This window comes from Emiliania huxleyi (assembly GCF_000372725.1).
Source record: "Emiliania huxleyi CCMP1516 unplaced genomic scaffold EMIHUscaffold_46, whole genome shotgun sequence".
Classification (NCBI taxonomy): Eukaryota; Haptophyta; order Isochrysidales; family Noelaerhabdaceae; genus Emiliania; species Emiliania huxleyi.
In genome coordinates, this window is record NW_005198537.1 from 72,088 (window position 1) to 199,109 (window position 127,022).

At 65.4% G+C, this 127,022-nt stretch overlaps 32 protein-coding genes across 32 annotated transcripts in view; 14 read left to right on the forward strand and 18 right to left on the reverse strand.

Moving 5' to 3' along the window:
- Positions 1 to 1,969: 1,969 nt before the first annotated feature.
- On the forward strand, positions 1,970 to 3,531 carry EMIHUDRAFT_436599 (hypothetical protein). Its single transcript, XM_005768300.1, has one exon. The coding sequence runs from the start codon at positions 1,974 to 1,976 to the stop codon at positions 3,342 to 3,344; it is 1,371 nt and encodes a 456-aa protein (XP_005768357.1). The 5' UTR covers positions 1,970 to 1,973; the 3' UTR covers positions 3,345 to 3,531.
- A 6,046-nt stretch (positions 3,532 to 9,577) lies between these two features.
- Positions 9,578 to 11,662, reverse strand: EMIHUDRAFT_210862 (putative ABC transporter; the record flags this gene model as incomplete). Its single annotated transcript, XM_005768301.1, has 1 exon — positions 9,578 to 11,662. The coding sequence occupies one exon, from the start codon at positions 11,660 to 11,662 to the stop codon at positions 9,578 to 9,580; it is 2,085 nt and encodes a 694-aa protein (XP_005768358.1).
- A 403-nt stretch (positions 11,663 to 12,065) lies between these two features.
- EMIHUDRAFT_210863 (hypothetical protein) lies at positions 12,066 to 13,012 on the forward strand (the record flags this gene model as incomplete). Its single annotated transcript, XM_005768302.1, has 2 exons — positions 12,066 to 12,153; positions 12,258 to 13,012. 2 exons carry the CDS (start codon positions 12,066 to 12,068, stop codon positions 13,010 to 13,012), a joined length of 843 nt encoding a protein of 280 aa, XP_005768359.1.
- A 223-nt stretch (positions 13,013 to 13,235) lies between these two features.
- Positions 13,236 to 14,687, reverse strand: GOX1 (putative glycolate oxidase; the record flags this gene model as incomplete). The annotated part of the gene is made up of 1 exon (XM_005768303.1): positions 13,236 to 14,687. One exon carries the CDS (start codon positions 14,685 to 14,687, stop codon positions 13,236 to 13,238), a length of 1,452 nt encoding a protein of 483 aa, XP_005768360.1.
- A 1,375-nt stretch (positions 14,688 to 16,062) lies between these two features.
- EMIHUDRAFT_464355 (hypothetical protein) lies at positions 16,063 to 17,964 on the forward strand (the record flags this gene model as incomplete). Its single annotated transcript, XM_005768304.1, has 4 exons — positions 16,063 to 16,726; positions 16,814 to 16,861; positions 16,960 to 17,198; positions 17,405 to 17,964. 4 exons carry the CDS (start codon positions 16,063 to 16,065, stop codon positions 17,666 to 17,668), a joined length of 1,215 nt encoding a protein of 404 aa, XP_005768361.1. The 3' UTR covers positions 17,669 to 17,964.
- Positions 17,965 to 18,584: 620 nt separating this feature from the next.
- EMIHUDRAFT_210866 (hypothetical protein) lies at positions 18,585 to 19,136 on the forward strand (the record flags this gene model as incomplete). Its single annotated transcript, XM_005768305.1, has 1 exon — positions 18,585 to 19,136. The coding sequence occupies one exon, from the start codon at positions 18,585 to 18,587 to the stop codon at positions 19,134 to 19,136; it is 552 nt and encodes a 183-aa protein (XP_005768362.1).
- A 392-nt stretch (positions 19,137 to 19,528) lies between these two features.
- On the reverse strand, positions 19,529 to 22,724 carry EMIHUDRAFT_210867 (hypothetical protein; the record flags this gene model as incomplete). The annotated part of the gene is made up of 7 exons (XM_005768306.1): positions 19,529 to 20,158; positions 20,440 to 20,544; positions 20,785 to 21,012; positions 21,241 to 21,400; positions 21,480 to 21,514; positions 21,726 to 21,875; positions 21,951 to 22,724. The coding sequence occupies 7 exons, from the start codon at positions 22,722 to 22,724 to the stop codon at positions 19,529 to 19,531; spliced, it is 2,082 nt and encodes a 693-aa protein (XP_005768363.1).
- Positions 22,725 to 25,798: 3,074 nt separating this feature from the next.
- On the reverse strand, positions 25,799 to 30,190 carry EMIHUDRAFT_464356 (hypothetical protein; the record flags this gene model as incomplete). The annotated part of the gene is made up of 8 exons (XM_005768307.1): positions 30,037 to 30,190; positions 29,875 to 29,970; positions 29,518 to 29,802; positions 29,073 to 29,397; positions 28,464 to 28,797; positions 28,025 to 28,056; positions 26,982 to 27,754; positions 25,799 to 26,317 (listed from the first exon to the last, which is right to left on the reverse strand). Exons 1-8 carry the CDS (start codon positions 30,184 to 30,186, stop codon positions 25,799 to 25,801), a joined length of 2,514 nt encoding a protein of 837 aa, XP_005768364.1. The 5' UTR covers positions 30,187 to 30,190.
- A 1,990-nt stretch (positions 30,191 to 32,180) lies between these two features.
- On the reverse strand, positions 32,181 to 33,559 carry EMIHUDRAFT_436600 (hypothetical protein). Its single transcript, XM_005768308.1, has 2 exons — positions 32,875 to 33,559; positions 32,181 to 32,766 (listed from the first exon to the last, which is right to left on the reverse strand). The coding sequence occupies exons 1-2, from the start codon at positions 33,433 to 33,435 to the stop codon at positions 32,260 to 32,262; spliced, it is 1,068 nt and encodes a 355-aa protein (XP_005768365.1). The 5' UTR covers positions 33,436 to 33,559; the 3' UTR covers positions 32,181 to 32,259.
- Positions 33,560 to 34,192: 633 nt separating this feature from the next.
- EMIHUDRAFT_464357 (hypothetical protein) lies at positions 34,193 to 36,677 on the forward strand. Its single transcript, XM_005768309.1, has 2 exons — positions 34,193 to 34,598; positions 34,691 to 36,677. The coding sequence occupies exons 1-2, from the start codon at positions 34,269 to 34,271 to the stop codon at positions 36,380 to 36,382; spliced, it is 2,022 nt and encodes a 673-aa protein (XP_005768366.1). The 5' UTR covers positions 34,193 to 34,268; the 3' UTR covers positions 36,383 to 36,677.
- On the reverse strand, positions 36,655 to 37,526 carry EMIHUDRAFT_451572 (hypothetical protein; the record flags this gene model as incomplete). The annotated part of the gene is made up of 2 exons (XM_005768310.1): positions 36,655 to 37,221; positions 37,296 to 37,526. The coding sequence occupies 2 exons, from the start codon at positions 37,524 to 37,526 to the stop codon at positions 36,724 to 36,726; spliced, it is 729 nt and encodes a 242-aa protein (XP_005768367.1). The 3' UTR covers positions 36,655 to 36,723.
- A 1,353-nt stretch (positions 37,527 to 38,879) lies between these two features.
- On the forward strand, positions 38,880 to 39,845 carry EMIHUDRAFT_210875 (hypothetical protein; the record flags this gene model as incomplete). Its single annotated transcript, XM_005768311.1, has 3 exons — positions 38,880 to 38,909; positions 38,980 to 39,729; positions 39,801 to 39,845. The coding sequence occupies 3 exons, from the start codon at positions 38,880 to 38,882 to the stop codon at positions 39,843 to 39,845; spliced, it is 825 nt and encodes a 274-aa protein (XP_005768368.1).
- A 1,165-nt stretch (positions 39,846 to 41,010) lies between these two features.
- EMIHUDRAFT_103015 (hypothetical protein) lies at positions 41,011 to 42,867 on the forward strand (the record flags this gene model as incomplete). Its single annotated transcript, XM_005768312.1, has 5 exons — positions 41,011 to 41,133; positions 41,244 to 41,576; positions 41,719 to 41,844; positions 41,901 to 42,275; positions 42,475 to 42,867. The coding sequence occupies 5 exons, from the start codon at positions 41,011 to 41,013 to the stop codon at positions 42,865 to 42,867; spliced, it is 1,350 nt and encodes a 449-aa protein (XP_005768369.1).
- A 3,659-nt stretch (positions 42,868 to 46,526) lies between these two features.
- EMIHUDRAFT_210879 (hypothetical protein) lies at positions 46,527 to 47,444 on the forward strand (the record flags this gene model as incomplete). The annotated part of the gene is made up of 1 exon (XM_005768313.1): positions 46,527 to 47,444. The coding sequence occupies one exon, from the start codon at positions 46,527 to 46,529 to the stop codon at positions 47,442 to 47,444; it is 918 nt and encodes a 305-aa protein (XP_005768370.1).
- A 366-nt stretch (positions 47,445 to 47,810) lies between these two features.
- EMIHUDRAFT_103018 (hypothetical protein) lies at positions 47,811 to 49,943 on the reverse strand (the record flags this gene model as incomplete). The annotated part of the gene is made up of 3 exons (XM_005768314.1): positions 47,811 to 48,884; positions 48,976 to 49,217; positions 49,292 to 49,943. 3 exons carry the CDS (start codon positions 49,941 to 49,943, stop codon positions 47,811 to 47,813), a joined length of 1,968 nt encoding a protein of 655 aa, XP_005768371.1.
- A 1,014-nt stretch (positions 49,944 to 50,957) lies between these two features.
- On the reverse strand, positions 50,958 to 51,744 carry Lhcf13 (light harvesting protein; the record flags this gene model as incomplete). The annotated part of the gene is made up of 2 exons (XM_005768315.1): positions 50,958 to 51,412; positions 51,450 to 51,744. The coding sequence occupies 2 exons, from the start codon at positions 51,742 to 51,744 to the stop codon at positions 50,958 to 50,960; spliced, it is 750 nt and encodes a 249-aa protein (XP_005768372.1).
- Positions 51,745 to 52,756: 1,012 nt separating this feature from the next.
- Positions 52,757 to 54,511, reverse strand: EMIHUDRAFT_210882 (hypothetical protein; the record flags this gene model as incomplete). Its single annotated transcript, XM_005768316.1, has 5 exons — positions 52,757 to 52,768; positions 53,016 to 53,036; positions 53,343 to 53,463; positions 53,535 to 53,732; positions 53,916 to 54,511. 5 exons carry the CDS (start codon positions 54,509 to 54,511, stop codon positions 52,757 to 52,759), a joined length of 948 nt encoding a protein of 315 aa, XP_005768373.1.
- A 7,745-nt stretch (positions 54,512 to 62,256) lies between these two features.
- Positions 62,257 to 64,403, forward strand: EMIHUDRAFT_103021 (hypothetical protein; the record flags this gene model as incomplete). The annotated part of the gene is made up of 5 exons (XM_005768317.1): positions 62,257 to 63,039; positions 63,180 to 63,396; positions 63,615 to 63,787; positions 63,952 to 64,176; positions 64,290 to 64,403. 5 exons carry the CDS (start codon positions 62,257 to 62,259, stop codon positions 64,401 to 64,403), a joined length of 1,512 nt encoding a protein of 503 aa, XP_005768374.1.
- Positions 64,404 to 64,539: 136 nt separating this feature from the next.
- On the reverse strand, positions 64,540 to 65,115 carry EMIHUDRAFT_356198 (hypothetical protein). The gene is given in 2 exon segments (XM_005768318.1): positions 64,540 to 64,591; positions 64,602 to 65,115. The coding sequence occupies 1 exon segment, from the start codon at positions 65,080 to 65,082 to the stop codon at positions 64,810 to 64,812; it is 273 nt and encodes a 90-aa protein (XP_005768375.1). The 5' UTR covers positions 65,083 to 65,115; the 3' UTR covers positions 64,540 to 64,591; positions 64,602 to 64,809.
- A 4,387-nt stretch (positions 65,116 to 69,502) lies between these two features.
- On the forward strand, positions 69,503 to 69,982 carry EMIHUDRAFT_210888 (hypothetical protein; the record flags this gene model as incomplete). Its single annotated transcript, XM_005768319.1, has 2 exons — positions 69,503 to 69,511; positions 69,680 to 69,982. The coding sequence occupies 2 exons, from the start codon at positions 69,503 to 69,505 to the stop codon at positions 69,980 to 69,982; spliced, it is 312 nt and encodes a 103-aa protein (XP_005768376.1).
- A 743-nt stretch (positions 69,983 to 70,725) lies between these two features.
- EMIHUDRAFT_451573 (hypothetical protein) lies at positions 70,726 to 73,605 on the reverse strand (the record flags this gene model as incomplete). The annotated part of the gene is made up of 8 exons (XM_005768320.1): positions 70,726 to 70,974; positions 71,326 to 71,457; positions 71,690 to 71,761; positions 72,089 to 72,114; positions 72,203 to 72,253; positions 72,413 to 72,517; positions 72,651 to 72,927; positions 73,342 to 73,605. 8 exons carry the CDS (start codon positions 73,603 to 73,605, stop codon positions 70,726 to 70,728), a joined length of 1,176 nt encoding a protein of 391 aa, XP_005768377.1.
- A 1,742-nt stretch (positions 73,606 to 75,347) lies between these two features.
- On the forward strand, positions 75,348 to 76,036 carry EMIHUDRAFT_436606 (putative cytochrome c). Its single transcript, XM_005768321.1, has one exon. The coding sequence runs from the start codon at positions 75,359 to 75,361 to the stop codon at positions 75,704 to 75,706; it is 348 nt and encodes a 115-aa protein (XP_005768378.1). The 5' UTR covers positions 75,348 to 75,358; the 3' UTR covers positions 75,707 to 76,036.
- Positions 76,037 to 76,790: 754 nt separating this feature from the next.
- Positions 76,791 to 78,168, forward strand: EMIHUDRAFT_451575 (hypothetical protein). The gene is made up of 3 exons (XM_005768322.1): positions 76,791 to 77,185; positions 77,463 to 77,573; positions 77,642 to 78,168. The coding sequence occupies exons 1-3, from the start codon at positions 76,818 to 76,820 to the stop codon at positions 78,051 to 78,053; spliced, it is 891 nt and encodes a 296-aa protein (XP_005768379.1). The 5' UTR covers positions 76,791 to 76,817; the 3' UTR covers positions 78,054 to 78,168.
- Positions 78,169 to 82,977: 4,809 nt separating this feature from the next.
- EMIHUDRAFT_451576 (hypothetical protein) lies at positions 82,978 to 85,746 on the reverse strand. Its single transcript, XM_005768323.1, has 4 exons — positions 84,915 to 85,746; positions 84,595 to 84,706; positions 84,396 to 84,522; positions 82,978 to 84,289 (listed from the first exon to the last, which is right to left on the reverse strand). The coding sequence occupies exons 1-4, from the start codon at positions 85,718 to 85,720 to the stop codon at positions 83,343 to 83,345; spliced, it is 1,992 nt and encodes a 663-aa protein (XP_005768380.1). The 5' UTR covers positions 85,721 to 85,746; the 3' UTR covers positions 82,978 to 83,342.
- A 2,545-nt stretch (positions 85,747 to 88,291) lies between these two features.
- EMIHUDRAFT_464361 (hypothetical protein) lies at positions 88,292 to 91,332 on the reverse strand. The gene is made up of 4 exons (XM_005768324.1): positions 90,516 to 91,332; positions 90,188 to 90,441; positions 89,845 to 90,044; positions 88,292 to 88,948 (listed from the first exon to the last, which is right to left on the reverse strand). Exons 1-4 carry the CDS (start codon positions 91,306 to 91,308, stop codon positions 88,636 to 88,638), a joined length of 1,560 nt encoding a protein of 519 aa, XP_005768381.1. The 5' UTR covers positions 91,309 to 91,332; the 3' UTR covers positions 88,292 to 88,635.
- Positions 91,333 to 92,328: 996 nt separating this feature from the next.
- EMIHUDRAFT_210898 (hypothetical protein) lies at positions 92,329 to 93,501 on the forward strand (the record flags this gene model as incomplete). Its single annotated transcript, XM_005768325.1, has 3 exons — positions 92,329 to 92,814; positions 92,882 to 92,963; positions 93,050 to 93,501. 3 exons carry the CDS (start codon positions 92,329 to 92,331, stop codon positions 93,499 to 93,501), a joined length of 1,020 nt encoding a protein of 339 aa, XP_005768382.1.
- A 1,267-nt stretch (positions 93,502 to 94,768) lies between these two features.
- Positions 94,769 to 96,481, forward strand: EMIHUDRAFT_103027 (hypothetical protein; the record flags this gene model as incomplete). The annotated part of the gene is made up of 4 exons (XM_005768326.1): positions 94,769 to 94,829; positions 94,934 to 95,292; positions 95,432 to 95,644; positions 95,738 to 96,481. 4 exons carry the CDS (start codon positions 94,769 to 94,771, stop codon positions 96,479 to 96,481), a joined length of 1,377 nt encoding a protein of 458 aa, XP_005768383.1.
- Positions 96,482 to 97,022: 541 nt separating this feature from the next.
- EMIHUDRAFT_210901 (hypothetical protein) lies at positions 97,023 to 99,439 on the reverse strand (the record flags this gene model as incomplete). The annotated part of the gene is made up of 7 exons (XM_005768327.1): positions 97,023 to 97,040; positions 97,366 to 97,581; positions 97,710 to 97,839; positions 98,033 to 98,121; positions 98,419 to 98,551; positions 98,625 to 98,842; positions 98,984 to 99,439. The coding sequence occupies 7 exons, from the start codon at positions 99,437 to 99,439 to the stop codon at positions 97,023 to 97,025; spliced, it is 1,260 nt and encodes a 419-aa protein (XP_005768384.1).
- A 3,311-nt stretch (positions 99,440 to 102,750) lies between these two features.
- EMIHUDRAFT_436611 (hypothetical protein) lies at positions 102,751 to 103,992 on the reverse strand. The gene is made up of 2 exons (XM_005768328.1): positions 103,555 to 103,992; positions 102,751 to 103,420 (listed from the first exon to the last, which is right to left on the reverse strand). The coding sequence occupies exons 1-2, from the start codon at positions 103,968 to 103,970 to the stop codon at positions 102,772 to 102,774; spliced, it is 1,065 nt and encodes a 354-aa protein (XP_005768385.1). The 5' UTR covers positions 103,971 to 103,992; the 3' UTR covers positions 102,751 to 102,771.
- Positions 103,993 to 118,262: 14,270 nt separating this feature from the next.
- On the reverse strand, positions 118,263 to 119,145 carry EMIHUDRAFT_210910 (hypothetical protein; the record flags this gene model as incomplete). Its single annotated transcript, XM_005768329.1, has 4 exons — positions 118,263 to 118,423; positions 118,663 to 118,823; positions 118,896 to 118,992; positions 119,070 to 119,145. The coding sequence occupies 4 exons, from the start codon at positions 119,143 to 119,145 to the stop codon at positions 118,263 to 118,265; spliced, it is 495 nt and encodes a 164-aa protein (XP_005768386.1).
- Positions 119,146 to 119,835: 690 nt separating this feature from the next.
- On the reverse strand, positions 119,836 to 126,229 carry EMIHUDRAFT_451580 (hypothetical protein; the record flags this gene model as incomplete). Its single annotated transcript, XM_005768330.1, has 9 exons — positions 119,836 to 120,199; positions 120,275 to 121,768; positions 122,207 to 122,560; positions 123,041 to 123,397; positions 123,526 to 123,559; positions 123,837 to 124,769; positions 124,950 to 125,297; positions 125,412 to 125,737; positions 125,921 to 126,229. The coding sequence occupies 9 exons, from the start codon at positions 126,227 to 126,229 to the stop codon at positions 119,957 to 119,959; spliced, it is 4,398 nt and encodes a 1,465-aa protein (XP_005768387.1). The 3' UTR covers positions 119,836 to 119,956.
- Positions 126,230 to 126,696: 467 nt separating this feature from the next.
- EMIHUDRAFT_210912 (hypothetical protein) overlaps positions 126,697 to 127,022 on the reverse strand; it is a gene marked incomplete at both ends in the record, with an annotated part of 729 nt that continues 403 nt past the window's right edge. The window contains 2 exons of the mRNA XM_005768331.1: positions 126,697 to 126,705; positions 126,791 to 127,022. The exon at positions 126,791 to 127,022 is cut by the window's right edge and continues 270 nt beyond it. Coding sequence (XP_005768388.1) covers positions 126,697 to 126,705; positions 126,791 to 127,022 — 241 coding nt within the window. The remainder of the gene's footprint in view (positions 126,706 to 126,790) is intronic.

Sequence of the window (127,022 nt, forward strand, 5' to 3'; positions counted from 1 at the left end):
GGGGGGGGGGGGGGGGCGCTCCCGCGCGGGGGGGAGCCGAGCGAAGCTCGGCTCGGGTTCAAACACTAACCCTCCCCCTTTTCCCTTTTTCTAAAACTGCTCGCCGCGAGCGGCTCGCTTCTAAAACGAGCTCGCCGCGGCTGTCGCCGCGTCTCGCCTGTCTAGGCGTCGTGATGCGTGTGTGCTTTTGAGCTGGGCGTATAAGAAGAAGAAATTGAAGCACTCCTCCCATTGACTTAGTACGAGCACCGAGACACGAGACAGCAGCCTACCCGTTCTACACCCACACCGCCGCGGAGCTGCCTAGCTGGCGGGTGCATTCACAGCGAGCCCGCGGGCTTGGAGACCCAATCAGACAGCACTCCCCACAGCAAAAGAGCAGACGTGCCGCTGTGAGCATCGCTGAGCAGCACCAACGACCGCTTGCGGGGTCGCCGCAGGCCGGCGCCAAGCTGCATCTGACGCCGGCATGCCGTTCAAACCCCGGCACCAAGCGCCCGCGGGAATGGGAGACCGCCTGCCCAGAATTAAGATCGGCCGCGCACTGCTCTGGCTCCACCATGCCACCGCCCATGAGATCTCTGACGCACGTGTGATGAGCCGCCGTTCAAAAGCGACTGTACTGTGCGGAGCGCGGAGCGCACTTCGATGGCAAAGTGGGTGGCGCGGAGGATACGGCGCGTACACATGAGCGTGATTGGTTGCGTGAGCATGCCCAGATGGCCGGCCGGCCGGGCTACCGCCCCTCGACGGGCAAAAACAGGAATCAGGAAACGAGAGTCCGGCCGGGTTGCCAAGAAATCGGCGGGCAAAGGGAAAATTCGCTTTCCGGCATCCGGAGGCAGAAACCGCAACCGCGCGACAGAATCTGATAAGGCGAGAATCGGACGGACAGAATCAGATCGATTAGGCAGAAACGGAAGCTGGGTGAGGAATCCTGCCCGGAGGCTGAGTGCGTGGAAAGGGGACGGGCAGAATCAGATCGAGTAGGCAGAACCGGAAAAGGAGAGTGAGAATCAGAAGAAACGGACACGAATCCCTCTCGAGCCTCCGCATACAGAATCCTGTCTTGGGTGGCAGAATCGCTAGTGCAGAATCCTCAGGCGTGGACAGGGTTCTCCAAGACTGGGAGACGCGCTGATAGCATTCCTGTGCACGCAGTTGGACCAGCACGGCCATCGGGTGCGTGGCGCAAAAGACCTGTTTGCGCTGTCTTCAATATCAGCGGCTACATGCGCTGCTGCGCGTACCGGTAAGGTCCACATGTTGATCACATCCATATACCTCACTAACATACAGCTGGCGAGACTTGCATCCCTTGTCTGGCCATGCTGTGCATCATCTCACCGTATGCAGCCGTATACGCCCACGGTGCTCACAGGGTCGGGCGTCACGGTGCTCGTGGCAAGCATCTCCGTCACTCTTGTGACTTGTGGGCTTGGGTGGTGTTGCCTCCGGTGCTACTGCTGGCTAGGGTGCCAATGGCGCGACGGGAGGCGGCCATTGGCGCCACTACAGCAACGATTGTTACGCCGTGGAAAAATCCGGGATTTCGTGCCCCAGAAGTCAGCGCTGGGTCCCAGGAAGGCGAATGCGATGACGGCCTCTAGTGTGAGTTCACACTCCCAACAGATAAGCACATGAAGCATGTCGTGTCTCTTGTGCTTCTTGTCAGGAGCAGGAGAGCCCCACCTGTGCCCCTGTCCTTCCAAAATCCTGCTCGTGCAGGTGGGGACCCTGTCATCCTCCTCTCCCCCATCCCTCGTTTGGGTTTGTCTGTTTTCTTTCTTTCTTAGCCCCATTTCTGTTTTGTGGCTTTCTTTCTTTTAGCCCCACCGACTCCGGGAAATCTCGAGGGCTCTCGAGTGCTCACAGCAAGAGTTCCCTCGTAGAGTCGTCTGTTTTTTTGTGAGCGCCTTTCGGGCAGCTGGTGTACGGCTGGGGTGTACGGCCTACGGCATTGATGTACATTGATGATCCGCCTCAAGCCCGGCGAGAGCTCACAGCTCTCTTCGTCCGTCCTCCTCTCGACTGCCGCTGCCGCTGATGCGTCGGCGCCCGCATCGCTGCTCCTCCTCTCGCCGGGAGCCGCCGCCGCCGAAGCGCCGCCGCCGTCGTTGCCGGGAGCGGGGTGGATCGAGGTCTGCCGCTGCAACCCGCAGGCGCAGCTCCGAGGCACCATCCTTCCCGCCGGCAGCTGGCTGACGGCGAGCGGCGGCGAGCTTCACCTCGTCGCGGCGCATGTGCCAGGAGGGCGAAAGCAAGAAAACGACGCGGCGGCAACGGAGCGCTCTCTCGCCAGAGACCTCGAGGAGTGGGTCGGGCTGTGCGCGCAGCGGCGAGCCCTCGCCGAGCGTGCGGCGGCGGAGGGCCAGGCTTGGGAGGCGCAGGCGGAGGCTCAGAAGCTGCCCATCGACTGGGGTGGGCTGAAACTGCACCGCGCCTGCGCCGCAGAGATCCAGGAGCACGGCCTGCAGCGTGGCGCTCCGGTCGGGCTGGAGGCGACCCTCTCGGCGCTGTGCGCGCGCCGTGCCGCCGCCACCGGGGCGCCGACTCGCGCCAAGCTGCGGCGGGAGGAGCGAGCCGCCCCGCCGCGGCGCTGGAGGGAGGTGGCGCTCGGGGGTAGCGCGCTGGAGGCTGTGGCGACCGACGCGCTCTCGTTCCCGCTGAGCGGAGCTTTGCTGGCGTACCTGGCCGGGGTCGACGGGGCGGAGACGCTGACGGTGCACATCCTCGGCCCGGAGCCCGCCGCCGAGTTGCGCTGCCGGCGCAAGTGGCTCGCCATGCTTGCGGCGCTCCCGCACGTGCGCTCCCTGCGCCTTCTCTTCTGCGGCCCTCGCGTGCCGGCCCGGCTGGACGGCGTCGCTGAGGAGCTCGTCCTGACCGAGGCCTCGGGCGGCGGAGGCGCGGGGAGCGGCGGCGGCGGGAGAGGGGCAGGGGGCAGGCTCTCGCTCGCCTTCCTCCGAGGCGACTACCATCACCGCCGCCCGGAGGCGCCGGCAAAGTTCAGTCAGGAGCAGCTGGCCATTGCCTTCCACCCGGGGCTCGCCGAGCACGCCGCGGACTGGGCGCCCTCGCTGCGGCCGCTGCTCCGTCGCGGGACGCCGGTCGGGCTGACGGCGTACCACCCTCCGGAGGCGGAGCTCGACGCGCGCACGCTCGCCGCTCTCGGCGGCGCGGCGGGGGCGGGAGGGGCGGGGCAGCTTGCGGCGGCGCCGAGGCCCAACCCGCTCGCCTCGCGCCTGCCGCATCTCGATGAGCTCTTCCCGGGGCGCACGTACGCCGCAAACGCATTCATTACGCTCGCCGCGCAGGGCAGAGGCGCTTGCGTGGCCAAGCACTAGAATGACTCAGTTCATGGCACATTTCTTAGCCCCCCGCTGGCCGGTTGCACTCGTGCGACGTAGCGGGGGGCCACGACTACGTTTACGAAAACATAAGTAGCCAAACATAAGTAGTCCTGCGAGGCAGGTGTGATATGCACATGATTTAGATTCGATCGACGATTCGAGTTTGAGACACGTTCGAGACTGAATTTGGCCGCCCCACGCCAGCGAGCGGGTTCTTTACCAAGTTGCAACCCTTGTTCCGCACTCGGCTGTGAACGCTGCTGTTTGCCGCCGGTTGAGCAGCACCCCGTCCCCATCCAGGTTGTTGGTTGCTGCCCCAGGTCCCGCACTATGTAGGTGCACTGCTTCAGCAGCGTGCACCTACCTCGATCGACGATCCTGGTCGCTGGTGTCGGTTGCGCAACCTTTTTGCCGACCTCCGAGCCCAGATAGCGCGCCGTGTCTGATCCTCGTCGGCATCTGCTTCCGGGCCTGGCGGCCCGCCACAAGGACTTAGGTGAGAAGTGCCCGCCGAAACATCGGAACGACGCTGCTCCGCTCGACTTGGTTGGTTGCTGGCAGCACCCCAGCACCGGGGGGTCCTGAGAGCTGTTGGTTGGTGCTCTGTTCACAGCCTTGTTATTGAGAAGAAAATACCTCCGATGGCGCTGTGCGCTGGCCTGTGAGAGGTTGAGGTGCGAGCCCTGGAGGCCCTGGGGAGGGGGGGGGACTACCCGCGGGCTTAGAAGGCCCGCGAGCAGGGGGGTGGGGCATTGAGACCGGTCATGAATGAGTGCGCGACACGCATGTTGCGAGCAGCGTTGTTGATGTTTTGCGCATCGCCACTGACGGCGGCGCGCGAGAGCTGTTGCGAGTGGTGCTGGGCGAAGCCCCGGGCGCTGCCGGAGGCTGTGCCGTAGTCGGTGCGGTCGACGGCGCTCGGGCTGCCGACCTCTTTGGCGAAGTTGAAGATGATTCTCTTGGTTGGCGGCGCGATGCCGCCCTGGCTTTCGACGAGACAAATTTTGACGATTCCGTTCTTGACATGGAGCGCGTCGTAGTACTGTCCCTTGTGCTCTTTGACCCAGCCTTTGCCGGTCGCATGGACGAGCGGGCCCTGTGACTTGTGGCCGCGCTCTTTGCACCCAAGAACCCTGAGCAAGGTTTGGTCGAGGGTGTTGCCGAAGCCAAACTTGTGGCCCAGTGACGCACAGCATCCGCCGTTCACAGCACAGTGCGGAACAAGGGTTGCAACCTGGTAAAGAACTCGCTCGCCCTTCAAACAAACACGGGGAACCTCCCTCTCCGTCAGAGTTCGCTCCCACTGAGGCCTCCGCTTTTTATTTCGCAGAGGCCCCTTATAGCTTATTGTATAAGGGAGAGCGAGACTCATCATTTAGAGAATGTGGGAGGACCGAGCCCGGGACCGCGTGAGCGTTGCATTTCTGCCCTCGCTCACACGCGCGCTTAGAGTTATGCGGCGCTACGGTGGAACTCGTGTTTAATTGAACAAGGCTGACCCCTACCCCTCTCGGTGGGCTTGCAGGTAGGGGGTTCGGGTAATAAGGTGCATCGGGGTCGGCGGGCGTGAACTGGAGAGATACCCGCTTCGGCCGTTTAGTTGCGAACTCCCTTTCCCCTCGGCGGCCTTCTGTCTTGCCCCGGCTGGGTGTGTCGGCTGCCGTTCCTTCGTCCGGCTGTTCGTACCTGTTCGTGCGTCAGGTGTGGGTGTGTTTTGGCCAGTGCCGTTCCTGCGTCCGGCTGTTCGACTGTTCGTGCGAGAGGTGAGTGGATGTGTGTGGGATTTCTGCCGTTTGAGCTGTGCCGTTCCTGTGTCCGGCTATTCGTGCCTTCCGTTTTCGGACATCGGGCAGGAGATCGTGGCTCGCGCGAGAGCCGAGGGGCGGGAGACGTGGATCTCGCGTGGTTTCTGATTTCGATTTGGAGCACTTGGAGCACTTGGAGTGCACAGTCATTAACCGCACATCCAGGGCCGATTTTGGTCACTTTTCTTTTTTCTCCGTTGGGCTCAGACCCCAAAAGGCAACCCACTGATGCTGGGGAGGGTGACGCAGTGTAGTACGCAGTTCCTCAAATGCGGATGGGGGAGAGGATGCCCCCGTATAGAGCCGTAGCGGCTAACTATGCGGGTGCATCCTGTCTCGCTTTGGGGGCGGTCGACGCCGTGCGGGGAGAGCGGGCTGGCCGCAGGGCGGACGCTCGCTCCCCGGGCGCTGCGGGTACGCTCGCTGGGCGGAGGGGCGCTGGCCGCTGGGCGGACGCGCCCCCTCCCCGAGGGGTGGTGCCTCTCAGAGGCGATGGTACCAGTACCACTGGTATGGTCTAGTGTGCTCTGTGTGCAGCGCTGCGCTGGCGTGCGATGCGCGCGTGCTGTGCGCGTGTGCGTGTTGGATTCGCGCGTGAGTCTGCGTGTGCTGCGCGCGCGTCGGCGTGTGCTATGCGTTGTGCTCTGCTGTGCGCCCTGTTTGTGGAGCTGTGAGGCGCAGCCTTGGCTGGGAGGGCTGCGCGGTGGGCTGCGGCGTGCTGCAGGTGGTCGTGCGCCTGCCTGATGGTGTGCGGCGGCCGCGCAGCCCGCTCGACCGGGCCGTCGGCGGCCCAGGGGGCGAGCATGCCAATGCGCGCTGCATGTGAGGCTGCTGCGCGGCTGGCGCGCAAGTTTCCGTGCGGAGAGGGACGCGCGCATGTGTTCACGCTGCGGGCGCGGGCGGGCGCGGAGGGCGGCGCGGTCTCACCGCGGTCCGTCGCCGGTTGGTCTTCGGCGTGTCGAGGGCGGGCGTGCACGAGGGCTTGCCGCCATCGCGTGCCGCGAAGGAAAAAGAATCGAACTCGCTCGCCCTTCCCAATTGCTTGATTTTGCGGCCACGCCCCGCACGCGACACGCGTCCCCCCAGCAGAGCGTCCAAACTTTTGGGCGCGAACCGTATCTCGCAACGAATCTCGCCGGCCTCACCGGGCCTCACTTTGACCGACGCTACCGTCCGCCGACTGCCCGGTGAAGAGCGACCCGTACGACGCGCACTTGTCGTCCTCCCTCCTCGCCACATGACGGCCGCCCCCCGACATCGATCGTCGCGCTCCGCACGCCTTCGAGGTCAGCTGCGGCCGAGCGACGATCGGCTCGCTCCGATCGCTGGGCGCGGTCACTCTCCGGCCCATCACCCGCCTGCCGATCACCTGTCCGCCTCGCCGCGCGCGGGCCGCTCGCCTGCTCGCCACCGCCGCCGCGTTTCCCCGCGCCGCCACGCTTCCCTGCACCTGACGGCGCTCGAGCTGCGCAGACGGCGCGCTCTGGCAGACAGAGCAGCGGCCGCCCAGGCGGTCGCTGCTCCGCCCCGTCCGAATCCGTCCGCCCGCGCGTGCTGCTGCCGCCGCCGCCGCCGCTCCAGCCGGTCCCCGTGTGTCGTGAGAAGTGGCACCCGTGTCGCGTGTATTCTCTGTGTCGGCTCTGGGCCGGCGCGGGGCCCCCGGAGGCACCGTGCGCCGCGCCGCAGTGCGGAAACGGGGCTCCGGCGCTCAGAGTCGCTCAGAGCACCGACTTCCCGAATGGTTACGGTTGGTTAGAGGGCAGATTTGGAGAGATCTCGAGGAGTACATACAGATAGACCCTCCAATCATCAGAAAGCTCCAACCTGATCGGTCGTACTGACCGCCGACAGATCACTCCAGACAGCAGACAGGCCGACGTCTGCACGCGGCCGGCCGGGCGAGAGGCTTGACACGATCCGACCCTGCGACCCTGACGCTGCTGCTCTAGCTATCAGACATGCACTGCTGACTGCTGCCACAATGTGCGACCTGTGCTGGCCCACTTGGCGGCCTTCCCGGTCAGTGGTGAGGCGCAGTTCAGAGCTGTCGATGGCGCGATGCCGCACTGGTCCCACATTGGTGACACGATACCACCAAGTTTGCCGGTCCAAGAGAGAGGCACCGGCGCTGTCCTGAGAAGGTGCGTGGTCCCTCTTGACTGCCCATGCGCGCGAGGCTGTGTAGGCATAGCCTCGAGAGTGCCAGCAGCCAATCCGAGGCAGTTTGTGACGCGCATTGCGCCAGAAGCGTGCACACGATGGAAGGACACCTTCCTACTGGCCGTACGATCAGGTCGTCACTGAATGCTGGATACTAAGGCCGCGAGCTATGCAGGTGATCAATTGTGCAGTATGGCACGGTCAGCAGCGCCGACAGGCTGTCGCAAGGCGTGATAGCATGGCCGCAAGTACGCCGAATTCCCATGAAAACAAGTGAAAAATCGCAGAAAAAAAATTGAATCGGCGCCTGCGGCGGGCCATGGGGCCCCATCTCCCCCCCGCATGCACACCCTCTGGGGCCCCCGCGCCGGCCCAGAGTGTGTCGGTGGACTTGTCACTTGACTTCTTGAGCCTCTATGTGTCTATGATTACAGTTCGGTTCAGACCGTGGCGTCTGCGCAGCGGGCAGCGCTCTCGGAGAGGCGCTTTGTACTCGGGTTTGGATGGTATAGCGGGGGGCCCCGCCGGAGGCTGGTTACTCATACCGTCGAGCCATCCGGATTCTTTTCGTTGTAGGTGGCTCTTACGTACATTGCCGCACTCTTCTTTTGGTTCAGTTTCTCCCTCTCCCGGTTCCCCTCAATTCTAAAGGACCGTCGGCCGACGGCCGCGCGTTTTTACATGCTTTAGCGAAAGACTTGCGTCCCGCGACTACGCGCCAAAAAGCACGCAAGTGCCCCCAGCCTCGGTCGCTCCGGGACGGCGCAATGCCGCAGGGCCCGGCAAAGGAGTTCCTCTTCATCGGGGAGGCGATGGTCACAGAGAAAAATGGAGTCAAGGAGATCAAGGAGGGAGCCTGCGTGCTGGATCTTTGCGCCGCGACGACATACCATCCGCTTGTAGCTTTGACGGCAACCGAGGAGAAGTACTTGGCCATCTGGAGCGGAGACTCAGTCGAATACAAGCCCGGGCCGTCAAAAATGTACCCTCGCCCCGCTCTGCCCTGGCGTGCCCGAACACGTCCTCCCTCACACCGCATGTCTCTCGTTAGGTTTACCAGTCCCGACGGCATGTGCCCCTTGACTGGCAAGAAGGTCGAGCTTTGCGATAAAATCTCGCTGCCTACGGCGCAGCATTTTGTCGTCGAGTATATGGGTGCCACGCCTACCACCGTGTCCGGCCCTGCTCTGTGAGTCGCGCACACGCACCTTCCCTGCAGCTTCCACGAGCACCCTCGACCTTCAGGTTGGCACTGTAGGTACATGCCACCGGCGGGCAAGAAGGTCGCAACCTTCATGTGGACCGATCCGATGACGGGAAAGGCAAAGTCAAAGCCCTTCACCACATTCTTCTCGGGCGCGCAAACGATGAAGATCCTAGTCAAGGATCTGCCGGACCGGCTGGCGGGTGCTGTCGATGTTGAGTTCATCGTCTTTTTGTCGGTGCGACTGACGCTCGCTCCCCAGCCTGCATCCGCACCTGCGCCCCCTCTCTGTGCCTCCTCACCGTTCCCGCGCCCACGTCCGCGCCTAAAACGCCTCTCTGTTCCGCCCACCCGCACAGCTGGACAAGACTGTCCTGTTCAAGGACAAGGTCGTGCCAGATGCGATCGGGGAGCTCATCGCGTACATAAAGTCGGACGCGGAGATATGGCTGGCGAAGGGCAACTCGTTCCTTCCGGGTGTCAGCAGCAGCGGCGGCGGCTACCTGTGGAACAAGACTGGCCAAGCCGGCTCGGCATTTGGCTTCGTCGTGACGGACGTCATCACCGCATCTGTCCAGACGCCCGACTTCAACAGCATGACGCCAGAGGCACAACTGGAGCTTGCTGCGCTCGCCAAGAAGTTGAAGATCGAGACTGCGCTCTCTGGTATGCTCGCCAAGCAAGAGATCTACCTTGCGGGGGAGTACGCGCGCAGTCAAAACCAGGTCAAGGCCTACAGCGAATATGCCGCCGCGGAGATCAAGGCTAGGGCTCGAATGGCGGCTTTGGCGAAAGGATCGGGCGGCTCAGATACCAACTACCACAAGATAGTGAGCATTGGGCCTCCGATGCTCAACTTTGTTGCGGCAACAAAGACGTCGGGGAGCACCTGGGCCACACTCAGCGCAGCGATTACGGCTGGGGATCCTAGCATGGCTCCGGCTTCATAGTATCATGCCTCTTCTCGCCGCGCACTTCGACGCACTTTCGAGTACTCTTTCCACCACTTTTATTTAGCGAGACACGAGCTGAGGTACATATGTTGGTTTGATGTATTGTCATTCAGACAGAACTGGCACCGTAGAGAGGCTCCCCCGGCCAAGGGCCAAGAGCTCTGCATACATCCCCTGCTCCACCAAGAGCTCATCGTGTGTCCCCTGCTCCTTGACGACACCCTTGCTCATCACGGCAATCTTGTCGGCGCCGCGGATGGTCGAAAGGCGATGCGCGATGGTGATCGTCGTCTGGCGCAGTCCCTCCGCACTGCGGGCCGTCAATGCGTCCAGTGCCGCCTGCACCACCTTCTCGCTCTCATTGTCAAGCGCCGACGTCGCCTCGTCGAGCAGCATGATGGCCGGTTTGCGCACAATCGCTCGCGCGATGGCCACCCGCTGCTTCTGACCGCCCGAGAGGTGCCCTCCCCGCAGTCCCACCTGCGTGTCGTAGCCCTCGCTGAGATCGGCTGTGATGAAGCCGTGCGCGTTCGCCTGCCGCGCCGCCTCCTCCACCTCCTCCTGCGACGCCCCCTGCTTGCCGTACCGGATGTTTTCCGCTACGCTGCCCTGGAAGAGGATCGGCTCCTGCCCCACCAGCCCGAGCTGCGAGCGGAGCCAGCGCAGATTGAGCGTGCGGATGTCACGGCCGTCGAGCAGGACGGCGCCCGCCTGAGGGTCATAGAAGCGCTGCAGCAGCGCGACGATCGTGCTCTTGCCGGAGCCGCTCGGGCCGACCAGCGCACACGACGTGCCCGCCGCGATCTGCAGGGAGTAGCCGCGGCACACGAAGAACGAGGGCGCTGCCGGGTACGCGAAGCGCACGTCGCGCACCTCGACGCCTCCTTTCACGCTCTCGGGCCGATCGCCATCGTCCGAGAAGGGGTCAAAGGGTGGCTCGCGCGAGATAACGAGTAGACACGAATGAGCGGCGGTCATGCCGCGCAAGACGGCAGAGAGGGCAGCTGGCGCCATCGGCAGCTGAAGGAACCCGAAAACGATCGAGTTGATGCCAACCAGGATCATCTCAAAGTCGACACCACCGCAGGGCCACTCCTCGCCCGCCTCGTCAAAGGCAACCTCTGTCAAGTTGGCTGGGAACGTCGAGATGCTCCCAAATAAGCCGTCGATGCCCTCGCCCGACGCGCAGCTCGCCCGGAAGGGCCTCCAGCCGCTGCTGTTGCACGGCACGTCCTCGCGCACCGCCTGATCGTAATCGAGGCCGAGCGAGGCTGCGAAGATGAATGGGTCGAAGCTGTTGCACTGATCCGGCACGCAGAAGCTTTCGCCGTCCGCCTCAAAATCGAAGCTTGTCCGGCGCATCTGGGCGTTGACGGTGCTGAGTGCGAACATCGAGGCGGCGCCACACGCGTAGAAAACGAACGCCGTTATGGTTGCCGTGGACAGAGCGAGCTTGGCCGCCGTACGCACGGCCACCGCCTCGGCATTGGCCAACACCTCGTCGTACTTTTGGACGGCGAAGTCCTCCAGCCCGAGGGAGGCGACTGTGCGCGCAGCGCCAAGCACCTCTGCGCAGAAGCCTCCCGCTTCCGAATAGGCGTCAGCGAGTAGCCGGGTCCGCGTGCTGACGGTGCGCGAAAGGACGACCGAGGCGGGAACCACGAGGACCAGGGCGAGGCTGAGTGGGATGGCGGCGAGTGCGGGCGCGACGAATAGGGAGATGGCGGCTGCCCCTACAACCATGCCGACGGGCATACAGCCGAGGTACGTCGGCACGGAAAAGGCCTTGTCGATGAGCACCATCGCCTCTCCCATTCGGCCAGCGAGCTCCTGCGCTTGGTTGACGTCGTACCAGCCGGCGTCCTGCCGCAAAATTGCCTGCACGTAACGTACTCTCCATTGCTGCATCATCTTGTACCGAGTGTAGAGCGCCGCGAGGCTTCCAAAGGCGAACACCGCGAACAGGCTGCCCCCGAGGTAGCCACCGAGATATATTATGGCATTCGTGCCCGCGTCCTCGAGAGACTGCCCAGGGCCAACGTTAAGCACTTCGGCCATGATGAGGTTCAGTGCCGACTGGATACCGCCCACGAGGAGGAAGAGACCAGCTGCAAAGGAGATTACCAAGATGTCTCTGCGGGATGCAAAATAGAAGAGCTCGCGCAGGCTCGGCCTGGACGCGGTGTGCATAGGTTGTTTCCGCGACTTACGCCTCCTCATCCACAAGCAAGGGGGCCGATGCAAATAAAAAATGTTCGAATTTTCAAGGGGCGATGTCCCTCGATCCGGGTCGGCACGACTGGCTTTGAGAAAGTTTTGAGCGCCCCGCCCCCTTATTGTTTCGAAACAACAAAAGAAAAGTCACACAAGGACCGTTTGAGACGGCGACAGTTTAGTACTAGCCTCGCACTCCGTGTGCGAGAACGCAGAGAAAGGACTCGGGGTTGGGAGAATGTGCTGCTACGAGTATTTACTGCGATTTTGCGAATTTCATCATTATTGGCGCGCTCGCCGGCCGGGCCGCGGCAGCATCGATCAAACTCCTGCCCCCTCGCCCTCCCTCATCCATTGGCAGTAGCGTCGCTCACGCGGCATGCCGGACCGCAAGCGGAGGTCTCTCAAGTTCATCCACATCACCAAAACGGGTGGCACGACAATCGAGAACCTCTTCAAGCAACACGGTCGTGACCTTTATTGCACGCATTCCACTGTGCACACACCCACAGACCTCGTCCGCCTCAGCACGTCGCTCTGGGTGCTCAGAACAGCCTTGCCTGTGATACAGGGCATGCAGTTGGACGGTTCCACAGCGAGTACGGGAGATGGCACGAGCCTTTTGGCGACAAGCCCACGAGCCTTCGCACCAAGCACGACTGGTTCACCGTCGTGCGCGACCCGTATGAGCGAGTTCTGTCCGAGTTCCATTGCAAATACGCCGGGTATGGCGGGAGCCTTTTGCAATCCGGGCTGCACGGAGCATTTATGGCCGGTATGGCAATGCTCGAGTCGTCTGGGCAGGGTGGACTGACAGTGGGGGGCGCCAACCGATTCATCCGTCGCCAGATCAAGCATCGAGGGAAAGGGCTAGACTGGCACTACATGCCGCAGTATGTCTATCTGACTGCAGCATCCGGTGTGCGCCTGCGTGTCATCCGTTTCGAGCACCTCCGGGAGGAGTTGAACCGGCTGCTTGCCGAGTACGGGCTGCCCTTCCAGCTGGGCGGCAGGCGCGACAACGCCGCATTGGGACAGAAGCGCTTGACCGTCGAGGATCTGGATGCAGAGACGATCGCTCTCATCAACCACGTCTACCGCCGCGACTTTGAGCTCCTCGGCTACCCACTCCGTGCCCCCAAGCTGAGCCGACCCGCCGCCCCAGCCGATGCGCCCAGCCGAGCCATCGCACGCAGTCTCGCCAAGACTGTCAGCGACCTCAACGGGCGGAACGAGGTGTGCGAGATGCTCAAGCGCCTCATCGACGAGCAAGACACTGACGCGAGGCGTGAGGTCATCCGGAGATCCACAAGTTTTAGGGCATAGAAAGAAAGACTGAGAAGAGCGACGGGCAGAGACGCCGGCGGCTGCCTCGGGCGTCGGGGACGCCGCGCGGGGGGGGTACTGTAAGGTAAGGTAAACGAGGAGCTCCGAGGTGGTGGGGCGCGGGGGGCCCGGGCAGAGAGAGCCTGAGAGAGCGCTCGTGCGTGTCGTGACAGAGAGGATATCGTAGACCGTAAGGCTTACTGCATTTCGAGTGATCACCTTTTCACAAAACTGCTTCGTGCTTCGAGACGTCCACAACCTTCCCGGGATTCAGGATCCCGAGCGGGTCCAAACTCCGCTTCACCGTCCTCATCATCTCCACCGCGCCCTCTCCAAACTCGCGCGCCAGGTACTGCTTCTTCCCCACCCCCACGCCGTGCTCTCCCGTGCAGGAGCCGCCGGCGGCGAGGGTGCGGCGGATCAGGCGGTCATTGAGCTGGCTCAGCCGCTCGACGTAGTCGGGCGGGTCCTCGTCGCGCAGCAGCAGGATGCAGTGGAAGTTTCCGTCGCCCGCGTGGCCAAAGATGGGCCCAACCACCCCCGCCTCCGCCACATCGGCCGCCGTCTCGCCCATCACCTCCGCCAGGCGAGAGAGCGGCACGACCGCATCCGTCACTACGCCGCGGCTCCCTGGGCGCAGCGCCAGCGACGCGTAGTAGGTGGCGTGGCGGGCGGCCCACAGCCTCCTGCGCTCGCTCTCCGACGTGGCCCACTGGAACTCGCCCCCGCCGGAGTCGGCGCAGCACTCGCGAGCCACGGCCGCGGCCGCCTCGACGGCCGCCTCGCTCACACCCTCCACCTCGAGGAAGAGCGTCGGCGCCTCCTGCAGGTCGGCAACTTCGGTGGAGTACTTGTTGAAGGCGGCGATTGCTGACGCGTCGAGCAGCTCGCTTCGAGACACCGGCACCCCGCACTGCAGCAGGCCCGCGACCGCCCTCGCGGCATCCGAGAGGGTCGGGAAGGAGCAAGTCGCGGCGGAGACTGCGGCCGGGAGAGGATACAGCTTCAGCTGCACCTCGGTGAGCACAGCGAGCGTGCCCTCGCTCCCGACGAGCAGCCGAGTGAGGTCGTACCCAGCGCTCGACTTGCGGGCCCGCCCACCGGTGCGCACAACCTCACCCGAGGCCAGCACCGCCGTCAGGCCGAGGCAGTTCTCGCGCATCGTGCCGTACTTGACCGCGGTGGTGCCAGAGGCGCCGCAAGCGGCCATCCCTCCGAGGGAGGCGTCGGCTCCCGGGTCGACAGGGAAGGTGAGGCCGGTGTCTCGCAGGTGGTCGTTCAGGCTCTTCCGAGTTATGCCCGCCTGCACCCGGCAATCGAGGTCCTCGGGGTTCACCTCGAGCACAGCGTTCATCTCCGACAGGTCGAGGCAGACGCCGCCTTGCACCGCCTGGATGTGGCCTTCGAGGCTCGTGCCGGCGCCGAACGAGATGAGCGGCGTGCGGGTCTCGGCGCACACGCGCACCACCGCCTGCACCTCCTCAGTCGAGTGAGCGTAAACAACAGCCGAGGGAGGTACTGACCGGTGGTGCGACTCATCGTCGCCGTGCCGGTCGCAGATGGAGGCGTTAGTGGTGACGCGGTGCGCTGCACGCTCGAGGCGCGTGAGAAGGGCGTCGTCGACGGCGGCGGCGAACGGAGGGACGGAGGAGAAGGCACGGCGGGCGAGGCGCATTATCATAGTCTTCAGAATTTTCGAGAAATCGACGCGGGCGGCGTTCGCGGCGCTTCGGTGCTCGGGCGCGCGCTCGCCATCGTGGTCGTTCAGGGCGGGTCGCACACGCACGCACGCACGCACGCACACGCACACACACACACACACACACACACACACACACACACACACACACACACACACACACACACACACACACACACACGCGCGCGCACACACACACACACACACACACACACACACACACACACACACACACACACACACACAGCCCCTTCCCCTTCCCCCTCCAGGACGAGGGCATGCGTAGGCCGCACCTCTAGCGAAGCCCACAGAGTGGGAGACTCCTATCACCGCCCCTGCCACCCTCGTCGTGTGTGTGCCTCGGCCGCCCCTGTCAGTGTGCCCGTGATAGTCTGGTGATAGTGTTAGTGAGAGACTGCCAGTGAGAAGCCGGAGGAAGGTCGCTAGTCGAGAGAGATCGCCAGTGGAAAAGGAGTCCACCGTGCTGCGAGCCTGTCGCTGTCCCTTGTCAGGAGCAGGAGAACTAGGAGAGCGCAACCAGGAGGAGGCCCGCGCCTGCCCCCGTGCCGCCGGGTGCAACTTTGTCCTATACGAGAGGGGAATCCCTGGGACCCTGTCGTGTGGGTGAACCCTGCCCAGCCCCCCTCCGTGTCGCGATGCGCTCCCCACTCCCGTTCCCCTGTGTCCCTGATCGTCCTTCCAAGATCCTGCTCGTGCAGGTGGGGACCCTGTCCTCGTCCCAAGGTCCCATCCCTCGTTTGGGTTGTCTGTTTTCTTTCTTTCTTTTTTTGGACAGGAGGGAGAACGACGAGAGTGGGACGACCGCGAGGTGGCATGAAGGTTGCAGCGAGAATCGGCGAGGGACTGCGAAGGGAGATAGAAAGAGGCAGACGCCCAAGGGTTAGGGTGGGCGACGGCTAGCACCACACTCCTCTCCTTAAAATCCCTGTGTGGTGGCGGCGTGCCGTCCTCCCATCCCTCCCTCGCCAAATATCGGAATTTTGGGGCTCTCCGTGACATTGGCCCGTCCATTCGAAATAATGAGTTTTTACGTGTCTGTTCGCCATTCAAACAATGACATTATGAAATCGATCGCCAACACTACTTGTCGGCTGCTGAACCGGCTGCAAGAAATCAATGTATAATACGATCGACCACCGTCACTCTCTCAAGATCACTCTCTCTCTCTCTCTCCTCCAAGAACACAACTGGCCACGAAAGAATAAAATCTCGAACTTTCCGCTCGTACGCACACCGCTCACCGTGATGGATATGTGTGTGTGTGCGGGGGGAGGGGGCAATAACGGGAGATAAAAACGTCCGCGCGAGTCGAGATTTCTTTAATTCCGCCATGCGCTTTTTGGGGTCGCTCTTCTTCAGCTTCGCCGCCGGCGTGCGGATCGCTTCCCCTCCCCTTTTCGCTGCCACCGCTGTCGCCTGTCGGAGACGAGCCCTGCCGCGGGCCGTCGAGGCGGTTCCGGGCGAGAGCTGCACTGGCGAGAAGGTGGTTGTCGTCGGTGCGACTGGATACATCGGCAAGGCCGTGGTGCGCGAGTCGGTGCGGCGCGGCTACGCGACGACGGCGGTGGTGCGCGACGCCGCCAAGGCGGCGGGCGAGCCCAAGTTTGAGGGCGCGCGCATCGCCACTGCTGACGTGTGCGACCCGCCGGCGCTCGGCGCGGCGGGCTCGCCATTTGAGAAGGGCGCCGTCGACGTGGTGATCAGCTGCCTGGCGTCGCGCTCGGGATCGAAGAAGGACTCGTTCGCGATCGACTACCAGGCCACGCTCAACTGCCTCGACGCCGCCCGCGCCGCCGGCGCCCGCCACTTTGTGCTGCTGTCGGCGTTTTGCGTCAAGTCTGCCGAGAGGAAGGACCCATACGCACTGCAGTTCCAGTACGCGAAGATGGAGTTCGAGGCCAAGCTGCGCGAGCAGACGGAGATGACGTACTCCATCGTCCGGCCGACCGCCTTCTTCAAGTCGGTCTCCGGCCAGCTCGAGGTCGTCAACAGCGGTGCGCGACACGCAGCGCTCGGCCGCTGAGCAGCCGCGCCTCGTGCGAGCCGCGTGCTCTCTCCCACCTCCGACCCCACCTCGGCAGGGGCGCCCTTTGTGTACTTTGACCTCGGCGAGGGCCGCTGCGCCACCTGTGCGCAGCCCGAGACCTCCGGGAGGGCGGCCCCTCGCCCGGCAGCTTGCGTCGAGCTGTCTCTCCTCCTGTCCTGCCTCTCCCGTCCCTCCCCGCAGGCAACCCGATCTCGGAGGCGGACCTCGCCGCCGCACTCGTCGACACGGTCGCCGACAAGAGCAAGGAGAACGCGCTGTGGAACCTGGGCGGGCCGGACGACGGCTTGTCGATGAAGCAGCAGGGCGAGATGGTGGCGGAGGTGCTGGGTAAGGAGGAGGCAAAGCTCCTCGCCGTGCCGATCGGCCTCTTCGACGTCATCATCGGAGGGCTGCAGGGCGGCGCAGACCTCGCGCTCAGGGTGCGGCCCGGGCCCGCACCCCCGCCAGCTCACACTCACGACACCGCCATGCCACACCGCCATGCCACACCGCCATGCCACACCGCCATGCCTCTCTCCGCGAGCACCTCATGCACACCTCAGACAGACATCCGAGACAGACACCTCGCCCGGGCAGGTGGCACAGGCGCCTCCTCCCGACACCTCCTCCCCCCTCCCCCTCCCAGGCGAGCCGCTTCGACGCGTGGCCCGAGGGGGCGCCCGAGTGGCTAGTCAAGGGCCTGGCCAGCGGCCTCGCCGGCCTCGCCCAGTCGCTCGAGGACTCGGCCGAGTTTGGGCGCATCGGCCGCTACTACGCTGTCGAGGACATGCTCACCACCGACCCGGCGGACAAGTACGGCAGGACGACGCTGCGCCAGCACTACGAGCGCATCGCCGTCGAGGGGCAGGAGTACGACCCGTACACGACGATGTTCGCGCCCAACAAGTGACGCCGCGTCTGAGCGTTGTGCCGGCAGTGTCTCAGTGTCGGTGTGCGCAGGGGGCGTGAACACGCCTCGCCGCTGCCAACTGTCGACGCGAACTCTCCGCAGAAGAAGCATGTTTGTGTGCGGTGCACATGAGAGTGTCTTGAGCGTTCGCAGAGACATGTTGTCGACTCAATGCATATCGCCAGCATCGACCGCTCTCTGGTCCAGTGCTCCGTCGGCTCTGCTCTCTCCCCTCCGGCTCGCGCCTCTTATTTTGGAGCATAACCGAAAGAGACGCGACAGGCGTCCGTGTCTGCAGTATTGCAGACAGCTTCCACAGACTGAACTGTGCCGCACCGCAGAGCTGAGAGGTCCCCGTGTGTGTCGCGTGTGTGTCGGCCGCCGCGGCGCCGCGTCGGCAGCTCTCCAGGGTCGACGCGCGAGACCCGAGAGGCTCGTTCGCTTCCCCCGAGACCCTCACCCAGCGCGCTCATGATTCTAGACGGCCGCAAAAAACACGGCCAGTTACTTTAAGCCGGGGGGAGTCGGGAGAGAGTGCACCGGTGCCCGCGCGGCCAATTTGCCTCGTGATGTCGCTCGGTGCTTCACACAAAGCACAAACACACATGATGATTAAAAGTGACGCGGCTGCATTAAACCCAGGAATGATCCCCAAGATAAGTACATGAAGAGAATGTATGTGAGCGGCGGGCCCCACGTACGCCACCGCGTTCGAAAAGAGTTGTTTGTGAGGCCACACGCGGGATCGCTGGTCCTCTCCGATTTTTTTCCGCTTTCTCTCTGGCAGGTCTCCGTTTCGAAACGAAAAAAATGTTGAGATAGCTTCTCTTCTTCCACGACCCCGACTGGCGACACAATAACGCACCACTGAAGCTTTGGGAGTGCCTAGCCAGGGCCCGGCATGGTTCCAGCTCTCATGAGCCTCTTTCCGCTAGCGAGCCTCGTTCCGGTAGCGAGGCCACGGTGCCTCGTTCCGGAACGCCGAGCAGGCGCAGGCCACGGTGGGGCGCGCCTCTCTGAAGCAGAGGGCGAGCCGCGCACGGGGCGCGTGGAGAGCGCTGCCTCTATCGCTGCAGCGCAGATGCGTGCCAACGTGCGGTCGTACAACGCGGAAGAGGAGAAAGCTCTCCGCGTCTGCCGGATCGAGTTTGCGCCCTATCCGTCGGGCAAATACAACAAGTTGGAGGGAGAGGACGGGCCGGGCAGAGTCGCGGCCTATGAACAGTGCCGCAAGGACCTGCCTGCGCTCTCGTCCTGGTCGGACGATGAGATCGAGGCGACCTTCACGTACATGCAGTCCACGCCCTCCGAACTGCTCTTCAACTCGCCGATAGGCCCTTTCCTGGTGTTGTCCGGCCTCTCTATATGGCGAGACGGCATGGCGGCCTGGGGCATCCCGCCCTGCAAGACGTACCTAGATCTCTGCGAAGCCCTCCCTACCTTCCAGCTCAACGTGATGGGAAGCTGAGCGAAGGACAACAGGTAAAGGGCCTGACAGTGTGTGTATCCGCAATCACACAGGTGGCGGAGGATGTACCCTGGGCTACCCGTAGTACGACGATGACGGGAGATCGGAATTATCTTTTGTACCGGAATCATAATCGCGATACAGATCGGAGACCGGCTGTATTCATATTTTCATTGTTGTGGACGATGCGTAAGAGACTATAATCTATATAAACGAACAAAAGAAACACGCGCTTCAAAATACAAAAAAACTAAAAGATTTAGTATAGAGCTAGAGGAGGTACACAGGGTACACATAGAGACCTACAGACTCTCTACAGCACATACACTCACACACACGCAGAGCAGTTGAGACACACTTGACGCACACACGCTCCGCCGAGCCGCGGGGCCCTACTGGCCTCCGGCGAGGAGGTCCCCCGAGCGAAACGAAGAGTTTTCAAAGGAGGTGCGGTACGCGCGAGACGCCTCGGCAAGGATCCAGTCGAGCTGGTAGGCCTGCGCGCCAGGCGACGTGTCGCCGGCCATGGATGCGTCCACCTTGATGCACCGCTCGAGCGGCAGCTCCGAGGCGAGCGGGCTGTAGTGCCGCTGGAGGCGCGAGGCGCGCACCATCGTGGCGATCATGAGCCCGAAGAGGACGGTTCCGCTGTACCAGCACGAGTTGAGCACGTGGATCGCGACGAGCACCAGCTGCGCCGTGAGCAGCGCGAAGGTCTCGAGCCGCATCGCCACCGGCCAGTACGCGCCGCCAGAGTCGAAGTCGGCGCCGAGGTCGTGCAGGTAGACGCGCCGCACGTTGAAGGACCAGGCGCGCGAGACGGCGTACAGCCACGCGATCGTCACGAGCGTGATGAGCGGCGCGATGGTGGCGAAGAGGAAGGCGGCGGAGAGGACCATCAGCGCGCGCGCGTAGATGCTCGGGTAGTAGAGCCGCTGCAGCGCGGAGAGCGCCTTTCCGCTCAGCGCCTTGCCGCGCGCCCCGCACAGCCTGGCGGCCCCCACGACCGAGAGGGGAAGGACCTGCTCGCAGCAGCTGGCGTGGAGGCGGCGCCGCCCGCGGGTTGGCCCGGGGAGGGGAGGGGCGAGGGGAAGGGGCGACGCACGAGGTGCGAGGGGAGGGGGGTGAGTCGCCTGCAGGATGTCGAGCGCCGGGACGTAGAAGAGGAGCTCGAGCACGAGGTAGTTTACCCAAAAGGTGGCCTGCAGGGGGACGCGCCGCGGGCGTGTCACGGGCGTGTCACGGTCGTGTCGCGCAGCGGCGTGCTGAGGCGGCTCAGCCCAAGACGAGCCTGCGCCGGCACGGAGCGGCCGAGCAGCGCGAGCAGCGTGCAGTAGCCGCCGCTGAGGATGAGCTTGGCGGTCTCGAAGAGAGACCCCACCACGCACGATCCGAGCAGCACCAGCACCTGGCCGAGCGGGGGCGCGTCTCGGAAGGTCGAGGCACCCTTTTCGAAGAGGGTCTATCGCGTGGAGGAGCGACTAGGACGCGTCTTGGAAGCGTCTAGGAAACGACTAAGAGGGCGCGTCTGGAGAGTGCCAAGCGCCTGGTTGAAGAAGAACATCTTGTGCAGCGTCGACGTGCCCGCCGCGGCGCCGCTCTCGCGCCTAGCAGGTTGAGAAGGAGGTTGGCCGCCCTGATGAGGGACTCCTTCTCGGGCGCCCGCCGCGGCGCTCTCGCGCCGCTGCAGCCGCGAGAGGGCGGGCAGCAGGCCCGAGTACAGCGTGAGCATCTGCAGCACGGTGAGGACGAGGACAGGCATCCAGCCCTCGAGCGTGGCGCGCGTGGCGGGCGAGAGGTTGTGGATCATACCCGCCGCGCCCTTAAGGTGCGCCTCCTGCAGCATCTTTGTGATCGAGTCGAGGGAAGCGAGCGACTGCACGAGCGCGACCGGCACGTTCCACAGCGCGAACAGCAGCAGCGTCCCCGACCACGCGCACACGACGACCGGCCGCGGCGTGACGAGCGACGACCAGAGCGCGTCCTCTGGCGCGGGCGCGGGCCGCGCGTACGCAGACAGGCTCGCGCCTCCGATGTCGCAGTCCGTGAAGAGGGCGGGCGCGTGGATGGCGCCGAAGCGGGCGCCGCGCGAGCGGAAGAGCACGATGAAGGAGGTCTCGGTCGCCTCGCCTACGCGGCGGCTCCGGCACGGCTCGGGCAAGCCCTCCCCCCGGGCGGGTGCCGCCTCGCGCGGCTCGCCCGTCGCGAGCAGCCGCATCTCGTGCGCCAGGTCGACGACCAGGCTCCAGACCGCAGCCATGGACCTGCGGGCAGGTTCTCCGGGAGAGGTCTGGGGGAGGGATCGCAGAGGCCTAGCGGTTGCTCCGGACCGCATCCGCGCACCAGGAGGAGCGACCCGACTGCGTCAGGAGCGGCACCTGCGGCACGCGGCGTGCGGGCGCGTGCTCGAGGCGTGGCCGGCACCCCCCGTGTCCCGAGGTGGCGAGGCCCCGAGGTGGCGAGGTCCCGAGGCCCCGAGGAGGTCCCGAGGTGGCGAGGCCCCGAGGTGGCGAGGTCCCGAGGCCCCGAGGAGGTCCCGAGGTGGCGAGGCCCCGAGGTGGCGAGGCCCCGAGGTAGGAGCGCGCGCACGTCCGCCCCGCCGCCGGCCTGGAGGCTCGGCGGCTGCAGCCCGAGCGCGGACAGGCGCCACTGGTTCACCTCGCGCGGCACCTTGATGACCTCGTGCAGGTCGGCGCCGAACATCGGCTTGAGCAGCGCGTACACGTCCTCGGCCGTCACCTACGGCACGCGAGCGATCGACGCGTCGTCGACATGTCGGCTCGGCGAGCGCGGCCTCCGTCCGTCGGCCGTCACCGCGGGCGCGACCGCCCCGTTGAGCGAGTGGCTCGTCACGAGGCGCGCGGCGTGGAGGTGCGGCCTCGGCGCGGCGAGCCAGTCGTACCGCAGCCGCGCGTACACCTCCGCCTCGCGCCGCGCGAGGATGAGGAAGACCGAAGTCAGCAGCAGCATGCAAGCCGCCGGCGCCCAGAAGCGGGGCGAGCCGGGAGGCAGGTGGGCGAGCGAGAAGGACTGGATGCCCGAGATCGGCGCGCCGCTCAGCCACGGCACCACGGGCGAGAGCGGCGGCTTCCCCGGCGGCGCCGGTGGCGCGGCTCCTCCCAACGCGGGAGGCGGGAAGGGGTTCTGCGGCGGCGGCGGCGGCGGAGCAAACGGGATGTCGAGCCCGGCGTACGGGTCGATCGAGTAGGTGAGGATGAGGGCGGGCATCGCGGTGGCGGCGAAGACGCAGAAGAGCGTCAGGTTCATGATGAGGAAGCGGCGCAGCATCGTCGCCTCGAGCTGCTCGCCCTCGTGCGGCCCAGAGAGCCCGCGCGAGATGTGGAGCGGATGCGGGGGAGGGCCCTGCTCGAGCGGCACCCGCGGCGCGAAGACCGCCTTGAGACTTGGCAGGTGCGCAAAGACGTGGTAGGCGAAGAGCGAGAAGAAGGCGAGCAGCGCGTTGACGCTAAACGTGAGCAGCACGCCTTGGTCCTCGTGGTTCAGCCATGCGATGCCGACCCGGTACGCGACCCCGCCAATTTTACAGCCCTGCGGCACGTCGTCGTCGGCGAACAGGCGGGGCCACATTGGCGAAATTGGCAAAAGATAACGTGTCGCCGTTCTCGCACGAGACGAGTTTTCTCGGAGCGACAGCCTCAAAGAAAAAGGGTGGATGGGCGGGGGAGCGATTGCTGGCGAGCGCCAGCGCGCCCAAAGAACGGTGGGGTGCCCTCGACCGCGCGTCCAAGTCATACGAGCGTCACATTGTAGTGAACAGGCCGAGTTCGCGGTTTGAGCGCCCAGCGCAGACCGACCGACCGCAGGGGGGGTCCGGTCGGCGGCCGCGGAGGACCGCAGACCGGAGGGGGGGTCCGGTCGGTCGGAGCGCAGACCGAGGGGGGGGTCGGTCGGTTTGGCTCGAGGGTCACACCGCACACGCTCGCCGCAGCTGTGAATAAATTAGTATCTCGAAATACTAGAGACACCAAGCGACCTCTCTCCGTCTAATCACTCATCGTCGTCCGAGTTGCTGATCTCGAGACGCTCTACAGGATTGGGTCGGAACACGAGCTCGTCCATGTCCACGCTCCCGTCGTCGTCGTCCATGATTAGCTTCGCCGGCGACACGCTGTACCCGTTGACGAGCCGCTTGAGCGCGGCCAGCACCTCCTTCTGCCGGCCGAGCGCCCACGGGCCCAGCATGCAGTAGAACTCCTCGAAGGTGAACTGCTCCTCCTGCGACTCCAAGAAGCAGTCCACCTCCTTCTCCACCTCCGTCGTGAGGTTGATCTGTAGCTTGATGAAGGTCAGGATGGGCGCATCACAGGCAGTGTGGGCGAGGGGTGGCGAGGCACGCACCGGAATGATCCCGGTCTTGCCCTGGTTGGCGCCGTCGAGCATCTTGACCTTGATCCACTTGGGGTTAGTCGGCTGCTCGACAAACTCGCACGTGTCGCCCCTCTTGGCGGTGATCGAGCCTGCGTGCTTAGCGTTGGCGTCCGCGTCCTTGGTGACGCGCATCTTCTTGCGCGGCGCCGCCTCCTCCTCGTTGAGTGCGCGCCTAACACCAATCAAGACACATGGCTCGCGACGACCGAGGGCGAGGCGCTCGACGGTGGCATCATGGTCCAGGGAAAATTTGGAGACGCGAAGACCGGGTGCGAGGCAGATCATGTCGCCGCCATAGCTCTGCCCGCGCGCAACGCGCAGCATGTCGCGATTAACTGAGTTGCTCCAGAAGCGACGTCCATCGATTGCCATTCGCTGTCGCTTGGGAGACTCGGAAGCCGATGAGCCCGGTGACGGCGCGGCGGCGATGTGTCGATCAAGTCGGGCAAGTCATCGTAGTCATCAGAAGGGACGATGCGCGCGTACTGTGGAGAACTGGAGCGCTGCCAGAGCTTGTACAAAGCAACGGCAAGCAGGACCAGGCCTGCGACTGCGTAGATGCTCCACATATGTGTGCGGTCGGGCTTGCTCGGGCCTCGGCGAAGAGAGTCTCCTTGGCGCTTGGCTGCGTGACTGGTTTTCATAGTGTAAACCGGCGATTTCGAAGCGCCCGTGGCGGTTCGCGAGAAGGAGGGAGAGCGTTTGAGGGGGCTCACGGCAAGGACACCGACCGAGGGGGGGGTCGGTCGTCACACCTCCCGCCGCCGAGAGAGCGACCGACCGGAGGGGGGGTCCGGTCCACCTCGGGGGCAGACCACCGACCGGCGGGGGGGTCCCCACGAACTAGGGGGGGTGGGTACAAAGTGACGCTCGTATCACTTGGGCGGAGAGTGGAGCGGCACAGGGCCTGACAAAGAGAAATCGGAGTCTGACGACGAGACCGACAAAAGAAGTGCATCGTTTCCTCTGAGGTGCCTCAGAGGTGTAGGGTGCCCTTCAGAGGTGTCCTTCAGGAGCGTAGCTGACGTCAGTCTGTGCGCGCTCCCTCTCGCCTCGTCGAACCCACCACCATCCCCTTTCTCCTCCTATCTGAGATACGGTAACCACTTGATAGGGTCGATTCCGCACATGGTACGGGACCCCTCGATCGTCTCGCCCTCCCTCACTGGTGACGATTCAAGAAATCCGCACCGACCACATTTTCTCGTGTGCCCTCGCGCACATCGCATGCGGTCTTCACTCAGCCTCCGCTGCTGTGTGAATACCAAACTTGCACTTCATAAATAAATAGAGCAGTCATCTCCAGGAGAGATGGGCGACGCACGAACACAGAGGCACAGTGCGCACCCCGCCCCGCTCACTCACAGCTCACAGGGCGTGCATCACACAGGCGTGGACTGTGTGACTCCTCGAAATGGCGGGCCGGGCCCGAGCGCTGCCAACGCGAAAAAGAATTTCGTCCGGTCCTCGCACGACACTAGTCCCATAGGAAGAGGCGGACGCCCAAGGGTGAGCGACGGCTAGCGCATCACACCCCTCTTTAAAATCCCTGTGTGGTGGCGGCGTGCCGTCCTCCCATCCCTCCCTTGGGTTGTCTCTTTTATTTCTTTCTTTTTGGGCACGGGACTGGCGCGCACTGGCACTAACACAGGTACACCGAAAAAGAATTGTGTCGGCATGCCGGCCGTGTGATAAGGTACCGACTGCACTCCAATTTTCCAAGTGCAGGTCTCTCACAACACTGCTCACACTGCGCACTGGGCACGGGACTGGCGCGCACTGGCACTAACACTCACTTGGACAAAGTCAAAGAAAAGGACTTTCAGAGTACAGAGACGACGACGACAGTCAGATGGCAACACTGGCCCTCTCTCTTCACAAAAAACGCAAGCAAGAAACGCTAGTGGCACCAACCAATTCACACACCAATGCAAAGCGAGGAGTGGGTGGGGGTGGGGACAGAGCGGGAGGGGGGGGGTCGAGGGTCGAGGGTCGTGTGTGAGTGTCGGCGTGCATGGCTTGGTCCAGGCTTGGTCACAGGACGATGCCCGGTGTGCGCATCTCTCACGACCGAAGGAGTGCCTGCGCGCGCTGTGTCCAGGGAGCCAGTCCTTCTCTCTGAAAGAGTGGCCCGCGTTCACCCGCACCCCCTCCACAGCCCCTGCCTCGCTCGATGGCCGTTTTGTTGCCACCGCCGTTTGCTGGCCCACACGCAGCGCTCGTCCACTCCTCATTGTTGCCCCCCCCTCGCCCCCCCGCGCGCCCTTGCCTGCTCAGCTTGTGCCCGGCTGACTCGATGCGAGCGCCAGAAGCGCGCGTGCCACCGACGGCGTGCTCGATCCGGACTGCGCAAAGAAGCGAGAAGTCACCGTGGCGGGTGCCGGGCCGGGTCGATCCGCGATCGTGCTTGGCGGTGGCTGCGCCGCCGCAGTCTCGACGGCCTCGACGGCTTCACCGGCAGCCGGCCCCGAGAGAGGGGGTACCGGCGTCTCTGGCGCCGCCTCCTCCGCCCTGCTGACATGCCCGCCGAGGATGCCGCGGACGGCGTCGGGGAGGCTAGGCTCGCCCAGGTCGTCGGCCGCCTCGACGGCCTCGCCTCTGGCAGGGTCCTCGACCGCCTCCGCCGCCGCGGGGGAGGGCTGCGAGCGCTCTTCCACCGGCGGCGGCGGCGGCGGCGGCGGCGGCGCTGGCGCTGCCTCCTCCGCGCCCCCCCCGCCCAGGAGGCCGCGGAGGGCGTCGGGCAAGCAGGGCTCGTCGAGGTCGTCAGCCGAGTCGTTCGCGTCATCGGTAGCCTATGCGATCTCGATCCACCGCGATAAGACCAGGAGAGCGCGGTTGAGGTGAGAGCCGTCATCCAGAGAGGGGCGCTCCGCCGCCAGTCCGGGTGCGGCCTGCGCCTCCGCGCTCGATCTTCGGGCGGAGGGCGAGCGGCCAGGTCCTGAGCCTCGCGCTTGCTCCCTCCGCCACTCCCAGCCCAGCTCGGGCCCGGGTGCGGGTGCGGGTGCGGGTGCCTGCAGCGGGCAGCGGCAGGGGGGGTGCGGGTGTGGCACGCACGGGCGATGTGGGTAGGGCGATGTGGGCGATTCGTGCGTGTCGCAATGTCGCAGTCAAGGCGGCTCCGTGGCGCCGTGAGGGTAGGGACGGCGCCTCCTCGGGTGCCTCCAGCGCGCCGCCGGCGGCGGCGTCGAGCTGCGTGCCACCCCCCTCGGCCGGAGGCGCCGACGGCCAGCGCGGCGGCGAGGCAGGCGGGCGGGTGCCATGGCCGGCGCCCACTCCCAAGGGGTCGGCTCGAGTGCGCTGTGATCGCTGCACGGTGCGCAGGCCAGGCGAGCCGCGCGAGTCCGCGCCACCAGCTTGCTCCGCCCCCTGGCGACGCGAGGCGGTGCTCGGCGACGACGCCGGCCGCGGCGGCGCCGTCGCGCGCGGACCCGCGGCGGTCTGGATGCCGCCGCGCACGCGCCCTTGCAGGTCGTGCATGAAGCGGGAGAGGTCGTCGTCTGAGAGGGTGGAGCTGCGCTGGAGCATCACGAGCCGCTCCGCAATGCTGTTGCGGTTCGCCTCGGCGCGGGATCGCTCCGCGTTGGCATCGACCGGGTCGAACTCGACTCGCTCCGCCAGCCGCTTCGCCGCGGCGCACACGCCCGCCGGGATGCCCGCCACCTCGGCGAGGAAGTCGGTGCAGTACTGCGCGGTCGTGGCGACGCCGGTCTGCACCTTGTACTCGAAGCAGAGGCGGCGGTCGGTTGGCTCGACGGCCATCGACAGGCACTTGACGGTCGGGTAGAGCCGCTGCAGGTTCGCGAGCTGCAGGTAGTGGGTGGCGAAGAGGGTGAAGGTGGTGCGGTGCTGCTGCACAAACTCCGCGATGGCCCACGCGAGGCTGGCCCCCGCGCGGTTCGAGGTGCCGCGGCCCAGCTCGTCGAAGAGCACGAGCGCCGCGCAGCCGGGCCGCACGTTGCGGAGGATGTAGCTCGTCTCGCGCATCTCGCTCACGAAGCTCGACGCGTTGGTCTCGAGCGAGTCCGAGGTGGAGATGCGCGTGAAGACGCGCTGCAGCAGCGGCACTTGCGCGTCCTCGGCGGGGACGGGGCAGCCGATGTGCGCCATCAGGCAGATGAGCGCCACCTGCCGCAGGTAGGTGGACTTGCCCGCCATGTTCGGTCCAGTGATGAGCTGCAGGTTGCACGCGGGGGTGACGAAGACGTCGTTTGGCACGGCGGAGTGCTCGCCTAGTGAGGCGGCGATGGGTAGGGAGGCGAGAGCAGGCCACGGCAGCCCGCCTCGCGGGCCAAGCGCTGCCCAGCCGCTCGAGGATCGGGTGCCGCGATCTGCAGTCCGAGGGGCGCGGTCCGGGATGAGGGTTCGCTTGTCAGAGGGCGCGCGGGCGGCCTGGGGGGTGGAGGGGGGCTGACCCCTTGAGGACCAGCTCGTCGCCCTCGCCAACGACGGGGCGGGCAAAGGCGGAGCCGGAGAGCCGGACATACGACGTGAAGGCGCACCTGCGATGCGGGGTTGCCTTGGCTCTAGCAGCCTGCTGGCGGCAGAGGGGGGCCTCTCCCCGCGGGGAGAGAGGGGCGAAGGCGCGCATCATGTCTAGCAGCGCGACCGACTCGGAGAGTCGGAAGAGGAGCTGCAGCTTCTTTTGCAGCTCCTCGATGAGCCCGCCGATGACCTACTCGTGCGACGGCACCGCTGCACTTGGATCGCCTCTCTGCGGCGTCTCGCGAGGCCGCGCGGGGCGAGAGTTACCCGCTCCGTGGCGGCGAGGATCTTCTGGATGACGCTGACCGCACACAGCGACGGGGGCGGGTCGGTGAGAGAGGACGAGGGCGAGGGGACGGCGAGCGGGCAGGGCGGCATTGGTTGGCTAGGTAGGCCATGAGGCAGGCCCAGCGACGCCGTGTGCACTAGAGCACAAAACTAGAGCGTCGCGCTCACTCGCGGCAGCGAGAGTTGATTTGCTGGAGCTTCTCGGTCGAGCAGCCGACGGTCCGCTTGGACATGATCTGGATGTGGATGAAGTTGTGCTGCACGGCCAGCGGGCGCTCTGCAGCCGGAAGGGTGAAGTGGTACCCGCGCCTCTGACTGTAGTTGAGCTTGAGCGATTCCAGGGAGAGGTCGCGCTGAAGGCTCTCGAGCAGCTCCTCCATCTGCAGCGTCAGAGCGCCGAGCGTCTCACGATGCGTCTTGAGGCTGCCCGACAGCTCGTTCCGCGCCGCAAACAGGCACTGCAGCTGGCGCTGAGCGTGGCGTTTCTCGTACTTGGCATCGTCTGCACCGAAGACGTCGAGCGGGGCGTCAGCGTGTGTCGCGTGCCCCGCAAACCCGAGCGAGATGCGACCACGCTTGCGCACCTTCGATATGGCTGCTGATCAGGTCCTCGATGTCCCTCAGCTGTGGCGAGAGCCTACGAGTGGGATGGATGTCAGACCGCGGCTTTGCCTGGGCAAGGAGGCGGGACACGGGCCGGTGCGGCTCGCATGATGCGCTCGACCGCACGGAGCAGCTCATTCTCCGGAGGGGTTTGGCCGTTGGACGAGAGCGCACATGCCAGGGTCGGTGCGATCTGCACCAGCTGCTTGAGGTGCAGGACCGATGCGATCGAAGCCTCCGCTCGGGAGCTCTGCGACTGCTTTGACGCGTCGCTCGACCGCTGCATGAAGTGCTTGAGGACGCGGTCGCAGTCAGCCAGCTGCGGCAGGATACGCTGCAGGTCCAGCAGCGTGTCTTCGCGCCCAAGCAGCTCCAGCACGCACTCTTGACGCGTGTTGATGGTTGAGAGGTCGTTGCTGGGCTGAATCAGCGAGGAACGGAGGAGCCGCGCGCCCGACGAAGTCTTGCACCCGGCCTTGAGGATGCCATAGAGCGACTCCTGTGCGTGGCGCGCCGCGCATGAGCGAGTGGTGGAGCAGCGGACGCCGGGAGCAGGCAACACGGGCCCGGCCTTCGGATCGCCCGTCCGAAGGCTGCGGAGCAGCTCCAGGTTTCTCACCGAGGCGGGGTCGAGCAGAAGCACGCCGTGTGCTCCCGTAAACTTGATTCGCAGCATCCCCTTGACAAACACGGTGGCCTCGTGCTCCCAAAAGTAGTCTATGAGGCAGCAGAGCGCAGCGAGGCAGAGGAACTTCTCCTCGACGTCCTTCTCGAGCGCTGCCGGGTCGAGCGCGTAGTGACGGAGGTGGCCAAGCCCCCGCAGCTCGTCCCAGTGCTTCCGCGACCGGTGCTCGATGCGCACAAAGGAAAACTCGTTCTTCACGATGCACTCGAGCACGCTGTCCTGCAGCCACAGGTCGGCGTGTGGGGGGCGGAGCGAGTGAATCAGGGCAGGGAGCCGCGGCTAGCGGCGGTCCTTCATTGCGGCCGTGAAGAAAAGCTGGCGGGGCTCGTGTCGGGCAATCATCGACACAGTCTTGGAGTAGGCGGGATCGTCGCAAAATTGAGAGATCTGCAGCGCCGCGGCGCGCGTGTGTGAGAGAGGCGTGGCCCAAAACCAGACCGGGGCAGCGCGCACCTCAACCGCGTAGTCCGCCAAGCAGATCACTGCGACGCCGACCTCGAACTTTGCGTTCTCGACGATGGCGATGATGGACGCGTTGAGCGGATCGTCGTCCACATCGGCGGGCTCGTCGCTGTCTTTCTGTGGTGCACGATTGCGTCGCATTCCTTCGCGGAACCGCCGCGAGAGACACAGAGGCGCCTCAACAAAGAATTAGTACGGGTTTGTCCCCGGCGTGAGGGGCAGGCCATTCCAACGGCCAGGCTGATTGGCTAGAAGAGCGGCCTACCTCCAACGGGGCGGTCTGGATCACGGGGGATGACATCCTGCCTGCCGACACGTCGGGAGGAGGTGGTTGCTCCGCCGCCGGACCGCCCTCTCCACCACCCTCGCCCAGGGATCTACAATGGGCTCTGCCTGCGCTCGGCACCGGGCACCGCCTCGGTATACAAAATGCGCCTGCGGGCGGAGCCTCACAGATCACAGATCACAGGGTTGCAAGAAGAGAGCTCGCGCCCGCCTGAACCTTCACGGGACTCTCACAGTCTGCTGTGAGAGCCCGTGTGAAGAGAGCGCAAGGGGTTGACGAATGAAATCCGCTGTAGGTTCTCGATGTGGATGTCCTTTGGCCGCGTTGCTGGGTGCTAGCGAGGATGCCTGGGGAGGGTCTTAATTTCGTAACTCGGCTGTCGTGTGCGTGATCTGGGTCCGGGGTTGTGCCTCTGTGTCGAGGACGGAGAGCATGATGCATCAGTTGCTAGATAGAAAGAAATCGAATTCTGAGTTTTTTGTGCAACTCTGTCGAGCGGGAGCTCGGTCAGGGAGGGGTGGTAAAGAAACCTTCCTTATTAGGTCCGCCTCTCACCCCCTCACGGCGTCCGATGTTGTCTTAATCTTCTGAATTCACGCCACACTGAGCTCCAATGGTTACGTTGTAGAATCTGCCCGTCGTGGCACGCACATACTCGGCGCCACGCAAGTCGCACACCTGAGTCCGCGTCTCTCTCACACCCATGCCCACCGTCAAGCCGCCCAGCTCAACGCCGCCAAACAGTGTCTACCTGAAGAAGAAGCGCGCGCTTGCGACAACGAAGCCTAAGAAGCGTGCTATTCCAGTGGGCATGCATGGCGTCGGTGCAGCTCCCGCCGCTCAGGTGCTGCCGTGCATGAAGCTTCCAGGTTTTGAGGGCATGGTGAGCGGGATCTTCGACGATGCTGACACAAACAACGACGGCAAGGTCGACATCAGCGAGGCATACATCCTCATATTGAAGCTCTACATCAACATCAACCGGCAAGCGCCGATTGCTCCGCCATCGAGAGCAACTGCCGATCTCCTGTTCCGCACCTCGGACAACGACGACAGCGGCAAGCTGAACAAACAGGAGTTCACCGAGCTGGCTAGCAAGCTCTTCGGCCGCGCCGGGCTGCGAGTTGCTTCGTACAAGATCATCACGGTGCTCGTGGCGCCGCTGCTCGGCGCGCTGCTCGCCAGTTACCTGTGTGCAAGCCACGCTCGTCAGATGGCAGACGCGACACCCGGTGCGGTACCGCTGCCTGCTGGCCTCATCGAGAAGGGCCTCGCGCTCGGCCGAGACATTGTTCCGGAGAGCTCCCAGGAGGCTATTTTCAGCGAAGGCTTTCTCCGGACGGTGCTCATTGTGGTGCTCATCTCGAAGCTCGGAAGTGCCGTGCTTGGCGCGGTGGACGCGCTTTTGCTGATGGCGGCCAAGAAGGAGGATGCAACGGAGAATGCCGGGGAGGTGGTGGTCCCGGCAGAGCTGCCATGAAGCGGCGGCCCTCGGCCCGTGGGCCCTAAGGACGACTCCGAACAAAGTGAATGTCGTGAATATTGATGACGCGTGCCTTGCGCCCCCTCTGCCTCTCCGTACTCCGACCCACCGCCCCCCGGGAGACAGCCCACACGCACGGGTCCGCGCTGGAACCTGCATGTCGTGTGCGCGGGGAGGTGCTATAAAAAGCTGGTATACTGGTTTTTGAGTCACTGGTTACTCCCCTATTATGGTTATCTCTTTACTATAATTGGGCCGGCGTCCCCTCCACGAGTCCACGCTCTCCACCGGACCACCGCGCTCCGTCCCTGCGCCCTTGCGCCGTGGTATGTGTGATGCGTTTCTCCGGGTTAAAAGTGTCCGCCGGGGGGGAACACGCGATTTTAAAGCCGCAAAAACTCTCCATGACCTTAAATATGTCCACCGGTGCGATCCTCTCGATTCCTCACCATAAAGCCGTACCGCGCCGCCGCCGGCCAGCCCTTCGCCGCTGCAGCGCGCGCGCCTCGATCCGCCTGAAAGCCCGCACGAGGCTCTCCTCCGACGCGGCGAGCGACGGGAAGTCCCGATGGATGCGGCCATTGTCAAAGGTGTGGTCCCTGCTGCTCACCTGCAGCAGGTAGTCGACGGAGCGCGCGCCCGCCAGCCGGCCCAGCGGCGTGTGCCTCACCGCCGCGTGCCACAGCGCCACCAGCATTGCCACCGCGAGGTAGGGCAGCCACACCGCCGGCGACGTCGCGTGCGCGGCGCGGTAGGCGACGAGGTGCTCGCCGTACGGCACGGCCGGCCCGCGCGGCCTCGTGTAGTAGTAGAGCCGCCGCACCGACGCCGCCTCCGCCTCGAGCCGCTCGAGCAGCAGCCGGAGCGCGGTGCAGACGTTCCGGCTCGAGTTTGCATCGAGCAGCACGGGCAGGTAGGCGCCTGCGTGCGCCTGCAGCGCGAGGGCGCGCACCTGCGGCGGCGGAGGGCGGCTGGCGGCGGCTGGCGGCGAGGAGGAGTGGGAGGGTGGGAGGTGGAGGAGTGGGAGGGTGGGAGGTGGAGGTGGAGCAGGCGGTGCGGCCTGGATGCACTGCGGCTCGTTGGAGAAGATCGCGCTCAGTCGCAGGTGGACGTGCGGCAGCCCGGCCGCCTCGCAGGCGCGCCCGATCTCCTCCTCGGAGCAGCGCTTGAACACGTCATACTCCCCGGCGTACTCGCTCAGCGGAGGCAGCTGCGCCTCCTCGTCCACGCCGCGCTGCGCGCGAAGGTGGTCGGCTGCCGCGACGGATGAGACGTGCAGCACGCGCCGCACGCCCGCGACCGCCGCGGCCGCCACGAGTGCACCCAGCTGAGGCAGCAGCGTGGTGTGGGCGCCGCTGCCGAGGAGCGGCAGGCGCGCGCCAATGACCAGCGTGCCGGCTCCGTGGGGCAGGCGTTGGAAGAGGGTGCCCACGCTGGCGGCGCTCGTCAGGTCCAGCGGCACGTACGCCAGCGAAGGCACACCCAGCAGCCACTCTGGCGCGTCCGGCTCCACGCCGGTGCAGATGAACCGCTCGCCCTTCAGCGGGCCGACGCGCTCCTCGAAGAAGGTGCGAGCGAGGCCGCTGCTGCCGCCGACCCAGAGCACGCCGTCGGCAAGCATTCGCCCAGCAATAGCAAACTGACGTACCGTATTGGACGACCCCGTGCTTGCGTCCCAGGAGCGCCCTCGCGCAGAACCAACGCTCTCGCCCCAACTCGTGCTGGACGACCGCTTGACGAGTGTGCGGGCGCAGACCAAATTTACCAGCGAGGGTTCCAACTTTTTCCGGGGTATGGTATGGTAAGCCAAAGGGGTAGGGGGCCCAAGACTAGCTATGGTCTTGAGCTGGCATGCGCGACCCTACCATACCACATACCCCGGAAAAAGTGGGAACCCTGGGTACCCGGGTAGGGAGGAGGCAGGACAGGAGGAGAGGGAGGAGAGAGGGAGAGAGGGAGAAACGGACCCCACACATCTAGATTCGACCAAGTCAGGCAACATCGCTCTAGAACTATCAGGGTCGGAGACAGACCAAATTTGGTAGGGAGGAGGGAGGAGAGGGAGGAGAGGGAGGAGAGGGAGGAGAGAGGGAGAGAGGGAGAAACGGACCCCACACATCTAACACTCACGCGTCATTTGGGGCCTAGCCAGTCCCGTGCCCAGTGTTGTGCGAGGGAGTTTTGTTGTAAAATTCTAAAATTCGCGAAAATCGCGCCGCAGGCAGGGGCGTGCGGTTCAACTTTTTTCTGCCTTTTTTTCAAGGCCAAGCAATATACCTAAAACAATATACCTAAAGCAAAGTTCTCCCGTCGAGCTGGAAACAAAGGGGGAAAAAAATTGCTCGGCCCGTCCGTCCTCCTACTTACACGTCCTTGTGGCTGCTGCCGCGACCAGGTAAGGCGTGCAGCACACCCCGTCCCGGTTGTGCTGGGTAGCGTGCCCCCGCCCGAACCATGGCCGCGCATGGTGACGCCGTCACGGAGTCGCGACCGGAGTACGCCAGCAAGCTCGAGCTGATGCTCACCCTCGTCGGGTACGCTGTGGGTTTGGGCAACATCTGGCGCTTCCCTTACCTCGCCTACGAGCACGGCGGTGGCGCCTTTCTCATCCCGTACCTCCTCTCCCTGATGCTGCTCGGCCTCCCTCTGTTCCAGCTCGAGCTCGGGCTTGGCCAGATGTTCCGACAGGGAACCCTCGGGATGTGGTCGCGGCTTGGCCTCCCAAGGCTTCGGGGCGTCGGCGTGGCGGCGACGCTCTGCACCTTCTTCGTTTCGCTCTACTACGTGAGATTACCCTCGCCACAACGCGCCTCGCCTCGCCTCGCCTCACCTCGCCTCGCCTCGCCTCACCTCGCCTCGCCTCGCCTCGCCCGCAGAACGTGATCCTCGCGTGGACGGTCTACTACATCGGCCGGACGGTCGGCGCCATGTTCCGCGGAGGCGAGCTGCCTTGGGCAGACCTCGGCGGAGACTGCCCCTTGACCACGCTCGTCGTCCCGGCCGAGCTCGCTGGGCTGCCCACCCTGTTCAACAATGCCACGGGCCGCTTCAACGCGTCCCACCTGGACGACTTCTGGTGCCCGTCCGCCGGCAGCCTCTCCACCGTCGACCCGGACGCCGTGGCGCACCACGTCGACCCGATCGCCCGCAGCGAGGCCAACGATACCGCGATCCCCGCCGGGTTCGTGCAGGTCGAAGTCAGGCCGTCAGAGTGTCCAGGACACTCGGCCCTCGACTTTTGGCAGAACCAGGTGCTGCAGCAGAGCAGCGGCATGGACGACCTGGGCGGGTTCCAGTGGGGCATGCTCGGCGCCTTCTCGGTCGCGTGGATCCTCGTCTACCTCTGCGTTTACAACGGTGTGCAGAGCAGCGGCAAGGTCGTGTACGTCACGGCGACTCTTCCCTACGTCGCCCTCGTCGTCTTCTTCTTCCGCGCCATCACGCTGCCCAACGCGGCGACGGGCGTCACCTTCTTCGTCAAGCCCGACTTCAGCGTGCTCCTCGACGCTACCGTCTGGGTCCGCGCGGTGACGCAGATCTTCTACTCCCTCGGGGTGGGCTTCGGCTCGCTCATCGCCTTCGCCTCGTACGGGAGCAAGCACAACCGTTTTCTGAGCGACGCGACCAAGGTGTCCTTGATCAACTGCGGCACCTCCATCTTCGCCGGCTTCGTCGTCTTCCCGGTGCTCGGCTACCTGGCGCACGAGCTCTCGCAGTACAACCCGTGCATCCGGAGCGATGACCTGAGCGGGCTGGCGTCCGTCGGTCTGTCGGGCACGGGGCTGGCCTTCGTCGCCTTCCCCATCGCCATCGCGAGCATGCCGGGCGGGTTCTTCTGGGCGATGCTCTTCTTCGTGATGCTCCTCTGCCTCGGGATCGACTCGCAGTTCGCGATGGTCGAGAGCATCGTCACCGTCCTGAGCGACGCGGGCGTCGGCGGCGGGCTGTCGCGGCCAAAGCTGTCGGCCGTGGTGTGCGTCCTCTCCTACCTCCTCGGCTTGATCTTTGTGACTCGGAGTGGCATCTACTGGTTCGAGCTGATGGACAGCTACTCCTGCGTGGTGGCCATGTTCTTCGTCACGGGCATGGAGTGCTTCGGCGTGTGCTGGTTCAGAAGCTCCGTCTGGCTCGGCTTCCGGCGGCGGGTGAAGGAGTGGACGGGCCAGACGGTGGGGTGGACGCACACGGTGAGCTGGAAGTTCATCTGCCCCGCCTTGCTCGTCGTCGTCGTCGCCATGTCGCTTAACAAATGGGACATCATGGACGCGGCGTCGTCGACGCCCTTCCCCGCGGGCAAGGGCTTCCTGCCCGCCTGGAGCGTGTGGGTCGGCTGGACCCTCGGCCTGCTTCCGCTGCTGGCCGCGCTGGTCGTCGCGCTGCTGCCAACTGGCGACGTGGAGGCGGAGTTCGGTGCCGAGGGCCGCCTGAGCGCCAGCCCCGGTGAGGTAGAGGCCGGGGCCGTCGAGGAGGGCAAAGGCAAGGGCGGCAGCGCGGTGTCTCTGTGGGGCGCGGCCGAGCTGCCGGCCACGCGGGAGCCGAGCAGCGGCGCAAACATAACTCCAACATAACTCCAATCGCGGCCTTGGTCGCTAGTCTGCCACATGAGCATGTGCATGTGGTGCAGTGCGCTGCACCGTACAGGCTAGCTCGTGGCCGGGTGTGTGTGGCGCACGCGTTAGGGGAATTGGCCTCCGCGCCTCTCTCTGTCTCTCTCTCTCGCGTCTCGGAGACGCAGAGAGAGAGACAACACTCAACTGTCAACAGACAAGGGAAGGCCCAACCCCAAGGAGACAATACCGGCGTGTTGTGTCGTGTCGTATTTTTCGTCTATACTCGATGTGCCTGAATGCGATAACAAACAAAGCAGCGCTCGACCAAGACGCACGTAAGAGAGAGAGCTGGATAAGCTTCAAGGCAGGCTCTCCCATACAAACACGACACCGTCGGCCTGTGCGCGCAGCACTAGAAGCGCGGCGTCGAGGTAGACCGGCGTGGTCGCCCCGAGCACGCGCACGGCCTTTTCGTGCTCGAAATCGACCATGCCGTCGGCCGCGCCGTCAGCCGGCTTAAAGTTGCGCGAGCCGAGCCGGATCGCTGTCGTTTGAATATTGAGCCCCTCGCTCGCCGCCATGCGCCACGTCCCGTCGATCAGAACCGCGGACGGCGCCGCCTCATCGGCGGGCAGGGCGAGCGCGCTGGCGATGGCGAAGGCAGCCGATTCGGAGAGTGGCTCCTCAAACGTGACGCACTGCGGGCTCCGCGCGACCCGCATGCGCAGCTCCGGTGTTGTGACTCCGTCGATGCGTCCGCCCCAGCCGCTGAGGCCACGGTACCTCGCGAACGTCCTCGAGGAGGTGTAGGCGAGCCGCCAGGTGCTCGAGAAGAAGCAGTCCGCAATCATCCAGTCCTGACCAAGGTGCCGGACAGCGGCAAGTCGGGGGTAGAAATCAGAGTGTAAGTCCGAGATAGGGAGTGCCACACCTCGGCCTGATTGGTGGGCCAGCCGATCGACGCGAGCGTATCGATCAACTCCAGCATGCCCTCCACGTACGCCGGCGGCCTGTACGCGTCCTCATGCTGATCGAGCCCGCGGCTTGGAATCTCGCGAAGCGCAGCGGTGAGGTCAGCAGCCGAGGCGCTGGCACGGATATCACCGCTTCGCACTGCACGGCGTGGCTGATTTCCGTGCAACAGGAACGCTGCGCCGAGCATAGAGCAGCACCTTCTGACGCAAGCGTCTCAGAGCTCGCCCAAGCTCTCGAAGCTCGAGCGCAACGCTGTACCGGGCGTCGCGACGCAGTCGATTTTTGTGCGCACTCGAGTGTGGCTAAGCCGGGAATGTGACACAGCGGCATTCTGGTGTCACATTCCGAGGTTAGCCTACTCGAGTACTGGTAATATAATAGTAGGGGTAAAGTGGGTTGAGGCGGGTACTGTAGGGTGGTCGGACGGACTGTCTATTGACTATTGGGATCGACCCCAGCTATACCTATAGGGAAAGTTGACGCGATGGCATCGTTTGTGGCTCGGCCTGGTGCCTGGCCTGCAAGGTCCACCGCGCGCTTACAGCCAAGCGGGTGGGCGGCGCGACGGCCAAGCTCCTGGCGGCGCTACTGATGAGCCAGCGGCTGATGTGCGACGTCGACATGGTCGAGGAGCAGCAGTTGAGGCAGCTCGAGGGCGACGCAGCCGGCCTTCAGACTTGGTGTCTGCCGTCCACCCAGCATACGGACTCGAAGAAGAGAGTGCAGGGTTACTCCGAGCCGGCGGGTGGACTATCGCCTTCACGATGCATGGCTCGGTTGTGCTGGCCCCAATCTCGTTGGCGGTCGTGCCGCAGCAGTCCATGTATGATGTATCTAGATACAGGAGAACAGGAGGGCGCCTGGGTCTAAATTTAGTGAGGTGTGAAGTGAGTTTATGTACTGCATCTTTAGTGCACTTTAGCGCGAATTTAGTGCGAATTTAGCGCAAATTTAGCGCGAGTTACTGCGACTTTACATCCAGATTTAGCGAGGTTTAGTGCGTCTTTAGTCCATCCGCGCACTAGGATCCAGCCGCAGCCCCTCGCTGGGCCTCCCTCCCCCTCTCCCCCTGCAGTCCCCTGCCCACTCGCAAAAGTTTCCCGTCCGACCCCCAACCGAACGAAGGTTTTTAATTCAGCTAAATATCAGCCTCCGGTGCTTTCCCGGCTGCTTCTCCGGGCCCGCCGAGCGGCAAAACGTTTGCCGGAAGCGGGGCGTGAACATAACGACTTTACTGCGATGGCAGACACGGCCGGAGCAGACGATGGTGGCGCTGCCGTGGCAGCAGGGAGAGGCGAGGGGCGGCAGGGAGAGGCATCTCCTGTGGTGCATTCTTGGCAGCCAAGGAGCAAAGCACGCGGCCCTGGCTAGCTGTGGTGTGGCCGGGAAGCCGTGCTAAAGATGCGTGCCCGCACTAAAGATGCGGGACCTACACTAAATGTACTGCTGCTGCCCGCACCTAAATGTGGCGCCAAATTGGAGATAAAACACACTAAATATGTGCTAAATAATGTGCTAAATATGTGCTAAATTTGCGCTAATGGCGGACGGATGGCGTCGAGGATGCCGAGTACGACGCCCTCAGCCGCACAGTCTCAGCCTACGTTCCGCGGCTTACCAGCACGATCGCCCTCGTGCAGCCGCGGCATGCGGACTTGCCCTTCCGCCGCTGGCTGCTCACCCCAAGCGGCCCCTCGCGGTGCACGCTGCTGCTCGAGACAGCGCGGCGGCACACCTACGCCCTTGAACTCAGCGCCAGTGGCGTTGCGCTCGTTCCGTCTTCCGAGTGCCCGGCCGAACTCGCCACATTGGCCTCCACGCCGCTGGCGCCAGCGCTGTTGTTCCATCGCTTGCGCGACGCCGGCGTCTGGCTCTGCCCGCACGACGCAGACGCTGAAGCGTTCAGCCATGACCAACGGCCGCGACTTAAAGACCCATCGCTCGAAGCTGAGGTGCACCGCGAAGCCTCGCGGCTCGCGGCTGGCGTCCGCTTCTGCTGGTCTCGTCGCAATCAGTTGCTTGGGGCCGAGCGAGCAATGCTGCGCGTCGCGCCTCCCCACACGCCTGCCGACACCGACCTCGACGAGGGGGACGAAGAAAACGTCATGGAGTCCCCTGCTTGCGCCGACGCTGATCCATGGGCGGCCGATGCGCCGTGGCAGTCTCTGCTTCACTCTCGAATCGGCCCAACAGGAGGGGCGATTGACCGTTACGTCGCTCTGGTCGACCCGTCCGAGAGCGAGACCGATGCGGGCACCCGCCTGCTGGACGGTACGACGGCGCATTCGACGCCAGCACTCTGCCTCGCGGCCGACCCCGCCGGCCAATACGCCTCGGCGCTGGAGCAGAGTGCATCCTCAGCGCACCTACTCAGGGATCACGTGCGACAGGTGCGCCACTTCGCGTTCGCTCCCCTCGACCCTATCCTTTTGAGACCCCTCCGACCCGCTCTGGTCCGCAGGTGCTCGACGTCTTGAGACTGTGGTCGTTCACGCAGTCGGTATGATCGGGGCGTCGATGCCCCTTCGCTCGAGTCCAGAAGCGCTCTCGTAGCCGTGTACACTCACACGGCCCTCGCTCGCTCGCTCTCCGCTGGGCTTGGGCCACGCGCCCCGTGGGTGGCGCCTCTACCAGCTACCACGTGCTCTCCCATATGAGATATGTGGAGAGTAGCAGGTCGGATTGATTGACCTACAGCCTACGTACAGAGGTCGGAAACTGGTCAACTGACCCCATGCCGCATGCGGACCTCCAGGTCGGCGGTGCTAGTGTAGGTTCTGATCTCTGACTCTGTCAAATAAATCCCCGACCTGCTTTGGGACCTTACTGCCCTGCTCGACCTCTCCGCTACGCGCTAGACCCCACGGGGCGCCCACCACCTAGCCCACCACTCGTTTAATTTTACGCTGAACACATTTCCACAACATCAAAAAATATGTGTGTGTGGCGGGCGTAAACCTGTCTCACGGCTCCAGAGAAGTGCCTACGACCGCCTTTGTGCTGCTGTCGCTCCCGCCAACGCCGCGAAAAAGGCCGTGGCGCCTATCGCGCCGCTCGCCGGGCGGACAATTGAGCCGGCCAGCTCGGCGTCCATGACGCCGGCAGAAGGCAGCAGCGCGAGCGTGAAAAGCGCGAGCGCGGCAAAGGCGAGTGGCGTCGACGCTCTGCCGACGGCCGAAGTGGCGCTCGCGACGGCCTCTATCTCCTGCGGACTCGAGATTGCGAGGCGCTCTGGATCGCACGCAAGTACGCCGGGATTCTTCGTGATGACATTGAGCGCTCGCTGCTTGCCCAGCATCCCTCGCAACAGCGCGTTGTTGCTGGTGATGGTGGACGGAGAGACAACCCATGGCGTAACAATACCCTTGTTGGCGGTCAGCGCAGTCAGAGCTGCCTCGTCGGACGGATAGCACCCGCGCAGTGCTCGCCAGAGCGGCATGGGGAGAGACCCAGGGAGGAGCAGCTGAGCAAAAAACTGAGCGTGAACGCTCAACACCGAGGTACAAAGAAATACGTTGCGGAGCGGAGTGCGCACAGCGCACGCTCTCACATGACAAGCGCGAGCTGTCGTGAAAAAAGAAAAACTCGTGCGCTGGAAGGACCGCAAGCGGCGAGGCGTGGCGAGGCGTGGAGCGGAGAAACTGAGCCCCACTCGGGCGACCCCGGCTACCATGCGCATCGCGTTGGTGGGCTGCGGCCATGGCGAGCTCGACTCGATCTACGCATCCGTGGCGCAGATCGAGGCGGTTCACCAGACCACCGTCGACCTCCTCCTCATTTGCGGCGACTTCCAGGTGCTGCGATGGCCTCGCACTCCCATCGCGGCCGCCGTCGCCGCCTGCGCCTGTGCCGCGACGACGCCTGCACGTGTGCGCCGCTTCGATGCCTCACCCGCGCCACGCAGGCCGTCCGCAACCAGTCCGACCTGGCGACGATGGCATGCCCCGCAAAGTACCGCTCGATGCAGGACTTTCACCGGTACTACTCTGGCGAGAAGCGTGCGCCCGTCCTCACGATCTTCATCGGCGGCAACCACGAGGCGTCCTCCCACCTCTGGGAGCTCTACTACGGCGGCTGGGTCGCGCCCAACATCTACTTCCTCGGGTACGCGGGCGTGGTGTCGGTGGGAGGCGTCCGCATCGGAGGGCTGAGCGGCATCTACAACGGGCGCCACTACCACACCGGCCACTGCGAGGCGCCTCCCTACTCCGACTCGGACATGCGGTCCGCGTACCACGTCAGAGAGATCGAGGCGCCGCACACCACCACCTCGCACACCACTCTCCCGCCACCGGCCCCCAACCCCACGCCTCTCCCGCACGCCCTCCCCTCCCACCGCCGCCCCTCCCCTCCGCACTCCCACCCCCGCCCGCCCAAAGGTGCTCCGGCTGCTCCAGCTCCGCCAGCCGATGGACGTCTTCCTCTCGCACGACTGGCCCGCCCACATCGCCACGATGGGCGACACAAACGCGCTGCTCCGCAAAAAGTCCTTTCTGCGCGACGAGGTGAGGGACGGCTCCCTCGGCTCTCCCGCCGGCGAGCAGCCCCTAGAGCGCCCAAGGCGGTCGTGCCGGGGCCTCCCTCCCAAGCTGCTCGGACCCTTCCTGCAGGCGAGCAGCTGCTCAAGCACCTCAAGCCCGACTACTGGTTCGCGGCGCACCTGCACGTCAAGTTCGCGGCGGTGGTGCAGCACGCCGCCGGAGCGAGCGCCACTCGCTTCCTCTCCCTCGACAAGTGCCTCCCGCAGCGCGACTTTATGCAGGCCTCGCACCGACCCCCTGAACCCCGACCCCTCTCGCCCTCGCACCTCTCGCCCTCGCCCCCCCAACCCTGTGCCCCCGGGCTGCTCAGCGCCCGCCGCCGCCCTCCGCAGCTGATCACCGTCGATGGCGACGGCTCGCCCCCCGTGCTGCGCTACGACGCCGAGTGGATCGCGGTCCTCCGCTCGACGGCGAGATCTCGCCGAGACCTCGCCGAGATGTCGCCTCCTCGTGATTGCGTGTCCCTTTGCGACAGGCGCACCTCTTCTCGAACCGGCGCGGCCGCGTGCCTCTCGACCCGCAGGCGGCCTCATTCCTGTCAGATTCTCTCGCCATGGCACTGCTACAGATCACCGCGTGCCTCTCGACCCGCAGGCGGTCGGTAGAGCGAGCGGCGGCCGCGCCGACTTTGGGCCGAGCGAGGAGGAGCTCAGCAGCGTGCTCGAGGCGGCCGGCGGAGACTTGGCGGTGCCGCTCGACTTTGCGGTCACCGCGCCGCCGTACCAGCACGGCGACCCGCCGGCGGCGCAGCCGCACTTTGCGGAGAGCCCGCAGACGGCGGCGTTCGCGCGCACTTTTGGGTTGCCCGCCGAGTTCCGCTCGCAGGCGGGCGGCACGTCCGGCCCGGCGGTCCGGGACGGGAGGGGGCTGCACGGCGTGGACGGCGGGCTCTGCCTGCCCGTGCCTCCGCCGCCGCCGACCACGGCGGCCGACGGGGTCTTTGCGCCGCTTCCGGTGGACGAGGAGATTGACCTCGGGGACGACTGACTTCTGCATGGTAGCATGGAGGGTGGAGGATCGGGTTTGAGGCCTCGCTGACCGCGGCCGAGCCGCAATTCGTACGTTTCTCAGTGTTCCTACTTTTCACTACACACTCTTGCACTTTTCAGCCCTGCTGTTGAACATCTTATAGCTTGTACTCGAATACTGCCTGTGTGGTAAACAAATACTCACACGACTCGGCCGGACGGCGCGACGGAGCTCGCACGCGGTCTCCAGACCACGGTGCACGGTCCACGGAAGGCATAGTCTGAGGGTTAGGTTTCTGGAGCCTCGGGTGCTTTTACGCTTTTGATCGGGTCACGGGAGAGTGCGACTTTTACCACTTTGTGGTCGTCTCGGAGCGCCCAACTTTTAGAAAAAAATTCTTCGCACTTCGGCGCTGCGCGCCGGGTGCAGCAAGTACTAGCTATCGTCCCGCAAAACGGCAAAGAAAGTAGCCCCCGCGCACACTATGGCTAAAAAAATGCTGCCGCTCGCCCGCCGGTGTGTGTCCAAACATGTACATGTGGCGCTACAAGTTTGTGACACATAAGGACGCATCTCCCACAACACTTCACCCGCTGGCTTGGTTGCAGCTGCCGACCATCTGCCCCGGCTTGGGGGGCTAGTGGCATTCGCCGGAGAGTAGAATGTCCAAAATTTTCGCGCGCCTGCGGCGGCGCGACTTTTACCATTTTGCCCCGGGCGGGCCCACTTTTGTCGTTTTGCCCCAAATCTACGGCTAGCCGTGCTTTTAGCGTTTTGACCCAAATCGGCCGAACTTTTAGGATACCCTCAGACTATGACGGAAGGGTGCGGAGAGATATATCTCGGCGCGGCTCACGGCTCGGACCGCCACGGCGAGAGAGCTTTGGCGTGTGTACGACGCACAGAGGCACGAGAGAGAGAGAGAGAGAGAGAGAGAGAGAGAGAGAGAGAGAGAGAGAGAGAGAGAGAGAGAGAGAGAGAGAGAGAGAGAGAGAGAGAGATGAGAGAGAGATGAGAGAGAGACAGAGGCCGTTGATGCATTTGACAAGTTGTACGAGGTGGTTGGTGGTCGGAATGGGGCTGCTCGTGGCTTCTCGTATCTGACCGCCTCGACGACAATCGACACTGAAGGCAAAGTCAAATAATATCTTTCTCTGACGGCTCAGCGGAGTCGGTGTCAGCAGAGTCGGCCTTGGACTCAGCATTCTCACCGTCGCGCGCGGCACTGCTCACGCTCGCGGCGCCGTCAGCCTGACTGAGCCAGCGGCCGCCGTGGTGGTGCCCCTCGTCGTACGAGTCGTCGTCATCGTCATCGTCGTGGTGGTGGCCGTACGATGAGCTGCCAGACCACTCCTCGTAGACCGGCTGCCCGTAGTGGCTGTGATCAAAGGAACCGGCGCCGCCGGTGGTCCACTCCTCGGTGATCTCCTCGTAGACCAGCCCGTTTCCAGAGTTGCGATCAGACACGTACGAGTCGCAGCTTTGCCGCCCGCCTTGGCGCCATTGGCCGTAGCAGCAGGTGAAGCCCTGATCGCCGCTCAGGAGCGAGCCGATGTCCGTGCCACCGGGCGCGTCGGGCGGGCAGAACTGTCCTTGGACGCTGCAGTCGTAGCCGCGGCAGGAGGTCGCGTCAGGAGGCCCGAACGAGTCCACGCCGCCATAGTAGCTGCCGCTCGAGGGCGCGTGGTAGTGGACGTGGTAGTTGCTCCTCTTCTCCGCCGGGGCCTCGACAGGGCGGGCGTCCGTGTCGCTCTCCTTGTTCTCTGCTTCCTCTGCGCCAAGGCTGCGGCCGCCGTGAGCGTGGTAGTACTCGTTCGAATCCTGGTGGGTCGAGCCATAGTTCGAGTGGTAGTGGTCGTGGTAGTGGTCGTCATGGTAGTCGTGGTGGTCGTTCTCCTGCCGTTCAGGCTTGCTGTCGTGCATCTCGTCGATCAGCTCGTGCGCCTCGTGGTGAAGCATATCGATCGCGCCCTCCTTGTCGCCGACGGCGCCGAGCATCACGGCGCCGAGCAGGTGGCCGTCGCCCAGGGACTTCTCGTCGGGCACGGCGGGGACGGGCGCGGCGAGACTGGTGGCGAGGAGCGACAGCATTGTTCGTGGCGAGGGCTTGGTTGGAGCCGGATAAGGACGATTGGCGTATTACGCTTGCTGGTGCTTGCTTCTTGGTTTGGTCCTTTAGGAGCGCTGTGCGGACAGTCGCGGCGATTTATCCTCCTTCCCGTTGTTTCGGTCAATTTCAAGCCCTCCCCCCTGACCCCTCCCAGCAGTCACGTCTGTTTGTGTTAATAAATAAGCGTGGTATCTCCTCTTTCTACTTACTCCCTCTCCCCCCTGCCTCCTCCCGCACCCCCTCCCTCTCCTGCCCCCCCCCCCCCCCCCCCACACACACACACCCTCCTCCCATTGTGATGAACTCCCAAAAAAGACGCCCCCCTGGCTGTGTCGCCACCCCCCACCCCCCAGGGTTCCAACTTTTTGCGGGACATGGTACGGTGTAATCGGCCAACCCAGCTCAAGACCATACCCCCCCCGCCTGCTGGCAGACCTGCTTGGGGGTATGGTAAGGCTAGTCTTGGGCGGTCAGGACCATACCCCCACCCCTTTGCCCACGCCTCCGCTGCCCTCCACCTCTCCCATGCCGCCCCCGCCCTCCACCTCGCCCACCCCTTTGCCGCCCTCCCCCCCTTCCCGCCCTCCGCCTTCGCCATCCCCCATCTGTGCATTCCACTCCGTTCGCTCCCCCTCCCGCTTGGCGCCCATCCCGCCCTCCGCCCTCGCCCTCCGCCCCTGCCCTGGCTGGCCTGGGCGACATCCCCACACCATCACGCGCCAAGTGGGAGGGAAGTGGACGGGGCCCTGAGCCGACCTAGCCGCCAAACGGAATGGGGCGCCCAACACGTGTGCCGGATTACTGTGCCTTCCCCGGGCGCAGCCTTTCGGCTCGTGAAGGGTCGGTGCGTGTCGTGACCCCCTGGAACACCCGTACCCCCGCACCATCTCCGTCGCTTGGTTCTTCAACCTTGCCACCACCGGGAGGCGGCCAGGACTCATAGACTCGGTCGAGAGACCCCAGATTGGCACCTAGACCGGTGCCTTTCTGGACAGGGTGGCAGCCCGCCACAAGGACCCCAGGAATTGCGACTCGCCGCTTTCCTCCCGATGTGATTCTGTGTGAAATCTGTGTCTTGATTTGCCAACAATAGACCTAAAACCGTGCCATACCATACCCCGGAAAAAGTTGGAACCCCAGGTGTCAGGGTTCCGGCTCCTACCCGGATAGGGGGTCTGTTGACCACCGGTGACTCTTGACTTTTGCGAGGGCGGCCGGCACGGCCGCACCACCCCTTACATTATACCCGGAGAGAGAGTACAAGGTGGAGAGAGAGAAAAGACGAAAGCCGCAGCGTCGACCGCTCCCTATGCAATCTTCGCTCGTCTCATTGGTATCGCTCGCCACGCCAACGCGGCGCGACATGAGATGACATCACGTAACAGGCATCTCGCACCCTACCTCTTGGCGACCTCTGGCGACTGCTCGACTCGCCGCACTGTCGGCAGCGCCCTCTCGCCCGACTTTCGGATGCGGTAGGGCTTGCACGAGCGCCAGTCTCCGCTAGACCGGAGCCTCACTGGCATCACTCGCCTCGCTCGGTGGCATCGTGCCAGGCGCTGCCGCTATGCCGGCTGCTACCGCTGCAGCATCTGTCGCCGCCGCGAGCAGCTACCCTTCGTCTGTCACGCTCTCCAATGGTGCTATCTTTCCGCTCGCATCGTTCGGCCTCCAGATATACGATGACGCGACCGCAGAGAAGCTGACGCTGCTCGCCATCGAGGCGGGCTTCCGCAACTTCTTCGCATCGGTGCTCGCGCGGAACCAGGCGGGCTTTGCGCGAGCCATCAAGCGGTGCGGCGTCCCGCGCGAAGAGCTCTTCATCTGCGGCAGCGTCGTATCGAACCGGGCGGTCGATGAGGACACGGCCTACAGCTTCACTCAGCTAGGGTGCAGGGAGAACATGGAGGCGTTCGGTACCGGCGGGATCACTCATCTCGATATGATCATGCTAGACTACCCCGGCCCAAGCGACGCCTGCATAAGAGGACAGTGGCGGGCGTTCGAGGAGATGCAGTCTGCGGGCCTCGTCCGCAGCCTCGCCGTGAGCAACTTTCGGCCGGCTCAGCTGGACGTTGTGTGTGCGACCAAGAAGGCGGCTCGGCCGGTCGTCAACCAGCTCCCGCTCTGCGTGGGATACCACGACAGCGGCGTCATCGCGGCCAACGCGCGGCGCGGCGTCCACGTCCAGGCCTGGTCGCCGCTGGGGAATGGCCGACTCACGCGCCTCTCTCGCGACGCGGCCGACGCCAAGGAGCTCTGCTCCGAGATTGGGCGGCGGCACGGCAAGACAGGGTTTCAGGTGGCGCTGCGCTGGCTCACGCAGGCCGGCGCGAGCTTCACCGTGGAGGCGAGCAGCGCGGAGCACTTTCGCGACGACGTCAGCCTCTTCGATTTTGAGCTGAGCGTTGAAGAGATGGCCGCGCTCGAGCGAATTAACAAGCAGCCCGAGCTGGAGGGCTCCGTCACGGGGCCGAATGCTTGAGTCAGGCTTCAGGCTGCGGTCTGCGTCTGGGTCTCTGTGAAAACTATGAGAGAGAGTGAAGTCTGATGACTCTTGGTGAAGAAAAGAGCTCACAAAAAGATACATGCACATGTGCGGACCAGGGACCTAGTCCTACAGGGACGGCCGAGAACACTACACAAGAGAGCCACACAGAGTGAGGCACGCACATGCGACATCTCATGGCGAAGGTGCCGTGTACTCTACCTCTCTGTCTCTACCTATATTGAATTGACGTATTGAGATGTGCCAAGTGCTGTGACACAGCGCGCGGAGTCAGCTAGACCTAGAGATCTGACACCGCGCGGCTACTTCACACACAACCTACCTCGGCTGCGTGCACTGCGGTCATGCGAGGAGGAGCGGCACTGTGCACTCGCGATCCGCGAGAGAGGCGTCTCCAAAGGAGGCCGCCCCCGCCTCCTCGGAGAGGGGGCACTCGTGCCGCACCCGCGCAGCCCCACTGCCGCCGCACGGCACGCACCTCGCCTCCCGCGACACGTCCTGCAGGCCGTACTCGCCGTACTCGAGCCCCGCCTCTGCCTCGCAGAAGCAGAGCTCCGACTGCACGGCGAAGGAGCGAACCTCCGCCGTCGACACCTCCACCGCCACCCGCCAGCACCGCTCGCGCGCCGGCGCAGACATCCTCGGCACGAGCAGCTCGACGGCCGTCGCGCCATCGCCGCCGCCCGCGCGCTGCGACCCGCTCTGCGGCATGTCCACGCCCTCGCCCGCCGCGCCGTCCCCGTGCGGGAAGAGCCGCACGCGCAGTCTTTCCGTCGGCACGCGCGCGCGGCGGAAGGCGCCGAGCGGCGCCACGGCCGCCTCGATGCGAGTCTGCGCGGCGGAGGGGCGGCCGCCTCGCCTCGCGGAGGAGAGGCGCACCCAGTGCAGGAGGGAGATGCGCGAGGCGGCGGCGCCCGCCGAGGAGAGGAGGTTGCGCCAGAGCGCCTCGGTGCAGATTGGGCAGAGCGTGGAGGAGAGCATCTCCCGCATCAAGCACGAGTCCTGCGGGGGAGCGGGGCGAAGACGGCGGCTTGGCCGACGCCGAGAGAGCGCCACCACCACTAGCCGAAGCCCCGTCGCCTGCGTCGGGCGGTAGCCGATTCGCCGGCCGGCGCGGCTGAAGACCGGGAAGATGCCGACGGCGCCGCGGGTTCGGTCGCCGCCGTCCGCGCCGCCAAAGCCGCGCGCAAAGGCGTGCACCATGATGTGGCAGAGGGTGGGTCGGGCGGCGCGGGCGGCGGCGAAGACGAGGCTGTGCTTGCCGGCGGAGAGGGCGGCGGCGTCGCTCGTCTCGAGGCGGAGGAACTGGCGGTCCTGCTGCAGCCGCAGCTTGGTGGCCGTCGGGGCGCCGTCGAGGCTCAGCGCCACGTCCTCGGGGTGGGCGACGCCGGAAACCGACCACGAGATGCGCAGCTCCTACAGGGAAGGGCTGCCAAGGGGTTCCCCCCGAAGCTTCCAGAGAGACGGACCACGGGGTGCGCTGCTCCTCCCACCCGCCCGCCGGCACGTGGAACGACACTCTGTAGGGCGCTTCGGCGCCGAGCACGCGCCACGGGTGGTCAATGTGCAGCAGGGTGGAGCTGGCACCGCTCGCCTCGCGCCACGCAGACTGCCGCTCGAGCGGCGGAGGCAGCCAGGCCGACCAAGGCACGCACGGCCACACCAGCCGTCGGCCACGGCGTCGCGGACCCTCGTCGCGCTCGCACAGCCGGGCCGTCTCCGCAAAGTTGTCGCCCGAGTAGTCGCCGCCTAGACGCAGCGGCGTGTGGCTCTTCTTCGAGTGCGCTGCTGCGCGTGATGAGCCTGTCCGCACGCCCTCAGACCTCCGTCGTACTCCTCGCCAAGGTCCGCGAGCGCGTGAGCGAGCTCGTGCCGCGCCGAGATGGCGCCGCTCGTCGGCGAGTTTGTGATCATCGTCACCCCCTCCGCCGCCATGCCGCCGTAGAGGGGCTCGTTGACGAGCAGCACCAAAAAGTCGCAGCCCGGGCAGCCCAGCGCCTCGCGGCAAGCGGCGCGAGCACGAGGCAGTGTCACGTTTGAGTCGAGGATCGCGCGCAGCGGCTCGTCGCGAGCGCGGTAGCAGCGGAAGGCCGTATCGGCGGGGCCGCCTCGGCCGATTTTGCTCGCGGCTGACCTGAGATAGACGGCGTGGACGTTGATGAGGGCACTCACGCCAAAAAATGTGGCGCCGCGGGCCGAAAAGTAGCTTCGCGTGGCACGGTCTGCGTCCGCGAAGAAGTGGTCCGCGCGAGTGTAGGCCTCGCTCAGCAGGACGACATCCACCGTCGTTGCCCGAGGCCCGCTTTCGTGGAGCGTGCGGCTCTCCCAGTCCCGGCGAGGCTGACTCCGCTGCTGCCTGCTGCCGTCGCCGCCGGCCATGCTCAGCGTGCTGCCGATCGCACGCGTGTGGAGGACTGCCTGCAGCAGGAGCGTGGCCGCGGCGACGCATGGCGGCAGCCAGCGACGCCATCTCATGGCGATCGGCGATGGCGAGGCCTGGGGCATACAACAGCGCGCCCTGGGCTGGCGACAGAGGCCCCGCCCACCCAGGGTACCCTCTCGAGGGACCCATTGGGTAGCTCTTTCGAGGGCTCGCCGGGGCTCTGCTCCAAGAGACCTCGAGAGAGCGTGCGTGTGCCTCTACTCGCCAGGCCCTGGGGCATACAACAGCGCGCAAGAAGAATTTTACAAGCATGTCGCACAACACGATTCTTCACGCGACAGGCAAGGCACGGGCGACGGCTTCCTCAGAAGCCGTCGTCCTCACCGTAGCCGTCGTCGGACCCCCAATCAGGGGGACAGTCGAATCCGCGAGCACCGTGGTGCTCGCCGAAAATACCATCCCCATCCCACTCCCCCTCATCCCACCCCCCCCCACCCGCGCGCCTACCCCGCCGATGGCCGGTGGGGCGGGAAACCCCGCCCCACCCACCATTGCGCAGCAGGGGTTCGAGGTCCTCGCTGAGCAGCAGAAGCCGCCCAGCCCGGACCTCGTCCCTCCACCCCTCCCTCTCCCAGCACCGGTCACCAGCCCAACCCTCCACCACCACCACCTCCCCACGCCTCAAGCCCGAGCCCCCTTCGGCCGCAAGAAGAATTTTAGCGTCAAAGAAGAATTCTTAAAAAGGCCAAGAAGAATTCTTCTCTAGGGCAGCCGCACGCACAGGTGCACCGAAGAAATCAAGGGCTTTTGGCTGCAGTGCAGGGCCCCACATCGAGGTCTCAGAGAGCGCAGAGGTGAATGAAAAAAATCGTTTTCCTTTTTCTTAATCTCGGTATACGGTATGCCTCATCTCCAATCAATCAATCTTCCCTCGACGTAGCTCTACCTTCACAAATAGATGCACAGCGCGCACGGTTGGGCCGAGGCCCCAAAGTGGGCCAGGCTCACCACCCGCGGCCAAGCAGCATGCACACGGCAGCGAATCCCACGCCCGCCTCTGAGGGCGCGGCGCGGGGCGTCCGCTGCAGCGGACGAGACGGCGTCGCTCAGTTGCCGGTGGCGGCGAAGAGGCCCTTGCCGAAGGTGATCATGTCGCCGACGTACGGCAGGTTCGCGTCGGCCGCCGAGAAGGGCGCCATGACCTCGCCGTCGTACGGCTTGATCTTGCCGGCGAGGGCCGGGACGGCGCCCGGCACCTTGGCTTCCGAGATGAGCGAGAAGAGGCCGAGCATGGCGAGGCGGCCGTTGTTGACCTCGATGTTGAGCTTCTTGGCCTTCTGCTCGGCGGACAGCTTCTTTGTGAAGCCGAACGGGTCGAAGAGGTTGAGCGGCACCGGGTGCGGGATCTCCTTGAAGGTGGGGAAGTAGCCCGGCTTGCCGCCGCGCATGTAGTGCTTGGTGCCGTCCTGCTCCAGCACGTACGCCGACTCGGACCAGAACTCGAAGAAGCCGATGATGAGCAGGATCTGGAGGCGCGCGCCCTGCGCCGAGGGAGGGAGGGCTGTGAGGGCCCGGGGAGTGGAGGCGCGACCCGTGACGGTGTGCCTGCGGCGTGGCGTCCCAGACGGCGGGCGCGGAGAGGCCGTCGAAGGAGGAGTAGTCGGGCAGGGAGGTCGAGAGCGCCCACGGCCAGCGGATCCCGTTCTCGTGGATGCAATATCCCACGAATCCCGCCATCGCAACGCGGCCGTGCTTCATCTCAGCATGGCGGAGGAACCCGACGGTGGCGTCGTTGCCCTGGTCCCAAAAGTCCTGGTCGCCGAGCTTGAGCGGGTCGAAGTAGCCGAGCACCGGGTTCTGCGTCTTCGCGAGGCCGCGGAGGTCCTCCGCCATGACGACGGTGCGGGAAGGCGCCTGAGCGACAGCAAAGAGAGCGCCTCGCTGGTGGCCGCTGTGGCGACGGTCACTGTGTGGGAGTGGCGCGTACCGCGGGCCGAGCGACGGGCGCGAACGAGGCAGGAGTGAGCGCGACGGAGAGCATATACACACACATGTATATATTAAAGCGAGATGCGGTGCCAGCGAGGGGTGCCAGTAGAGTGTGCGCGCAGTATTTTCTTTTTGTTTGGGTTTATGCCCGCAGCCGAGGTGATGGCGTCGACGCGTTGGTGGTATCGGCTCGGCTTGTGGCGTCGCGCATCATGGCGTTGCGCGCGCGCAGCGCCTCGAGCTCGTTGGCACTCGTTCGACGATAAATAAATGCTGAGGAAGCTCCTCGCTGGGTGGAAGGAGGCCCGGCCAGCCTTGAGGGAGTCGCGGAGGAGAAGGGATAACGGAGGCAACGCAGGCACGGGCCAACAGCCAGTGGGACGAACGAGGGCCGCGACGGGCGGCTCAAGCGGGAGGGAGCGGAGACAGTCGGCAGCGAGCGAAGTGGGTGAGACTGATGATGCCCCCTCGACTTAGGGAGCGGTTCAGCTGCTGGGCGGGCTTCAGGGTGGTGCTCACGCGAAAAGGAATCGACGCGATGTACAAAGCATACAAGAAGGGGAGAAAGAAGAGGAGAGACGCCAGTGATGACGAAGCAGAGACTAGCCCGCAGACGAGAGCAGGGCAGACCCGGGACGGGGGAGTCGGAGCAGACGGCATCGGCCGCCGAGGGAACGTTGGGAAGAGGCACGAGGAGGACGGCGAAGAGATTAGGAGCAGCAGGGACCCGAGGGACCATGTGGAAGACGGCTAGTGCTAGTCCCCCATATCGGGAGGACGACCCCGGCTAGTCGCCGACCACACCCACAAAGAACCCTGCACAAAGACCGCAGGGCGCAGTGCTTGCCATTTACTGGTATAGCCCACCAGAACAATCAAACACTCTACGGCCAAAACAATCAAACGGTGGTAAGATTTACCACGACTTCTGAGGCAAAATCTGACAAAAATCGGAGAAATCGGCAAAATGCGGTATTTCCCAGGTATACCGGGTATTTTGCCAATTTGGGTGAATGTGAAAAGAATTTGGCCGCAAACCAGCCTCAGACTCGGCTCAGAGCCCAAAAAATTGATGATTCCACGGAGTTTCGTATTTTACCATACCACTCCCCAGGAAGCAGGAGCTAGAATTATCAGTAAATGTGGCAAGCACTGCTCTGGCCCAGGGAGGGGACTTGCTCCTTTTTACCCATCTCCTAGTAGAGGTGTCCGCTTATTCGACGGTAATGGGGCTAATCTCGGTATCGCGGGGTGCAGGCTCCGAGGCTGCCCCAGCCATCCGCATGTTGCCGCCCCTTGCTCAAGCCTTGCAGGACCCCAACACGCAACAGCGCCACACCCAGAGGGTAAATAAACAAATAAAACGGGCACCTCTGCTAGGAGATGGGTAAAAAGGAACAGGTCCCCGCCCTGCGGTCTTTGTGCAGGGTTCTTTGTGGGTGTGGTCGGCGACTAGCCGGGGTCGTCCTCCCGATGGGGGACTAGCACTAGCCGTCTTCCACATGGTCCCTCGGGTCCCTGCTGCTCCTAATCTCGTCGTACATCCTCCTGCTGATCTCCGCAACATCCTGCTCCCTCCCTCGTCTCGCCCTGCGCGTCTGCTCCGCCTCCCCGTCGTCTGCCCTGCGTCGTCTGGCGACTGGTCTCCTCCATAGTCGGTTGAGGTCGCCGTCCTCCTCGTGCCTCTTCCCAACGTTCCCTCGGCGGCCGATGCCGTCTGCTCCGACTCCCCCGTCCCCGGGTCTGCCCTGCTCTCGTCTGCGCTAGCTTCTGCTTCGTCATCACTGATGTCCGTCCTCTTCTTTCTCCTCTTGTTGTATGCTTTGTACATCGCGTCGATTCCTTTTCGCGTGAGCACCACCCTGAAGCCCGCCCAGCAGCTGAACCGCTCCCTAAGTCGAAGGGGCATCATCAGTCTCACCCACTTCGCTCGCTGCCGACTGTCTCCGCTCCCTCCCGCTTGGGCCGCCGTCGCGGCCCTCGTTCGTCCCACTGGCTGTTGGCCTGTCCCCACGTTACCTCTGTTATCCCTCCTCCTCCGCGACTCCCTCAAGGCTGGCCGGGCCTCCTTCCACCCAGCGAAGAGCTTCCTCAGCCACTCAATGTGTTCCTCTCTCTTCATTATGCGCGCGGTAGCCTCATCGTTGAGCTGGATCCACCTCTGCACCGCTCCCGTCGCCGCCTCGGCCACGACTTGCAAGTTCCTCGTGACCCCGGCGCCAAGGTCCCTCCGGCTCTTCTCCGAGAGGTCATCTGCCAGTGCTGGCAACACCCCCCCGACAGCTGGGGCTAGTGCATCGTACCCGTCCTCATCCAGCACCCTATAGCGTGAGCCCTTCAGCGCAGCGACATGCGCTATCCTCAGCGTCTTCAGTGTATCCTTGGAGTCGGGTGCCGCCTGTGCTACTTTGCTGATCGCCGTCCCCGTCTGCGCTCGCGCTACTCTGAGGAACCATCTGGCCTGCTCCCTATTCCCCAGGCAGGCGCCGCTAAGCAAGTGCGCCATTGTCACCCTAGGCGGGTTCTCATCTTCCTCGGTCCATTGCTGCGCGGTCGCAGCGAGGTGCGTGAATGGCCGCGCTCTGTGTAGCGCGAGGCATATCCTGGCCACCTCCGCGTTGAGCTCACGGCCCTTCTCCGAGCCGAGCGGCTCTTTATCCTTGCCCATCATGACCTGCGTCCCGTTTCTGTCGGACAGCGCCCGTGTCCCGACCTCAAATTCGTCCCACCGAGGTAGGAAGCGCGTAAGCGGATCCTCCTGGAGTTCGGCGTCTCTTACCCACGCGCCGTGCCTCTGCCTGTGGGTGGGGTCTGGCTCTGGGGAGACGCTAAACTATGACGGCTGAGATGACATGCGTACCTCTATATGCGCGGGGATTGTCTGTTTTCTTCACCACGGCCTTCATTCTATCTGCCGTCGGCATGACATCCTTACTCACACGAAGAAGATCCCCTTTGGTCGCCGGCTGAGCGGCTCCCCCCGGTTACCTCCTCACGGCAGCTCCACGTGGCACGTGTCGCCGAGGGTCTCGCGGCGCAGGAGGAGGATGCGGTTCGACGCCGGGCGGGAGGGCGAGTCGAGGCGCGTGGCGACCACGTCGCGCTCGGCGGCAAACTTCTCCACCGCCGCCTCGAGGCGTGCCTCGCACTCCGCCACCGCCGCCTCTACAGCAGGCTGCACCGCCGCCCGCACAGCCGCGTCGCGGACGGCGGCGAAGGCCTGCATCGCATCCTGCAGCGCCGCCTCCCTCTCCGCCGCGGCTGCCTCCACCGCAGCCTGCGCCGCCGCCTCGGCCGCCGCCCCGCGCTCCGCAGCGAGCATGCTTGCCGCCGTCGCCAGCAGCGCCTCGTGCCGCGCGATGAGCTCCGCCTCCCGCTCCGCAGCCGCGCGCCGCTCGTCCGCCGCGCCTCGCAGCGCAGACGCGACCGCCGCCCCCGCCCCCGCAACGGCGTCGGCCAGCAGCTCCTTGAGCGCCTCAACCTCGCCCGCCGCCGTGCCCGCACCGCCGCCGGCACCGCCGCCCACGTGCAGGTGCAGATGCACTCCGCCCTCCGCTCCGCCCTCCGCTCCGCCCTCCGCTCCGCCCTCCGCTCCGCCCTCCGCCCCGCCCTCCGCCCCGTCATGCAGCTCCGCCGGCCGACGCGGCAACTCGCCGCGCGGCTCTCGACCGCCGCCGCCGCCTCCGTGCACCACCATCGGGTAGCCCCACCTCTCTCGCGCCTCCACCTCCTCGTCGGCCGCCGCGGGGGCGGGGGCAGGGGCGGGGGCGGGGGCGGGGGTGGAGGGCGGAGGCGAGCAGGAGACGCCCTTGGACCTCTGCCAGCACTCGGCCTCGGCCGCCGCCGCCGACTTGGCGGCGGCCGCCCTCGCCACCGCCGCTGCCCTCGGCGAGGGCCTGCTCCCCGGCGGTGGTGGGGCCGCAGCGGGCTCGCTGGTGACGCTGGTGAGCTGCTCAAACGCATCCGTGAGAAGCTGGAACTCGTGCGCGGCGGTCGCGCTCGGGTTCTGATCAGGGTGGCACAGCTTTGCTCGCTCGCGGAATGCGGCTCGGATCGCGGCCGCCGAGGCTCCGCGCTGCACGCCGAGCAGCTGGAACCCGTCGAGCGCCGTGATGGAGCTTGCGCGCGGGCTGCACGCGCCGTTCGGCCGGGCGGGGCAAGTCCAGGAGGTCGCGTGCAGGAAGACTAGCATCATGGCTGGTGTAGTTGGCCAACTGGGCCAGGAAAAAGTTGGAGGGAGCTACGACCTCGGATGTGATGACATTTAGCTGGTTTTCTCCCTTTTATTGATATCTTACTACCTACCTGATATTGAGTAGCGTCCACCCATACCGCGTTGGTGTCCAGTCCGAGCCTGGCTGTTCTTCACCTTACTACCTACCTACCTAGGAGGGTAAGGAACAGGGGGGGCGGGGGGAGACCAACAGGGAGGGGGGGGCTTCTTGAGCTTCATCTTCAAAGAAGAAATCGACCGCCGCGCAAAAAACCCCTGTTAGAGTGCCTCCTGATTGATTCCTCCTCCTGTACTGAAAAAGAAAATTAGAAAACAATGCGAGCACTCTGGCGTGACAGGCCTGAAGCACCTGGACACACACACACACACAGATGCCGCTCAGCTGGTGCGTTGTGATGGCGGACTCGCGCCCGTACGCCACGTCGCAGCCCCTGCAGGACTGGCAGCAGGTCGCCCGTGTCAACGAGCACTATGCGAGGATCCATGGCTACGGCTTTGCGTACTCGCAAGTCGGCGCCGGCGTCAGCTGGGACGGCAAGCCAAAGGACGCGCCATTTTGCGTGCACCCGGATCGCGGTTCGCGGTCCGCCGCCTGGTGCAAGATTCCTGCCATCGCCCGCGTCCTCCTCCACGGCGTCGGCGGCCGGCCGTGCAAACGGGCAATGTTCATCGACTCGGATGCAGTCGTGACCAACCTCACGATGAGCATCGACGACTACCTCGACCGTGCGCGCGCGATCGGCGACGAGGCGCTCGCAGGCGACGAGGGCTCCTCGCCATGGTCCGTCCTCCTCTCGAACAACTATTGGTTCAACCCCGACGGTCCCTGCACCGGCCTCCTCTACGTGGATGGCAGCAACGGCGGCTGCGGCATCCTGCGCTCCTGGTGGGACGCCCGCTCGGATGCCACGAACCAGCGGCACCCGTGGGAGCAGGCCCCGCTCGCAGACGGGTATCGCTTCCGCCGCGAGCTCGGCGACCGTCTGCGTGTCCTCTCCACCAGCCGCAACTGGCTACAGTCGCTGCCGGCGGCCGCCAACGAGCCCTCTGACCCCTTTGTTCTTCATGGCGTCAAGGCCAGCTACGGCCCGCGGTACGGCCGCATCCTCGCCGCGCTCCTCGAAGCGGCCGCCTCCATTGGGCCCACCGTAGCCAGCCAGCCCGCCGTCGAGTTCTCACGTCTCAACGCGACGTTCGCCGAGCGGCTCTTCGCCTCCAGCGCCGCAGCCCGCTGCCAGCCAGCCCTGCCACGGGAGGGCCTCGAGGCGGCCGGCGACCGGGGCATCTTTGCCTCGGGCTCACCGGTGACGACGCAGTCGAGGGCACTGCCGCCCTCGCACACGCACCCCAATGGCAGCGCCGTGGCGGAGGGCGGCCGGCGCGCCTGCTGGGCGCCCGCGTGGGGCCTCGCGGCGGCGGCGGCGGCGGGTGAGTACACCTGCGCGCCCCACTGCGAGGCGTGGACTTGCTGGCGCGCCCACTTCGAGGACCTGCGCCGCCGCGCCGCCCACGACGCGCTTCCGGCGCCGCTCTCCGCCGCGAGGGCGCTAATCTATTCGGGCGCCAGCCACCGCGCCGCCGGCCGCGCCGCGCTCGCAAAGCTGGTGGACGGCTGCTGGTGCGGCATGGGCAACGCCCTCGTGATGGATAGTTCGGCCCACTTTGCAAAGCCTCGGCCGGGCAAGTCGCCCGTGGGACTCTGGAACCCGGCCTACTTTGACGGCGCGAGCGACTATGCGAGCCACTGGGCGCAGGTGGCGCCGCACCTAGAGGAGCACCTCGCCTCGAGGTACGCCCTCTTCGCCGACCCCTCGTACCGCGGAGTGACCGCCGTCCACTTGCGCTGCTCGGACGTCCCCTTCAAGCGCATGCCCATGTACCACCTACCCACGCCTAGCTACTGGGCGTGGGTGCGGCGGGAGCTGCACGCTGCCGGCGCGCCCCGCCGCGTGGTTGTGTTCAACTCGACAAGCTGGGGAGGGCCCAAGGCGGAGGAGAGCGCGGCGTGCGAGGCGTACGCGGCGGGCGTCGCCGCTTTCCTGCGCGCCTCGGGCATGGACGTGTCGCACGCGCCGGAGGGCATGAGCGAGTACGAGACGCTGGAGGCGCTGCTCGGCGCCTCTGCCGTGGTGGCGGGGATGCCGAGCTCCTTCTCCTTTCTTCCGGGCGTGGCGAAGGCGGCGCGCGGCGCGCCGTACCTCACACCGCTCTTCTATGCCGAGCTTCCCCTGCTGCGTCAGTGGGTCGACAAGAAGCGGCGGGCCGCCGGCCTTGGGCCCAACGAGACGGTGCCCAACTTGGGCGTCGACGTGAGGCACGAGGTGCAGCCCGGGCTGGTCCAGCGAGTGCCTTGGTCAATGTACCCAAAGCCGCCGGTGCTACACGCGCACGTCGAGTCGTACGTCGAGCGGCTGCACTGCATAGCGGCAAGGCTTGCCGCCCGCCCGCCCCACGCGGCGAGCTGTGTCCTGTGAGGCTGAGGGCGTCCACGACGAGCGAGAGTCCAGGTGCGGTGAAGTGAGCTGAATCACCCCTGAGCGGAGCTGATTGATTGCGCCACACTCTACGGTATAGATTTTGGCGCACGGCCATTGAGCGAATTGTGGTCCGACACTTGTGGGTCCGACACGGCGACACCCACTAGGTCTAGGACACCCGAGGTGTTTTCTCTGGACATTTTGCCCCGCTCTCTCTCGAGCCGTTATGAGGTGGGACGTGTGTTTTGCGCGCGTGCGATGTGCTTTAATACCGCTCGTAGTACACTTACTCTATTTACATTGACTCCCCCCAGCTACACATACTATGCCGGATTGGGTGCCTCCCCTATCCCACTGCGGATCGCCGCTGTTTGAACACAGGGCAGAGACCAGAGAGTCTGCGCCACTGGGGCCCCTGAGCCTCTTCGAGCGCAGGCTTGGGTCCTGTTCCGCACTCGTCGCATGCGTTGCAGTTGATGCAGTGACGGTCGCTCGGGCGCAGGCAAGTCGGGAAGCTGCAGGATCAAGGCGTGCAGGTGCGAGTGCGTGGGCGGCGCCAACGACTTACTGCGTGTGACATCCGACCACATTCGAGCAATGTCTCGCTCGGAGTCCTCTGTGTTTGTGCACTCGGTAGTGTCCAGGAGCGCGAGGTCTTCGGCCCGGACGCGCCTCTCCCTCGAAGAATTCTCGCTGCTGTTCGGCGCCTCGTCGGCACTGCCATCGTCGCTGTCTAGCCTCGAGGAACGCAAAGAGACGGCTGGTGTAGCTGCTGGCGCTTTGGTAGGCGATCTGCCCAGCCACCAGCTGAGGGCAGATCTGAGCATGGTCGGGCTCCTGCGTCCTGATTTCAGTCGGCACCACCTGCGTTGGCTCCGGTTGGTCCTGGTACTCAGTACAGGCAGTACAGGACGCGTACAGGTCGGTGTACAGGACCAAAAAACGCCTTTTGGGTGTTTGCATCTTAACGCCACACAGCTCTGTCAGTGTGCCCGTGATAGTGAGAGACTGCCAGTGAGAAGCCGGAGGAAGGTCGCTAGTCGAGAAATCGCCAGTGGAATAGGGAGTCCACCGTGCTGCGAACCTGTCGCTGTCCCTTTTTTTTGTCAGTAGCAGGAGAACTAGGAGAGCGCAACCAGTAGGAGGCCCGCGCCTGCCCCCGTGCCGCCGGGTGCAACTTTGTCCTATACGAGAGGGGAATCCCTGGGACCCTGTCGTGTGTGGGTGAACCCTGCCCAGCCCCCCTCCGTGTCGCGATGCGCCCCCCGCTCCCGTTCCCCTGTGTCCCTGATCGTCCTTACAAGATCCTGCTCGCGCAGGTGGGGACCCTGTCCTTCTCCCACCCCTTGTTTGGTGTGTCCGTTTTATTTATTTATTTATGCCACACAGCTCACCGGACGAGGCAGACGAGAGCGACGCGACAGAGGAAGAAGAGACAACAGGAGGAAGAACGACGAGAGTGGGACGACCGCGAGGTGGCATGAAGGTTGCAGCGAGAATCGGGGCCGACCGAGCGTTTTTTCTGGATGAGTGGGGGGCCGAGCCGCCTCGGGGTGGCGGGCGGCGGGCGTTTTGAAAAACAGAAAACAGAAAACAGACGGGGGCCCCAGGGCCCCCACTACGATTAGACACACGCACCTGGCTCCTGGCGTCCTGGGACAACACAAGGGGGGGGCGAGAATCGCAGCATGCAGAGTTCAGCGGAGGGGGGGGGGGGGGGGCGACGTCCCGACACGGCAGCTTGGAGCTGACCCCAGGAGAGAGAGAGAGAACAGTGATGGCGCCCCCATATGACCGTAGACAGAAATAACGAGCCGACAGCGATGCAGCGGCAGCGAAGGCGGCGAGGAGGGCCCGCTGCAGAGCTCCGCTGTTTGGGGTCACTCACACCCGCACACGAGGTAGGCGGCGCGCAGCGCCGCTCTCGCAGGCTGTTTGTGACGGTTTCTGGGTTTTGTTTTTTGTTTTCAGTCTAGGGGGCCCGACCCCCTCAGAGGCGGTGGGCGGGCGCCCACTCACCCAGAGATCAAAAACGCTCTCGGCCCGGCGAGGGACTGACTGCGAACGAAGGGAGATAGAAAGAGGCAGACGCCCAAGGGTTAGGGTGGGCGACGGCTAGCACCACACTCCTCTCCTTATTAAAATCTCTGTGTGGTGGCGGCGTGCCGTCCTCCCATCCCTCCCTTGGGTTGTGTGTTTTCTTTCTTTCTTTTAGCTCACAAGACGTATCTAGGCGCTGCGCGGCTCCTCAGGATTTCGAGGGGGGGTAAGACGACGGAGCAGTGTGTGGACTCACCAAACGAGAGGCTCTACCTTCCTTGGTGCTTGGAGCACTTGTGTGGACAGCACGTAGTGCAGTCATTAGCCGCACGCCCAGGGCCACCGGGGACTTTATTTCTTCGTTGCAACCACAGTCCTTCCTGTGTAGAGAGAGAGAGAGAGAGAGAGAGAGATTTTAGAAAACCAACAAGAAATCATCTTCTATCACCATTCTTCTACCCCCACGACTCGGAACGCGAATGTGACAGGACCATCGGGTCCTTCACGCTTCAGCCACCAAAGTGAGATCACCCGAGAGCAGCTGAGCCTGCCTCTGGCCTCGCCTCCCTTCTCCTTCAGGCATTCGTGGCATCCTATGGGTCGTCCAGAGTATCGACCTCTGGCGAGTCAGCCGGTCACTTGATGACCCCCATGAAGTACAGCGATCGCCATCTCGCTGGCCTCTCCGCAGGCCCCCCCGACCGCGTCGAACTCATCGGCGCGGGCTCTCTCGGCTACGGGACCGGCCCCAGCTTCGGCTGAGGGCTGACAAGCTGCCGAGCCCAAATCACTAGGTTTTCCGGCAAACAAAAAGGAAAACATATGGTCCCCAGCACTTTGCGTTTCCGGAAATTTCCAGGGAAAACAGAGGGCGTTTGGTGCTCCATTCTGGAAACTCGCGAGTTTCCCTCTGGTTTCCCAGTGTGACGCCGCGCGAGCGACGCTCCGAGATCGCCCGAGACAGCGCGGCGCGGCGGTGGGTGAGGTGGGGTGGGGTAGAGTGGCGTGGCGTGGAGCTCCGAGATTGCGCGAGACAGCGCGGCGCGGCGGTGGGTGAGGTGGGGTGGGGTGGAGTGGCGTGGCGTGGAGCTCCGAGATTGCGCGAGATTGCGCGGGGTGGATGGGTTGGGAGCGAGGGGGCGGAAGTGTTCAGTGCGGTAGATGGCGAGCTCGGGGCGCAAGAGGTGGCCTGTGAGCCATCCGGCTTACATTTACCCTGCGTTCTCGCACATGGAGTGCGAGGTATCTCGACTTGCAATCCCAAGCTGTCACTCCCCTTTCTCCCGGCCGAGGTGGGGCGCGCGCGGGGGCGGCGGGTGTGCGGCGGGTGTGCGGGATGTCTGTGGGCCCGAGAGCGATATGCCATATGTCCGCCTTGCGTTTGTTTCATAACATCGAAGGCTAAGCTCAAAGAGAAAAGGGAAAGGAAAACAGACTGGGTGCGAGAGGCAAACCTCGGACAGCCCAACAGATCACCCTTTGGGGAGGGTTGACATCGCACAAATTTGATCGGAAAACTTCTTTTTTATTGTGAAAAGTGTGAAGAGAGGGGGAAACCTGCAGGATAGACCTACCCACTATCCCTTACCCCGCAAAAACTCGAACCCGGGCTGACCAGCCTGTCGCCCCGCCCGTCGCCGACCCGCCCGTCGCCGAGCAACCCCGATGCTCGACGCGCCGCTCCTCAGCGAGCCGCAGGCGAGAAGTCGCCGCGTCTGGATCGCCTCGCTCTGTCGCTCCATCGGCCTGACTCAAGTCCTGACCGGCACAGTCGGCCTCGCCGGGCCGTTGTGCGGTATGATGGACGCGCCAACGCTGGTTGTCTTTGTCGTTAACGCGGTAGCGCTTCTCGTGCTCTCTGAGCAGCTCGCGGCAGCGGCGCTGCGCCTGGCCTCCCTTGCTGGAGACACCTACGGAGGACTCGTGACTGCGACGCTCTCCAACTCGGTCGAGTTCCTAATCGCGGTGCTCGCGCTGCGGAAGCAGATGCTGCGATTCGTGCAGGTGACTCTGCTCGGCTCGGTCCTGTTCGGAAGCCTGCTCGTGCCGGGCGTCTCCTTCATCGCTCGCGGGATCAAGCACCTCTCCCACCTCAAGCAGAAGCACAACAAACACGCCGCAGGGATGCACTCGATGGTGCTGCTGCTCGCCGCCTTCTCGTACGGCGCGCACAACGCAGCGCCGCCGCCGCCGCCACCCTCGCCACCCTCGCCGCCGCCACCCTCGCCGCACACCACCATCGCCAGCCTCCAACCCACGTCCTCAGGCGTGCCCGCCGCGTACAACGCGACCTCCGCCGCCTACGGCCGCTGCCGCACCTACTGCTACGAGAAGCACATGCTGCCTCTCTCGCGTCTCGTCGCTGCGGTGCTGCTGCCGTGCTACGCGCTGATGCTCGTCTGGTCGACAGTCACGCACGCGGAGCTGCTGCGGCGGAAGCGGGAGAGCGTGCGCTTCTCCGAGGAGTCGCAGGCGCGGCGCGCGGCTGCTCCGTCCTCGCCCCACCCCCCGCCCTGCTGACCGCCGACCCCGAGCACCACCGTCCTCCCCCCACCCCGCAGCCACACCACCTCTCTCCGCTCCTCGAGGAGGCGGAGGAGGAGGAGGCGGACGTCGCCCTGCCGTCGGCGGTGGCGGGAGAGGCACGTCGCACCGTCTCCAGAGGCGGCGGCGGCGCCTCCTCGGCCCGTCCCGCGGAGGCGAGGCACGTCGTGCCGCGTAGGAGAGCCTCCGGGAGCGGAGGCGGGTGGCGCACGTCTCCGACGCCTCCTCGCAGCGGGACGAGCCCCACTCGGTGGCGCGCGCGTGCGCCGTCGCCCTCGGGCTCACCGCGTGGATCGGCGCGGGATCGCTTTCCTGAGACGCGCCTCCTCTCAAGACGCCTCCCAAGACGCTCCTCTCGAGACACGCCTCCCAGACACGCCTCCCCGTACCCAGACACGCCTCCCGAGGCTCTTCCGAGGCGGCGAGGAGGCGTGCCGGTGGACCAGCCCTCGGACCCGCCCGCCACTCGTTCGCCTCAGGCGTCTGCGCGGAGCAGCTCCTCGCCACTGTCGACCCGGCGGCGGCGGCGCTCGGCGTGACACGCCACTTCGTCGCCCTCGTCATCATCCCGCTCGTCGGCAACGTCGACACGCTCCTCGCTGCCACAAAGTGCGCCCTGCTCGGAAACACGGAGCTCGCGCTCGCGCTCGGGGTGGGGTCCGCAATCCAGGCGCACGCGAGGTGTACACCTCCGAGACGCCTCCGACCCACCCCCGAAGCACTCCCCGAGGCTCGCCTGAGCTCCCCTCGTGCGTGCGCACACCTCGCCGCCGAGGAGAGCCCCGCCCGCGCGACGCTCCCCGCCACGGCCCGCAGGTTGCGATGGGCGTGCTCCCGCTGCTGGTGCTGCTCTGCTGGGCGGTGCTGCGGCTGCCCCTCACCGTCGACCTCCGCTCCTTCGAGGCGGCCGTCCTCGTCCTCTCGACCCTGGTCGCCACCGCAGTCGTGCGGCGCGCGCGCTCCACCTACCTCGAGGGCGTGCTGCTGCTCGGCGCCTACTGCATCGTCGCAATCTCGTACCTCTTCCGCTCCCGCGAGGAGGTGCGCGACGTTGCGACCCGCGCCCTAGTTTCTCTCACGCGCACGGAGCGTAGGCGCTTCCCGCTGCGCGCTGGCCAGCCAGCTTCAACTCAGCGCCTCTCGCTTGGCCTCAGGACGAGCTGGCGGAGCTGGCCGGCGAGGGGCCGCAGCTCGGCTGCGAGTGCGACAGCCCGTGCTGCGCGGGCCAGGGTGCACCGCACGGGGGGCAGACGTACGGAGGAGACTGAGAGAGCTGAGGTGAGGAGCTGTGTGGACTGTGGTGATTACGTATTCACCCCATTCTCCATTCATCACCAGCTGAGGCTTGTCTCGAGCCGGCTGAGAGAGGCCCCAGGGAGGACTGGTGGGACACGTGACATGCCTGAGTAGAATATGCTTACTAATATCCTAGCCCTACTGGACATGCACGCAGGGGGTAGCGAGCCGTACTCCGGGGTCACGTAGGCCGGGGACCTCAGGCTCTGGAAACCCTCGAGACGCGCGGTGAGACCACTCCGCACTCGCTCACAAACATGGGCACAGGACACACGCTGGAGACACGCGAGACACGACTTTGGACACACCAGAAGGAGCGCGCCGCCGCGCGCAGTGACGAGCGCAACGGGCCGAGCGCGGGCCACAAAGTGAGTGACTTTAGGGAGGGAATGCGGAGAGGAAGGACTCGAAGGAGTCTCCGCATCCAAGGAACTTGGAGATGTGTGCATCCGGCGTGTCCTCCTTCTCAGGGACCCCGGGGCTCGGCGCATCATTGGAGCAGAAAGCTCGGCGCGGAAGGTGGAGCTCCTCGAGCTCTCTCAGGATGGATTCGAGCTCTCTGGATTCGAGGATGCGCGGGACGTCTCGCAGGCGTCCCGGCGGCAGCGGTGGAAGGTGGGAGCTGAGAGCAAAGAGCGAGAGTGGTAACATGGAGTCGTATATGTACGGCGGGTGACTCGCGGCAATCAGGCAGCAGCGGCGCGAAAGGACTTGATGAGGGTTGGGGTGTTTCTTTTTTTGAAGGTATGTTTACCCCAAATTGATCCTATTCTGACTGGGTTGTAACAAAGTTTGAACCACACGCACAGCGCGAGGCCTTGCGCCCCATGCGGTACGGGACCGTGAAACCCATCGCCTGGGGGTGCTAGGACACCGAGAGACATGATCCAGAAGTGCCAGGCACACCCACAGTGGTCAACACGAGAACGCCGAAATCGTGACCTCGGAACGCGGTCACGGCAAATCTGACTAATCTGTAACAACCGTTAATACGGATAGCTCACGCTGGCGCATGGCCTCGCCGCTGCTACCCTCCCGACCTCAGGTGAGCAGACAAGATCCCCTGAGCTGCCGGCGCTCTCTGATCGCCCGGATCGCAACGGCCGTGGCAAAACTGCGAGCTCCGAGGACGTGTGTGGCGCCGAGTGCGTCTGGCACCGGCCACGGAAGCTCGCACTCGGCCGCACGCGATAGTGCTGCCGCGAGAGCGCCTGCCAGGTACGACATGTCTCGTGTAGACTCCTCCTGGGTCATGGTCGGTCATATGCAGGACGGCCAGAGTCGCCCACATCGCCTACGCGGTCCCGAGTGTGGTCAGGCTGATACACCGCGACTCAACGGTTGAGTGCGGCCAGCGCACACAAAAGTCGTCGACTGCGGCCTGGCGCGGTGATCATAGGTGCTGGAGACCAGGCAGTATGAGCCTGTAACCTGGGCACGCATGAACTCAGTACCTACATTCGCAGAGGCCCGGCAAGGATGGGATCTAGTAGAGTGATTGCGCACTGAGACCGTGCTCCGTGGGTCGCTGGAATGACCTGAAAGGCATCCTCAGTGCCGCTGCTCGACTCTCCAGTGTCACAGCCGATGCCTGTGACCTGGTCACCGCCGATGCCTGTGACCTGGTCACCGCCGCACGCAGGTTGAGATCCGCGCCTGCTTCATTTATTTGTTCGCCTGTATTTGCAAATACGGAGGCGCAAATCGACGCTTAGGCCTTAGCCGACGCCGGAATTTTCAGAAAAAGAAAATTTCCGCCGAAAATCACGATGTCAACCCTCCCCAAGTGGGTGATCTGGTGCTTGTATGGCCTTGAGAGTGGCCTGCCATGTCCACAGGAAAGGACTATGGTTGCAGGAGAGTACCACCAGCCATCACTTTAGTTGGTATAGTACCCCACCTTCACCCCGCCAGTGATTTCTTTTTTAGCTTCCCATAAGTAGGGTAGGTAGGTAGGTAGGTAGGGTAGGTAGGGGCAGGGCAGGGGCCGGCCAGGTTTTTCCAGAATATCATCATGCTGTCCGCCCAAGCAAAAATAAAATACACCTGGTAGGTAGGTAGGTAGGTAGAAAGGTGAAGAACAGCCAGGCTCGGACTGGACACCAACGCGGTATGGGTGGACGCGAGACAGATGATGACGACACGCACGAGCGACACACAGACACAAACAAGCTCACAAGACACACAGCCAGCTGGCTGCCACACACCCTGAGTCGGCGTACACATAACTCAGGGCCACATTCTTCCTGTCGCCCCCCCCAGCACTCCAAGGTGCCAAGAGAAACAAACAAGGGCACATCATCACAACAGACGACAGGAGTAACATGCGAGGCTAGAGCAGCTTGCTCCACCTCTAGCAATCTCGCCGGCCGGCGAGCCACGGACGAGACCGTGTGTGGGGTCTAGTGAGGTGTCTATGGACGCCCTCCTCAGAGGCTAGCTGCCTACTGCTAGCCCTATCTCGCACTCACGGGCAGTGACAATTATCAATGGGTGAGTGTTTGCGAGCAGAGGCGCGTGGGCTAAATCTAGGCCGCACGTCGTGGCACTATGACGAAGTTAGACCTGCGGCCGCTGCGGCAGCGCGCCCGCCCCAGGCTCGACGGGGCGCGCGTGTTAGCGAGAAAGTTGCGGGTGGAGCCATGCCCGACTTTTCGAAGGTGAGGCCTCTGCGACGAGTGCCAGCCGCGCTGCGGAGCCACACCCTTCGAGCCGCGTCCCGTCGGCACTGCCCCTGAGTGTGTCCCGCCTTGGCGGCACACACTCTCGACGAGGACAGTCCGGCCTACGGGAACGTGTCGCGCGCCGGCGACGGTTGCGGCGTGGTGGTTTCGAGTACGACGCGAAGATGGCACGACCACCGCCCTGCATTGCAGACCGGGCAAGGAGGGGCCTGCTCCCGTTCAGCGAGGAGCAGGAGGTCTCCCCCCCTCCCCCGGCCTGAGCAGCGACGTGTGGAAGGCAGCCCCTTGAGTCGAGGGCGGCGCGACCATTGCCCCGCCTCAAAGCCCGGAGGCCTGATCAGAGCAGATGTTCGCGCCGCCCCGCTCCGCGCCGCCCGCCGCCGCGCCGCGCCGCCGCCCGACGATTATTAATTCATTATTAATTAATTAATAAGTAATTATACCACCCGCCGCCGCGCCGCCCCGCCCTGCGTCGCCCGCTGCCTCGCCGCGGCCGCCGCCTCGCGCCGCCCGCCGCCCGCCGCCGCGCCGCTCCGCCGCCCGAGGATTAATAATTAATAATTATTACCCGATTATTTTTAATGTGTGTGTGTTTGTGTGTGTGTGTGTGTGTGTTTGCCTGACGGCAGCGAAGTGCAAGGCAGCGGCGAGCGGCAGGTGGCGTCGGCGACGTACTCAGGACACGATGGTGAAGCCCACAGGGCAGGAGCCCCACAGCAGCGCCGACCGCGGCCTCGCGCCGCGTCGGCGGTCTGAGCGAGGCAGCCTGTACTCCACAACCTCCTTGGCACTCCCCCGACGAGCGGCGTGCTATGCGGGCCCGCCGCGGGCGACGCGGGCGGCGAGCCGACGTGCGTGCCGCAGTCATAGGCAGCGCTGGTGAAGCGAGGCGGTCGGCGCAGGCCCCCGAATGCGGTCGCAGCGAGAGAAGCGAGGCATCATATGCTGTTGGAAGGGTGGGGAGCAGCCCGCCGTCGAGCGGCGCGCTGCGCAAGCCCGCTGTCGGCGGCCCGATCGGAGAGAGCTGGTAGTCGTGGTACTATTGACGGCGCGCTATTGCGGCCGAGACGGCCCGCCCTGTCCCTGTAGACCCTCCCAGAGAGTTGGCGATGCTGTACAGCATGCCCAGAGCATGCTGGACAGGCTCCCGTCGAGCGACGAGCCATGCTGGCTCGTCGCCGGCGGCGAGCTCGAAGACCCGCGCCGAGCTTCGCCGAGCCTGGCGGGCCCGCCCGCACGCCCGCGGCCGCAGGCAAGGAAGGCGAGCTTGCTGGCGTCTTTGGCAAGCGCTCACATGCCAAAAGACACCTCGCAGCGCGCGAGACGTGACCAAAGCCGCACGTCTCGGCGCCGCGAGAGCAGCCGGTCGACGTCGGCACCAAGCGCGCGGCCGCCGGGCGCCTCCGAACCGACAGGGACGCCGCGGCAGTAGAGAGCACTCCACCGACATACCGTTTTTATGGCGGGTTAGACACCTGGCGAGATAGTCAGATTTCTTTTGCGAGTCAGAATAGGGTCAATTTGGGGTGATAGAGCTATGCAATCTGTCCCAATCTGAGCCGAGGGAGGGTGTAGAGGATGTAGAGTGTACAGGAGCGTTTCCTCGCCAATTCTCGGAGCGACCTTCATGCCACCTCGCGTTCTTCCCACTCTTCGTCGCTCTTTCTCTCTCGTTCTCTCTCCTACCCCGTCGTCCTCTGCGGCTCTGCCTCGTTCTGCGACGGCGCCGCCGCCTGCCGATCCCTTGCTCTCGCGGCTTCTGTCGCCTCTCGGCGCAGCTCCGCTCTCCTCGCGGCGTATTTTGGCCTTGCGCACGTCAGCTTTCTTTTTTGGCCAGTCCCGTGCCCAGTGTAAATAAATAAATAGAGCAGTCATCTCCCGTAGAGATGGGCGACGCACGAACACAGAGGTACAGTGCGCACCCCGCCCCGCTCACAGGGCGTGCATCACACAGGTGGACTGTGTGACTCCTCGGGTTTCTGGGACAGAGATGTGCTAGTCACTATAGTCGGACGGTTCCGACATGTCCGGCGGGCAGTTCGGGCTCAAGTGAGGGCCGCGGTCGCGGTCGCGGCCAGCGCGCCGGGCCTGGCTGGGGCTGCCGGGAAGGATCTCGATCCACGCGCCGGAGCGCGCGTGGTGCTTGAGCAGCCGGGCGGTTGCCGCGGCCACCTCAAACGGCAGCTCGTCGAGCCACTCGGCAAAGGTGCCCTCCTCTTGCGCCGCAGCCAGGAATCGTTCGCCTAGGCCGTATGCGCGGCAAGCCCGGAAGAGTGCCTCGTGCTGGATCTCCTCCGGCGCCTCGGAGTCGTAGCCGCAGAGGGAGGAGCCGGCAAAAGAGGCCCGCTGTGCCCAGTGTTGTGAAAGTTAAAATTCTTTGGCGCATAATGTCACTGGTGCTCCCGCTCTCGGACTGCGGCTCCTCCGATGAGGAGGAGGAGGAAAAGGTCGCGACCGCCGCCCCGGCGGCCGCCTCTAGCGGCGCCGCCGCCGATGCCGAGGTTGCTGAGTCCGCCGCGGACGCCGCCGCGCCCGCCGCGCTGCTCGAGGACGGCGAGCTGGAGGAGGAGGGCGAGGGACTGGGCGTGGGCTCGCTGGCAGCGGCTCTGCCACCTGCCGCGGCGTACCCGCACTTTGAGTTTGGCGACGCGCGGCGCGGCGAGCTTCAGAGCACGTTCGATTTCGCTGCTGAGAATGGGCGGCTCGACGCAAAGCAGACGTACAAGCTCATGTTCTCCAAGGCAGAGCGGGAGGAGTACGGGTGGGCGCAGTTCGAGGAGGACCTGCATGCCACGTGTGGAGCCGCCAAGGAGAGCGGCACCATGGCGTGGGGTGATGTCGTCTCCTTTCTCGACGACAACCTCTGACGCGCATGGACGTGTGTAGCGCTATGGCAAGGGGTGTGCACGCTGTGTAGGCCGCGGTTGCGCGCGCACGGGGCGTGGCCGCCTTTCGATCCTAGGAGGGCCGACACCTTCAATCCCGAAGCCATCTAAGATGTGTGTCTGGGTGGGGTGGATATTTTTCGGGAGACGTCTCGCGGGGTCGGGGTCGGCGGGGACGTCGGGTGCGTGTGGGTCCGCGGCGGACCGCGCGCCTCTCGCGCAGTCGCTGTGGGCATATGCGTCTCTCCATCGATCTCTCCAGAGCCCACTCTACTCGCAATCCGCGTACGTCGTAGGACTCTAGGAGTACGCACGGCTTTTTAGGATTTAGCCCGGCCCCCACAGCCACAGGCTCCGGTCAGCGGTCTCTCCGCACACCTCCACCGCACGCTCGTCGCTAGGCTCGTCGTTCCATGCGCAGACGCGGAGACGGTGGTCGGTGCGGTGTGGAGGGAGGGGTGATCTCTGCGCTCTGTGGAGCGAGAGGCCCGCTCGAGCACGCGTCTCTCTCCGTCACGGAGGCGGGGCGGAAACTCACGAATCAAAGGCGAAAGGGTAAATGCACTCTACTCCGCGCGCTATCCTGCCCCGTGGCCCCGGGCCACGAGGGGCAGGGCCTCCATAGCGCGGAGTAGAGCAGGCCCCTGCCCCGATCTCGAGCCCCGATCTCCGCACCGTACTCGGACCGGCGGCAGAAGACCAGTGGCTGCAGAGTCACGCCCCGCTCAGCGGGTGGACCTCCGGCCGCTGCTCGTGGGAGTGATGTCGAAGGACACGAGGATCGCGGCGATGTTGTCGGCGGCTTCGCCAAAATACTCCTGCGACCGCTCGCGTGTCGCCTCGACGACGCCACCGACGGAGCGCGCGACGGCCGCCTCGGTCTGCGCGTCGCTCACCGCCGAGATGGCGAAGTCGAGGACGTCGGTGTAGTCCCACACGTCCCAGAGCCCGTCCGAGCCGAGCAGGAGCACGACCTAACGTATCGCATTCTTCTTGCTGTGACTCCCGCCACCCTCATCACGCCCTACTCTTGTTCCGTCCAGCCCGAGCAGGCCAGAACTCTAGACAGACCTATAGTCCTGCTATAGTCGGACACGCAGACCCGGCGGTGAGGCGGACGGCCGCCCGCACTCCCCTTTCGCGCCCGCGACGGCGCCACACGCCTGCTCGAGCTGCTGATTAACTACTAATTAACTACTGCTTGAACCTGCTCGAGCTGCCCCGCCACGTCGAAGAGGTCGAGCGAGGCCACCGACGGCTCCCACGTGGCGCCTGCGGCGGTGGCGGCGGCGGCGGTGGTGGCGGCCGCGCTTCTCCCCCCCCACTCCCAGCGTGTGCGGCGCGCCGTGCTGCTGGAAGAAGTGGTCTCCGAGGGCACGAGTGACGGCGAGGCTCTGCTGCGGGAAGCCAGTCTCGGACGGCATCAGCATCATGGTCGTGGGGCGGTCCTCCCGCACCTGCCACGCGGTGACAGGGGCGGGACAGGGGTCGGAATGGGCCAGAAGGCGAGAGAAGTGAGCGGGTCTCGGGAATGGGGGAGAAGGGCGGGGGGGGGGGGGGGGGGGAACAACCCGGGGCCCGGGAGGGTGATGGCGGGCGCAGCCGTGGACGCGAGACGCTCTGTGCTTGGGAGAGGAGAGGTGGTGCAGAGAGGGGCGCCGTCTTGAAGCCGAGGCCGATCTCGTCCACTCGAGCGAGCGAGTCGGGGTCGAGCTCCCACTCCCCTCCCGCGCCTCGCCGGAAGACGTCGATCGGCTCCTCCTGAAGAGGGGTGGCTGCCAAGTCTGGACCTAGGTGTCTGGACCTAGGTGTCTGGACATGCATGTCTGGACCTGCCTCGGTGCTGCTGCTGCGGGGCGGCGGCCGGGCGGTGTGCTGCCGCGTCGTTGCAGGTAGCCGGAGAGAGGCGTGGGGTGCGTCTCAGTGGATGTGTGGCCACACGTGACTCGGAGAGGGGGAGAGGGCTACTACTGGGGGGGGAGGAGGAGGTGAAGCCGGAGGTGGTGGCCGTGGTAGTGGCCGCGCCTCTTCGCACCCCGTGTCGTAGACGCATCGGGCGGCGGCCATCGCCTCGTCGAGCCGAGCCACCTCCTCGAGGCTCGTCGGCGTGTGGTCTGCCGGGGAGGCGCGGGGGGGGGGAGGAGTGTTGCGGGGTCTACTGAGCGAGGGTGAGGATAGAAGAGGGGCGCGTGACGGCGTGACCGCCTGTGCTGAGCTGCTCGAAACCGATCGCGCCATCGGGCAGGAAGCCGCCTAACCGTCCTCAGACTCAGACTCAGAGTCAAACTCCTCAGAGTCGCAGCCGCCGGGCTGGAGGGCCGCCGAGGAGCGCGTCCGAGTCGCCGACGTTTGCGACGACGAGGACGTGCCCCTGGACGAGCGCAGCCACCTACGCACCGCGGGACCGCGCACCCCTGAATGCGAGCGCAACGGCCTCAGCAGGCCGGCGAGGGTGCTGGCGGACAGTGGCGGTGGTGCCGCCGTCGATGGGCTCGCCGTCTGCCCCGAGGAGGTAGCCTGCGCGGGCGACGACGGCGCAGGCCGCTCAAGACGGGCGCCGGGGGCCCGCCCGGGGGGGGGGCCTCGCCCCCGCGCCTCTCGGCGGTGCGTGGGAGGGCGCTGCCTTCCGATGGATGGCTTGCCTCTACACTAACAGACTCGAGGCTACTCGAGGTGCCGTCTTCCGCGCTGTTCCCGGGGCCGTACTTGGCGCGAAGCGCCGCTCCGATGCCGTCGTGGGCCGCCTTGAAGGCGCTCGTCATCGCCTCCTCCGGCTCCTCCTCCAGGGCGGCGACGTTGCCGAGAAAGTACTCCTTGAGCGCCGCCGCGCCCGCCCACGACGCGATGCGGCCGTTCTCCGGCCCGTGCCCGTCGAGCACGCCCCAGACGAGGGTGCCGCCGCCGCAGCTGGCCACGAAGGTGGCGTCCTGGCGTGAAGCGGCGCGAGAGCGGTGTGGAGGGGCGGGAGTGGAGAGGGAGAGGAGGGAGGGCGACGGGAGGGCGGCCTGGTTCTCCTTCGCCGCGTCATGCCCGCTCCCGCCCACGTGCGTCGCGCTCGCGTAGCGGCAGCTCACGAGGCCGTCGTCGCCCGTCCACAGAGACGACCCACCACCACACGCCACCGCCTCCGCCGCCGCCACCGCCGCCGCTGCCTCGACCGCCTCCGCCGCTCGCTCCGCCTCCGCCGGCGCCTCCTCCGCCGCATCCTCCGCCGCTGCCGCATCCTCCGCCGCCGCCTCCGCCTCCGCCTCCGCCTCCGCCTCGTCTGGCGCCGTGGCTTCCCTCCCGCCCACCTGCCCGCCACGGCTGGGGTGCACACCCACGGCATTCAAAGTGGCCACCGTCGCCGCCTCGCTGGCGGCCTCCCGCTCGCGCCTCGCCGCCTCCTTCTCACGACGCGCCGCCGCCGCTTCTTCCAGGGCGGCCCGCAGGTCGTCCTCGCTATCCGAGTCGGAGGTGGCGTCCGACTCCCGGATAGAGACCAACGCGGTCTCGCCTGCAGCGGTCTGAGAAGCCACGTTGGAAGCCGAGGCGGCGGCGAGGGCTGCGAAACGCTCCCGGAGCGACATCACCAAAGCGTCGTCGGCGCCGAGGGCGAGTGTCATTGGCCTCCCAGGGCGTGGTTGCGCGGGCGGTGTAGCCGGTTCTGCGCTGCCAGCGGTGTTGATGCGCGCCCGCAATGCGGAGACTCCCAGCAGACCGTCGATGGCAGCGCGATCTAGCGTCATCTTACGAGGCTCACTCATCCTGAGTACCACGCCCGGGGGGGCCCGGCCGCCCCTCGAAGATGCACGCACGACACGCCGTTAGGAAGGAAAAAGAATTTTAGCTGAACTGGCACTAACACAGGTACACAAAAGAATTTTACAACAAAACTCCCTCGCACAACACTGGGCACGGGACTGGCGCGCACTGGAAAAAGAATTTCATGACGAATGACGCCTCCCTTGGGTTGTGTGTTTTCTTTCTTTCTTTCTTTCTGAACGTACTGAACGTAGAGCCGAACGGGAGGAAGCCGGAAGACGACCCCGAGGAGGGCGACACACCTGTGGTAATCCCGTTGGCAGCTGTCACGATACACCCGAAGGGGACCCCAGCGCCAACATCATCTGTGGAGGTACAAGTGTTCGAAGAGAGAGTGGACCTGAGCAACGATATGACTTGGCGGCAAATGATCGGAGTGGGCGTCAGAAGAGTCGTCCTTGCGCGAGGAGAGCTCGATAAACTCGAGGGGCCAAAATATGCCGCCACCAGGGCAGAGCTGCGACGAAAGGCGAGAGAAGAAGCGAGAGCAAGGGATCGGCAGGCGGCGGCGCCGTCGCAGAACGAGGCGGAGGAGAGCGACGCGACAGAGGAAGAAGCGACAAGAGAGAGAACGAAGAGAGTGGGACGACCGCGAGGTGGCTTGAAGGTTGTAGCGAGAATCGGCGAGGGACTGCGAAGGGAGATAGGAAGAGGCGGACGCCCAAGGGTGGGCGACGGCTAGCGCATCACAACCCTCTCCTTAAAATCCCTGTGTGGTGGCGGCGTGCCGTCCTCTCCCATCCCTCCCTTGGGTTGTCTGTTTCTTTCTTTTTTTACTGGCACTACCACACACAGAGAGAGAGAGAGAGAGAGAGAGAGAGAGAGAGAGAGAGAGAGAGAGGAGAGGGAAGGCGAATTTTTAATAGGGTTGCCTAACGAGTAACGTTAATTTGGGGCCTAACAGTTGCGCTATTGTTGGCTGAAATCCTCAACGTTGTTCTTTCCTGGCTCACAAGCTAAAGATGCGGGGACCCACACGGGGGGTACTCTTTAAGCTGTACTCATCTAGGCAGGGGTTGTATTCCTTCAAACAAAGGAAGAAAGAAAGAAAACACACAACCCAAGGGAGGGAAAGAAAGAAAGAAAGAAAACAGACCCGCCAAACGAGGGATGGGACGAGGACAGGGTCCCCACCTGCACGAGCAGGATTTTGGAAGGACGATCAGGGGGACAGGTGGGGCTCTCCTGCTCCTGACAAGGGACACGACAGGCTCGCAGCGCGGTGCGCGCAAGGGAGGGAGGGACAAAGAACATGGGCGCACCGATTTCTTCTGGGGACGCAAGGATTCTGGTAGACGTGCAACGAGGCGATCTTTCCAGGCCTTCTACCTATTACAGCCCACGGCCACGCGCGCCCTCGCCGCTCGTCGCAAACGACACCGCCGCTGCCGCCGCCCTCCTCCCGCCAGCAAGACCGCACGACCGTCACCTCCCGGGCCGCCTCCCCTTCCTCCCGCCCCAGACGCTGCGCCGCCACCGCCGCGCCTGCAAAAGCGCAGCCGCATCCGCTGCGGCCAGCTCTTACTCGCCGCGTCGCCCCCACCCAGGAGAACAATGGGAAAGAAGGCCAGCCAAACGTGCGCCCCCGGCGACGGCGACGCCGATAGCGGAGCCAAGCTCTTCAAGGCCAAGTGCGCGACGTGCCATACGTGCAACGAGGGCGGGCCGAACAAGCAGGGACCCAACCTGTTTGGCGTGATGGGGAGGCAATCGGGCCAGGTCGATGGCTTCAAGTACACGGCCGCCAACAAGGGGTCGGGCATCATGTGGGCCGAGCAGACCATGTTTGACTACCTCGCCAACCCGAAGAAGTACATCAAGGGAACCAACATGGCCTTCCCGGGCTTCAAGGCGGAGAAGGACCGCGCGGACGTGATCGCGTACCTCAACACGATGAAGTAGGGCGCGCGCGTCTCGCCGTGAAGTAGCCGTGCGGCTGAGGGTCTCCGCCCGGGTCGGCGGCCGCCGCCAACCGGACGCCAGCTTGTCGACGGCCGGTGCCGGGCTTGAGCCGCGGGATTGGAGCTGCGTGCAAGTGGCCGACAGCCGCTGCTCGTCTCTCCTCTCCTCGTGGCCAATCCCGTCTGTGTGTGCGCCCCCCTGCCCGGTCGGGCGCTTTCAGCTTGCCACATCTTTGCACCGCACGTGTGCCTTGTGTCGGGAGGTCCCCGTGTGGGTTGCTGTATTTCGTAGTCGGTCGCATAGGTCTTAACTCAGAAAGAGCGGACCAAACGGCAGACATGCATGATGCTCGGACCAAGGGACAAGGCAGCACGACCACGCACCAGCATCTGCGCGCTTGTGCGCTTCGCTTTTCGTCGTTGCGATCTTGCCCGCGCCGCGCGTGCTGGCCAGCTGGGTGCTGAGCGTGCTATTCCAGTAGTTCCCCCCTCCCTGACGAAATCTTTGCCCTCACTCTTTACATACATAAATAGAGAGAACAATGGCATCTCCAGGGAGAGATGGGCGACGCACACGAACACAGAGGGACAGTGCGCACCCCGCCCCGCTCGCAGGGCGTGCACCACACAGGTGGACCTGTGTGACTCCTCGCGGGTTTCTGGGACTCAGAGGTGTGCTAGTCGCTATTCTCCGACAATTCCGACATGTCTGACGGGCAGTTCGGTATGTATGTATGTATGTAGGAAGGTGAAGAACAGTCAGGCTCGGACTGGACACCAACGCGGTATGGGTGGACGCTGGACAGATGATGACGACACGCACGAGCGACACACAGACACAAACAAGCTCACTATGACCCCCCCCAATGAACACACCAGTGAGCGAGGGCGAGACGATCGAGGGGTCCCGTACCATGCGGAACCGACCCTATCCAGTGCTCAAGTGCTCAAGCTCACAAGACACACAGCTCGAGCGGTCGCGGTCGCGGCCAGCGCGTGAGGCCTGGCTAGGGTTGCCGGGCGAGAGCGCGACGCCTCATCCGGAAAAACTTTTTCTTTTTTGTGGCTTTCATCTGTCATCTCACCATATACACACATCATATAGTCATCTCATGATCATCCGCACTGCCGCGGCCATCGCCGCGTCGCTCCTCTGGGTTTTGCCACACCCAGATGCTTTGGCGCGGGTCGCGGTCGAAGCGCCCGATGCTCGGCTGTCGGCGGGCGACGCGCGGGCCGTCGCAGAGATCAGGAGGCAGCTTCGCGCTCAGCCAAAGCAGGCATCCGCTGAAGACAAGGTGGCTCAGGCCAAAGCTGCTCGTGAGGCGACGCTGGCAGCCGTCGCCGCAGCCGAGCGTGATGCAGCGGAGGCACGCGCCTTCGCAGCGGCCAAGGCCAAGGCGGCCGAGGCGGCGGCCAAGGCAGAGCAGGCAGAGCAGAAGGCCTCAATGCGGGAAGCGTCCCTTGCGGCTAGGGAATCGTCCCGCGCGGCGCGATCCGAGGAGAAGGCGGCCGCGCGTGTCGCTGCTAAGGAGGCCGACTTGGCGGCCAAGGCTCGGCGCCAGACCGCCAAGGAGGAGGCGGCGGTGGCGAGGGCGTCGTCGCAGAGGGCAAAGTCGGAGGCTCGCGAGCTCGAGGCCGCGGAGGCGAAGGCGAGGGCGGCCATGGCGGCGGCGGCGGAGAGGGCGCCGCCGCCGAGCGAAGGGGCGCGAGGAGCTCAGCAGCGCTCCTTCACGCTCTCCTCGGCTCGCGAGTAGGCTGCCGCCAAACCTGCTCCCGCCAAAGCTGCTCCCACCAAAGCAGCGGCGGCGCCTCGCCCGGTTGAGGAGGCTCGCTCGGGCGCGGCCCTCGCCCGCAGCCGTGCGCTGGCGCGCGGCTGCGGAGGAGGGTGGGACGGGGAGAGCCAGCCTCTTTGACCGCTGTGAGCGTGCTGCAGGCGAGGCTGCGCGCAGAGGCGGAGGAGGCGAAGCAAGCCGAGGCGGAGGCGCAGGCGGAAAAGGCGGCGGCGGCGGCGGCGCAGGAGGCGAGCGCGGCGAAGCGAGGTGCGCGCCGCGCCACATCGGAGGCGGCGCTTCGTGAGGCGCGTGCTGCGGCGCGGCGCGGCGGTACGGCTCCGTCGACAGAGATCGCTCCGCCGCCGCGCGAAGCCTCAAAGACGAGCGCGAGCCAGACTCGGGCGAGCCAGCCGGCGGAGAGGGCGGCGGAGAAGGCGGCCACCCCCCGGGCCGCGGTCCCCCGGGCCGCCCCGCCGATTGCACCGCGGCAGGAGACGCTCGCCGCTTCTCCGCCGCCCCAGGCGAGGCTGGCCCAACGGGCAACCAAGCGGCCGGCCGCCGCGCCGGCTCTGAGGCCCGTCGAGAGGGGAATAGCGCCTCCTGTTGCGCGGAAGGCGGCTGCGCCGGCCGCAAGGAAGGCGGTGCTGGACAAGGGCGGAGTCAAGCCGGGCCGCAGTCCGGGCGGGTCGAAGAAGAAGGTCGCGGCGCGGCCGGTCGGAAGGGCTTCCGCGCCGCCGAAGCAAAGCAAGGGCATCGGCGGCGCAGTCACGACACTCGTTGACGGCGCGCTGCTCGGTGGCGTCGCCTTCCTCGCGCTGAGCGGTCCTGTGAAGAAGCGGAAGGAGGCGGGGGAAGGCGGGTCGGCCCGCGAGCCCGCCTTCGTCCAGGGAAGCGATGGCGTGTGGCGCGACGCCGCGGCGGCGACGGGCCGCCCGGCGCCGGCGAAGGTTGCGGCGCCGGCGCCCGTCTCGCTCGGAGACGACCCGGAAAAGGCTTTGCGCGAGCTGCGGCGGCGCGAGGAGGAGGCGATGGCTACGCTGGCGGACGCGAATCGGGCGCCGAGCCACGAGTGTGGCCCCTCCCGCGCCCCGGCGTGCCCCTTTGAGCCCTCTGGCGCGTGGGGGATTGTAGGTGCTCTCCGAGGCGCAGGCGACCCTCCTCGGAGCCATCGAGGAGCAGGGCAAAAAATAGCCGCATTCCCCGGCCACAGGAGTCCCACGCGACACATCGTCTTACGCCTCCACGCTCTAATCCATGCCCTCTCGCGAACGCCGTTGTCTCTTCCAGCCGCGTCCACCGCCCAGGATGCTGCAGGCGGTGGTGTGTGCGCGCGTGTGGACTGAGTGCGCCGCCCGCCACGACCCACGACGGCACAAGACGCCGGCGACCATACACGTCCATTCCATAATTACAGTAGTCTCTGGCGTTTGGGGTGTTCCGTGGCGAGGTCGAGCGACCGTCGAGTGTACCGTTATCCCAAGTGCCAAGATGAAAACATATACGGTATATGTTTTCATCTTGCTTGGGTTACCGATTCTATACGTCAGCGCTCAGCGGATGACAGCGCATTGCCGCATTCGCCATTCCTTGCTATTACAGTATGAGTATCTCAGTACTGGGCTGGGTGTTTTTAGGCATTGTGGGGTTGGCACTCCCATCGACCCTCATGACCTCCTGCGGTCTCTGAGATGGACACCAGTGGGTGTGGGACCACAGTCAGGATACACTCGAAGGCTGGGTAAGCAGTAGAGGTCGATACTCGACGCGTCCCACATGGTCTGTGTCGCTGTCGGCACGCTGTCGACAGGACGTCGAGCGACACCGGTGGCAGTGCCACCCAGGAGTGGTCGGGCGGTCTCCCGTCATGAGAGAGCCACCATGTGATCCGTATGATGATTCCTGACAACCGCCTCAGTCAACTTTTGTCACAGTTCCCGCTCTGAGAGGAGCTGCGGGTCAGTTCGACAGCTGGAGCTGTGTCGCCGGATTGCGGCGGCCTGCCTCCGGAGGTGCCTCTAGGTGGACATTTTTTGGTCACCGTGAGAGAACGCGTTCGAATTTTCACTCCGGAACTTCAACTCCGCACGCGCACCGGCCAGGGCTACAATAGTGCCAGTGAGGCGGAGGCGCGAGTCGGAAGGCCGCGACCGTCAAGTGTTTTCGACACTTCGTGTTTTCGACACTTCCCTACAATCGCTGTGAACCCAGCCACGTACCTTGATAAAGCCGTAAGGTAAGGTCTAAGGACACAACTCGACGCACGACACTTCCGTTGTTCCGAGTACCGAGACGCAAGAGCTGTGTGCCTGTGCGCTATGGTTCGTTCGGTGCGCCGTGACGCGTGACGCGTGAGCCGTGAGCCGTGACATCGGAGAGCGCCGTGCCCATGCGCGTGCGGCGTGGTCACACTGTGAAATCCGCGAGCACAACCAGAGAGCATGGACTGTTTTGGCGGCAACCCGGTTGACACCTAGCCGCCCATTCCCACATGTTGCGCCCGCCGTCGTAACGGAAGCACCTCGATTGGACCTGCCAAGGAGTGGCAAATCTCCTTGTCCACTCCCCTTTGCTGCGCAGCCGCGGGCATTCATTGCGTATGGCGAGCATCGCGACTTCGCGCCAGGTGGATGCCATCAAGAGGACATTTGGTGGCCGTTCAATTGTCAGGCCGGGGCGTGCCGAGGACGTCTCTCTCGAGGCGCTGCTGGAGGCGCACCGGGCGCACATCAAGCGCAAGCGCGTGAGGCTCGCGCAACAGGGCCACGTTGGCATCAAGCGAATCCGTGAGCGGGACGGGCGGTTTGAGGCGACGGTACAGCACGGCGGTGTGGAGATCCCGCTCGGTGCCTTTGGGTCGTGGGAGGAAGCGCGGCGCGCGTGCGTGCAGCAAAAGGCTCCACCCGCCGCTCCCCCGCGCTACGAAGAGGAGAGCGATGATGACAGCGATCTGGAGCGAGAGCTGGAGGAGAGCGAGCAAGAGGGCGGCAAGGGCGGCATCTCGGTCGCGTTCGTTTCCAACGGCTGCAAATCGTCCCTCGGCGTGCCGTCGGAGTACGACCTTGACGTGCGTGCCCTTCCCCCCCCCCTCCCCCTAAATGCTCCCCCCCCTGCTCAAGGCCCCGCCGCCGCGAGCCCCCGCCGTAACGTTTCTCCCCCCCCCCCCCCTTCTCGCAGGTCGGGATCCTTGTTCGTGCCCGCTCGCGCACGGACGGCGCCTGGCACTCCGCCAAGATTGTGGAGGTGATTGAGGGGGCGGTGAGCACGTTCGCCCCCGTCGGCGCGACGATTCAGTACAAGGTGCGGTTCCTCGGTGGCTGGCCGCCGATGCGCAACGAGCGGCTCGGGATCGATTCTCTCCGGCTGCCGGTCAAATTGTCCCCGCCTCGCCCCCCCTCGCCACCCAAGCAAACTTTCAAGTACGCCTGCCGCTTTTGCGGAGCTGGCAAGCTGCAGCCTGCCTCCAAGTGCCCCTGCTACGGAGGCTCGTCGCTCGCCGCCGCCGACAAGTACCGCGCCGCCGCCCGGGCGGCGGCAGCGGAGGAGGAGGACTGGGACGACGACGAGGAGGAGGCGGTGCCGAACCGATACGAGGCGCTCGGACAGTGCGAGCGCCACCCGCTCTGCGTGCGCGGCTTCAAGCACCTGGGCAAGGGCGGCAAGTGCCGCATTGTGCCCTTGGAGGATCGAGTGGAGGGGTCGGAGCAGCCGGAGCCGCGTCCGGTGGCGACCTCGGGCCCGCACTATACTTGCCGCAACTGCGGTCAGCCCAAGAAGGCGGCCGCCAGCATCTGCCGCAGCCCCTATTGCACTAACACGTGCGAAAAGGATCCGCGCTGCACGCGCGGCTACAAGCACGGCGGGCTCGGCGGGCTCTGCCGCATCCCCAAGCCGGAGGACGATGCAGTGGACGTGGAGACGGCAGAGCAGGTCAGAGCACCTCAAGACGGCAAGCCGGCGGCCGTGGGCCAGTGCGAGCGCAACCCGTACTGCGTCCGTGGCTTCAAGCACGGGGGCAAGGGTGGCAAGTGCAACATCCAGCCCCCGAACAAGCGGCCGAGGCTGCTGTGCCCCGAGCCGCTGCCCGCTGAGGACGAGAGCGATGAAACGGAGCGCGGTGGTGGTAGCGACACCGAGAGCAGTAGCAGCCTGAGCGGCGGCAGCAACGCGCCTGCGGAGACCGACGCTGCGGAGGCGCTGAAGGCGGTGGCGATGGCGGCGCTCGCGCAGGAGGAGGCCGAGGCCGAAGCCGAGGTGAGGGAGGGCCAGGCCGGGGGCAACGCAGCGGCGGTCGCCGCCGCCGCAGAAGCGGTAGAGGCGGCCACGGCCATCTCACGCGCGGCGCAAGTGGAGATCGAGGCGGCGGCGGCGGCGGCGGCATCGGCTGAGGCTGCCCGGGCGCGTGAGGAGGTTGTGGCTGTGGCGGGCGGTGGCACCGCTGTCGTATCCGCCGGCCGCCCACCCCAGACGGGCGGGGAGGGCGAGACCGCAACCGCTGCGATTGCTGCGGCGGCGAAGGCGGTTGAGGAGGCCGCGTCGATCGCCGCCGCGCTGGGCGTTCTCGCCAAGCCGGGCGATGAGGCCGCGTCGCCGTCGGTGGCGCCGTCCCTCGCCAGGCCCAAAGGTGCCGACTCCGACTGCGTCGCTTCCGAGATGGCTGTTGACGTCACGGGCGATCAGCAGGCCATCACTGACGAGGGCCGAACGGTGACGGAGGCGGTGGAGGAGATGGAGTGGGAGGGAGCGACTAACGAGTCGGCGCTGGAGGACGTGGCGGCCGAGCCAGACGCGGTGGAGATGGGGGAGAAGGCGGCAGGCGACCTGGCGGAGAATGAGGCTGCGGCGGACGAGACTCAGCTCGAGGCGGCCGCTCTCGAGCCTACAGAGGCTGTTTGCGCATCCAACCTGGCGACGGAGCGCGATCTCGAGGTGGAGGGGGAGCTCGAAAAAGGGGGCTGCGTGGCGGTGACAGAGGCCGCACCCAAGGCGGAGCTCGGTGAGCTCGAAGATCAAGCAGTGGTGGAGTCAGCAGCATCCTTCGCCGCGGCAGCGGCGGTGGAGCCCGCATCGAAACTGGGTGCGCTCTCGGCCGAGTTGCAGGTCGAGGCATGAGTAGACGAGCCCGCAGGGTCAGCAGGAACCTCCTCGGATGCGTCTGTTACAGCAAGCGGCGATGAGGCCGTGAGCAGCTCCGACCTAGCGATGCTGCTGCCGGGGAGCGACGAGATCGCGCTTGCCCCGATGGCCGTCGACCAATCGCCGTCGGATGCGGAGGAGCAGGAGGGCGAGCACGTGATGACGGAGGATGGGCCGCCGTCCAAACGCGCCCGCATCCCGCCCACCCGCCTTTCCCAAGACGGGAACTGGGCCACCACCGCCCCTTCGCGATGGACGTCGACCGCGTGAGCCGGCAGAGGAGCTGCTTTGGCCTTGCGTATGCGCTCTCCAGCCACCAGCTCGTCGCTCTCACGTCTTAGCCCTCACGGTCTCAGCTCAGGCGGCGCGCGTCATTATTTTTATTCTCCTGTGCGTCGATTCACGACTAACCTGTCCAATGTGCAATGAGTGTATTGTATGAGCGGAGCTGTCATAAATACGGTCGCAGCTCGCACGCGGAGCGCTGCGATGAGGCATGATGGGCCGGGGCGAGGGCCGAAATTCCGCAATTGGCCATTGCGACGCGCCCCCGCCCCTCACCTCACCCCAGACCCCACCCTCTCTCTCTCCCCTCCTCTCTCTCTCCTCCCCGCCGCTAGAATGGAGGGAGCACGTGCAGCTGCGGGCGCTCTGCAGACTCGGAGAGAGGTCCCACAGCTCCCGCGAACCGGCATACTAGAACAGCCAAGGCGTCTTCACTCTCGTGCCTCACTCCCTCAGCTCAAACGTGGTCAGGATGCCGATGTGGTCCGACAGAGGCGCGCCGGGGAGAAAGAAGGCCTCGCGGCGCAGCAAGGACGACCTCATGCGGCTCAGCAGCGGGCGCGGCTCGTTGGGCTGGTGCAGAAAGCAAAAGTCGAGCTGCATGTCTGCGTCCGGGTTGCACTTCTTGCCACGGATGAGCGGGTTGGCGGTATCCCAAGTGACGAGCGCGCCAGTCTCCTCGCCGAGAGTCGCTCCGCACTGGAAGATGGCGCCGAACTGCGAGCGTAGTGGCTTGCCCTTGTCGGGGTTGAGGTCGCCGCTAAAGATGCACGAGGTGGCGGCTGCGGCGGCGTGGATGCGGCGCGCGAGGTACCGGACGAGGGTGCTGTTGGACGAGAGGTGCGGCAAGTGCGTGTTGAGCAGGGTGAGGCGGCAGGCCGGCACGTCGCCCTGTGCGAGGGCGACGACTACCTCCTGCACGCCACGCGGCCGGAGCCGGAAGAACTGCCCGAGGAGCCACGACTGCCAGGCGGGGAGCTTGACGGCGGGGGACGCGGCTCCAGCAGGCTGCTTGAGCGGGCTGCTCGTCTCTGCGGAGCACGCATCGACGAACGCGTCGAAAGCGGTGTGCACGAAGGCGGAGGCGGGCGAGCCGCGCCGGCGCAGCACGACGAGCTGCTCGCGCCGGCACCAGAGGGGGTGAGAGGACGGGCCGGGAGGGCAAACGGCGGTGGCGGGCGCTAGCGGCGGCGGGTCGGGCTGCTGGCTCGCCTGGCCGGCGATCGAGCCGAGGAGGTACTGCGTCACTACGGAGTGGCGCCAGCGCGTGGCGCAGACCGCCGCGATGAGGACCAGCCGGGCGAGCGGGTGCGCGGGCAGCGGCAGCGGCAGCGCCGCCGCCGCACAGAACGCCTCGAGGAGGAGGAGCTTTGCGGAGGCGACGAGGAGGACTGGGGGACGGGACGACGTGTCAAATGTGCGTCTGCAGGCGCGTAGAGACTGCGGCAGAGCGACTGAGAGCGGCCCGCTGCGGGGAGAGGCCACATGGTGTCTCACCGGCGAGGGCGAACAGCTGGACGGCGAAGTAGGTGGGCCGCCACGGCACGTATGCGGCCTCGTAGTCGGGGAGAGCGCCGAGCAGCGCCCGCAGCGTCGCCTTGCCGGACACCTCCTGCAGCAGCACCTAGAGTGAGACCAACAAAGAATCACAATCACTGCTCGTGTCCTCATGTCGTGGAGCAGACTCCACAGGCGCCAGGTCGGCGGAGGAGGACCGGATGTAGGCCGCCTGCTGCGCCCAGCGAGCCTTGGCGCGCGACGACTGCGCGTCGAGGGCGACGTCGCCGTACGAGTCCGCCCAGTCGAGCCTGCGTCACGAGGGACAGTGGTGCAGTCGGTGGCGGCGTCACGAGGGAGAGTGGTGCAGTCGGTGGCGGCGTCACGAGGGACAGTGGTGCAGTCGGTGGCGGCGTCACGAGGGAGAGTGGTGCAGTCGGTGGCGGCGTCACGAGGGACAGTGGTGCAGTCGGTGGCGGCGTCACGCGCAGACAAAGGTTGGAAGGGGATCGCTCTCACCCGAGCAGCACGCCAAGCGCGATTTGCCAGGAAGGGGCCTTGAAGGGGAAGCAGATTGCGGCCAGGTTCCAGGTGAGCACTCTCAGCTCGCCGCCACCGCCACCGCCGGAACCCGCCGCCGAGCCGCCCTCCGCCTCAAGCCGCTTGGCTGCTGCCGCCTCCTCTGCTGCCGTCGGCAGCGGCGCTGCGAGCGGGTCGTACTTGCCTCCCGCATGTGTGCCGAGGAGCTTGTCGATCGCGGCGAGCGTTGGGTCGAGCGACTGCGGTTTCCGGCAGACGGGGCAGCTCTCGAAGCCGGCGAGGGCACACTCCGCCATGCACGAGTAGCAGAAGCGGTGTCCGCACTGAGTCAGGACGATGTGATCCGTCGCATTGTAGGCGTCGAGGCAAACGGGGCAGTTCTCCTCGCACCCACCCCCTGTGCTCGCGCTGCACCCCACCTCCTCGCCTCGCTGCGCGCGTGCAAGCTCGACCGGAAGCGAAGCATTCAGGAGCAGCATGCAGAGGCGGGATTGCGAGACAAGCGAGCCACTGCTGGATCCCGCCAACCACTTGTCCGCCTTCTTCTCGATTTTGCGAAGCGCCAGGTAATTCAGGACCGCAAACGAATGCACCTCGCGCACACTCAGGCTGCTTGCACTCGCCTGCATTGCCTGCAACTCGCCGTCGACAGCGCGAACCTCATCAGCGAGCAACTGCTCGAAACGCTTGCGCGAGACTCCGCTTCGGATGCGCTCTTTGAGCAACCCGTAGTCAATGTGTCGTCGTGGCGTGCGGTGCTTCTCGAGCACCTCCTTGAATTTCATGGAATATGAGGTCGAACGGGTTGCTCTCCTCAACTCCGACGGACTCGGATGTCGAGCGCATATTCTGGGACAATAAAAAACGATTTGCCGTCTTGTTCATACACCGGGTACGGGCGCTGCGAGACTGGGCGAGAAGAAAAAAAACGGGGAGGCAGACGCCCGAAGGCAACCTGATGGTGGCGAACATGGCTCATGGGAGAGCGCTCGCGCACGGACGGACGCACCACACTCCCTGTGAGTGAGGTAGCGGTTTGTGCCGTTCTCCCATCCCTCCCTTGGCCGGTCTGTTTTCTTTCTTTCTTCTCCCCCTCGCCCGCGGCCAGGCAGTCCCGCGGCGGCGCCGGGCGCGCGCCGGCCCGAGCGGGGCGCGGCGATGCCGATGGCGATAAATAAAAACGGACACCTCTACTGTGAGATGGGTAAAAAGTAACTGTGGTCCCCGGATCTTTGTGCAGGGTTCTTTGTGGGTGTGGTCGGCGACTAGCCGGGGTCGTCCTCCCGCTGGGCTGGGGGACTAGCACTAGCCATCTTCCACACATGGTCCCTCGGGTCCCTGCTGCTCCTAATCTCTTCGTACATCCTCCTGCTGATCTCCGCAAAGTCCTGCTCCCTCCCTCGTCTCGCCCTGCGCGTCTGCTCCACCTCCCCGTCGTCTGCCCTGCGTCGTCTGGCGACTGGTCTCCTCCATAGTCGGTTGAGGTCGCCGCCCTCCTCGTGCCTCTTCCTAACGCGTTCCCTCGGCGGCCGATGCCGTCTGCTCCGACTCCCCCGTCCCCGGGTCTACCCTGGGTCTACCCTGCTCTCGTCTGCGCTAGTCTCTGCTTCGTCATCACTGGCGCCTCTCTTCTTTCTCTCCCCTTCTCTGGATGAACTTTTGATCACTTGATGGCGGGGCCGAGCGTTTTTGATCTCTCGGCGGTCAGTGGGCGCCCGCCCGCCGCCTCTGTGCTCTGAGGGGGTTGGGCCCCCAGCCTGAAAACAAAAACAAGCTCGAAAGCAGCCAAAATCAGCCTGCGAGAGAGGCACTGCGCTCCGCTGGCCTCACTCATATGGGGATGTGTGCCGACACCAATACTGATCTAAAACCTGGAAACCCTTGTTCAAGCGCCATCCTTCCTAGGATTGCCTAACGTTAATTTGGGGCCTAAAACAGTTGCGCGATTGTTGGCTGAAATCCTCAACGTTGTTCAAGTGTTCATCCCAGCCCATGCTGTTACTGTTTGTTACTGTTGTTACTGTTGTTCCAGCGGCCAGCAAGCACTTGAGCACTTGAGCACTGGATAGGGTCGATTCCGCATGGTACGGGACCCCTCGATCGTCTCGCCCTCCCTCACTGGAGTGTTCATTGGGGGGGGGCATAACAAACACGGTACAGGATCGAGGTGCACGCTGCCGAAGCAGTGCCGTCCCCCCTCTCCCCGACGGCGATGGCGGTGTGACCGATCGAGCTACAAGAGGAGCTTGGTCAGCAGCCGGGATAGTCTGATGCACCAGCAGACGAAATGGCAAAAAAACCCGGGTAGACCCGAAAATACCTGGGGTTTTCCGGGTATTTTCGGGTATTACCCGCACTGGACACTAGAGAGATCGTCGTGGGTCACTGCCAGGCCTTCCTTACTGTTGTTCAGTCGGCCTAACGTTAGCTACTGTTCGGTTGGGGAGCCCCACTGTTGTTCTGTTGTTCCTGTTAACACTAGTAACACTGTTCAGCTCCCAACGTTAGGCAACCGCCAACCCTAATTCCTTCCCTGCTGGTTTCGAACTGGCGACCTTCACCGCTCGCGGCAAGGGAGCCAGCCAGAGATCGCTTCATGAGTGAGAGGGGTCAAAACGTGGCGACCTATATAGCATAAAAATAAATAAATAAAATAATAAAAACCGGGGGAATTAGACACCACAGATACGCACACACCGACGCCCGAAGTGCCAAGAAGGACGTCATTAGTACGAAACCTCAGAAGGCCATGGGCGCCGAGGGAACATTCCCCCGAGAGGACAAATAAAGCAAAAATAAAAAAGTCGACGCACGCCCCCTCCTTGCGCAGTGACCCTCGCTAAGTGTCGCCGTCTCGGGGCACGCTATCCTGCGCAGGCAGGGCAAGCGGGGGCGGGGGGCAGTCCCCCTGGTCTGATACTGGGGTGTGGGTGTCTCCAGTCTCGGAGGGGGGCAAGAAGGTAAGAATATCTAATTTTTAATTCCTTCCCTGCTCCCACCTGATGCTAGCTGCTTCCCCGCGCCGCCTCCTTGGCCCCCTTGGGCGTATTTTCTACTCCCAGTGGGGGGGCTGGGCCCCCGGCCCGCCCCTCTTGTGTTCTGTTTTCTGTTTTTCAAAACGCCCGCTCGCCCGCCACCCCGAGGCGGCTCGATCCCGGCCCCCCACACTGACCGCCGAGAGATCCTCGGTGCTCGGACCCGGCTCGCATCACGCATGTCGCATGTCGCATGTCGTCGCAAACCCGAACACCGAACACGCTCGGCGCGCGCGCCCGGATCGCGCGCGGATGCGGGGGGGATGGGCCCGAGCCTCTGTTTTTTTGCATTCTTTCCTTTTCCATTTAAGATGTTAAAAATTTTTCCTTGGTTTGGATGTGTTGAGACAATAAATAACGTATGCGAAGCTGAGCGTGTGTGGTGTGACAGTCACGACGGCGGACGAGGCGCGCGGGGCCACAGGCAGCAGGCGCCAAACAGCGGAGCGGAGACGGGAGACAGACGTTAGGCTCCTTGCCGGCCCCCGGTCCGGACCTCCCGACCCCGCCCTCCCGACGATGGGACACCCGCCCTGGGGCCGTCCCCGTTCGATAAATACATGGCAACACTGGACACGCGTCCCTCCAGGCGGGAGCGCGGCTGTGGATCTTCCCCTCACCCGGGCCGCGCCTGCCCGCTGCAGGGCGGAGCGGAGGGCGGCGCGTCACGCCTCCATCGAGACCACATGCTCAACGATGGGCTGCTGCTGCTGCTGCTGCTGCTGTTGCTGCTGCGCCCCCGGCCAGCCGCCAAGGAGGAGCGAGCCGTTGGCTTGGAAGGGGCCGACGTCGCGGAGAGGGCTGGACTGCGTCGCGCGGGCGCGCTTGGTGGACGCGTCGGGCGAGACGATGCCCTCGCCGCTCGCGCGCTTCCCTCGACGCAGCACAGCACCGCCTCCTGCCGCGCCCGCGCGGGTCGGCTCGGCAAGCTGAAGCAGCGTCGTGTAGTACTCGTTCTCGAGGCGCACGCGCTGGTACCTGCAGGGAGTGGCAGGGGCGGCACGGCTCGGTCCGCTTGCGCCGGCGGAGCCGATGGCTCCCGCCGGGCTGGCGAGGCGCGGCGGGTCGCGATTGCGTTGACGGTGGAGGGCGGGGCAACTCACGCTTCGTATTCCGCCATGGAGAAGCCAGACTGATCGAAGACGGGCGTCTCGCACTGCATCTCACTCGAGTCAAGCGAGCCGCCCCACATTGGCAAGGAGGCGACCAGAGGCCGGGGGGGGCAATCAGTGGGCCCCGTCACCAGGCCTCTCGAGGACACCCTCAACCAGGCAGGCAAGGAAGAATTCGTGAAAAAGCCTGTCTCACAGCACACTGGCACGGAAGAAATCGACCTGAGCTCTAGCCCTTTGCAGGACCCGATCCCGACCATCTGGCTCGCTGGGTGCGCTTCTTAGCTCCCCGGCCCTGGATGTGAGGCTGCCGACCGGACTGCACTCCAAGTGCTCCAAGTGCGACAGCGAGTGAGACCGCCAGTGGAGTTGGGAGTCCCGTGAAATCCCTGTGAGCTGTGTGGTGGCGGCGTGCCGTCCTCCCATCCCTCCCTTGGGTTGTCGGTTTTCTTTCTTTCTTTCTGGAGTTGGGAGTCCACCGTGCACCGCCTCGCGGTCGCGCCGCACCCCTTTCTCGCCCTCCGTCTGCTCACGTGTTCATCCCCATCAGCATCAGTGCATCACCCTCCGCGCGCACTCCAGTAATCTCGCCGCCTACCGCACCCTCGACACGTACTAACCAGAGTACCAAGCAGCAGCTCACCACCCTTCGCGCTTCGCCCCTCACGGCCACCGGAGACCGGTCGCACGAATGTGTATATGCGACCACCTCCACCCCCGCCCTCCACGGACCATGCCGTCCGCACCCGGCCGGTGCATCACGCCGCCGCAACTCGCGGCCGCGGCGCAGGCAGGCCGAGCGGCGAGGCGGCGAGGTACTCGGCGACACTCAGGGCGGCGGCGCCGCCGTAGTCGTCGAAGAAGACGAGGCTGGTCGGCTCGATGGCGTAGTAGCGGCCGCCCGTGTGCGCGCCTCCCTCGCAGAGCCAACGCGCGTGCGGGTGGCGGGCGCAGAAGCGCGCCTGCCGAGAGGGCGGGGGCGGGGGGGGGGGGGCCTCCAGGAGGGGAGGGGACGGGAGGCGTGCGGCGGAGGGCGGATAGGCGGGGGCGAGGGGAGGGGGGTGGCGAGGGGAGGGGGGTGGCGAAGCGCCTCTGCGCTCTCCACGTCGGCCTTCGTGGTCAGTGGCCGCAGCGTGCCGGAGAGGTGCAGGCGCGCGCAGGTTGGGTCCTCGGGGTCGACCCCGCCGCAGGTCGGCGGTGGAGGGGAGGCCTGCCCGCCGGCCCGCCCGGGCGCGGCTCCGGCCAGCGACGCCTGCGAGAAGGAGAGGCTCGCGCGCGGCTCCGCCTCGATGTCTCTGTACGACGGGTCCGGGAAGGGGAGGTAGAGGACCGGCTTGCCAGTCGAGTTGGCGCCGAGGCCTGCGGTAGAGGCGTCCCCCCGAGGCGTCGGGGAGGAGGAGGAGGGCGGGGACGGGAGGGGGGAGGGGCGGCACCGTCCGCGACCGACCGCACGTTGCTCCATGGCCTCCCTCCGAGCCGCACGGACACGGTCCCGAGCGAGGACCAGCCGGAGTGGTACACGAGCCAGCGGGCAAGCGAAGCGGAGGAGCGGTTCCGCGCCGGCGGCGGGGCGGTGGCGGCGGCGGCGGTGGCAGTGGTGGCGGCGGTGGCGGCGGTGCTGGCGGCGGAAGGGGGCACGTTGTGGCGCGGCGTGGCGGCGTAGTACTCCCCGGGCGGGATGTGCGCCCCTCCGCCGTAAAAGTCGATCATCCAGACGTCGGCCGGACGGAGCTCGAAGACCTCGAAGCCGTGCGAGGCGGGCCAGCGCCGCATCTGCGGGTGGCGGGCAAAGAGCGCCGCCCGGCCGAGGGCAGTGGCCGGGCCCTGCGTCCGCGCCAGTCTCCCCGAGAGCGTCAGTTTGGTGCAGCGCGGGTCCTCCGGGTCCAGCGCCGCCGCCTCGCAGCCCGTTGAGCGGTTTAGGGCGGCTTGTGAGAGGGTGAGAGAGGCGTTGCAGCCCGAGTCCGCGTCGGCGAGAGAGGAGGCGCCCGGTTGCGATGCTGCGACGGAGGTTGCGATGTAAAAGAAGAGCCGGCCAGAGTGGCACGCAGCGTCACTGCACGCCGAGTCGGAGAGCGACAGCACCGCTGCGCTCGGCGCGCCGTCCGTTAGCGTCGTGACGTAGCCCCAGTCGGAGCGTGCGACCATCCAGCGGGCCGTCTCCGCCTCTGGCGAGGAGGAGGCGAGCAGCGCGGGAGAGGCGTGGAGCGGGAGGAGAGGCAAGTGCATGAATTATGTGGCTTGTTGGGTCGGTGGAGGAGTGGCGACCGCCTCGGCCGTGAACGGCCACCGTGCGCTAGCACCCAATTCTTTTTCTTTATTTTAGAGACGGCTTTTTCTTTATTTTAGCGGACAGAATTCTTTTTCTTTATTTTAGCTCTTCTTTTCACATCTTCACCTTTCTACCTACCTACCTACCTCACATAAACGCACTACCCCGGGCCCGAAATCGCACAGAGACAGTCGCAACACGGGTTGGTTGGCCTGCAGGCCTGCACAAGCTTTTCCGGCATCCAAACAAAAAGGAAAACAGAGGGTCCCCAGCACTTTGCGTTTCCGGAAATTTCCAGGGAAAACAGAGGGTGTTTTTGGTGTGAGGGTGTTTGGTGCTCCATTCTGGAAACTCGCGAGTTTCCCTGAGTCTGAGAGCTGGTCTGGGGCAAAATCTGACGCAAAATTGAGGAAATCGGCACGATACCCAGGCGGTCGCAGGATATTTTCCAGGTATACCCGGGGTTTTCCAGGATATTTGCCGATTTGGCTGATTTTGGGCCCAAACCAGCCTCAGACTCGGCTCAGAGCCCGGAAAATTTGATGGGTTTCCCGGGAAAATAGAGAGGAAAAGAGAGGGTGCTGCGAAGGAAAAGAGACGGGGTGCGAGAGGAAAACCTTGTTCAGCCTAAAACACGGGGTCCCAGGGAAGGCCAGCAAAAACCTTCTCGCGCGCGCTAGACGCCGACTCAGCGGCCGCCCCGGTCTGTGCAAAAAGAAATCTTCCGCTGCATCCACACCGCTCTCAACCTGCAAAGAGAGACTGCGAAGAGAGATAGGAAGAGGCGGACGCCCAAGGGTGGGCGACGGCTAGCGCACCACACCCCTCTCCTTAAAATCCCTGTGCGGTGGCGGCGTGCCGTCTCCCATCCCTCCCTTTCTCGCTGTTTTGTTTCTTTCACCACACTCAAGCCAATCCCCACCCCGCACACACACCGCCGTCTCCCGCGCCGTGCAGCGTCGTGCAACGCCCATCACATGCCGCCCACCGCCCTGCTCCTCCTCCTCCTCGGGCTCGCCCGCTCCGCTGCCCTGCAGATTGCGATCACGGGCAGTAACAGCGGCATCGGCGCCTCCGCGTCCAAGATGCTCCTCGAGCGCGGCCACAGCGTCATCCACGCCTGCCGGACGGCCGAAGCAGCCGCAGAGGCGGTGGCGCTGGCGGGCGGAGGAGCACCGATGGTGTGCGACCTGGCGGACCTTCAGTCTGTCCGCCGCTTTGCGGCTTCGCTCAGCGCCGAGGCGCCGGCGCTGGACGTGCTCTGCCTCAACGCGGGCGTGTCGCCCTCGCGGAAGGCAGAGGTGCCGGCGAGGACGCGGGACGGGTTCGAGGAGACGGTGGGCGTGAACCACATCGGCCACTTTCTGCTCGCAAGCCTGCTCGAGCCCGTGCTCACGCGCAGCGAAGGCACCGTCGTCGTCACCGCCTCGGGCGTGCATGATCCGGACGCGCCAGGAGGGACAGTGCAGGCGCGGGCCGCCCAGAGCCCAGCCTCCTCTGCCTGCCCTGATCCGACGCCCGACCCTCCAGGGCGACCCGGCGACCGGAGCGACGTTGGGAGATCTCTCCGGGCTTGGGGCGGTGGACGGTGGCGGCGCGGTGATGGTGGACGGTGCGAAGATCGAACCTCCTCTCCCTCTCTCCCTCTCGCTTCTCGCCTTCACCCTCACACCTCTGAGTTCCGTCTCCCGTGTGAAGGCGCGACGGCGTACTGCGGCGCAAAGGCGTACCACGACTCGAAGCTGTGCAACGTGCTCTTCGCGGCCGAGGCGGCGAGGCGGTGGGGAGGCGGCGGGGTGGCGGTGCGGGCCTTCAACCCGGGCCTCATCACGAGCACGGGCCTCTTCCGCGCCGCGCGGCGAGACAACTTCCTGAGCGCCGCGCTCTTCTCCTTCGTCGCGACCAGCGTGGCCCGCTTCTCGCAACCGGTCGAGGTGGGAGGGGCGCGGCTTGCGTACCTCGCCACCGCACCCGAGGAAGAGGTGCCGCCGGGCTCGTACCTCTCCGCGCCGGCGGCGACGAGTGCCGCCGCCACGGTGGCCGACGGCTTCGGGCCGGCGGCGGTGTCGCGGGAGGCGCAGGACAAAGAGCTGGCGGCGAGGTTGTGGGAGAGGAGCAGCGCAGTAGTCGGGCTGGGTGTGGGAGTGTGAGAAAGAGGGTGCACAAGACACCAATGTGCGTACGACCTAGGATACATGTTACGTCGGGCTCGGCATCCTGTCTGCTGTCTCGTTTATCCACCTCCCCCGCGTGTGCCGTGTCCCTCGTAGAGCTCTCTAGGGGGCGCTAGCAATAAAGAGGGCCGTGGCGAGTGGCTCTAGCCACTAGCGACAAGTGAGGGCGCCAGGGCGGGAGCACTTTTGGAGCACACAGACACACTTTTTCGTCCTCAAAATAAATAAATAAAACGGACACCTCTACTAGGAGATGGGAAAAAGGAAGTAGGAACCCCCGCCCCGTCCTCAGGCAGACTTCTAGGTTTCCTTTTACCATTTGCATTTCAGCACCCCCCCACCCCGGTCCCCGCTCTCGCCGCCGCAAACTCGCCTCTCGTTATAGCATGCGTGCATGCGTTGTAGCTTATCATATCCCTTATACCTCACCTATGGGGGAGAAATTCCGTGCAAGGACCAGGGCGGGCACCCTCTCGTTTCCTTCACTGGACGGACTGCTGGGTTCGAAGCCGACGAAGGCTTCAGGATTGCCGGGAAACGTGTATACTACAGGCCAATTGTGGCCTATGGAGAATGAGAGTATTTTAGTATTGTCAGTGTTATCGGTCATTACCTATACCTTACATACAGCGATTCATTACGATTTCATACACGATTCTTCAAAATGGAAATCTGAACCTCTCCTGCAGCTAATAGCAGCCGGACCCGGTGCTACGGCCGGTGACAGTGTGCCTCGTGTCGGCTCCCGAGCCAATCGTGTGCAGCGTGTGTGCGTGTGGGCCCGTCCTCCATGCTAGGAGGTGTGTAACACTGAATGGCTGACTGACTGCTAATAGCAGCTCATAGGACATAGCTGACATAGGTGCCTCCCTAAAGAAAGGGGCGGGGAGGGAAATGTGTCGTTTGGTCTTTGGAGCCACTGGCACTGCGAGTTTGCTGCGGAGATGTGGTTTGCTGCGGAGATGTGGATTTCAGAGTGCAGTGCAGATAGATATATATAGGCGAAACGATCGTTTCGTGCTTCGTTCGTTCGTGGGAGGACGGTGCGCTCTCTCGCCTGAACCATTCAGCAACGCAGCCGTTTTTCTTTTTCCCCCTCTTTCCGAAGGTCAAGGAAGAATCGGGTCGGCACGCCGAACGCATTATCAAGTGCTCAAAGCGTTACCCCTTGAGCACCCTTTGAGCCCCGACCGGGCAGAATTGCCGGATCGAGCACACGCTCAAACCACGCGGCTACACAATGATGCGCCTCCTTCTTGCGCTCGCCTTCTCGGCGGGGGCCGTCAACGGAACGGGCGACGAAGGTGCCGCCACACACCCGCCCCGCAGCCAGCGACCGGCCCACAACGCCCCAACCTCCAGAACAGCCCGCCGCCGCTTCCAGCCGACACGTATTCCTCCCTCGCAGCCTTCGAGTGGGCTGGCACCTTCGACGTCGCCGACATGAACACGGTCTTTTGGTCGGCGCAGTCGGACGCGGAAGGCCACTATCCCGATGCGAGCATGACGATTGTCATCATGCAAGGCAATGCGGATAACTCCCTCACCGAGGCCCTTGAGCTCGCGGGTGAGGAGTCCCTCGAGGGCGCGTGCACCGAACTGCAGCCCGGCAATGCTCTTCCCATCAGCTCGACGGGCACACCGCTCCCGTGCTATAAGCTCATGTTCCCCTGCACCATGGAGGGGTCGGGTGACGATGCAGAGTGCCACGCCGATGCGCACACCGCAATCTGGGAGATCGACACCACCGGCTACAACAATATCGCCGTCTTCGCGCAGCACTTCCCGATCGAGTTTGAGCGCGAGGCGGCCGATCGCCACCGACCACGCAAACAGCCCTCTCACAGCCCCGCCCGCACCGCCCTCCTGCTCACCCCCTCGCTCACCCTCCCGCTCATCCCGCCAGATGCACTACCTCAAGGGTCCGGGCGGCGAGGACATCGAGCCGATCGCGGAGCACCCCGAATCGACACGGTCGAAGCGATGGGGCGCCGCCATCGGCGCCGCCTTCATCGTGATGGTGTGCACCCTCATGGGCGTCGTTTTCCTGGCGCCAGTGTTTGCCAAGCTCCAGAGCGAGCACGAGTCGCTCGTCACTGTGCTGGCGTCGGCCTTCGCGGTGCGCCGCCACCTACTCTGCTTGCGCTTTCCCCCGCCACCGTCACGCCCCTCTGCTGACCCGTGCCCGCCTCGGCCCCCTCCCTTCGCGCAGGCCGGCGCCCTCCTGGCGGCCGCCTTCTACCTGATGCTATACGAGGCGACTCACCTGATCGCAATCACCGACGACCGCACCGAGGCCGAGGCGAGCGCGTGGTGGGGATCGGCGACCCTGCTTGGCTTCGTCAGCCCCTTCCTCCTCGAGTCGATCATCTCCTTCATCGTCGGCAAGGCCAAGCCTGAGGAGCGCAAGGACCCCGAGGCGGCCAACGAGTCGCCGACGCCATCCAGGTCGCGCAAGGTCAGGGTGCTCTCGGGCGTGCTGTTGGGCGACTTCCTGCACAACCTGGTCGACGGCTTCTTCATCGGCGCCGCCTTTGCCAACTGCGACACCTCGATGGCGTGGACGATCACCGCTGCCACCGTCTACCACGAGCTGGCGCAGGAGATCTCCGACTACCTCGTCCTGACCAACAAGGATCAGGGCGACCTCAAGCCCTTCATGGCGCTCGGCCTCAACTTCCTCTCGGGCATGTCCGTCCTCTTTGGCGTCTGCATCGTCCTCTCCGCCGAGCCGTCCAACTTTTCGACCGGCTGCCTTCTCGCTTATGGCGCCGGCGTCTACCTGCAGATCGCCGCGACCGAGTGCATGCCGCGTGTGCACGAGTTCGCGACGACGCTCAATCTGCGTCTTTCTGGCTTCCTGCTCTTTGTTATCGGCGCGACCGCCATCGGCCTCGTCCTCCTCGACCACGAGCACTGCGGTGGCGAGGGCGGTGGCGACGGCCACGGTCACTAAGGTTGATGCAAGCAATTTCGCTGGGCCGCTCGGCTGACGGCTGTCCCCTGGAGCCTTCGTTGGCCGCAGCGGCTCCGGTCGAGCGCACGCTCCGGCGTGGCTCAGTCCGCAAGACGCTTCCAGAACATGGCATGACACGGACCCAAACGTACTGTCTGCGAGTGCGCCGCCGCGGCCGGTGTTAGATCCGCGCGGCGGCTTTTTGCGCGGTGTGACAGTGAGCGGAGATCAGATATGCTGCTTGCTGGATCGGAGGAGATGCGCATACAAGAGAGAGTAGGGTGTCGCTACGTAAGATGAGTTATATGAACACTCTCGTTTTGGGTGTACGCGCGTTACGCTCTCGCGGATAATACGGGGCAACGCGCGGGCAGGGGCGCTCTCTCGTAAATCTGGTGTTGGGACCGAGAGCGAGACCCCTGCCGCGGGCTGCTCAATTTTGCTCTAGGTGCCTCCTACGATTCGATCCCGCGTTCTCAGGCAGTCGCCTGGTGCGTTGTTCGTTTTCGTCACGTACTGATACGGGTTGGCGGCCATTTGCTTAGGCGTCAGAATGCCCCTGTAGCGTCAGAATTTGCTTCTTCCCCGCCGCTCCCCTCGTCCTCCGACGGTCCACCCGGACTTCCCTCTAGCAAGCCCTGGTACAGCTCGCGATCGTCGTCGCCCTGCGAGCCGCCGCCGCCCGGCGGGGCAGCCCCACCCCCCTCCTCCTCGCTCCGTTCGCTCGACGACGCGTCTGACTGGTCGGAGAGCAACGCGGCGCAACACACTGCCGCGCAGCCGCCTCCTTCCGCCAGCTGCGCCTCCTCCCCCAGTCGGCGCGCCGCGGCCGCGGGGTAGTAGTCTGGCCGTCGGGGCAGCTCGAGCGAAGCCCTCCCGCCGACGCCGTCGCTCGCCTGGGAGACAAAGATCTCGGCCCAGCCGCAGCCCGCGCGCGCCGAGTCGCCGTTCGGGTGCGCCGACGCTGCCGCCGCCGCGGTGACGCTGAGGCCCCAGGACGCGACGTCGATTCGGTCGAGGGAGAGGCCGAGCGAGTCGAGCTCGCGAGCGACGGAGGCGCCGCGCAGGCGCGCGTAGCGCAGCGCGACGGCGGGGGGCGCCTGGGGCAGTCAGTCGCGGGTCACGATCGCGTCGCGGGCAAGAAAGGGTGAGGGTGAGGGTGAGGGTGAGGGTGGGTGGGTGGGAGGGGGTGGCAGGGGCGAGGGTGGAACTGTGCCGTCGGTCCGACATGCGCGTCGACACGCAGCCGGAGCCTCTCGTGGCGCGAGGCGAAGCGCGCCCAGCGGCGAAGGGCGGCGCGGCCGCCACAGATGCCGGACTCGCTGCCCGCCTCGTCGTCGAGGTCCACGCCGGCAAACCTGAAGGGGCGAGGGGCGAGGGTGAGGGTCGGGGAGCAGTCTCGCTGCAGAGGGTGTGCGGCGGCGAGAGAAGGTGGAGCTGGGCGAGATGGTGGGGGGGAGGCGAGCGGGGAGGGCGGGGAAGAGGCGGGGAGGGAGCGGGGAGGGGAGGGAGGGAGCGGGGAGGGGAGGGAGGGAGTGTGTCGGATCGCACTCGAACCCGACCACATTGCCCAGCGACGAGAGGGTGGAGCCTGGCGACGGAGCCAGCAACGACCGCACCCCAGCCCTGATGGCGAGGTCCTCGAGGTCGGCGGGGTCGGCGCACGGCGGCTCTCTCCCCGCGCCGCCGCCACCGCCGCCGCCGTCTTGCATGGAGTCGCCGCCGCCGCCTCGGCCGGCCTCGCATGACACGGCTGGCTGCCCGCTCCCGCCGCCCCCGCCGCCCCCGTCCGCTCTCGGCGCGGCGAGGCCGAGCCGCGCAGCGAGACGCCGCAGCAGCGGAGGGGAGATGAGGGCGCGCGTACGCGACGAGGCGCCGCGCAGTGCCGCGAGATGGGCCAAACCCTCGGCGGAGCTTCCCACCAGCTGCAGACATACCAGCTCGAGCAGCTCGGTGGGCAGCGACGAGAGCTCCACGGGCGCGTCTAGCGGCTCGAGCGGCTCGTCAGACAGCGCTTCGGCACCTGGCTGCAGCGGCGGGGCTGCCTCCGCCGCGAGCCCCGCGAGGGGCCTGCTCGCCATCGCACTCGCCCAAGTGAGCCGGTGCACCTACCAGTCGTGTCCCCCCTCAGCGAGGCGTCCACGAAACGGACAGAGCGGCGTGCTGGCGCACGAGAGCGAGCTGCGACCCTTCGCCGAAGAGGCAGCGCATCTCGCTGCCGGCGGCGGGCACCGCAGCCACATCGAGGCCGCACGCGGCGGCGCGAGCGAACAGGTGCTCGTCCGCCGCCTCGTGCCCCTCCCAGTGGTGGCAGTGCGCGCTCCAGACCGCACCGCCCGGCGCGAGCAGGCTGCAGACGCTCTCCAGCAGCGCCGCGTGCGCTGCGACGTTCCAAAAGCAGTCTGCGAGCAGCAGCGCGTCGAACCGGCCGCCGCCCTCGCCGCCGCCCTCTCCGCCGCCCTCGCCGCCGTCCCTGCGGATCTGTCCCTCGCCGCTGTGCACCGTGAGGCTGAGGCCGAGCTCAGACAGAGCGGCATCGAGTGGCTCAGTGCTCTCGCCCCACGTGTGGCCCACGACGCGGCAGCGGGCTGCTGCGGCGGAGGAGAGGACGCTGACGTTGCGGCGCACGTTCTCTCGGATGGCCTGCACGAGCGCTGGATGGTCAAAATCCGAGATGACGACACAAGCGGAAGCGTCCACCTCGGGCTGTGCTAGCAGCGTCAGGGATGGTAGACCGGCGCCAGCACCGAGCTCGACGACCCGCTTTCCTGCGAGCTTGCGGCCGAGGAACCCAAATTCGATCAACTGCGACAGCCGTACGCTTCCATTCCACACCGACCCGGCGTGAAGCTCTCCGAGTGCGGCACAACGCGAGCCGGGTGCGACGCCGAGGAGAAGCTTGCCTGCACTCAGCGAGTACTCCTCCACCACGCCCTCCCAGCCCACCCAGCCGCTCATTTCTGTTTGTTAGTTTAGGCTGCTTGCACTCAGGGTGAGTCTTCAGTAAGCGCGGGTTAGCGTTGGTTAGTGCTCACTAACCCGGCACGGGTCAGCACGGGTCAGAATGGGTTACCATAACCCGGCACTAACCCGGCACTAACCCGTGCGGCTGGGGGGCATACGTCAGCATGGGTCTGTCTGCGCCAGGTTAGGGGTGGGTTAGGGCCGGGTTAGTTAGTGCAGCGCACCCCGGGTTAGAGCTAGCTGGTTGGCGAGATGAAACGGCTGCGGCGGGCACCCGAGCCGACCTCCGCGATGGAGCCTTGGCTGCAGAAGGCCGTGGATGCCAAGCTGCTCATTGAGAAGAACACCCGCGTGCGCAGTTCGGACGGGTCCAAGGCGGTCGCTCGTGCTGGAAGTGGACCGTGTACGTCGACTAGAGCACGTCCCTCCTCACTGCTCCGTGCGCGCCTGACGCCCAGTCGACACACCTCCCGGTGCGCCCATGGCCTCCACTGCCATGGCAGTGCGGGCTGCAGGGGGCCCAGCCCTCAACGTGTGCCAGTGATGGCCCTAGGGAGGAGGAGTGCGCTGAGGGCGGTACATTATAGATCCTGTGGCATGAGATTGTCCCGCTCGCCATGCGCCCGCGGCTGTGTGGTGTGGCGAGTGAGTGAACGCACGAGACTCGAGAGAGGGGTGGAACGAGCCGTAACCCAATCCCAAGCCTAACCCAGACTAACCCGAGACTAACCCGGCGCTAACCCGGCGCTAACCCGCGGAGGGGGCATACGTTAGGATGGGTTAGTGCCGGGTTAGCGTCGGGTTATGGTAACCCGTTCTAACCCGTGCTGACCCGTGCTGGGTTAGTGTGGCTTAACCCGGTGGAACCCACGGCTAACCCGCGCTTACTGACAGACTCACCTCAGGCTGCTTGCACTCGCCTGCATTGCCTGCAACTCGCCGTCGACAGCGCGAACCTCATCAGCGAGCAACTGCTCGAAACGCTTGCGCGAGACGCCGCTTCGGATGCGCTGTTTGAGCAACCCGTAGTCAATGTGTCGTCGTGGCGTGCGGTGCTTCTCGAGCACCTCCTTGAATTTCATGGAATATGAGGTCGAACGGGTTGCTCTCCTCAACTCCGACGGACTCGGATGTCGAGCGCATATTCTGGGACAATAAAAAACGATTTGCCGTATTGTTCATACCCGGGTACGGGCGCTGCGAGACTGGGCGAGAAGAAAAAAAACGGGGAGGCAGACGCCCGAAGGCAACCTGATGGTGGCGAACATGGCTCATGGGAGAGCGCTCGCGCACGGACGCACCACAATACCACACTCCCTGTGAGGTACAGTGGGTTGCGGGCATTAAGAAAACAGGATCGGGCACGCCGCCGTTTCTAATCCTTTCCACAGCCCTCATCCACCCCACGCCGTGGTTTCTTAGCTCCGGCCGGCACTCAAGCCAGAGCCGGCCCGACCGAAGGAAGGAGTTTTACTCGAGTAGGTGAGAGGTAAGCTGCGGTCCGCGAGGGCGATGCCAGAGTCTGCCGCCGAGTCGGCTCTCTGGATGACGGGAAGACGCACACACGCCTCCATCCACTCCACTCAGTCTCAGAACACCGCAGACTTGAAAAGTGACAAGTGCGCGCGCCGCAGGCGAAGAGAAATTTTGAGCTGCAGCTGGGGCTCCCGTTCACACTCGTATCTGGCCTTTTCTCGGGGCCGCGCCTGCGGCGCGCCGTGGTTTCTTAGATTTTCGCGGAAATCGCTTGGTAGGGTTTCTTAATGCCACGTTTTCTTAATGCCCGCAACCCACTGTAGTGCGTCTTTAGCGCGAATTCAGCACATATTTAGCACATATTTAGCACATATTTATTTAGTGTGTTTTATCTCCAATTTAGCGCCACGTTTAGTTCACTTTAGGTGCGGGCAGCTGCAGTACATTTAGTGTGGGTCCCGCATCTTTAGTGCGGGCACGCAACTTTAGCACGGCTTCCCGGCCACACCACAGCTAGCCAGGGCCGCGTGCTTTGCTCCTTGGCTGCCAAGAATGCACCACAAGAGATGCCTGGCCCCTGCCCTCATGACGCAAACAAAGGCAGGCTCCCAGTGAGGCTAGATATGCCCCCCTCCCCCCCCCGGGGGGCAGCCCTCCAGAGCAAGATCTCCCGACTGAGCACAGGCACAGCACCGATTCCCGAGAGGAGGACCAGCACAGTTGAATGCGCCACCGCAAGCACCACCTACCTCCGACCGCACAACCCATGCTGTGTGCCCGTGACCACCAGCTGTAATATAGAGTAGAGATGAGGGTCGGTCTTGGAATTTCAAAACCAATGTTGAACCAAAGGATGAAGGATCCAGACCACGATGACAGAAACGGCCAAATGGCAATGATCCATGTAGTCACCGCAAGCAGCTTTACATACGCGTGTACTCGTAGCATGTTGGATCCAGCCCCAGCCATGCACCTCCTCCTAAGTGCAATGGCAAATACAATATGCTCAATAGCTCGATGCCGGAGAAGCAGCCCGGAAAGCACCTTGGAGGCTGATATTCAGCTGAAGAACCTTCGTTCGGTTGGGGATGGGACGGGGAACTTTTGCGAGTGGGCAGGGAACTGCAGAGGGGGAGAGGGGGAGGGAGGCCCAGCGAGGGGCTGCGGCTGGATCCTACTGCGCGGCTGGACTAAAGACGCACTAAACCTCGCTAAATCTGGATGTAAAGTCGCAGTGACTCGCGCTAAATTTGCGCTAAAGTTGTGCTAAATTCGCGCTAAATTCGCGCTAAATTCGCGCTAAAGTGCACTAAAAGATGCAGTAGATAAACACCTCACACCGCACTAAATTAAGACCCAAGCGCCCTTCCATACACAGAAGCAGGCACAGACGCCCGCGGGGATTTGGCAGGCGGCGAGGAGGGGGAGGGGGAGCGCGGCGGTGCGTGCTCGTGGCTCCCGCTGGTGCCAGAAGGGCCAGGAGCGCCCATCCGCCCAATGCGGTATGCGCTCAGCCTATATGTCCACCACCTTGGGAGAGGGGGGTGCGGGGGTCCACCTCCCTTGGGTGCGGGCTTGCGGTGGTCCTGCTTCCGCTTGCCCGACCTCGGCGGGTTGCGGCCGGGGTTCTTCATGGTGAATCTAGGTGAACCTGTCCGGCATTGCCGCGCGCCGGGGCTTCGTTCCCGACCCTGGTCCCCCCACCCCCCCACCCCTCGGGCTCGGCGACTGCCTCGTTGGGCTGGGGGTTGCTGCACCATCCTGTTGGCTGTTGGTGCTGCGGGTGTGCCTGCGGTGCTGCGACATCACAGCAGAAGCACGGCTTTGGTTTTGCAGCTGCTTTTTTTTTTTTACGACCCCACCGGGAAGAGTGGAACGGCAAGCGAGTCCTCGTGGAACCAGCCGGTGGCGGCCACGCGCGGCCGCGTGCTCGTCACCTCTCTGACGAGGTGCGGCAGGCTGACCGAGTCGAACAGCACGAGCGTCCCCGCGGCCGGCAGCACGTCGACGTGGTGCAGCTCCCCAAACTCTGTGAACTCTGCCGGCGTGCCTGTCGCGAAGCGCGGGTCGAGTCGCGACGTCGAGATCTGCTCGAAGCGGCTGCCGTACTCGGCCGCGAGGAAGGCGCCAAAGTCGACCGGCTGGCGAGGCACCTCGAAGGCGGCGGCGCTCAGCGCCTCTCGCCGCCCGCCGCCTCCGCCTCCGCCTGCGCGGCAGTAGAGGGTCGAGAGCCCTCCCTCCCTCGTCTCGAGAAAGACGGGCCTGCTCGCGTCGAGCCAGCCGACTTGCAGGTTGCCCGCGTCGGAGCCGACCGCCTGCGAGCTCGGCTGCGGGCGCGGGAAGGTGCGGAGCGCGCCCCCCTCGGCCGCCTCCCACTGCTCGTTGAGGTAGACGAGCCACGTGACCGAGCGGCGGCTCGGCCGCAGCCAGCCCTTGGTCCCCTTGGTCTCCTCGTGGTGCTCATCCAGGTGGCGCCCGAGCTTGGCGCCGGCCTCGTACCTGCGACGGGTCATTGCCAATGTGCTCTACAACACTTCGTAATTGATAACCGCCCAGTGAGAGCGGTGAGGGCGGCGGCTGCGAGGCAATGGCGAGGGCTGCAGAGGCTGTTACGAGGGAGCAAGCAAGCGCGCCAATTGTAAGTCATCTCGTGCCTCCGCTCGCCCTCGGACGCCAGCGTGGGCCGCCCCAGCCCCTCCGCCAGCTCCTCCCGCAGGGAGCGCATCCGCGCTGCGAACTGGAGCCGAGCGGCCTGGTCGCCCGTCGCCGAGCTCCAACCGTCGCCTCGAAAGGTCTGGCGGTCGCGCCGGTCGAAGCCCTGCTGGCTCCGCCCGACCGCCGTGTTGGTCAGGCCGTCGGGCGAGAACAGACCCGCCTCGAAGAGCGACATGGCGTCCTCGCGCAGCGAGCGCACGAGCGGCGGCGGCAGAAAGCCCGGCTCAACGTGGATCTGGCCTCGCTCGATGGCGGCGGTGGCGCCGGCTGGCAGCAGAGGCGTTGTGACGGCGGCGAGACCAGCGGCGGCGACGGGCACGGCGAGGAAGGCCATATATTGTTGTGCTGCTACCGCTCGAAGCGCGTTTGCCCAGGTTGGCTTCTTGAAAAAGAATAACGCCGCGTAGCGGAGCTGGGAAAAGGACCGCCGCAAGCGGCGTGGCGTGGAGCGGTTGAGCATCCCTCCGGGGGCCCCTCTGCGCCGGGGAGGCGTTGTTGGAGGCTAGGACGCAAGCGTCCGTCGCCCTTTTCAAACTCGGGGCCCACTCCGCTACGCGGCTACGGCCTACGCTCCGCCCGACCCGAATTTGGAGGGCCTAAAAGTTTAAGGTGTTGCTGCGCAAAAGGGGTCGGACACAGGGCGCAGCTCATGCTAAGAGCTAGAAGGGGAGCTAGAGAGAACGACTACCCTGTCCCGTTAATGCGTACACCAACACCCACAAAAGCTCTCTCTCTCCTGTCCTCACTCAGAGGGGGGTCACAACTACCGAGTCTCTCGACTAGCTGCCACGTTGCCGAGCGAGAGCGGATCTCCTCCTGCTCCGCAAGGAGGGTGGCCAAGGCTAAAGTCTTGCCGGAGCCGCCGGGCGTGTTGACGACTTGGAGAAGGTCGCCCTTGTACTTGTACTTGTAGAGATGCTCGAGGGGGTGCTTTGTGGGGCGGTGCGCAGCCAGGCCAGCAGTGGAGGGGACAGGGGAAGGCGCACCCTCACTCTCCTCGGTTGCAGAGCTCGTCGGAGGCTGCGTCACGACGGGAGGCCTGGGTAGTCGACGGGCCCCCGGGGGCGACGGGGGTGCTCTCGCGGGGGGTCCCCCCAGTCAAGGGGGTCTGGGGCGCAGCCCCAGGTAGCCCGCCGCAGGCGCCGATTTTTGGGGGCTTTTTTGACTGATTTTCATGAGGTGTTGCTACTATTTTGGGACCAGTTGAAGCCTAAAAATGGCTACAAATACAGCCACAGCAGCTGCTAGTCGTGAGCTGCTACTGTGTGGCAGAGCCCAGGGAGAGGGCTTTCAGGAGCACTATTCAGTTTGATCCAGCTCAATGTTGCGGAGTAGTAAAACTGTTCCGTTACCGTGAGCGGCCGGCGGCCGGCGGCGGCCGGTGGCGGCACGCGGAGCACTCCGTGAGCGGTGACGGGTGCGGACGAGCGAATGAGAGGTCTCTTTCAGTGAGAGATAGGCAGCCCTGGTCTCTAATAACACATCTTCCACAGATAGCGACCTCTCATTCGCTCGTCCGCGCCCGCCACTGCTAGTCGGGACACTCCCGGCGTGCGGCCCGGTCCCGGTCGTCACTCCGGTTGCTCGTGTTCACACCGTCAGAACTCAGCTCCGCTAAGGATCCAGCGTCTGAGACTTGGGCATCTTACACAACTTTTGTAGTAGAGCACAATGGCACCCTTGCATCAAGTGCATCACTTCATTACTAGACCGTACTAGAGGTCCCCGTTTTCGGCCGCCGCGGCCGGAGAGCACCCCCGTCGCCCCCGGGGGCCCGTCGACTACCCAGGACGGGAGGGTCGCGACAGCAGTCCTCGGGCGAGCCGACGCGCATGTCCAACCAGCGCTGGGACTCGTTGTGACGGCAGACACCGGCTGCCTCTCCAACCGCTTCTGCAGCGTCCTTCTTTGCCCGCTCCGGCCGCGGGCACGCTGGGCTTGATCAGCTTTCCCTCAGTTGCTCCGAAAGCACGGATTTGGCGGACGTTCTTGGCTTCAATTTTACGAACTAGCAGACCTGGCGCGCACGCGCGCCGTATTTGTTTTCCGGTCTGCTTCCAGTCGGCTTCCCTCCCTTTGTGGGGAAAAAGGAGTTTTTATCTACACATATCAATCTGAATAATCCCAGAGTGGTTCAATAACATGCCGCCTCTCGAGCGGAGCACTATCGCCACGTGCGGCGTCTGCGCGGAAGTCGCGCTTGTAGTTGTCCCACTGCTCATTCTGCTCCTCAAGGCTGCCGGTGAGCTCCTTGCATGTGTGCTCCCTGTACCACCGCGCGCGGTGCCGATGATATGCTTTCTGCCCGTGCTCACCGAGGTCGTACTCGGAGCGCTCCGGTGGTTTGCCCTCGGTGACAGCCACGTCGGCTGGCGGATCGCGCGCCCACTCCGGATTGGCGACGCTGGTGTCGAGTAGTTCGTATTTGCACGCGAGGTTGTACGACGTGTCCTTGTAGTAATAGTACGGCATGTCGCCCTCGTCAAATGCCTGCAGGAGGCGGTTGCTGCCACTTGTCGCTGGCGGCGCCGGCGGCGGCAGCGTACCTGCGCTCCTGTGCTGCGCCTCGAGCTCGAGCCTGCGCTGCTGCTGCTGCGTCTCCAGATCTGGGAAGGCGCCCAATCCGATGCAGTGGCCGGCCGCGTACTTGGTACAATACGCACATGGTTCGACGGAGCCGGACATCACGTTAACCAGTGATTGCGACCAGCGCGGTGTGCACGCCGGCGAGCAATCATAGGCCTTGTGCAGCTGCAGCGCCTCCCGGTCAGAATAGAAGCATTCACATCCAGCATTGCAGTTCCAAATAGGTAGGATGTGGCCGCAAGTTGTGCAGCGGCACGGGTCATTGGCGGGTGGCGGTGGCGGCAATGCAGCTGGCGGCGGCGGCGGCGGCGGTGGCGGTGGCGGCGGCGCGATGTTTCTACCCTGTGGCCGCCAATCAGTGGGCTTGCTGCCATAGTTCGCGAGCTCGTGGGTGGCAATCAAATCGCGCGGTGGCTCGCGCAGCAGCTGCTGCAGCTCCTGGAGGTAGTCGCCGAGAGGCACGCCGCGTGCAAGCCGATCGCGCATCACGCGCTGATCCCACGCCATCTGCGCCTCGCCCGGCCACGCGTCCTCGCCGTCGGCCACGCGCCGCCGCAGCTCGTTCAACGGCAGGCTGTAGACCTGCGGCCCGTCGTCGTCGCCGCGCACCGCGCCGTAGCCGTCTGCGCGCAGCTCGAGCTCGGCGGCCTCGCATGTGCCCGTGTCCTCGAGCAACGGCGAGCCGCTACGCTCAATCACCAGCTTCTCCAGCTCCTTCTGAAGCTCACCCTCGTCCACCTCGTCGCCAACTTCCGCCACCTCGGCCACCTCGGCCACGAGCTCATCGAGCAGCGACGCAATCACCTTCTCGGGGGAAGGAGGTGAGAGGCGGAGGAGGTGAGGAGGCGGAGGAGGTGAGTGAGGAGGCGGAGGAGGTGAGAGGCGGAGGAGGTGAGAGGCGGAGGAGGTGAGAGGCGGAGGACGTGAGAGGCGGAAGAGGTGAGAGGCGGAAGAGGTGAGAGGCGAGAGTGAGGAGGCTTGGAGGAGGGTGAGGGTGAGGGTGAGGGTGAGGGTGAGGGTGAGGGTGAGGGTGAGGGTGAGGGTGAGGGTGAGGGTGAGGGTGAGGGTGAGGGTGAGGGTGAGGGTGAGGGTGAGGGTGAGGGTGAGGGGTGAGGGGTGAGGGGTGAGGGGTGAGGGGTGAGGGGTGAGGGGTGAGGGGTGAGGGGTGAGGGGTGAGGGGTGAGGGTGAGGGGTGAGGGGTGAGGGGTGAGGGGTGAGGGGTGGTGAGGGTGAGGGTGAGTCTAGCAGCGATGCAATCACCGTCTCGGGGTCCTCGCTCACCTTCTCGGTGTCCTGAGGGCGAGAGGAGGCGGCGAGAGGAAGCGGTGAGAGGAGGCGGCGAGAGGAGGCGGTGAGAGGAGGCGGTGAGAGGAGGCGCTGAGAGGAGGCGGGGAGAGGAGGCGGCGGGGAGGAGGCGGCGAGAGGAGGCGATGAGAGGAGGGGTGAGTGGAGGCGGCGAGAGGAGGCGGCGAGAGGAGGCGGTGAGAGGAGGCGGCGAGAGGAGGCGGGGAGCTCGCCATGCTGAACCGGGCGGCGGCCCGCCGCCGCTGTTGGTCGGCCGTGCGCTTCGCCTTGCGCTCCGTCGGCGTCATCTTGTTGGCCTTGCGCTTCTCTGCAGCAGCGTGCGAGGCGGCGAGCTGATGCCCAGGCGCCTCCGGCTGCGCCTGCCGGATGACGCCGGCGCGCCTACGCGAGTGCTGCGCCGGCGCCGCATCCTCGGCGGCGGACGACGTCGTGGACGGCGCCGGAGCGCGCTCCTTGCCGAGGGGCACCATGTACATGTGTGCTGGGTGGCGGCTTCACTCTGCTGAAACGGAAAACCGGCCGCGGGGAAATATAAGGTAAGATGTCTGGCACCAGCTGAAGGCTTGCGTCCGTCCACGGCTCAGATCACATGGTTTCTGTGCGGTATTCGGATTTTGCTATTTGTTCGTGTGGGGGTATATTGCAGATTTGTCAATGGTACCGCGTCTGCGATGCGGGCGCCTTGCGTGCAGAGCCCTTAGCCACCCTTTATATCTTGCGCGGTCAAAATCGGAGCGCTCGGTTTAGATTCGGAAAGACGAAAGGGGAGGCAAGTGGGGGACAGCGCCGACACCGCTCTGATTCGACTTTTAACTTCAATCAAACAAAGAGACGACAGTGAGTGGCACGCGCCGCGGCCGCGGCGCGCGCGTACCACTATCATAAACGGGCGGATCCGTCAGTTACTCGCGTAGTCGTGTTCACGCCGGCATCGTGCCCCCCAACCTGGGCAACCATTCGCGGCGACGAGTAGTGCGCGTCGGGCTGGTGCTCGACACCGAGTTAGGTCGCGGACTCATCGGACGACTCGCCGACTCGTTCACAGTAGATACATACTTGAAGTTGCCGCTAAACCGCGGCGCTGCGGCGGCGAAATGTAAGCGCACCATGGCCGTGCTGTCTCCTGTATGTGGAGCGCAGATGACCACGCCGCTGTGCGCGCGGCGATGCACAGCAACACCAGCCTGCTTCCTCCGGCCTGTGCCGTGAGGCAATCGCGCTGGGCCGCAAAGTTACGTACCTCTCTCGCCAGCACACCAGTCGCTGCGGTCCGTTCGTCGCTCTCTCTGTGCTCCGCAACGGACGTATTCGGCGCCCTGGCGGCCTTTCCGCACGCGCGCACGCACACGCTCGTGTCGCGTGAGCCGCTGCTGGGCAAGGAGCCCTGGTCGAGCATAGACCACCAGACCTTGTGGGGGTGCTTCAGGATGGCCTGCGCAGGAGGCTTTATGCTGGGACATAAGGTGCGCGAGTTCGCGTCTCGATGGGGCGCGTTGCCTCTGCTTCTAGCGGCGCTGCGCGCCGCTGGTCTGACTGTGCTCCGCGTGAGCCGCTGGTCGCCCGGCGGCCTCGACGGCATGCAGATCGAGTGTGCCGGGAGGAGGCAGCGCGTACGCTACGTGCAGGCCGAACTCTACTCGCGGCCGAACCTCTCGGCGCTCTTCGGCGCTGCCGACCTCGCGCCCGAGCGGCCGGCGGGCGCTCTCATCAAGGGCGCGGAGGCAACCTTTCGAGGCGGCGACGTGGAGGCACGCGGGAGTCAGGGATCGCTGAGCCGTGCGCTGCTCGCTGCCACCGATGTGCTGCTGCAAGACACGATGACTGGCGTGCGCTGGCCGCTGGTGCGAGCGTGGGCGTGCAACATGGTGCCGCTGGGCACGCTGGTACTGCCGTCGATTGAGACGAATGTGACCGACGACGCTGTGTCCCAGCGGCAGATTCGGACTCTGTGGCGCAGCTCGCGCTGGCGGTCGCTGCGAGGCCAACGCTTCGGGTACTGCGCGAGCGCCGCATTCATCCGGGAGGAGAATGATGGCGTCCCCGCGGCGCTGCTGAGGCCAAATGACGTGCCTACTCGCGGGGAGGAGGGCGAGGAGGAGCGCGGCGAGCCTATGCACTGCGGCGTGCTGCTTGCGTGGCGCCGCACGTCTGCCAGCGGCGGCGTCGATCAGAAGCACGCCTGTGATGCCCCGAGTAGGTTTAACCCAGGACAGCGTTCAACGATAGCGCGAACAGCTCGCTCGGCTCTGGCACTTGCACTTGAGTCATCTTAATCATCTATGGCGTCGCGTAACGCAAAAAGTGAACGTTCGCGTTTACTCCAGGCAGAGAGTTCGGGGTTCGCCGTTGACATTTTGCTCTCTTCCTTTATCGTCCTCCGAAAAATGAATCACGTGCTAAGCGTGGGCGTCTTATTGTTTGCTTGTTGTGTGTGAGTGAACACGCATGATGTGTGAGTAGTATTCTTGATTGATACGAAACCAACCACGACACACGACACAACAGTGTCGACTCGCATCGGTTGCCTTCACAGATAGGTTGATAAGAAACAAGATTCACACACAAAACACACACACTCACTCACTCACTCACATGCCTCTGGACATGCGTCCGTCCCTCCTACCTCCACACTCTCTGCCCTCAGGCATATGCCGCGGACCCTCGTGCCTCTCGCGGTCGTGCTTCTGGCGCGAGGCGGCGATGCGTACCCCTCATACCTATCCTGCTGCACGCAGCTAGAGGTCAACGGCCAAGCTATCATGGGCAAAACGCCCCTTGCCTCGTCCCGTGACGTGCTCGTCAACGAGGAGGGTAACGTTTTGCAGCCTGTCCCTGGGAATGAGGAATTCGCCCCGAATGCACTCATCAACGTGGGGCTGTCGGACATGGGCTCTAACCGGGCTCAGTTCCGTGTAACCGGTGCGACTTTTCAGGCCGGAGATGGCAACTGTGCCTCCACGTCTACGTCGTGTTACAGGTGCAGACTGCACGCCTCGCGAGTTTGCACCGCGCGCCACCCTGAACCCGCGAACCCTTTACCCACTCCCCATCCCGCCCTGTGCGCAGCGCCTACGGCGCGCCAAGCTTTCGCATGCCAAGCTCCGGCGAGGTCCTGATTTGGGTGGGGCATTCTACTTCCACCAAACAGGTGTACGTGACCGAGAAGATCCGCCTGAAAGTGGCCGCGGCGGTTGCCGCCCCACCCCGGCCGCCGCCGCCGCCACCACCACCGCCGCCGCCGCCGCCGCCTTCGCCGCCGCCGCCGCCACCACCACCACCTCCCCCACAACCACCGTATCCACCATTTGCGGCGAGGAGGAATGCAAACGGCTATCTGACGATTGAGCCCACAGAGTTTAAAGACAAGCTCGAGGCGGGCTTCTTCGGCGCCGTCATTGACGTGCGAAGCTCACGCGAGTGGGACGTCGGGCACATCCCGGACGCAACGCTGCTGGCGGGCTTCAACGTGGGCGGCTTCTCCACCGCAGGTGCCAGCTGCGCCTCGCTACTCTCTCCCCTCCTCATCCCCGGGCGTCACAGCCACGCACGCCCGCCGTGCGCCCAGGCGCGGAGCAGATTGAAGGCTGCAAGCGATGTGCGGTTCTCGTCTACTGCAACTCGGGCGCTCGGTCCAAGGTCGCGGCGAGTATTCTGGTTAACGCCGGCTTCACCGAGGTCTACGACGGCCTCGGCGTCGTGCAGTGGAGTGACGCGGGTTACTCGCTCGTCAACACGCCCTCGGCGGTTCCGCCTTGCAGCACGAGCCACAGATCGTGCAAGGGAGACCCCCCAAATCCGCCGCCACTACCGTCGCCTCCGCCGCCGCCTCCGGACCCACCGACACCGTCACCACCGCCGCCCTCAGTCTTGCCACCCTCGCCGCTGCCACCGCTGCCACCGCCCCCGTCGCCCCCACCGTCGCCTCCGCCACTCTTGGAGTGCGACGTCGTGGTCGTCGGCCATGGGCTGGCAGGTGCAAGTGCAGCGGCCACCGCGGCGCTGCTCTATCCTGAGGGCATCGTCTGCACCGTTGGGCCGGAGCCAGAGATGTCCACCTCTGCGGCTTCTGGCAACGGCTGGCTCCTGCTGCCCGACGTGCCAGAGGACGATGTCGTGCCGCTGCTCAATGAACTGGAGGCCCTCGCTGGGCGCAGTGGCGTCCCCTTCAATCGAACGCGAGCAGAGCACATTGTTCGCACCGCCGCCGAGGCGGAGCTCTTCATCGCCGACGCGGCCGGTGTCTCTTTTGAAGCTGTCAACGCATACGCAGACCCGCACGTGAGCGTTTGCTCTGACGTCAGCTGCGCTTGCGTCGACGGGCTGCGGGAGGTAGATGCAGTCGGCGCCTACCCGTGCAGCGGCGCGAGAGACGTCGCCAACAGCTGGTACGTCGCCTCGGGCTGCTGCGGGCATGCGGATCCCGTGTCGCAGCCTCTGCGGAGCAGCGAGTGGAGCACCTGGCCCGCCTACTACCACCTCAACGGCCTGCTCGACGGAAAGGTCAAGTGGGCGACGAACGGGGAGTCGGTGGCCGCGTGCTCGAACAAGAACCTCGCCACCCTCGAGCTTCTCACTCGCTTGCTGTCGCACGTCGACGAAACGGTCACGGGCACCGTGACCGACGTTGCCTACGCTGACGGCGCGTGGCTCCTTTGGGGTGGGTGGGTGGGTGGGGGGATTCTCACCAGATTGCGATTCGCTTGTAGGCAAGTGGCTTCTTAGCGGAGACAACTTTCGCATCTCCAGTGTCGCTGCCATTTTTGCGAGCGGGGGATTCGGCTCGAGTGCGACGGCGGCTGAGGTCGCAGAGCTCGGCATCCACTCAACCAACGAGGTGCACGCACGCAACACGGGCTTGCTCTGGCGGACCGCCGAGCGCGAGGGCTGGCCACGCGAACCACTCAACGGATGGTACCTCGAGCACATGGACGGTGCCGCAAAGTGGTTCCTGTGGGAAGACGGCGCGACGGTCCTCCAGCCAGAGCCAGGCGGCGGATTCTCCCTCGTGTACGACGAAGCCGCCTCGTACGACACGCGGGGTCGCGCACGCAAGCGCAAAGATGCGCCCACCGAACTCACGTATGTCTACCGCGACCGCGCTGCCACTGCCACCCTGACGGACCAGCTCGGGTCGGGGGCGCAGTCGGCGATCGACGAGGGCGCTGTGGTCAAGTCGTGCGACGAGCGCTCGCCCCGCCTGTGGCGAAACTTCATCGCCCAGTGTTATGCGAGCGGCTTTGGCGCTGTGGGGAAAGACGGCTGCGCTTCACGCGTCAGCAGCACCGATGCTGTCCTGGTCAAGTCGCTCAAGCAGGGCATCATCGATACCATAGCCGGCCCTGTTGTGGACATGAACCAGAAGTTCCACCCTGCTGGTTGGGCTGCAGGCAACGCGGCCTCTCCTGGGCTAGTGCCCATGTATGTCGGGCCAGGTTCAACCCTCGGCAACGCCCTACAATCGGGCTACCTCGCCGGCAAGGACGCTGTGCGCAGTCTTGGGGCAGCCGTTGATATGAGCAGAGCCGGTCGCCGGCTCGCAGCCAGGGATGCTGCAGCCGAAACGCCGAAGCCTGCAGCCGAGGCCCACTTGATCTTTCGCTCCTTCTCCGAGGTGCGTCGACTCAGCCGCGTTCACCCTCCTGCGTCCAAGGTGAAGCCACCTTCAGGGGCCCGACGACTGGACGGCACATGCAGTGCGGGCACGTCATATTGCGCCAAGCCTCACGCTCCACCCAGCCCAGCACCGCCGCCGCCTGTACCACCGCTGCCGGCGCCGCCGCCGCCGTCTCCCCCACCGCCCGTTCCTCCGCCGCCATCGCCGCCGCCACCTCTACCGCCGCCGCCGCCACCGCCGCCGCCGCCCTCACCGCCGCCGCCCTCACCGCCGCCGCCGCCCCAACCGCCGCCCCCACCACCACCACCATCGCCGCCGCCGCCGCCGCCGCCGCCACCGCCGCCGCCTCCTTTGCCACCGCCTCCACCGCCACCTCCTTCGCCGCCGCCGCCGTCCCCACCGCCCCCGCCGTCCCCACCGATTGCAGCGCAGTCGGGCCCGCCGCCCCCGCCGCCCCCGCCGCCTTTACCGCCCTTGCCACCAGGGCAAGCAACGGTGACGACCTCCGAGTTTACCATGTCCGTGGGCTCACAACGCCGACAGCGAGCTCTGACAGAGCTGAGCGAGATCCGGAGTGCGGTGGTCTCTGGCCTCGCCGCTGCAGGTGTCTCTGTCGATAGCGCACAGATGACCCTGACCGAGACTACCACGCCGTCACCGGGCGTGTCGGTAAGCATAGCCGAGGCGCCCGCGGGGCCGACTGCGGAGGACATCACAGAGGCGGCAACGCGTCCGATCTTCCTCACCACCATGGGGAACGACCTAGGTGTTCCTGTTGGGTTTATCGTGGCGCCGACGGTCGCAGTGAAGATCGTCACCGCGCCATCGCCGCCGTGCGTTGGGTTCGCTGGGTTCAACGCGGGCTGGGGCTTTTGCCACACGTATCAGAAGGCGATGGCCAATCACGCCTACTGCAGTCTCGACTACATGACGGTGAATGCTACGCTCAAGCTCTACGCAGGCATGGTGTGCCATCAGTGCGATGCGTGCACAGCGCTGCCATCGCCGCCATCGCCGCCTCCCTCGCCTCCCAAGCCACCGCAGCCGCCGCCACCGCCGCCGCCGCCACCGTTGGTGGCGGGGGTGTCTGCGTGCGTGGGGGATAGCAGCTCCTACTGGGCTGGCTATGGCGGCTGTGAGACATACGCTGAAGACTGGACCGGCACATATCAGAACTTTCCGTGGTGCACTGGCAATGGCGCCGACACGGATTCTGCCGGCCTCACTCCAGCGCAGGTTTGCCCCGAGTGCGGCAGGTGCGTGGCTCAGAGTGCCCAACCCCCCTGCTATGGAAGCAGCCAAACCTTTGACATTGGCTATGGTGGCTGTGAGACGTACGACCAAAGCGCAGACAACCACGACTACTGCCTTCAGGATCTTTGCTCTGCAGCCATCATTCAGGAGGGGCTGGATTGTGGTGAGGCGAACTACGACCTGCGAGCTGTGCAAGTCTGCCCTGAGTGTGGCAAGTGCAAGGCCGAATCTGCGGCTCCACCTCCGCCGAAGCCGCCGCCACCGAAGCCGCCTCCGCCGCCGCCGCTGCCGCCGCCGCCGCCGCCGCCACCCTTACCGCCGCCGCCGCCGCCGCCGCTGCCGCCGCCGCCGCCGCCGCCGCCACCCTCGCCTCCACCGCCGAGCCCTCCCCCGCCACCGCCCCCTCTCATGCCCGCTCTGAGCAGCTCCGTGAGCGGTCAGGACATGACCATCGCGGTGAATCTCGGGGCGAACCACTCCAACTACCAGACACTAGCCATCCAGTTCAAGCAGCTCGGTGATGGACCGACGGGCCGGCGCACCGAGGAGGCTGTCGCCCCTCCGTTTGCATCAGTGACGGCACTCGCAACGGACGGCACTAGTGGGCAGCTCGCCCAGCCGTACCCCAGCAAGGAACGCACCTACTTTGGCATTACGTTGATCGGCGCAGAGATGCCCGCATTCGTCTCAGGTCCTGCGGCGGTCGTCTCTTTCCCCGCAGGAGTCGATCCCAGCAAGATTGAGATCGACTTCGACGCCGCACACACCTATCTCGAAGCTGAAAGAGGTTTTGCTCGCCTGAAGATGAAATGAGGCGGAGCGTGTGGTGTCCCGCGAGAGCCGGGAGATCGGTGTAGGTCCTTATACATTTGTACTTCCCGTCGTCTGTGAATAGCATCTTGCCTGCTTACTACATGACAACCCTCTGAGCCACACCCACACTACTGCCCAAATTCACCGCCTTGGTCAGCCCTACCCTCCGTACACGGCGAACCTACTCGCTTGAGTAATAGGTCGCAAGGGTGCGAGACAGAGGCGAAGCTGGCTGCTGAATTCGAAGGCACCCGGTACGCTGGGGGGCGTCTCGAGCGGGCGCGCTGCGGCGGGCTCGCTCGGAAAATCATCTAGGAGAGACGCGAGGCTTGGACTTGGAGACTGCGCCGAGGCGCGAGCGGAGGAGCTTGGCGCGAGGGAGTCGAGAGATGCCGCAGGACTGCCCGCCGCGGCCGTCGTCGGGAAGGTCAGAGTGGCGGGCCTGCCTTGCAGCGTCGAGAGTTCGACAATCCTCCTCTTCCTCTTCTCCAAAATCTCGCTTGCCCCGAACTGCTTTGCTCCTCTTTCCGCGGTCCGCTTCCGTGTGCTCGTAGCTGGATTCTGCTGCTTCAGTGTGTTGATACCTGTCATTGTCGCTGCGCCAGGCTGCGGTGCGCGCTTCAACGTATAGGAGGCTACGTCCATGTCTCTCTCCAGGCTGCGGGATCCGTCCAGGGCTGCCATTGGCCCAATCTCGCTTACGCTACAAAGTTGAAAGTTCTCCGACAAGGTCATTCACGGTGTCCGCGGCCCACTGTGCCAACTGGACAATGACCGCCGTAAACCCTGTGATCAGCTCCATGCGATATATTTTTGTAGGGACCGTAACACCAAAAAACTACTATGTCTTCGAGTGAAAAGACAAAAGTAATCCGAGCAAAGCCGCGGCCGCAGTGAATTAAAACATAAAAGGGGCGGTTTTTGAGGGGAATCTGGAGAATCTGGGAATCTGCTCACCACGGACCCCCACCTCATCGAAAAACTTTTCACTCCAAGACATACGAGTACTACTTTTTCAGTGTATGTAGCTCTTACGAACATACCCGTAGGTGAACTGCTGACAGGGTTTGCGATGAGGAGCGATCCGAACGTGGTATTCGGGTGATTAGATCACTACCGCCGAAGCGCAAGCGCTTGGAGCAAGGGAACTGCCACGTATGGGTCCCAGACTAGCACCCCACCTCGCGAGCCGACGTTCTGGCCCAGCGAGGCTGCTTGCTGCGGAGCACTCGGGGCCGATGTTCTGGCCCAGCGAGGCCGCTGCGGGGCACCCGGCGGCTCGGTTCGCTCATCAGCGCAAACTCGGTCGAGCAGAAAGTAAGGTGTGGTAAAGGCGGCGCGGCACGGTAAGGGTCGGCGGTTTTTAAAAGGTGCTCTACAAGAGCTAGGCACCCACAAAGAACCCTGCACAAAGATCGCAAGGGCGGGGACCTGTTCCTTTTTACCCATCTCACAGTAGAGGTGTCCGTTTTTATTTATTTATTTAGGCACAAAAGATATGGCATTGCAGGCCATTTAGAGCCCCTCTAGCGACGGTCACCGGCTGACCGCGCTAGTAGGGGCAAACACTGAAAACGTAACTTGATCGGGGCGCGGTTTTTTTTGGACTAGACTGCTCGGGGGAGGTGGGCGAGTGATTGGGTAGCTTTGGGGCCGCCGAAAATAATGAGAACCGCCCCCTATATCTCGCCAAATCTCGATTTTTCGCGGGAATGGGGGCTTCTCAGCCCCGCGCGAGCTACAGTGACTCCCCAGGGCTTGTCCCGTGGCCCAAAGTGGTACCCCGAGCTCCGCCACGAGCGTGGGCAATCAGGAGACACCCACAGTCACGGCGGGCGAGGAGTTGGGTGACGGCCAACTGTCGATTACGGCGCCTCTGGAGCCTCCTGTATCGTCGGTTCGGCTCGAAGATCGTGCCGCATCCGCATGTAAACCACCTCCGCGCCCCCGCTGGCACATGTCCGCATTGCCCGAGCCTGGGAGAAGTTCCCAGTGCCCGGAGGCTGCACAGGTCCGCGAAACGCTGGCGCTGCAGCTCCCGGCGCGCACCCCAGATTCGCGAGGAAAACAGCCGAAAACGGGTCGCGCCGCGATCGACCCTCAGCGAGCCCAGGCGAGCCTGGTAATCCCACCCGGTGGTAAGCGCACGTCCTCCGCGTAATCTAGCGCGCTGTGCAGCCCGCCAGTGCATGGCGCCGACCTGGGCCGACTGGTCGATCTCGCCGCGATCTCGCCATCCAATTCTCGGTCAGGTGTAGTGGATCACCTTAAAATCCTGGATTAATTCCTGAGCCCACCTGGCCCCACCAGACGGGTGGCACGAGGCGCCCGGGCCACTTTTTAGCGCCTCCCGAGCCTCCCGGCGCCTCCTGTGGCCTCCTGAACCCTCTCCCCCGCAGCCTCTCTCGGCGACGTGGGGAGCGGCTGCCGTCCACGGCTCGCACCGGCTCTTCCAGCGGCTCCACGCTTGCCGCCTGTGACGCCCGCGCCACGCACTGCCACGCGGCCGCTCGAGAGAGCGGTCGACGCCCATACTGCTGGGCGTGGCGCTCTATCGGTCGACGCTTCGGCGTCGCTGCTTGGTTGGGGACCCGTGCCTCGACGCGGCGGCGCGGCCAAGTACGGCTCGGTGGCACAGCGCGTCGCCACGGATGAGATGCGGCCACAAGCGGCTGGGGAAGCTCCAAGAATGTTTCGTTCTACTTGCAGGAGAGGTGCAAGCAATTCGGGTGACTGCATGGCTCTTCGCGTCGAGGGATGCGTCCAAGATAATGAGTAGCTTATTGAAAGCGCCGTGTCTTGCGGCATATTCCGGGTCATCGATCCACGTGATGTGACAAACTAGCCGCTATTAATGAATATGGGTGAATGTTATCTAGTTAAGGCAACCCGAGCGACAACTCACGCGCTTGGCGTGTGTGTGCCTGCTGCTCAAGGTCAAGCGGATATGAGCATATACACAACACACATACCACGGTCCGTCTGCATCCTCGGCCATCTACCGCCGTGCCACATCACCCTATGTGTTCGCTGTCCACCGCATGTGCCGCAGAGTCAACGTGCATTGCGCCGTGGGCGCGCCTCGCGCGCCTGTGGCGCCGCCTCATCAGCCGCCACGCCTGCTGCGGTTGCCCCGCGCTTCTTCGGCGCCCCGCGCTTCTTCGGCGCCCCGCGTGATGTGGGCGAGCGGCTCCGCCGCCCGAGCGGCGGCTTGACTGAGCAAGGACGGGACGAGGCCCTTGGCGAGAGCCAAGTTACGCCACTCCGGATCGTCGGTCGGAGGCTGTCATCGCTCGCGCAACTGCGCACAACACGCACACACGGCTCAGGCAGCAAGGCCGAGATAGAGCCGAGATATAGCCGAGATATAGCCGAGATATAGCCGAGGTGTAGCAGCCGCGGCGGCGGCTCGGGGGGCGGTGGGAGAGCAGGGCGGGCGCCTGCTTGTAGCGACTCGACTGCAGCAGCACGACGTTCATCCACTGGTCGACGAGCGTCGGGACGGCGACCCACGAGCCGTCCGCGCCGCGGCCATGTAGCAGCACGAGCAGCGCCCATGCGTGCACCTCCGCCTCGCTGGGCAACGCCTTGCCCGAGGCGCACAAGATCGAGTTCCTGCGGCGCGGGTGAGCGGCAAGAGCTCGCCAAGGCGGGGCGAGCGCGGCCACGGCGAGGGCGGGCACGCACCGCTTCGATTCGGGCGCCCCGCGCTGCAGCGCCGCGCGCCGCTCAAGCTCGGCCTGCACGTTCTGGAGGATCTGCTGCAGCTGCTCGGTCGTGACATCTGCGGCACACACGCGCAAACCTGAGACCCCCACGGGCCCGGCGGCGGCGCGGCGAGCGGGGCGCGCGCAGGGGCACACACGGGCGTCGCAAACGCGCGGGCGCAGCGCGCCTGGAGCACCAGGAAGGGTGCCACCGCCGGCGCCGTGCTCATCGTGATCACCTGCACGCACAGGCATCGCAGATCGTCAATGTCCCGCTGTGTCCCGAGCTTGGGGCTCGCGCTCCGGCGCCACGGGCTCGACGCGAGGACTCTGGAGAGAATGTCAGAGTGAGAGTGGATGAGGTTGGAGTGGAGGCGGCAATCGCCGTGCGGGCGCGCCCGGGGCTGCAGATCCTCCAAAGCAGCGAGACGGGAGCGCGCGCGCGACCGCGGGCCGGATTTTGCGGGGGAACTCGGGGGGAGGGCGCCCCGGACACGCCCTGCACGCGGCGCGGGCTGGCGCTCACCAGGAGCGGCAGCATTTGCGGTCTAGGCTGCGGTTTTTCTTTCGACGCCATCATTCTTTTCCCTTTCAGCGGCCTCACTTGTCGCATTTGCGAGGAAAGCAAGCGCGAGCGCTGCGGCGCCGGAGTCTTTCGGTCACCATTCTGGACCATCTTAATATTTTTCAATGATTTTTGCAGGGTCTGAAAGCTGAGACTCAGCTCTTCACGCTCGGTATGAAAGCAAGGTCCGCCCGGGGGGTCCCATTTTTCAGTATTTCCCCCTAGCGCTAGGCGCCAAAATCCCCACTGGGCCGGGAGAGGCGGGAGCAACCTTAACTTCCGCGCTCGAAGTTTTGGGGGGAGGGGGCGGGCGGGGGGGGGGGGGGGGGTCCCCACCCCCAAAATCCCGGAGCAAAACACTGACCTCTCGGAATGGATCTCTCACGCCCCGACTAACGAGGGCAAACAAACCATTCCCCAAGGCAAGCACGGTCGGACCACAGGAAGGTGATGGAAGATGAAGGAAGGTGAAGGGGCTACTCCTCCTCGAGGAGGCCTGTGTTGCTCTGTTCGAGCGTGTTCATCAGCTCGAGCGCGCACGAACGCGTCTCGGCGTCCGCGTCCTCGAGCAGCTCCGACAGGAACGGCACCGCCTCGGGCGAGTGCACGATGGCGGCGTCGGGCACGGACGCGTACAACCGCTGCAACCCCTTGACAGCGCCACGCCGCATCGCCTCGTCGTCGTCCTGACTCGCGACGCAGAGCTCGTAGTGCAGCACCTGTGCGGTATCCGGCGGCGGCGCGTGTGAACACGGGCCGAGCCGACGGGAGGCGGCGTCGGGCGGCGCGGGAACCTTGCAGCCGTCGACGCCGAGCGCGGCGGCGAGCGAGGCGACCGCGGCCAGGAGCGCGTACTCGATGGGCCCTGCCTTGGCCCAGCCGAGCCGCGCAATCAGCGCCTTCTCGAGCGCGCGTAGCTGCGGCGCCGGCGGCGTCGCAGCCTCGTTCGCGAAGCCAACCTCGAGGAACGCGGCGACGGCGAGCGTGAGCGCCACCTCGAGCTCCGCCTCGCCGGCGCTGGCGCCGGTGGACCCGGCCAGCCGGTCGAGCCGTCGTCGCTTCGCGGGGCCGCCGCCAGTGCTTTGCACCGCGGCCTGCTGCGGGCTCGAGCTGCCGAGGTGGACGCACGCGTGCGGCAGCGCCAGGCTAAAGTAAGGCGCAAACAGCGAGCGGAGCGCGATCTGCGTGCCCGACAGGACGCGGAAGAAGGAGAGGGCGCGCGCGAGCGAGAAGCGGGGCGCGCTCGCGGCTCCGGCGACACCCGCAGGGGCGACCCACGCGAGACTGCGCTCGAAAAAGGCGCCGAACGAGTCCTCATCGAGGCGCATCACAATCTCGGCGAGCGCGGCGCTGGTGGCCGCCTCGACGGCGGCGGGCGGCGCGAGGAGGAGCGCCTCGCTGAAGGGCTGCAGCGAGCGGAAGTGGAGGCCCGAGAGGAGGACGTCAAACACGGCGGCCGCGTGCGTGCGCGCCTCCGCTGGCGGGCGGAGTGTCACGTGCGTCTGGAGCAGCTGCAGCAGCTCTACCTGCGCCGCACTGCCGGCCTGCGACGCAACGCCGACGGCGTCCACCATCGCCGGCAGCAGCTGGCGGCTCGGGACCGCCCTGGCGAGAGCGCGGTTCAGCGCCTTGGCCTTGGCAGCCAACCCGACGGCCTGCGCGGCCGGCGAGTCGATGGAGGCGAGGCGGAGCACGGCGCGGAGGAGCCGCGGGAGGTAGGGGTGGAGGAACATGGGCAGCGCGGTGAGCAGCGCCGGGCCGCAGCCGTCGAGCCAGGCGGCGGCGGCGAGCAGCGCGTCCCTTTGCGGCTCGGAGAGGAAGAGGGAGTGCTCGAGGCAGCGCAGGAGCGGCGGCATGAAGAGGGGCATGTGTGGCACCAGCCGGACGCCGAGCGAGCTCACGAGGGCGGAGCACGCGAGCAGGGCCGAGCTGAGCACGAGCGGGTCCCTCTCCTCGATCAGCCGCACCACCGCGGGCACCGCCGGGTCGAACAGCTGCGGCATCGCGGCGCCGCACTCGCGCGCGAGCAAGTCGAGCGCCAGCAGCGCCGCTCGCTGCGACGACGGGCTCGCCGCCGCCGCCCCAGAGAGCGCGACGAGGCGGCGCGTCATCTGCGCGATGGGCTCCTCGGGCGCACTGGCGAGCAGCTTGCCCGGCCCCCGCTGTAGCCGCGCCTGCAGCAGCAGCACCGCGAGGTTCTGCACCGCCGGCTCTGCGTGCGCGAGCAGCGTCGTGATGGGCTGCAGGCAGCCGGCCGGCAGCAGCGCCTGGAGGGCGAGCATCGCCTCCTGGCACAGCCGGCGCGCCGTCGAGCTCGCGGCCGCCTCCGCGCCGCTCGGGCCGCCCGCCTCGGCGCCGTCGTGGCGCGCGCGCTCGAACGCGCCCGCGAGCGCGCCGAACAGCTCCAGCGCCGCCTCGAGGAAAGCGGGCTCGTCGCGGCTCCAGTCGGCACGCTGCGCCGCCCGCTCGAGTAGCTCGCGGACAAATTCGAGCGCGCAGAGCGTGATCGCGCGCCGCTCGCGCGCCGCGCCCTCGCCCGCCGCCGCGCCGCCCCACGCCGCGCCGCCGTCGCCGTTGAGCAGCGGCGCGCACGCGACGAGGCGCGACGAGGCGCGTAGCTGCGTGTGCGGCGGCGTCGCGCCGCACACGCTTGACGCGAGCCGGAGCAGGTCAGCCTCGCGGGCGGGGGGGGCGGCGGCCTGCGCGGCGCGCAGCGAGTGCGCGACGAGCAGGCTCGAGACGACGCAGTGCAGGTGCTCGTCGGAGGAGGCCTTGCCGACCAGCGCGCCGAGGAGCGCCGGCCACTGCGCGGGCGGCGCCTGCAGGACCAGCGTCACCCAGCCGCGAAGCAGCGGGCGGAGCTGGAGGCCGCGCCGCACGAACAGCGGGACGAGGACGCCGACAGCGCGCTCGACGGCGGCGAGCGCGGCGCCGTGGTGCTCGTGCTGGAGGGCGCGGCGCGAGACGGAGGCGAAGTGCGGCACGACCCGCTCGAGCGTTTCCTCGGGCAGCAGCGGCACGGCGGCCTTCACCACCTCGAGCGCGTGCTTCGCAACCTGCGGCCGCTCGGGGTCGACGAGCTGCGCAAAGAGGAGCCGCGCGTTGAAATGCTCGACCAACGCCGCCGCCACGGCCGCACCGCCAACCGCCGCGCCCGCCGACCCGGGCTGCGCCGCCCGCAGCATGGCGGTGACGGAGGTGAGGACAAGCTGCGTCGCGTACTCGGAGCGGCGGTCCAGCGCCGCGAGCAACCCAAAGAGCGGGCGGGCGAGCTGCTCCGCCGGCTCGGGCAGTGGCGTCCGACGCACGAGAACTTCGAGTGTGGCGGTGCAGCCGGCGATGGCGGCGGCGGCGCCCTCGTCAGCCCCCTCGCCCGCGCCGGCCGTGGCGGCGAGGGCGGCGTCGAGCCGGCGCACAAACATGGGCGCGGCGAGGGGCAGCGCGGCGAGGGTGGCTTGGAGCGCCGCCTCGGCGGAGGAGGTTGCGGCCGCGAGCGCGCGCATGATGTTGCGCCCCGCGTTGGCGCGCATCGCCGGGTGGCCTCGCGTGAGCAGCTCGACCGGCGGCGGCAGGAGGAGCAGCGCGTGGCGGCGGCTCTCGCACAGAGCCGTCAGCAGGTGCTCCCGGTCCGCCTCTGGCAGCGAGGTGAAGAGGCCGGCGGTCAGCTGGCGCAAAGCGGCCATCGGCACGGCGAGCGAGACGAGGGGCAGCTCCTTGCCCCACGGCAGGCCGACGGCGCGCAGAAGCACGGCCAGGCTGGCCACCTTTTCGCGGGCGGGCAGCGCCGCAAAGGCGCGCACGTCGTGGGCGCGAATCAGCTCCACCGCAAGCACAGTCGCCTCAGGCAGCACCGAAGCCACGTCGTCCGCTCCCGCAAGCTTGCCGCTGTCCCGGAGTCCAACGCCGGCGTTGCACCCCTCCGAGCGAAGCAGCTCGAGCACGCAACACACCAGCGGCCGCATCGGGGGGAGGATGTCTGCCGCCGCCGCCGCCGCCGCCGCCGCAGCTGCCGCCGCGCCGCCGCCGCGCTTCTTTGGCGTGCGACCCGCCGGCGCGGGCGGTGGCTCGTCGACGCCCGCCTGCCGCCGCTCCCGCTCCTCCCTCTGGCGCTCGAGCAGCTCCCGCACCAGGGCGAGCCCTGGCGCAGCGATGGCGTGGCGCACGCGCGCCGGCGCGGCCGCCGCCTCGGTGCCTGCCCCGGTGGGCGGCGGCAAGAGCATCGCGCCGTACTGCTGGCCGAGGTAGGCGAGCACCGCGCGCCACGTCGCCGCGGAGGCCGCAGACGCCGGAGCGGCCGCCCCGCCCGCCCCGCCGAGGGAGAGTGCGTCGTCGAGCTCCTCGCCGGCGAGGGGCGACAGCGGCGAGGCGCCGCCCTGCAGCCCCGCCGTCGGGGGCAAGCGCTCCTCGGGAGGGTTGCGGCGCTGAGCGGGGTTGCTGCACGCCTCGCGCATAGCGCGCAGCGTGGCCGAGGCGGCGGCGCGCAGCAGAGCGTCGCTGCCGTGCACGACGGAGAGCAGGAGCGGAAGCAGCCGCTGCGCGGTGGCGGCGGCTGCGCGCGCCGTGGCGGGCGGAGCCGTCTCCTTTGCGCGCGAGAGGAGGAGGGCGCGCGTCATCTGCAGCGCCTGCAGCCGCGTGGCGCGCCAGGAGCTGCCCCCGCAGCCAAGGCGCTCGGGCGAGGCCCAGCACGAGGCGAGGTGCAGCAGCAGCGCGTCGCCCCTCCAGTGCCGCGGCAGCAGAGAGCGGAGGGCAGCAGGCTCCTTGCTGCCGGCTCCGCACTCGAGGAGAACCACCAGCGCCTTGCGACAAACGGCGACGGCGTCGGCGGACGAGGCGACGGACGTCGGCGGGAGCTGCGACAGGACCGACCCCACCACCCTCTCGATCAGGCCGCGCAAGGCGGCGGCCTCCCCGTCCGTCGCCCGGAGCCGGCGCAGCAGGTGCAGGCACGCGTCGCAGGCCAGCCGCAGCTGCCGCTCGCACTTGCCGCTCGGCGACGCGCCGTTGGGCGCGCCCCCGCCCAGCCGAGCGAGTGCCGCCAGCAGCGCCGCCAGCAGCGGCTGCGGCTCGCTCGTCGGCTGCATCAGCAGCGCACACAGCGCCGCCACCTCGTCCGCAGCGCCCACCGCCCCGACGGCAGCCCCGGACAGGTCGGACAAGGCCGCCTTCAGCGTCGGCGGCGAGCCGGCCGCAGCGGCGAGCGCGATCTGGACGGGGACGAGGGCGAGCCGTGGCGCACGTGCCTCGGAGAGCGCCCGCAGCACGGCGCGCGTCAGCGCGTCCGCACCCGCGCTGCCCCTCGCTCGCTTGAGCTGCTGCAGCAGCGCGCGGTGGAGCTCCGGCGGAGGCAGCTCCGACGGCAGCCCGCGCAGCGCGACGGCGCCGGCGGCGACGGTGGGGCAATCGCCGAGCCGGCGCAGCAGCGCCTCCTTGGAGAGGGGCGCCCCCTCCGACTCGAGCCGCTGCAGCGACCGGAGCCGCTCGATGGCCGACAGCTCGTCACCGGGCAGCGAGCTCGCAGACGCCTCGCGCGCGCCTCCGCCGCAGAGGGTGTCCCACAGCCACTGGGCGACGCGGTGGGTGTCGGGCGACGCCTCGAGGCTCGCGAGCAGCGCCGCGACCGGCCGCGCCAGGTTGCGCACGGGGAGGGCGCGCAGCACGCCGGCGGCCGCCTTCGGGTGCGCGAGACTCGACTCTGCGAGCTGCAGCAGCAGCGGCGGGATCAGAGTCGACACGTCGTGCGAGCCGCTCAGAGCCGCGACCGCGTCGAGCAAGGCGCGGAGCGCGGTCGGCTTCGCGCCCACGGCGCCGCACTCGCCACTGCCCGCCCGCAGCTCGAGAAGCTGCGGCCACGCACCGCCGGCGGCGGGCGCGGCGGCGGACACGGCGGCGGGCGTGACGGCGGGCTGCAGCCGCTGCAGCACGATCAGGCACTGCAGGCAGCCGCGCGCCTCCTCCGCCTCGCGGGCCCGCCTCAGCCGCGCCCCGACGAGCGCCGCGAGCAGCTTGGCAGGGTCGGCCGCCAGCGAGCGGCGCGCGGCGAGCTGAGTGATCAGCATCATCCCGACCAGCCGCCGGTCGGGCGCCGTCTCCGAGGCGATGCCCTCGCGTGCGTGCTCGAGGAGGGAGCGGAGGAGCGGCGCCTCGGCGTCGGTGAAGCGCATGCGCGACGCAATCTCGAGCAGCGCCACCGCCGAAAAGGAGGCGGCGACGCGGTGCGCCGCGCCCAGGTAGGTGAGCTGGCCGAGCAGCTCTGTGTCCTTGGCGGCACGCCCCACGACCAGCTCCCGGGGCGGCGGGGCGGTGAGGCGGCCCGCGCCGTCGCGCAGCCAGGCGCCGCGCTGTTCGGATCCGCGCAGCAGCTGCGCCACGCGGACGAACGCGCGCGTCCCGTGGTACGGCAGGATGCAGCGCAGCAGCGAGGCGGAGTTGTGCCGGTGCACGCGAAAGTGGCGCAGCAGGTACTCGAGCGCCTTCTGCGCGGCTTGGGAGAGGAAGTGGGCAGAGAGGAGGTTCAGGAACCCCTCGACCCTCCGATCCAGCTTCCCGTTCTGCTCGGCCGTCTGCATCCGCCGGCTGTATTGCAGCGCCGACTCGGCGAAGAGCGTCTGCTCATACGGCGCAAAGCTGGCGTCGGCCGCGATGAGCTCGAGCAGGCCGTTGAGGCCGAGCGAGTGCACGAAGGTCTCGTCCTGCTCGGCCGCCACGCTCGACGCGAAGAGGATCGTTGGGACCCGCCTCGGCGTGGCCATCGCCGGCTCAACGGTGCTTGTGCGCGTGCTTGTCGTCGTCGCCGTGTGGCATGAGAATTCAGTAGTGTTCTCTTGCCTGCAACCCGATGGCATGAAGGTTGCAGCGAGAAGCGGCGAGAGACTGCGAGAAGAGATACGAAGAGGCAGACTCCCCAGGGTGGGCGACGGCTAGCGCATCACACTCCTCTCCTTAAAATCCCTGTGTGGTGGCGGCGTGCCGTTCTCCCATCCCTCCCTTGGCTTGTCTGTTTTCTTTCTTTCTTTTTTTTCAACCCGATCCCGAGCATCCGGCCCGCTCGCTTCTTAGCTCCCCGGCCCTGGATGTGCAGAGATTTTTAGCAATACCAAACGTTTGTCGTTTCGTGGATGTGAGAGGTTGCGGATGACTGTGCACACACCAGTCGACTCCAAGTGCTCCAAGTCGCAAGTGCTCCTCAAACGACTCGGCATGGCCACGGGACTGGCGCTCACTGGCACTAACACAGGATGAGAAGAAAAGGAACCTCATAAAGAGAACTCTTCGGTGCTCGGAGAGCCTGCGAGGCGCCGCCGAGGCGCCACCTCCATATGGCAGGCGCGGATCCGGTCCAAGAGCGGGTAGGCTGCAGCAGCGGCGTTGCCGCGCTGCACCAGCGGGCCCTGCAGCGTCCCGGTGTCCTTGTAGCCGCTCTTTTGGTAGTTGGCGACGACGCGCTCCCAGGTCTCCATGCCGGAGACGACGTGTCCGAGAGTCGCCTCGTGCGGCGTGCCACGGCCGAGCCGCACGCCATTCGGAGCGAGCGCCACAAACAGG

Excerpts from the sequence above, each read along its gene's own strand:
- EMIHUDRAFT_436599 (XM_005768300.1), top strand. The coding sequence starts at position 1,974 with ATGATCCGCCTCAAGCCCGGCGAGAGCTCACAGCTCTCTTCGTCCGTC.
- EMIHUDRAFT_436600 (XM_005768308.1), bottom strand. The coding sequence starts at position 33,435 with ATGCTTGCCGACGGCGTGCTCTGGGTCGGCGGCAGCAGCGGCCTCGCT. Across the intron at positions 32,767-32,874 it reads ACGAGCCGCAGTGCATCCAG|GTGCGCGCCCTCGCGCTGCA; the intron begins GCCGCACCGCCT and ends CCGCCGCCGCAG.
- EMIHUDRAFT_464357 (XM_005768309.1), top strand. The coding sequence starts at position 34,269 with ATGGCCGCGCATGGTGACGCCGTCACGGAGTCGCGACCGGAGTACGCC. Across the intron at positions 34,599-34,690 it reads TCTTCGTTTCGCTCTACTAC|AACGTGATCCTCGCGTGGAC; the intron begins GTGAGATTACCC and ends CCTCGCCCGCAG.
- EMIHUDRAFT_356198 (XM_005768318.1), bottom strand. The coding sequence starts at position 65,082 with ATGTTACCACTCTCGCTCTTTGCTCTCAGCTCCCACCTTCCACCGCTG.
- EMIHUDRAFT_436606 (XM_005768321.1), top strand. The coding sequence starts at position 75,359 with ATGGGAAAGAAGGCCAGCCAAACGTGCGCCCCCGGCGACGGCGACGCC.
- EMIHUDRAFT_451575 (XM_005768322.1), top strand. The coding sequence starts at position 76,818 with ATGATCATCCGCACTGCCGCGGCCATCGCCGCGTCGCTCCTCTGGGTT. Across the intron at positions 77,186-77,462 it reads TCCCTTGCGGCTAGGGAATC|GCTGCCGCCAAACCTGCTCC; the intron begins GTCCCGCGCGGC and ends GCTCGCGAGTAG. Across the intron at positions 77,574-77,641 it reads TCGCCCGCAGCCGTGCGCTG|GCGAGGCTGCGCGCAGAGGC; the intron begins GCGCGCGGCTGC and ends AGCGTGCTGCAG.
- EMIHUDRAFT_451576 (XM_005768323.1), bottom strand. The coding sequence starts at position 85,720 with ATGAAATTCAAGGAGGTGCTCGAGAAGCACCGCACGCCACGACGACAC. Across the intron at positions 84,707-84,914 it reads GCGCTTGGCGTGCTGCTCGG|GCTCGACTGGGCGGACTCGT; the intron begins GTGAGAGCGATC and ends CTCGTGACGCAG. Across the intron at positions 84,523-84,594 it reads GGTCCTCCTCCGCCGACCTG|GTGCTGCTGCAGGAGGTGTC; the intron begins GCGCCTGTGGAG and ends GTCTCACTCTAG.
- EMIHUDRAFT_464361 (XM_005768324.1), bottom strand. The coding sequence starts at position 91,308 with ATGCACTTGCCTCTCCTCCCGCTCCACGCCTCTCCCGCGCTGCTCGCC. Across the intron at positions 90,442-90,515 it reads CGTGCGGTCGGTCGCGGACG|GCCTCGGCGCCAACTCGACT; the intron begins GTGCCGCCCCTC and ends CCTCTACCGCAG. Across the intron at positions 90,045-90,187 it reads CACTGACCACGAAGGCCGAC|GCGCGCTTCTGCGCCCGCCA; the intron begins GTGGAGAGCGCA and ends CCCTCTCGGCAG.
- EMIHUDRAFT_436611 (XM_005768328.1), bottom strand. The coding sequence starts at position 103,970 with ATGGCCTTCCTCGCCGTGCCCGTCGCCGCCGCTGGTCTCGCCGCCGTC. Across the intron at positions 103,421-103,554 it reads CACGAGATGACTTACAATTG|GTACGAGGCCGGCGCCAAGC; the intron begins GCGCGCTTGCTT and ends GACCCGTCGCAG.